Below are 144,179 nucleotides of genomic sequence, written 5' to 3'. Positions count from 1 at the left end.
ACACACTGAAGATCGTGTTATCGGTTCTTTATAAATTAAAAACAGTAGCTCACGACCAAGATGGAAAGGAACAAACCATTGGAAGGTCGTAGTGTAATTAGGTATTAGTTTATCTTAACTATATAATTACACTAGTACACTTAGAGTGTATTGAGCAAGACCATTTAGAGGTCGTTTCTTTTATACTGACTTTATAAAGGAACAAAGACCTCAGTTATTATGGAAGTGTGTGCTCTAAATCCTAATATAATAACAAGCACATATATTTGATATTTATTTCTTTAATTTATCAATGGGTGAGATTTAGTTCGATAAATCAATAAGCCCGATAAGTTGGGAAATGATATCACTTATAGTGTGTGTTGTTGATTATAGAAGGAAACTGTGTCCTAGTGATCTAGGTTGATAATGTCCCCAAGAGGAGCTCATAAGGATTGTCATGTTAAACCCTGCAGGTGGACTTAGTCCGACATGACGAACTACTCTTGGACTAAGACATTAATTAAGTGAGTTGTAAGTAACTCATTTAATTAGTGGACATTCGACATCTTAAACACAGGGAGACTAACACACTCATAATAAGAAAGAGCCCAAAATGTAATTTGGGATTGGTGCGGTAGTTCAATAATAGTTGTTTAGTGGAATGAATTATTATTGATGAAATTAAGTTGTGTGTTCGGGGCGAACACGGGAAGCTTAATTTCATCGGGAGACCAAAACCAATTTCTCCTCTCGGTCCCTATCATAACCTCTGTATATATAAAATAGTGTATCCATCTAAGCTCATCTTATAGTCCATGTTGTTGATATTACTATCCAAAAATGCTTCATATTATTGTGATCAACGTGACAGCAAGTTCATATTTACTTGCTGTGAGATGTCGTTTGCTTAAAACGTGAGAAGCAGCAACTCATATTTTTTACTTGACAAATTAAGTCACGTTTTTGCTTGGCAATGAAGTCAATGTAAGAAGCAGCAACTCATATTTTTTGCTTGGCAATTAAGTCACGTTTTTGCTTGGCAATGAAGTCAACGTGAGAAGCTTGCCAATTGCCAACGTGATCACATGGAATTAAGAGGAAAAGAATTTTAATTAAAATATTTCTTTTTATGGAGAGATGTTTTAAAAGGAAGTTTTAATTTTAATAAAAACTTTTCTTATTTGTAAATCATCTACATATTTAAAGGAGATATTTTAATCTATAAAATTTTCTTTTTATAAACCACCATGAAGGGAAAAATTATTGGAGATTTTTTTAAAAAAAAAATTCCGGAAGCAAATAAGGAAGTTTTAATTTGTGTTTAAAATTTTATTTGCTTGGAGATTTGGTTGTGGCCGGCCATATGATTTATGAAAAGGTTTTTAATTTTAATTAATTAAATTTTCCTTTTCATGGCAAAGGAATTAAGGAAATTTTTATTAAAATTTCCTTATTTACCAAGACCAAGGAATATAAAAGTGGGGGTAGAGGTGCCTTCATGGCTAACGATTCTATTATTTTTCTTCTTCTCTTTTTCTTCTTTGGTGTGGCCGGCCCTAGGGCCTCTTCTCCTTCTCTTTTCTTCCTCCTTTGTGGCCGGCGACATCAACTTAAGAGAAGTCCATGGTGGCCGGTTCTAGATAGGAGAAGAAGGAGAGAAAGGAGGCTTCATTTCTAGCATCCCTTAGAGCTTGGTGGTGGCCGAACCTCATCCTTTCATGGAGCTTTTGTGGTGACCGAATATTGCTTGGAGAAGAAGGTGGCTTAGGTCGATTCTCATCTCGGTAGATCATGTTGGAATCCCAAGGTATTTTGATGTGATCAAACAAGCTAAGTTAGGTCCTGCGTTTGTTTAACCCTTGTGTCTAAGTGTGCAGGAGCTTAGGAACACAGGAAGTCGAGCGGAAGACGCGGCTAGCGAGAAGGACGACACGGGAGAGAGCCGACGGGCTCGGTGCGTCCGAGGGACGAGGTGTCCGCGGAAGAGTATACCGGTGGACGAGAAGAGCGTGTGCGATGCTCGAGGGATGAGAAACCGGGAAGGAAGCATGCAGAAGGCGAAGTCGACTCGAGAGTCCCTATTCCGGAAGGCCGAGATCACCCAAACTAGCAGAGCCGAAACAGTAGACCCGGGAGGAGCGAATCGAGACGAGCCGAACCGAGCACGATTACAGTCAACTTTGTTGACTTGAGTCCGGCGCCGGATCAATTCCGGCGCTGACCTCGGCGCCGAATGGTTCCGAGCGCCGGGTTCATATTTGACGGATCGAAGCTTATCGCGTCGACCATCGGGGATAAAATTTATCCCCCCGGAGGCGCCCGGAACCCCTTCCAGGCGCCCGGACCAGTACTATAAATAAAGTACTGATCCGTACATTCAAGACAACTCACTTGTAATCAATTCCTTCTGTGCTTTCAATTCTGTTCTTTTCATTTGTGCTGTCAACGTTGTAAAGAGGCTACTCCGCCCAGAGGAGAATCAGATAGTGCGCTTACATTCCTTGGATTAGCAATCCCCTGATTGCAAACCAAGTAAAACTCTGGTGTCTGCTTTTCTTTACTTAGTCTCTTTTATTTATTTATTACAAGTGTTCATTATATAGTTGAAATCCGAGAAAGCTTCGAGTTTTATTTTGTAGGGCAATTCACCCCTCCCCTCTTGTCGGCCTCCAAAGGGACCAACAGATTGTTGCCCACACAACGTTCGGGATAAGAAGAGGAATACGGTAGAAGATCAAGAGGTTATTTGCTTACAAAGAAAGGTATAACTAGTAATTATTTTCCATATCATACTAGTTTTCTTTGTATAAGTTATTTTTGGAAATACCAAACACAAGAGGCATATGATTCTAGAGTTTTCAGATTTAACCTAGAGTTATTTAAGGAAATTAAATATTAGCTTTCCTTAAAAGGCTTTGTCTAGGCGGTGGTGGTTGCTCCCATATCCAAGAAGGCCATGTGCCTCGCCATGCAGTCCTGGAAGCCAATTTTGGAAATTAATATTTAATGAAATTAATAACATAGGTGGATTTGAATCAATAGTGTTAAGTTCCGCTTGCGATTCAAATCTAAGCCATTAAGAACAGATAAGTTAAATTTGGAATCAATGATGTTAAGTTCCGTTTGCGATTCCTAATTTAACTTCTAAAGAACACAATAGGTTATTTAAGGAAAGGTTCGACACTTGTACAAAATTTTTGTACAGTGGAGCCGGTACGGTTTTCCTAGGACTAACCAACAGGAAGAAGATATCTTGAGCTGCTGGTCGAGATGGCCTTTTATACACTGCTGAAGGTGCCTTAAAGCCCATCTGAGGCACCTCCAACCGACCAAGTCAGCCGCGTGGATCAGCATTGATCCGGTCGCACCTCATCCACTTGAAGGTGCCTTCAAGCCACTCCAAGGCGCCTCCAAGCTCTGGTTTAAGGCGCCTTCAAACTCATCCAAGGCGCCTCCAGCTTTGTTGTGCTGACTTCTTCTGGCTTGCACCCGAGGCGCCTCCAAGCTCCATGGAGGCACCTCGGACACTATTCATCCGAGGTTAAGTGTGCTCTTTTGTCCCTGCACAACGTGTTAGTCCAAAAAATACACATATACCCTGCAAGATAAAGTTAGCACACATAAATATGATAAGAATAGTATTTGACAATCTCTGAACTGTCCAGGTCTGACTTCAAATTTTCGACCGAAAGCCCTAGGTCGACCCGACGCCTACTATTCCCTCCGCGGGGAACGCATCCTCACCTACTCCACTCAGGAGAGTTACCTGTTGCCAGTGCGATCCTCCAGATCGACTGAACTTTTGCTCACCGCTCGATGCTTCCGGACTTTCTGCTGGACGCCCGCTCCCCGACCCGTCCAGTCTTTCACCTGGTTCGCGACACCAGGACTTTCCACCTAGGGTTACCACCCCCTAGGACTTTTGTCTGAAGCCCTCGACCCACCAATACTTTCCGCATAGGGTTACCACCCCCTATAACCTAGGGTTACCACCCCCTAGGGTTTTCCACCTGTCTAACCTCGGTTAGGACTTTTGCCTAAGTACACTTAGGACTTTCCTACAAGCTCATTCAAACTGTTAGATCACAACATAACCTTAACTTTGAATCCTTTGTCATAATCAAAACACCGGTTCGATCGTCGGATGCTTCCCACACCAACAGCTTTGTCTAGAAGTTGTGGATGATCCCATACCGAAGAAGACCTAGGGCCTCGCCACAGCCTGGAAGTCAATCATTGAAATGTATATTTAATTGACTAATTGAAAAACCTTAGTCTAACTCAAATGTAAATTAATTCTTAGATGATAACCTAAATTAAAGATTAATTTAACCATCTTACAAAACTATTAAGGTTCCCTGAGTGATAATCTAGAAAAGGGTGAGATGGACCTAATTTTATAATAGTTAACCAAATCCACATTAATTAATTGAACTTAATTAATTTTAAAAAATTAATTTTAAAAGTTAATTATTTTCAAATTCTAATTATTTTTAAAATTCCAATTAATTTTAAAATGTTAATTATTTTTAATCATAATTAAATTATAATTATTTTTAGATTATGATTAATTTCAAAATCATTATTTTCAAAATTATAATTTTAAAATCATAATGAATTTCAAAAACATAATTTTTTTATTATTAACTTTCAATCATAATTAAATTATTAAAATTTTAAAATCTTAATTATTTCTTAATGATAATTAATTTTCAAATCATATTTAATGTTTCAAAATCTTAATGATAGTTAATATATAAGATTATAATTTCAAACATTAATATATTTTTAAAATCTCCAAAATTTAAATGTTTATTCATATTTTAAATTTAAACTCATTGAAAATTCAAACTTACATATTAAATTTTAATAAAGTTAACTCCGTCTCACACACACTCATAAGCTGAACATACTTGATAACATAGAATGGGTGAGATGAAAAATTAGGAAAATAAATAATAACTTTTATGTTTTTATACACATGCTTTAACTCTAGAACCTTCAAATATTCTTAGCATTAATTAAGGGGAGTACAAAAAAAATTTAAAACTTTAATTTTTAAAGTTAAAAAGCTCAAAATATTTCTAAAAAAGGAAGTTTTTTTTAACAAAGTATTTGCTAAAGTTTTTTTGTTTATCAAAATAGTTTTAAAGTTAAGCTTTTATCAAAAAAAAAATTTTGGCTAAAACTTTTATCAAAATTTTTTAAGTACTCCTAATTAAGTTTTTAAATTTATCAAAGTCTTTTTAAAAGCTAAGTTTTTAATTAACTTATTTTGAAAACTAAGCTTTTATCAAAATCTCTTTTATAGTTGAGTACTTCTAACTAAGTTTTTTTTTTTTTTCAAAATCTTTATTTTTAAAAGTTAAGTTTTGAAAGCTAAGTACTAAACTTATCAAAATTTTCTAAGTATTTTCAAATCTAAAGGTTTTCTTGGAAAAGTTATGACAATTTCAAAATTTACATTTATCTAAGTTTTTTTAAAATAGCTGAGTATTTTCAACTTTAGCTAAGTTTTTTTAATATATATATATATATATATTTCAAATCTAAATTTCACTGAGTGATACCCTTCAGGGCGAGCTTAAAGTTAAAAAGAATAAAAAATTTTTTACAACCCTCTCTCTACTTATTATGCTTTTTTATTTATGTCAAAGGGGGGAGAGAAGCCAAAGTTAAGAAAGTTAAGAATTTAAAAAAGAGGAAGCATAAGGGGGAGCACAAAATTTTTTTTCAAAATTATTGTATTTATGCTCATGATACTTATGCTTAAATTCCTTCATTTTATTGTTATGTTTTATTTAACTTTGAACCGTATTGTTATAATCAAAAAGGGGGAGATTGTTGGTGCAGGAAGTATCCGACGATAGAACCTGTGTTTTGATTATGTTAAAGGGTTCAAAGTTAAGTTGTTTTGTGATCTAACATATTTGAATGAGTTTGTAGAAAAGTCCTAAGTGTTCTTAGGCAAAAGTCCTAGCTGCGGTTAGGTAGGTGGAAAATCCTAAGAGGTGGTAACCCTAGGTCCTAGGGGGCGGTAACCCTAGGCGGGAAATCTTGGTGATCGAGGGCTTCGGGCAAAAGTCCTAAAGTCGAGGACTCTATATGGAAAGTTCTGGTGTCGCAAACCAGGTGAAAGACTGGGCGAGTCGTGGAGCGGACGTCCACCGAAAAGTCCTGGAGCCTCGGGTGTTGAGCAAAAGTCCAGTTGGTCTGGAGGATCAACTGGCAACAAGTAAATTCTACTGAGTGGAGTAGGTGAGGATGTATTCCCCGATGAGGGAACAGTAGGCGTCAGTTCGACTTAGAATTTTCGGTCAAAAATTCGAAGTCAGAATCGGACAGTTTGGTGACTGTCAAATTCTTATGCTTAACTTATTTTGTTGTACTAAACTCTGTCTTGCAGGATGTGTTTTGTGTTTTGAACTAACCCATCTTGTAGGGAGTGAAAAAGAAGTAAAAGCCTCGGATGAACAGTCCTAAGGCGTCCTCCATGGAGCTTGGAGGCGCCTCAAGTCACTGGTTAAAGACCTCCGCGTAGCAGGGCAAAGGGCACCCTCATGGAGCTTGAGGGGCGCCCTGGACGCTGAGTAGAGGGCACCCTCATGGAGCTTGAGGGTGCCCTGGACGCAGGTGGAGGGCACCCTCCATGCAGTTGGAGGCGCCCTCAGGAGGATAAGCCGTGAAGAAGTCAAGGCTTATCGACGCTGCGTTTTTGGCGGGGTTGAGGGTGCCCTCCATGGTGTTGGAGGCGCCCTCCACGAGCTTTATAAACAAGTCTCGAGCAGCAGCAAGGCACATCATCAGAAACGCGATCCATCTTCCGTGTGCTGCTAAAAGAACATTCCGACAAAGCCGCAACTCGACCCCGACGACTAGAAACTTCAATATCACTATTCTCTTTTGTCGTTGGTATATTTTATTGCATTTAATTGTACTTCAAAGTTGTAAAGATTTATGAATTGATAGTGATTGTCTACCAAAAGCGATCAACGATTGCGGGCCTTAGAGTATGAGTCATCCAAGGTTCCGAACCAAGTAAATCTTGATGTTCGTGTGTTTTTTATTTACTTTTCCATTGCGTTTTACTTTGAGTTTTCCGAAACGAAAGTGAAAGCCACGAGCGCTATTCACACTCCCCCCCCCCCTCTAGCGCTTTCGATCCAACACTTTTGTCTTTTGTCTTATTTAATTGATTGTCTGGAATTGTTGGTATTTTAAGTGGTTTGTATTTTTTTTATATAGGCAGTAGGATTTTGTATTCCTATAAACCATGCACATTAAATTATATATTTTGAAATGCCAATTAGTGATGTAGCTTAGATTGAAATTCTTGGTATCCTGGCTCTATTCACTAATGTTGTAATATTAGTGATGTAGTTGTATTTTAATGTCTAGTGGCCTAAAAAAAAAGGAACAATTCAATGTCAACTCCACACTTATCAACTGAAGATTTGGCTACAAGTCCTATTTTTTTAGAAATTGAACCTTCAGCAAATAATACCAATGAAGCAGCAACCCGACACCATTGATGAAGAGGATGAAAGTCCATATTCTCCAAAGAAAAGAAAACATGCATCCAAAGTGTGGGCTGACTTTAAAGAGGTTACTCTTCCGGATGGAACAATAAAGGATGAATATATTTATTGTAAACATCGGCTCACAATTAATAAGACTGGTGTTACATCCCATTTTTTAAGGCACCTCAAGGGTTGTATTGTTGATGCAATATCCCTTAGGTCAAGGTTGACTGGTTTGACCAAGCTTGAGTCTTGGTCATAGTTTCGATGTTTGACAATACATGTAGACACATGGACAATGCAGGTGCAGTTGTTCATATGGGGAGATTCTGATCAGGGACTGATCAGTGTGAATGAAGAAGAGTCAAGTAGGTATACCTGACTGGAAGGAAACCCTGGTGAGTGAAGCCAGGTGAAAGTCCTAGTGAGTGAAGCTAGGCAGATGGAAATCCTGGTGAGTGAAGCCAGGTGAAAGTCCTAGTGAGTGAAGCTAGGCAGATGGAAATCCTAGTGAGTGAAGTCAGGTGAAAGTCCTAGTGAGTGAAGCTAGGCAGATGGAAATCCTGGTGAGTGAAGCTAGGCAGAAGGAAAACCCTAGTGAGTGAAGCTAGGTGAAAGCCCTGGTGAGTGAAGTTAGGCAAGGGAAAATCTAGATGGATCAAGGATGATCGGATATCTGGTGTTGGGAAGTTCTGGCAGGTCAAGGGAGTGACCAGATGCTAGGCATGATGGACCAACAGGTCAAGGTTGATCGGATGTTGGTTTGAGAGGCTTGGGACTTGGTTTTGGGCAAAAAACCAAGAGCTGGATCGATCAGTGGATCGATCCAGGCCTTTCCTAGCGAACAGAGAGCCTCAGAATCGATCCAGAGGTCCCAATCGATCAGCCGATCGATTGGAACGCTGCTGCTTCGCACGATAAGCGCTGGATCGATCCGTGGATCGATCCAGGCGTTTTTCCAGAGCACAGAGGCGCTCTGGATCGATCCGTGAATCGATCCAAAGCCTCCCCGATCGATTGGGAGTTTTCGAATCGATCGGGATCCGACCGTTGCGTCGTATTTGAGCTGCAGGCGGGCGTCTCCTTCAGCACTTCTTCACCGATTCATTTCAGATCTTCACCAGCTCCTCCACAGCTCTTCTCAAGCTCGAGATCGCCAGTTCTTGAAGGTTCTTGGAGGTTCTTCCAAGTCAAGAGGCGGATCAAAGCAAGGAGAAGAAACTAGGGTTAGGGCTTTTGCACTCATTGTAAGCTTGTGAGCTTGTATTTCATTACCTTTCCCTTTCTTCTTGTATTGAGTCTTGTAGGGCTTCTCTGCCCTTGGTAGTTACCATAAAGGAGAGTTTTATTAGTGGAGGGTGTGTGTGTAGGTGTGGATCCTTGGACTAGTCACCTCTTGTGAGGTGGATACCAAGTAAACCAACCGTGTTAGCGTTGTGTGATTTGTTTCTGTATTTTTCACTGCACATCTTCGAAGAAACAAGCAACGCCGAACACCGGGCACGCGACGAGCTATTCCCCCCCCCCCCCCCCCCCCTCTAGCTACTTTTGGTCCTAACATGTATGAGGAAGCAGATTAGTGATAAAGGTCAAAAAAAAATATTAGTGTCACTACAACTATTGTTGAATCATAAACTGTCAATGTTGTCCAGAATTTTAAGTATGATCATAGGAAGATTAGGGAGATTCTTTCTCACATGATCATTGTTCATGAGCTGTCATTTCTTTTCTCTGAATATGAAATGTTCAATTTATTAATGAGGACCGCAACTCCATATTATCAGAAGATTAGTCGTGCTACTGTGAAAAAAGATTATATGACTTCTTATGAAATTGAGAAGAAAAAAGTTATGGAATCATTAAAAGATGTGAATAGGGTTAGTGCGACTAATGATTTATGGAAGTCAGATCAGAAGGTTTCATATATGGTTGTCACCTGCCACTATGTAGACTCTAGTTGGAATTTGCAAAAGCAAAATCTAAATTTTTTAAATGTTCCTCCACCTCATAATGGTGTTTCCATTTGTGATGTATTAAATAAGTGCTTGGTTGAATGGGGAATTGAAAATAAGGTATGATCAATTACAGTTGATAATACTAGCTATAATGATGTAGCTATGAGGATGTTGAAGGATAACCTCTCCTATAAAAATAATCATCCTCTTGGTGGTAAATTATTTCATGTAAGATGTGGTGCACACATCTTGAATCTTTTGGTGCAAGATGGGTTATCTGAGATTCAAGATATTATTTTCAATGTGCGTGAAAGTGTGAAACATATAGCTGCCTCATATACTCATGTTAATATATTTAGTGAAGTTTTAAAGCAATTAAAACTATCTTCGAAGAAACTTGTTTTGGATTGTTGCACAAGGTGGAATGCCACATTTTATATGTTATCGGTTGCTTTAAAGTTCAAAGATGTTTTCCCTAGATATGCAACAAGTGATGCAACTTATACTTTTTTGCAAGTGAGAAGGATTGGAAAAATGTTAGTGTTGTTTTGTTCATTTCTTGACAAAGTTAATGAAATAACTTATCTTATTTCGGGAAGTGAATATCCTACTTCTAACTTGTTCCTTACTAAACTTTACACCATTAAAAAGTTGTTAAATGAAGCAAGTGCAGATGAAGGAAGTTTCATAGTAGAAATGATTAACAAGATGAAAACTAAATTTGATAAATATTATGATGATAGCAATTTATTGATCTCTATAGCAGCAGTTTTAGATCCAAGGAACAAAATGAAGTTGATTGAATGACATTTTCCGAAGATATATTCAGTTGGTGATGCAATTGAGTATATTTCTATGGTTTGTGAGACATTACACATGTTGTATAACGAGTATGTTGATGCTCATAAAATTAGTGTTGACAGTAGCAATGTTCAAAGTGAAACTCAAAGTGAAAGTTCTATTGGTCGAAGTAATTTAAATGGAAGAGGAAGAGGTAAAGTAAAAGCACAATTTTCTAGTTACATAAAGAACGTTGACAATGTTGATCAAGTAAAATCTGAATTAGAAGTGTACTTGGATGAAGGGTGTGTTATTTGTAAAGATGAAACTGACTTTGATGCATTGTCATGATGGAGAATTAACAACTTAAAATTTAGGATCTTATCAAAAATAGCTTGTGATTGTACTATCAATTCCGATAACTACAGTTGCTTCTGAATCGGCTTTTAGTGTAGATGATAGGGTAATTGATCCTCATCGTGCTTCTTTGGAAACAAATACAGTCCAAATATTACTCTATGTATCAGATTGGTTGCATGCTCATTATGGAATCAAGAAAAAAAATCAAAGGTAATCTTATAAACATCATATTTAATTAGTTTTTAACTTGCTACTATATTCTACGTATTGTTTTGTTCCTATCTAAGTTTTTGATGCTATGTATTTGTATGGAAAAGGAAAAGCTAGGATTAAAGAGATTCAATTGACTTGATGCTGCCATTATTGTCATCTGTCAAGAGGTATTGACAAAGCCTTCATTTATCCTTGATTTTTCTATCTAGTTTGATGTAACACATTGAAAATTTGTTCACTTATCCTTTTAAAAATTTTCTTATCAACATATTGAATATGTTGTATTTAACTATTTTAACCTTTGACTATTTGGCAACAAGAAGATAAAAAGAAGGCTAATTAAAAGCCAAGCCGATTGGTTAAGAGATGAAACTTCAATGGAACTTTATTAATTTCTTTGCTTATTGATATAATTTTCATGTAATGTTAAGAACTATTAAGTGTTAAGGATTTATAATGCATATGCTGACAAGTTAAGTTGTTTAATTCTACGTTAGTTGGGTTTATGTGTGGCTATGAATGTGTTGACAGGTTAAGTTGTTTAATTTTATATTAGTTGGGTTCGTGTGGCTATGCATGTGTTGACAGGTTAAGTTGTTTAATTTTATGTTTGTTGGGTTTGTGTAGCTTGCATGTTATGTATTCGTTTCTACAGGTAATTTTCAATTACTGCAATTGATTTTCATGTATTGTAGGTGATTTTAACAAGCTCGATTTCGAGCTCGATTATGCGCATAACGAGCTCGAGCGCGATTATGTGCCTAACGAGCTCAAGCTCGAGCCTAACGAGCTTGTTTAATGTTAACAAGTCAAGCTTGAATCGAACTCGAGCTAAGCTTGAATCGAACTCGAGCCGAGCTCGATTACATCCCTAACCCTCAGTAACAACTAACGTTCGTTAAGCTGTCACCCACAAATATTCATAAACTCCCCTCGGCCCAAATTCTAAGGATGTGTTTAATTTAAATTATCATATATAATCTTAATTATATAATTACCTAACAATCATATAATTAAAATTATAAAATAAAATAAAATATAATCTAAAATTATTTAAAACCTATTGTAACATTTTATCGTATTATCCTAAAAATATAATAAAATCTTATTATTTTAATTTTTAAAAATTAAAATCTTAAAATACCTTGTTATTTTAATTTCTAAAAATTTAAATCTCAATATATATATAATAATAATGATAATATATATATATATATATATATATAATTAAATAATATTTTTTTATTTTAAAATTTGTTTAAATAATTTTATTAGACTTCAGATTAAATCTATTTAGTTTATTCCAACTATATTGATAATTCTAATTTGACTATCCCTGAATAATCGACCTGACCCCACAAAATTTGTCCACCGACCAATAGGATAAATCGAGAAATCCATGTGACGGCCATCCTAGACACCCAGTACCTTTAGTTGCATGTCCCAATTAGAACTCGAGCCGAGCTCGATTACATCCCTAACCCTCAGTAACAACTAACGTTCGTTAAGCTGTCACCCACAAATATTCATAAACTCCCCTCGGCCCAAATTCTAAGGATGTGTTTAATTTAAATTATCATATATAATCTTAATTATATAATTACCTAACAATCATATAATTAAAATTATAAAAAAAAATAAAATATAATCTAAAATTATTTAAAACCTATTGTAACATTTTATCGTATTATCCTAAAAATATAATAAAATCTTATTATTTTAATTTTTAAAAATTAAAATCTTAAAATACCTTGTTATTTTAATTTCTAAAAATTTAAGTCTCAATATATATATAATAATAATGATAATATTATTATTACTATATATATATATATATATATATATATATATATATATATATATATATATATATATATATATATATATATATATAATATTTTTTATTTCAAAATTTGTTTAAATAATTTTATTAGACTTTAGATTAAATCTATTTAGTTTATTCCAACTATATTGATAATTCCAATTTGACTATCCCTGAATAATCGATCTGCCCCCACAAAATTTGTCCACCGACCAATAGGATAAATCGAGAAATACATGTGACGACCATCCTAGACGCCCAGTATCTTTAGTTGCACGTCCCAATTAGAAGAAAATTACTACAAATACATCATAAATAGGGATCAAACCGTGAGTATCAAGGTGACAACATGGATGTGGATGTCCTACCGCAACACAATGTCCTAGGGACTATTGATTGATTTAATTTATTAAAATTTTAATTAAAATACTAAAGTTCTAATTATTTGTCTCAGTGTTCTTCCTCCCAATCCCCCACTTAACCGATTGCTGCCCACCAACCGCCTTCCATCGACCGTTGTCCGTCGACCATCGCCCGTCGCCACCCACCACTCGCTGCCGCCATCCGACGATCTACTGCCACCTTGAGCAACATCGGCTACTGCTCACCAATCACCGCCCGTCGACCGTCACCTACCATCTTCGACGACACTTGCTGTCGCCCGCCACCTGCTGTCTGCTGCCACCTCCGTGCTCAGGTCCAATGGCTGCAAGGATAATTTTGAAAAAAAAAAATTACTTAACCTCCAAAATCAAAAAAACCAAGGCAACCCGAGGTATTCCGATTCCAAGTTTGATGCCCCATTCCCAATTGCTGACATTTCAAAATCAAGAAAAACTCGAACTAAACGAAGTTATCATGGATAACCGTAGATGTATAACCAAGTTATCTGCAATAACCTAAACCAAACGTGCCATAAGGATTGAGCACCAAAGAATCCGTGCTCTAATACACCCAAGTCCCGAGCGCCTAGCACCATACGATCTCAAACTCTCAAGTACCCAAGACCAAAGTGTTGAACACCATATCCTCCACCTTCTGGGCCCAACCCAGCCTCAGCCATCCTTCAGCCCATACCACGTACGCCAACCTCTCGGACTTCCCAACTCCTCAATCATGGATTCTGACGGGGTATCAGATTCCATTGTTCAAATGGAAAGAATATTATTGAAGATTTCTTGAACAGCCACTAGTTCCGGCAGCTAGGGGATAAAGTCCTACTCCAGTTTTTAGCATTAGCTTTAACCCTGACGATAAGTGAATGAGAAATGGGAAGTGTTGCCAACCAAATGGAAGATACTGATCTAACAATGAATCAGGAACCAAAGAAACAAGACCGTCAATGCAGTTGCAGGCGCGATCAGTAGTCCATTCCGGCCATGCCACCAGCACCACCCATGGCAGAAACATCCTTCTCATCCTTGGGGAGCTCCACAACAACAGCCTCAGTGGTGGTCATCAAGGAGGAAACACTGCCATTTGAGGTTTAGATTAGTTACAGTCTGATTCTATGCGGTAGACTGCAAATAAAGACTTTTCGAGTAGCAAATCAAGCTGCAAATCTAACTTGGGGCAAAAATCTATCCAAACAAGTAAATAAACAAGATAAACATAAATAAGTAGATAAAATTTATCCAAATAAAACAAGATAAATGTATTAAAAGGTGGAGAGGGGGAATAAAATAAACTCTTTAATTTCTCTTATTTTTCCAACCCCTATAAGTAAAAACTAAAACAAACGAAAAATGAACCAACTGGACTTCTCTTTAACATCACAAACAATTCCAATTTTTGCAGAAAAAAGTTTATTTTCTTACCTTGCAGCATCTACCAAGGCAGTTCTGATGACCTTCAGCGGGTCGATGATACCTGATTTTACCATGTCTACATATTCACCTGAACAATACAAGAAAAGATCAATTTTAGAAACGGTTGTTAAACAAATTCAAAAAACCGTTAAGAAACTCTTGAATGGAATGTCAACAGGCCTTTGGCTGCATCGTAGCCGAGGTCGGGGTTATCTTGTTCCAAGAGTTTGCCAACAACGACAGCACCCTCCACTCCTGCATTGGAAGCAATTGTATGCACTGGAGCCTGGAAGAAAGGATTGAAACCGTACGTCCAATGAGAGAACAATTGAATCATTTCTTTTAGTTTCTAGGAGATAGCCAGCAAACCTTTAAAGCGTTCTGAATTATTTGGACACCAATCTTTTGATCGAAATTATCAGTCTGCAACTTTTCCAACTCTCTAGATGCATAGAGAAGTGCAACTCCACCACCTGAATAGAACAGACTATAACTTCCACAAGTATTGTGAAGACTTGGTATATGCCCAAAAGACAGGAACCATCAGAAATGGAAGGGGATTCATGTGGTTTTACGTGAAGGCTCACTTCGTAATAGATTTGTCCCAAAAGATGGACGAATGAGTTACCTGGTACAATGCCCTCTTCAACAGCAGCCTTAGTTGCATTCAAAGCATCTGTAACTCTGTCCTTTTTCTCTCCAACTTCAATTTCACTGGCCCCTCCAATCTGCACAGATAAGTTCCGGAGATTGCCAACTTAGATATGCAACCGTTGATAGTTCCCTTGTTACAAATGTTTTTTATACAGAGAAAACTCAATTGGCAATGTTTGAACACAAAACATTTCATTCTGGAACCCAACTAATGATGAAACATAATTCATTTTATTTTCCAGAGGCTAAAATGAGACAAAATAAATAAAGACTATCCACAAGTTCCAATAGGATGAACTTCTATGTTGAGAAGTTGAATCAATTAGAATATGTGATAGGTTGAGCAAGACTTGAGAAAATATTCTACTTAGCCTAATCAAAGAATTTTGAAAGTGTCAGACTGTTATGAATGTTAACCTTCATAAAGTTCTGACTTAGAATTCAAGGGACCCTAAGTTGATATCGAATAGTTTTTCTGCTTGTTCTGAAGGAAAGTACTAACAGTACAACATGAAGAAAAGTCAATAAGTAATATACCTTAAGTACAGCTACTCCACCGGAGAGTTTTGCCAATCGGTCTTGCAATTTTTCTTTGTCATAGTCTGATGTGCTCAATTCAATGCCAGAACGTATCTGTCACAAAATAAATAAATAAATATATAAAACGAGGCTTCATAAAATTCTCATTGGAAAAAGCAGAAGGAACCAACCTGCTCGCATCTCTCTTCTATAGCTTTTTTGTCACCAGATCCATCAAGAATTACTGTGTCATCTTTTGAGATTGTCACCTAACAATACCATTTATTTGTTTAACATTTTGTGCAAAATTGTTAATAATAATAACTCAGATTAAGTACATCTATATAAACAATATAAAAAGGTTGATTTTGATGGGGTTAACAGCAGCTGGCTAATGGGACATATTAAAATATGCAAGGACAGTTTGCTACGAAAAAACAATGCGTAAACAAACCAATAGGGATGGGAAGTACATGAATTCCAGATGCTCTGGAATTAAATTTATCTACCAATCAAGATTGACGTGGTCTACTCCAAGTTCTGTTAAAAGGTTAAGTGACGGACACTTTTAGAAAAAATAAGAAAAGAAAAAGGTCTCTCACCTTTTTGCATGTACCAAGCATGTCAAGTTCTACTTTCTCAAGGTTCATGCCAAGTTCTTCTGTTATGACCTAAAATATATAAGTAATGACTTAAATCAAACATAAATCATTTAAACAAAATGTTAACAAGTAGAGACCTATACAAAGAATGATACTCACAGAACCTCCAGTGAGAGTGGCAAGATCTTGAAGACTAGCTTTCCTGTTCTCACCAAAACCAGGGGCCTTAACAGCACACACCTGCATAATCACAACCTGGTCAGTGCTAGGAAAATAACGAGATAGGCTGACCAGATTCCCAATCACCAGGATAAAACAAGGATTTAAAATGCTAAATTGACCTTGAATCCAACTCGAAGCTTATTAAGAGTCAATGTTGCTAGTGCATCGCTTTCCACATCCTCAGCAACAATTAGTAAAGGTCTCTGTCTCTGAGCACATTGAGAAAAGCGTGTGAATAGATATAGTACAAACTATAAATGCAATTTCAATCAAGATACTTTACCTTCAATGCCAACTCTAACACCTTGACAACTGCATTTATGCTTGAAATTTTCTTCTCATGTATCAAAATAAGGGGGTCTTCAAGCTCCTGCAAACTAGAAAAATGAGACTCACAGAACAACAAAGGACATGCTATCTAGATGAAAGGTAATTGATCAGGATAGGCTTCCTACACATTTTTGATTCTTCTGGTCAGTAATGAAGTAGGGGGATATGTAGCCTCGGTCAAGTTTCATTCCTTCGACAACTTCCAGTTCGTTGTACAAAGTTTTCCCATCCTAACAGAGCACAATGAGATAGATAATTTAGGTCACATAAATTATAGCTGGCGCATAGGTTAAACCGGAAGAGCAAAACAAGCACAACTTTTAATTTTTAAACTAATCAAATTGATCCTTATTTTATTAACTAGCGTTTTATTTTGGCTCCTGTTAGCTGTTAGAATTTCCACTCTAATTGATTCATCTCATCTAACTATTGAGAGTCTATTGACAATCTTTAAAACATGCTTGTACAATCACAATTTATTTTCTCACTTTTATCAGGCCAATATGATTGTACCAAGATGATATCCTCATTTATATGCAACTATCCACATTCTACTTTTTCGACATTGCATCTGTAAGCACGTCCACCATATTCATGTCCTGCACCCTTACATTCATACTTCAAAACAAGCATCCAGAAACTGATTGCTAACAGCTATAGAATTAATCAAACATAGTTTGCAAAGAGTATGAGTATTACTCAATATCCCATCACTGTTTGATGCTATAAATCCAAAGATGCATTAGCAGTTGTAGGTGACAGGATATTTGAAAGAAGAAAAAAAAGACAACTGACATTCACTCAAAAAAGTGAATATAAACTGTAAATGTATGTTGAAATATAGCAAGTCGTAGCACAAGAAAACATTAAACAATGTTGAACGTTGAGACTCTATTTTATTGAAGATTGGTAAATTCAAGAGGCTAGTCCAGTAAGGACTCAGTTTGACAAACATTTTTCCAACAACAAACGAGTTCATTGCAAGACAGATGATGATGCATCTATCAAAACCAAGGTGGAAAATAATTACTATAAATATTTGATCAAGCTGTAGTCCAAGTGACTAAAATCAACAAGTTGATAAGATGATAGCCACGGAAGCATCTATTTTATGCATCTTATGTGGATATAGAGCAATTCAAACAAATGTATTTATTTCATAAGTACTAAATATGACGCTCATATTGATGCTAATAATTAAGAATTATTTACTGAAATCATATTATTTAAGTGTAGTCTTACGTAAAGCTCAGTAGCAGTATGAAATTCACACAGTCAAATCCATATAGTTAAGACAGCTTATTATTGTTAGCATATTGCCACCATGAGCTGTATGCATCTCTCTCTCTCTCTCTCTCTCTCTCTCTCTCTCACACACACACACACACACACACGCGCGCGCGCGCGCGCGCTCAAAAGGTACGTGTCTCAATATAACTCCATACAACTTAACATTTTCACAATGTAACTCTGATACAATTGAACATGTTCATCATCTTTTCAATAATCACAAGAGCATAAGTATTTGCTTGAACTTTCTATAGATGGGCAAAAATAGGAGAGGAGAAAGAAAAGAGAGATGAAAAAGAAAATTAAGGCGAAGAATAAGAAAGAAGAATGAGTCTTTTTCATATTATTTTTTAAAATGAAGAGAAAATGAGAACAGATGCACAGAATAAAGAGGATCAGAGGGAGAAGACTGTGACAATGGAGCAGAGACTCATAAATAATGATCTGAGGAGGAAATGTTCCATTAGGCCATAGCATAAGGGTTATTAGTAAGCATGAGACAATTCTCAGCCCAATGTGACAGAAAAATGAATAATTTCTTTCCCTCCCTACGTGTATTTTTCCACAGAATTTTGTATTCCCCTCTTTTCTTTCCAATTTTATCTCTACCTACTCTTTCTCTTCTTGGAAACACAACTAAAAGAAAAAATTGTAAAGAAGAAAAAGGGGTTATTGAGAGAAAAGGGAGACAAAAAAAATATATATACTGCTTAACCAATGCATTTAAAAAGCATTTTTCCATCTTGGAAATTGGTTATAATATTTGAAATCATATAGGGTATAATTGTCATCTAAGTAGGAGCTTATTGATGGAAGAGGGAGATAAAAATATAGCTAAGCATATGTAAAAGGTATATTTCCATTGAGGAAATTGGTAATGAAATCATAGCGGGAATGATGGTTAAGTATTTATGTAATGCAAAAATTATACCCTAGCAGCTTCTACATTAACTCAAGGAGCTGAAGTGACTAGAATGTAAAATACAGAATAACAAACAGAAAACATATACAAAAACAACATAAAATATAATCACCAAGATATCTGACTTACTGAGACTGTGATAACTCCCTCCTTACCAACTTTCTCCATTGCTTTTGCGATTAGTTCACCAATCTCTCTTTCTCCATTGGATGATATTTTACCAACCTTTGAAAGGGAGAAAACTCAAATCTTGATATTGTTAAAAGAAAGAAAGAAGCAAATAAACAAGAACAGAATGATATCTGAAGCAACAATTTGCCAAAGTCATAAGGGTGTATCTCTTTAGTGGTTCTTCAATAATATGATATTCAAGATGCCGCAGAACCAAATACCTGAGCTATCTCCTCTGAGGTACTGATCATTCTTGCTCTACTCTTCAAGTTGGTCACAACAGTATCAACTGCCAATGTGATGCCACGTCTCAAATCCATTGCATTCATGCCAGCTGCTACTGACTTGCATCCTTCAGCAAATATTGCTCTAGTAAGGATGGTAGCACATGTTGTCCCTGCATACATTCAAATAGAACGCATATTATTACAAATAAATGCAGCAAAATCTCATGTTGACACAAGACTGTTCGATGAATATGTGAATATTAACTCACACTGTAAAGAGCTACACATAGGCAAAGACAAAAAATTAACAGAAATATGTATTAATTATACTTTGGAAACTATGACAAGACTAAGCTACTAGTAGACTGTAACCCATCGAACAAAATCATAACTAAGAAAGTCATGTTGATATCCATAACAGTACAAAACCAGACACAAAACTCCACTTCACTATGGAGAAATGACTTACCATCACCAGCAACGTCATTGGTAGCATTGGCTACCTGTTTTACAAGGCTAGCACCCACATTCTTTATTTTATCCTTGAACTCAATGCTCTTAGCAACAGTGACGCCGTCCTTTGTCACTTTGGGCGCACCGTAGCTTTGCTCAATAACAACATTTCGACCCTTCAAGACCAGATGCAGAGACACACGCCAAATATTAGATCACCGAATCTCAAAACAACAAAGTGTCATCTTTCTCAACAGCAGCCAAGAAAATAAAATATATGCATACCTTTGGGCCCATAGTCACCTTCACTGCATCCGCAAGATCCTCCACGCCCTTGAGCATCAAAGCGCGAGCATCAACTCCGAACCTAATATCCTTCGCAGCATAGTTCCTGCTCCAACCAAGCCTACTTCCAATCTACAGACACGAACATAACCTCAATACATTCAAAAATCAAAACTTTATCGAAACTAAAAAACCTCAGTCTCCAAGCACAGCAGAAATCATGACTGCGGAAAATCTACACTCCCCTACCTGTCTGCTGCTGATGCTGCCTCTGGCAACCCTATAGAATCAAAATGCCTAGTAAGTAGGAGATCGCCTTGTAATAGAGAGTAAGCGTTCATTTGCTTTCAAACTTTCTGGCCGATGAATCTTACCGAGCTTTGGAGGCCAGAGAAGACAAGGCGCGATACATGGTGCGATGGAGGAGTGATCGGGAGGGAAGTCCTGGAGAGAGCCAAGAGGAGGGAGCGAGGGAGGAGCTGTGCGGCCTTTATCAGAAGGGTAGGCGAAGGGAATGGCAGTGGGCGAGGCAGAAGAGTGTGATGATACGTAGGGCTGCAAACGAATCGAGCCGGCTCGCGAGCTTTTCGAGCCGGCTCGAAATATATTTGATTCGTATTCGAATTTATCGAATTCGAGCCGAACTCGAACATGTTCGATAAGGTTTCGAGCCGAATTCGAATCTATAACATTTTGTTCGAATATTCGCGAGCCGCTCGCGAGCTTTTGTATAATTTTATTATTTTCTAATATGTTATTCAATAAATGTATTGTAAATTTGTAAAGGTTTTAAAACTTTGAACCTGATGACTGATGAGTAACGATTCTGCAATCATGCTTAATGGGTTAACAAATTGCGGGTTAATGGATTATGGGTTAACGGATAATAGTTCATATTTATATTATAAGTTTATAACCTAATCCTTTTACAAACCGGCGAACCCTAATCTTTTCCACAAAACAAGTGTGAAGACTGGCGGCGGAAGGTAGCTAGGGTTCTTGTCCAGCGATTGTGCTTCAAGTGCTTAGGATCTAGAGTTGGTGTTGGAGAAGGAGAAGGTGCTGGTGTTGGAGAAGGATCTAGAGTTGGTGTTGGAGAAGGAGAAGGTGCTGGGGGACTGCTTCTTCTGCGTTATCGACGTCGAGAGTCGAGACTCGAGAGATTCTGATGGCTCTACTGCCTCCCCTTCCCCTCTGCTAGAAGATCAAGCGCAACTTCTCTTACTCTCACTGCTCGTGCCTACTGCCTCTTCTACGTTACCGGCGTCGAGAACTCCTGGTAGCTCTGCTGCCTCCCCCTCTGTCGGAAGATCAAGCACAACCTTTTTTGCTCTCACTGCTTTTGCCAAAGGCCACACGGAAGCTCTCTTCACCCAGTGTACTTTTGCTTGGAAAAACCTAAGATGTATGTCTTTTTTTCCCTCAATCTCTATTTTTCTTTGAAGTACATAATGGATTCAACCCTTTTCATAGTTATTTTTTTATCATTTTTTGGAAGGAATTATTTTCTTTTTTTTTCTTAATCTTTCTGTTTGTTTTTTTTCTTGAAGAAACAGTCTTTCGGTTTGTTTTTTTTCTTGAAGAAACAATAGTTAAATATTGATTTTTAATGCAATAATTGTTGATTTTGATAACTTTAGAGTTACAATTTTTCATATTTAAATACAGTAATATTTCCATGCAAGTTATTTGTGTAATTTATGCTTTATTCTTGAAGATATGTTGATTAGGATTTAGGATACTTTGAATAATTTATTTCATTATTAATATTTTTTAGTTATACTTTCTCTTTTGATTTTCAAAGAAGATGGTTGATTCTGCTCCAGCAGCAAATTCAGCTATTCAAGCTTCATTAGATTCAAATGAAATCCCAGAACAAATCATAGATAAAGGGGATAGTGTAACTAATAATTTGATTGAGGATGGTAATTTGCTTCACAAGTCAAAGAAACAAAAAAGGTCTCTAGTATGGTCAGACATGATTGAGGTTGAGGATCCAAAAGGTGATAAGTACAAGTGTAAACATTGTAATCTATTCCTTGCAAAAATGAAGTCAGGTACTACAACACACTTAAAACGACACTTGGATCACTGTGCTAAACACTTGGAGTCTAAAAAGAAACTTGAAGATAAACTCAAACAACAACAACTATTGTTAGGCTTCGAAAGTGTTGAAACAACTATGTCACCTTTATTAGTTGATGGGAAATTTTGTATGGAACGAATGAAAGAAGCAGCTGCCACATGGATCCTAATGCATGAACATCCATTTACATTATTAGAAGAAGAAGGTTTTAATATGTTTTGTAGACGTGGAATGCCTGAGTAGACCCGTATATCACGAACAACAGCAAAAAAGAGTTGTTTTGCAATATATGAAGTCGAGAAAAAAAAATTACATGGTTTGTTGAAAAATGTAACAAAGATCAGCCTCACGACAGATTTATGGAAGTCAAAAAATCAAAAAATAGAGTATATGGTTATCACTGGTCATTGGATTGACTCTTCATGGAAATTGAATAAACGCGTTCTTAATTTTTTTCATATTCCTCCTCCTCGTGGTGGTCCTCAAATTTCAGATACCCTTCTAAAGTGTGCAAGGGCATGGGAAATTGAAAATAAGATATATACTGTTTCCGTTGATAATGCAAGTGCTAATGATGCTGCAATTAAATATATGAAGCAAGATTTCTTGAAAATTAATACAAATCTGATTTGTGGGGGGAAATTATTCCATGTTCGATGTTGTGCACATATTTTAAATCTTATAGCTCAGGATGGCCTCAATGAAATTAAGGATATTGTTCATGTAATTCGTCAGAGTGTAGATTTCATTAGAAGAACAGATGCTAGACTCATTCAATTTGCTGAAATTGTGAAACAATTGAAGTTACAAGAAAGAAAATTGGTTGATGATTGTAAGACAAGATGGAATTCAACTTATGAGATGTTGAGAACAGCAATTGCTTTTAAAGAAGTTTTTTCAAGATTTAAAGATCGAGAACCTAGCTATATTCATTGTCCAACAGAAGATGATTGGGAGAAATTGCATAAAGTATTTTCAATTTTGAAAGTATTCTATGAAGCAACCAAAATTATTTCTGGAAGTGAATATCCTACTGCCAATCTTTTTCTAAATGAAGTCTATCGAGTAAAAGTAATCTTGGATGAGAAATCTTGTGATGAAGAAGAGTTTATTAGAAAAATGGTGCAAAAAATGAAGGAAAAGTTTGATAAATATTGGGGTGAATGCAATTTATTAATGGCTGTTGGTTCAGTTTTGGATCCAAGATGCAAAATGCGAGTACTTGAATTCACTTTTCCTAAACTTTATAACTCATTTGAAGCAGAAAGTAATATTAAAGAGGTCCAAAGGCTTTTGTATGCAATTTATAAGGAATATTCAGATACTGCTATTGAAAAGCTTCAAGGATCAAAAAGCAACTCTGAATCTCAAGATAGCAACACTGTAATTCAAAGTAATAGAGAACATACTACGTTTTCTTCTGGATGGACTGAATTCTCTTCTTATTTAAAAGAAATTGAAATGGTACAACCTGAAAAATCTGAGTTGGATGTGTATCTAGAGGAAGGGTGTCATAGGCATAATCCAAATGATGCATTCGATGCTCTTGGTTGGTGAAAGCTCAATACATACAAATTTCCAGTGTTGTCAACTTTGGCTAGAGATATATTAGCAATACCCATTTCTACAATAGCTTCAGAGGCAACTTTTAGTGTTGGAGGTCGTGTTATTGACAAGTATCGTGCTTCTTTAGCTCCTACAACAGTAGAAATGTTGATGTGCGGTGGAGATTGGTGTCGAAAGCGACATGGAGTGACTAAAAAGTCTAAGGTATGATGTTAAAATATTTTGTTTATGTTTTTTTTGCTTCTAATCAGAAAATAAATTTAAAAATAAATGATACATTTTATCTTTATTATTGTAGGTTGAAAAACAACATTTGACAATTGATTTACCTATAAATAAAGTTGATAATTAGAAGTTGAATGGTTATGTCACAGATTGAGGTATAGATTTAATTTTTAGCATTTTATATTTTGAGTTTGCTAACTTATTTAATCATTTATATATTTTATTTTTGAATTCTGCACAGATTGAAAAGATGGAAGCCTGGAATCGTGGAAGTATAAAGTTTTTTTTATTTTCTAAAGTCTTTGTATTGTTTTGTGTAACATGAAAATGCAATGGCAGGTGAACTTTGGATGCAGTAAGAGGAATGGAGAGCTTCTGGAATGACAAAAGGATGAAGAGCTTTGGAATAGAAGCATGAATGTGTAGCTTTGGAATGTAGTGGAAATGGAGATCTTCTGGAGTCTGGATTTGGGAGTTTGGGATGCATCAAGAGGAGGCTTCGTAATTAGTTGTTTTTTGGCCATTAATCTCATTTTAACTCAACTTTGTATGTGTTGAGTTGAACTTCTATTTTGTCTATGTTATGAGCTTCTGGAGTGGGACTTGAGAATTTGGATTTGATATGTATCATGATTATCTCATTGTGGCCATTATTCTACTTTAAAGACTAATCTCATTCTTTTTGTAATTTTATTGTGTATAAGTGTATATGTTATATGTTGTTTACTTATTTAGACTTTATTTTTATTTTGTATATGTTATGTGTTGTGTAGCTTTTATTCTGTTTTGTATTTGTATTTTGTTCATGTTATGAAATTGTTGTCAGTATAAGTGTATATGTTATATGTTGTTTACTTGTTTAGACTTTATTTTTATTTTGTATATGTTATGTGTTGTGTAGCTTTTATTCTGTTTTGTATTTGTATTTTGTTCATGTTATGAAATTGTTGTGTATTTGTTATGTGGTTTTATTTTTATTGTACTGCACATAATTTTAATTTGAATATGACAAAATTTAGATTCGAATAATTCGAATCGAACTCAAACTTAAGACATTTCTAGTTAAAAGTTCGATTCTGCTCGAATTAATATTCGAATAATTCGAATCGAATTCGAGCTCGAATCCTATTTCGAATCGAATTCGAGCTAAAGTTATTAGTATTTTCGAGCTTCGAATCGAATTCGAACATTATATATATATTTCGAGTTCGAATTCGAATATTAATATTTTTACATTATTCGGTTCGATTCGGCTCGTTTGCACCCCTAATGATACGAGTCTTGGCGAGTCCTTAGAACTCTTTTAGAAGCTTTTCTCTAGGGTTTAAGGAGTCCGTACCTATTGATCGAAGCCGTTAAATTAAAATCAATTCAAATTCAACAAATCTTTTTTTTATTGATTTATCAAATTGATTTTAGTTTTGGTAGAAAATCAAAAGAACGCCTTAATTATTTATATTACCAAAATTCAATTATATCTCTTTTTTTTAAATAATATTATTTCTATAATTTAATATTTAAAAATACTATTTTATGTTTTATTTTGAAATAATTTTTCTGAAATTTATTTTAAGGTGATACAATTTTAATAAAAAAATATTATTTCGTAGTGATACCGATTAAAATTATTTTAAAGTATAAAAGAATATTTTGAATACCAAATTATGATTGAATATTATTTTAAGATTTTTTAAAAGAAAATGTCTTTTTAATAATATAGATAATTAGGAATGTATTTTTTATTTTCTACGAAATTTTTTTAAAGAAAAAAACTCTAATGAAAATTAAAATGATAGTAGTCATTTTTATAATCCATCTTTTATTTTATATGTTATCTTAAGAATATCTTTATTCTAATAATTTTATGTTTTTATAATAATTTTTTACTAAAACTAGTATAATAAGGTAAGTTTAACCAAAATCGTCACTAGCTCTGATAGTTAAAACTTAATTCATCAATTTAGAGTAATTTTAATTAATTAAATTAAAACAATATTAATCAATATTAAAGCAATGTTAATAAGGTTGAGGAAGTTTTGAAGAGGTATTGATAATAAATAATAATATTAAGCTCTTTGAGTTTAATAATTGAAATAAATACAATTTAAATCTCAGATCCAAAGGAAGGCAATGATTAGTTATGTTAGTAAAATTAGATACTTAACTAATCACTACCTTCCTCTTGGTTGGCCCATTGAATACATTTGAAAGTGTAAGCGGTTTATTTCGGAGGTAGGCGATGTTCTCCCTAATTCGCCAAAGGATAAATTTTTAAGAGCAGGCAACTCCTCACCTATCAACCAATGTCTTGAGATTTAAATCATGAATATTTGATTAACCTGTTGAATATTTTACTATTGTACCATGCTCGAGGGGCTTCAATAGGTCTTCAGAATCATGATGTCACGGTAGGATATTCAGGTTGTCTTCCAGGTACCTACGATTCGAACCCCAACTATGACATATTTATAAAAAAAAAATTTCTAAATGGGGGGCGTAATCAAAGGATGCTGGACTTCTGGGCTGGTCACCGCATGCGCTTCCCGATTTATCCTGGTGACCGATGAAAAACTTTCATGGGACCAAACCGATCACCCTCAAAGATAGTCAATAAAATTAACTGAGATTATCAATTTTTTGTTTTTCGAGGGGCTTCAATAGGGTATATTAAATTGTTACACTTAAAAATATGATTTGGGATTTTAACTTCAATAAACAACGAATAAATGAACACTCATCTCACTAGAAGAATATTTAATAGGGATAAAATAAAATAAAAAATCATTCTAATTTAGGCAAAAATTAAATGGGTACTATCATTTGCAAAATAGTCAAGGCGTCTCATTTTCGATTAAAGTCAAATGACTGCCCTTTTAATAGTTTTCTCCTGAAAATACCCCTTAATTTAGCATTGTTGTAGCAGCAATGAGTAGTTATTATAACGTCCTAGTAGCTATTACAACATATAAAAATTATCAATAGTTATTATAATATATTTAAAATGAAGTTAGTGTTAGATCGAGTGGACCGACTAGAGGGAATGAATAGTCATGTAAATTAAATTTATAACTTTCTCTTGCTACTGACTTACCAAAGAGACACATTAATTAGATAAAATAATTAACATAAAAGGTAGGAGACACAAGAATTTTAACTTGATTACAACCTGAGTGATTGTTAATATTGATGATCCTGAGTAGCTCGATCAGAGGAGGTGAATAGCTTGTAATTAAAATTAATAATCTCGAGCTAACTTATTTTAGCAGGGACACAATATTTGTTAAACAAAACAACTATTTAAAAACATAAAGTAAGAGACTCAAAATATTACTTAGTTAAAACATAGGTGGTTGTTAATCTAAGACAGATGAAAAGCTCTAAAGATCTCCTTCATTGAAGGCGGAGAAATTTCTTATACTCTTTGATAGCTCAAAAAGTTAATAGGAATTGAATACAGAAGTTGTTTTTTAATTCCTAACTCCATGAGACTTCTTATAGTCTCTTGGAATATGTTACCATTAGTTGAAGACGCCTCCAAAAGGGTCCAGGGTGCCTCCAATGAGGATAGAACTTTATCCAACCTCCAATGGTCAGCCAACGGTTGTCTCTTGCATTGGAGGTGCGAGGGTGCATCCACCAAGTAGGCGTGAGGGTGCCTCCACCAAGTAGGCGTGAGGGCACCTTCAACCATGTTGGAAGCGCCTTCCACTAGGCAAATCAACTTTGAAGATGACTTTCTTAGCTTTGGGTGATGCTTTGGTTATCCGAAATTGAGTTCACTCAAACTCAACTCTGACCATCTCCTCGAGTAGGTTTCCTCCCCTACTTCTCGTCCTTCGGATATGTTGCATGCGTCATTCTCATTTACTAGTGTACTCTACCGTAGCTTCTCGTCCCTCGGATGTACTGAACCCGTCAACTCCCTTCTCATGATATCCTTCTCATCTGTTGCGTCTTTCGCTCGACTTCTTGTATTCTTAAATTCTTGCACATTTAGACATAAGATATCAAATACAACATGGCCTAATTTGTCTTGGTTGACCACATTAAAACTCAACTCGGTTATTTACAATCTCTCACTTTTTGATGTGCATCAATTAAAATTAAGTTAGGATAACAAATAATAAAATAACATATCAAATATTAAATAAAAAATTACAACAAATAATAAAATACCATATGAAATGTTAAGTAACAAAAAAAGTTATGATTATTAAGTACATAAAAATTTGTAAATGATACCAACATAATATGTAAATAAATATTTTCAATATATCCTCTTTAATTTAACCCCTATATTTTTTTTCCTCTTTGATCATACAAAAATATAAGAAAAAATACCATAAGAAATAAGATTATGTTTAAAAAAGGTTTGTGAAATTGAAAAGATAACTCTTGCAAGAATTTTCAAAATTTTGCCAAAGTGTTTTCAAAAGCATGTATGTTTAAAACAGTTTTCAAAATACTTATTGCTAGTTTTTCAAAACATAGATTTTGAAAAAGTATCAGAATTTTTGTAATGAATGTTTTGAAAACTAACTTTTGCAAAATAACTTGTAAATTTGAATAGAAACTTTTGAAAATATCTTGTCAGATAGATTTTTAAAATGTTCACAGAGTAATTTGAAAACAGGATAATTTTTCAAAAGAATGATTTAAAAAAAAACTATTCAAAAAAAATTTCAATTGTGTTTTTAAAGCAAATTTGAAAGTAATTTGCAAAATATATCATGGCGATTAAAAAATTGTTTTGGAAATATTCCTTCCTCCGCTGGACCAGGTATGTATTTAAAAATATTCATCTACAAAATTGTCTTTGACTATCTAACCGTTAGGTACTAACTAACTACCAGAGGATAGTATCATTCACTTAGTTAGTCAGGTTAGGTAAATGTATCCAATTAGTGTTTGACTAAACATGGATTACTTAATTTGATCATTGTAGTATTTGGTATTTTACGCCCAGACTTGTGTTGATGCAGATATAAGCATCTTAAGTCTAGGAAATGTGCCTATACATCTCACGTCATTCTAAGTTTGGAATACACAATTAAGGGAATCTAGTGTGTTTGTGAGATGCTCAAGTTCTAGTTTTATAGGAACATACTTTCTATGGATTTGATCTAGTTAAGGCTAAAATCAATTTTGAAATTATAAGGAAATAGGAAATTTTAGAAAGTAAGAAAATTTTCATAGAATTTGTAAATTATTTGGAAAATATTTTGAAAATAGCAAGCCTAGTCTATGAAGCACATTGAACAAACAACAATGGTAAAGAGTGGCAAATAATATATATCGAAATAGTCACAGAATCCAAAATATGCATTGTATAATGAATAAGGTCAAAGCTGATCATCAGCTGGAGGTGGTTGAAGCTGCTTAAGTGCTCGTACGGTCCATAGGATCTGCTAAAAGCCAGTGGTCATCTCCTCCTGGAGAGCAGAGAAGCCGGTAGTCATCTCTCCCCGAATGGTGCTGAATCCATCCGTGACTAACTACTGAAGTTGTGCAGAGGACTCCTCGAGTTGAGCTAGTCGGTCCTCAACAAATAGTGATGTTGAGGACTGGGTCGAGGTTGAGGGCTCAGTCGGAGTTAGAGGATGTCCTAAGAGCTCCTCCTTCATGAATGTCGACAACTCCTCCCCCTCGGCCAGAATAATAGGTGAAAAATCATCATCACCCTCACCTAGTATATCTGGTTGTGGTCGCGCTCTCCAAGCTAGTCTCCCCTGAGTAGTGATGTCTATATACACTAATGCAAACTGACGGTAGCTAATCTCATCATATGCACTAAGGGAAGTGGTGGTATATTGCGTCATATCTACCCCTATGGATGAGAATATATATATGTTAAAATATGGCAGTATGGCATGTGAACTTGTAGCCTGGTGATGAGACTGGATGCATGAATGCCATTGTGAAATACGTGTAATGCAATGTCAGTGTCAAGACATTGGCGTAGTGTATATAGAAAAAATGAATGAGATGGTCGCATCATCGCAATGTCGCGAGATGTGATCGGCAAACTACAGGTGATCAGAACTCAATATAAAATATAGTCTTGTACCCTGAGTGAGAGTGACCTAAAGTCAGTGACTATAGGTAATCTCTCCTCCCCAAAGAAATATATGTAGATAGTATTTAATATAATATGGGAATAGGGTTCGTAAAATGGTAAATCCCTACTAGGGTAGCACAAAAATGGACAAGCAGACCTCCTAAATCCTAGGTTATCATATAATAGAGTGGGGGAGAAGTGTAAATCCTGTAGCAGTCAATGGGGCACTGTAGAGGTTAACGACAATGTAGCAGTTACTGTAGCAGTCGACTTATGCACTGTAGCAGTCAACTGGTGCACTGTATTGTCGACTGGTAGAGAGCCGTTGAGAGAGTCGTTGGGCTGGCACCAGTCGACTGGTGGAAGGACCAGTCGACTGGTAACGGGCAAATCAGCTTGCTGATTTCTTCCAAGCTCTATAAGAAGGAGCTTGGGATGGCCGGCCAAGGTGACGAAATTAGACTTGGTTAAAGCATAATTAGTAGTCACCAAAGTGCTCAAGGTCTCTTGTGTCCAAGTGTTCTTAGTTGGTATTGTGGTGAGGTTTCTCCACCTATAAGGAGTTGCTTGAGTAGCCGGAGTTTGCCGGGGGCTAATCCACCTTAGGATCGGGATCGTCCACCTTACGGACAACCGTGGAGTAGGAGCATCATCTCCGAACCACGTTACATCGACGTGTATTGGTTTTCTTGTTCTTTTCTTTGTCATTAGCTTTTGTATTTGTAATGAGTATTTGTATTTCCGCTTGCGCACTAATGAATACGTAGGAAGAGAGTAATTAGGGGCGCCGCCCATTCAACCCCCCTTCTAGCCGGGCACCGATCCTCCAACAAATCCTTCCCACCAACTCTAGTAGAGTAAGTTAGGTCATCAATCTTAATAAGATTGTTATAAGACTGTGCACATAAGTCTAAATTTACTGCATGACTATAATAAACTAGCCTATCCAACTGGTAGTAATCTATAATCTGTATAATAGAAGCGCAATACTAGGTAAAGAAAGTCCTACTTAGATATTTAAATGTTAATGCAACATATGTATGCTTCAGAAAATCTAATCTAAGCTGCTCAGAGGGAAACCTAGCATCAATAAATGGGGCATTACTAGGGCTAGGGGTAACATGTCGTCGTTTCCTAACAGCATATAAGCACAGATTGACAAAGAAAATACACCCATAACCAAATAATAACTAGATATATTGAGTTAAGGTATACCTAGGAGGTTTGGAGATGAAAGATTTGAAAAATCGCGGGTGAGGACAGCTGGAAGGTGCCTTGTTCTGACTAAATTCGCGAACAGAGACGCTCGCCGTTCGCTGGAAAAGGTTTGGTCAAAGGCGCCTTCAATCTTGATGGAAGGCGCCTTCGGTCAATCAGGACCGGATTTTTCCCACTTTTCCGAGGACGCCTCCAATGGTCTCAGAGGCGTCTTCGGTTAGCATTTTTTTAAAAAAAAATTTTAAGTTTAATTTTATTTATTTAATTAATTAAATTTCATTTATTTTTTATTTATTTTATTTAGTTTAATTTATTTTATTTAATTTATAATTAATTTAATTTGATTTGATTTATTTTAATTTAATTTGATTTATTTTAATTCATTTTAATTTACTTTGATGTTGAATTTGAATTAAATCTTTAGTTATTTGACCTGATTTATATTTTCAATCAGGGAATCCTATAGTATTATGAGAAGAATTAAGTTGAATTTTAAGATTGGGTTTAACATTGTGTTAGATTCAAGTTTAGCTTTGGGTTCAACAAATAAGCATTCTTTTGATAAACTTCTGAGTTATGGTGAGTCACTTGGACATCATTAGAGTAACTATACATTCGAAATTTTCCAAATAGTCTTATCCACTGAACTTAATAATAAAACTTTGGCCTAGCTGATTAGGATTTGTAAGGGATAGCTTTAGTTAGTTCCACTAAGCCAAATGTACCAAGTCGAAGTCATATCTTCCTAGACATGCATAGACAGAATTTTCCTAACTTACTATCATCCAAAATTTCACTAGTACTGTTGATCAAGTTAAACTTTTGTTTCTTTTTAGACTAGTCTTAATTACCCATTTGGGTAAGTTTATTGATTTTGGATGTGTCAACTAATTTGGAGCCTCCCCTGATTTATTGAACTTTTGGTTTTTAGGTTTTATGTTTATGTCGATTAGTTTTGTAGTTATAATAGACTTGATGATGATTTAAATTAACCTTGTAGTTATTTGATTTAAATTTATTTGAGTTTTCATTGTTTGATTTTATCTTATTTTTTAGTTTGGAATTTAGTTTTGAAGGTCTATTTTGATTTGGTTTTGAATTAATAGGTTTAGTTGGATTTGGTTTTAAATAATGAATTTCATTTTTAGGTATATAAAAATGATTGAGTCCTACTTGCGTGGTTAAGTACGCTTTCAGAACCCAGACTTTTGTTAGTTTCTTATTTTGACTTATTAGTGATATAAACATTTTGTTAGTCATGCTGGACTTATATCCGAGTCCGGATTTATTGTACATAACTTTTTGCGATCCAAGTATTATATCAAAATATTTAGATCTGGTTATAAATTTTTCTAGTAGTTCTTTTAGTTTAAGTATTTCCCCTTTCAATCTGGAATTGTCTTCCTTAAGTTTTGCAACTTGAGTCAGGATTTCAGGTTGAATTTGTTTAATTATTGAGTTTGAATTTAGTTGTTCATTAAGTATTTTATTTTCTATATTTAGTTCATTTATTTTATTTTCAAAATTAATTAATTTTTTATTTAAACATGCTATTATTTTAAAAAACTTTTTGCTTAAAGTAAATTGTACCTCATCGGAACCTTAGAAAATGAGTGCGGACTCGTGACTCGATTTGGGTTCCGACCTATCTTCTGAGTCGCTTTCTGATTTTGGTCTGTAAGCCATCAGCGTGAGGTAGTTGGTGTGCTTTGGTTCATCGCCATTTGATTCTTCCGCGAATGATTCGTCCCAAGTTGCCTTGAAGGCTTTCTTCTTCTTGGGATTTGGGCAGTCGATCTTGTAGTGCCTCTTCTTATTGCATCTAAAGCATGTGACATTGGTCTTGTTGTTGTTGGAGGTTGAAGTGGAGTTGATATTCTGTAGGTCCCTTTTGGTGAAATTATTCTTTCTCCTGGTCAATATCTTTTTTACCTGGTTCACCAGGTATTCTTCATCATTTGTGTCATGGTCAGTCTCAACTTAAGATTCTAGTTTGGTTCTGATCTTTTCTTTTGATGGTCCTGCAATAAAAGCAATACTTTTCTCCGGTTTGGTTTGTTCGTGCAGCTATAATTCATAGAAAAGTTCATTTAATTTTAATTTGGATAAATTCCTCGAGATCTTATAGGCATCTACGATGGATGCCCATAATACATTTCGAGGAAATGCGTTTAAAGTGTACCTTATAAGATCTTGGTTCTTCATTTGGTGGTCGATTGTGTGAAGTCCATTAAGAATGTCTTTTATCCTCGCATGTAGCTGACTAGCAGTTTCACTTTCCTGTATTTTTATATTAAATAATTTATTCAAAAATAAATTCCTTTTCATTACCTCTGTGCCATTGGTTCCCTCATGTAGTTCTATGAGTTTGTCCCATAGCTCTTTGGCATTTTCGTGTGGGATGACGTGATTCAGTTCCTCCTTTGTTAACCCACACTGAATTGTGTTGAGGACCTTGAAGTTAATCTGGGCCTTCTTCTTCATTTCCAGATTCCAATTTTTTGAGTCTATTGGAATTCCAGAGTTGTGGTCGACTGACGTCTTGTATCCTTTAATGACGCTGAACCATTAGTTGTAATCGGTCTTCAGATACACTTTCATCCGCCTCTTCCAGTAGGGGAAGTCGTATCCATTGAAGAGAGGAGGACAAGCAGTATTGTATCCCTCAAGTTAGGCCATTTAGCACTAAAGATAGAAAACTAAAGAAAGATACTAAGACTTGTCTTGGATTAGTAGAGTTTGAGAAGTAAAAAGAAATTTCGAAGAACTCGAGTGGTGTTGCACCAACTTTGAGTTAAAAATCGAATGAGAAGTCGTTATTTAAAAGGGTAAGTTGCACCAATTAGAATATGAGAAAACATAAATAAAAAAAAGTTTCCCCTTACTTGATTGGTTGTTGCACCAATTTAGAGCAGAACATACTCTGATACCACTTGTTGGATCGATACACACGTGAGAGGGGGGTGGATCATGTGATTTCCAAAAATTAATTTTATTATTTAACTAAAAAACATGAGTATGTGCAGTGGGAAAACAGAGAAATCAAACGATAAGTAAGAAAACCAAAACAGACACGGTTGGTTTACTTGGTTCAGAGCTTTCGACGACTCCTATTCCAAGACCCAGGTCCTACGGACCTATCGATGGGCAATCAACTAAAATACTTTTTTCGGTACCTCCAGAAAAGGAAATCGAGTACACAGAAAGAGGAAACAAGTGCAACACCCTGCACTTGTTCTTTTGCAAGTAGTAAAATGTACAAATTACAAATCGTTACCCAACTCCTTGGAAGATTGTTAGCTTAAGCTTAGTGTCGGTCGGTTCCTTGGCAACAGTCGGGTGCAGCAGCGTCGTAGCAGTGGCACAAAAGGAAGCCGGAGCAGTTGGGATCTCAAATGGACGCACAAAAGCTTGTATGGATGTTGTTTTTTGAAGATTGGTCGAATAACCCTTATAAAGGCTGTGGAAGGTACCTTCCATAAGCTTGAAGGTGCCTCTAACCTGAGAAATCTGATCCCAACTTCGCTATGCCTTATCTGCGATAAGGTCCAAAAGTTATCCTACAGAAGGCGCTTTCGGATACTATTCATCCGAAGGCTTTTTGCTCCTTTTGCCCTGCAAGTTGTGTTAGTCCAAAACTAAAATATCTATCATGCAAAATAAAGTTAGCACAGTGAAAAATAAAAAGTAGTAATTAGCTCCTATCCTCCTAGGACCAGAAACTAGTCAAGGTCTCAGATTAAGGATCCAAATGGACCTAACTTGAACCGACGTCTACTGTCCTCAATCAGGACGTGTCCTTACTTAGTCACCCTCCTCCAGTGACTTATCTCTACTTACCAACTTGCAGTCGGTTGATTGACCTCTTGACCCACCAGGTCTTTATGCCAGTTGTCCGGTCCGCAGACCCAAATGGATTTCTGCCAGTTGTCTGGTCCAGCAGATCCAACCAGTCTTCCTGTCAGATATTCGATCGGCCCGTTGACCTATCTGGACTTTGCACCAGCAATCCAATCCCGCGGACCTAGTTGGATTTCATCTTGGTGTCCGATCAGTTCTTGTATATTCGATAAAGCAATTAGATCACAAAACACCTAACTTAACTTCCTTGTCATTTATCAAAACCTGAGTTAGACCGTTAGTGCAATCTGCACTAATAGAAACTAGTTCTTATGTGTTTGTCTACCTCTCTAATTATATCCATGCCCTCGAACTTTAATTTAACCCAATATATTGAGATCAATAATTTATTGAATATGAAAATATTTGAAACTAGTTTGAGGGCATGGATATAATCAGGAGAGGTAGATAAACGCATAGAAACTAGTTTTATGTCAATCCGAGGTCGTTTGATCCATAAGCCGTTTTTTCCCAAAATTAGCTGATGAACCAAATGACATCGGATTGACATGAAACTAGATTCAATGTGTTTGACTAGTTCTCTTGATTATATCTATATTCTCAAACATCAATTTAACCAAGTATATTAAGAGTAATAATTTTTTTAATCAAAAATATTTAAAAAATTAAATTCATGTTTAAAATCGACTAATGGACCAAATGACCTCGTATTGATATGAAACAAGTTCTTATATGTTCGTCTACCTCTTCTGATTATATCCATGCTCTCCAATTTTAATTTGACTCAATATATTGAGAGTAATAATTTTTTGAACATGAATATATTTGAAAAATTCAATTCATGTTCAAAAAATCATTGTTCTCAATATTGGGTCAAATTGAAATTTGAGGGTACGAATATAATCAGGAGAGGTAGACGAACATATAAAAATTTACTTCATGTCAATCTAAGTTCATTGGGTCCATTAGCTGTTTTTGCTCAAAATCGACTAATGGATCAAACAAACTCGGATTGACATGAAACAAGTTCTTATATATTTGTCTACCTCTCCTGATTACATCAATACTCTCAAACTTCAATTTGACATAATATATTGAGAGCAATAATTTTTTAAATATGAATATATTTAAAAAATTTAATTCATGTTCAAAAAATTATTGCTATTAATATATTAGGTTAAATTGATATTTGTAGGCATAGATATAATCAAGAGAGATAGATGAATATATAAGAACTTGTTTCATATCAATTCGATATTGTTTGATCTATCAGTCGATTTTAGAAAAAATAGCTTAATGCGGATATTGCTTGAGGGCAGAGAGGGAGTAAAGAGGAAGAAGGAGGGCAGTCTGGTCATTTGGCTGGAGCAGGGTTCTTGTTTTAAGGGCGCATTGTTCATCGTGGAGAGGGGGGGTTCGGTGCTTTGAGCCGCCACGAAGAAAGGGACTGGCTTCCTCTCACACTCCTTGTCGGCATTGGCGTCGGCGATCGGCCGCCGGAGACCGGCCACTCTCCTTCTCTACCTCCTCTCCTCCGACTTCTTCGTGTCGGCGCCGCCAACGTCAGGAGGAGGGCTGCTTCGGGCTAGGTTCCGCCTTAGCCAACACAACAAGGGGTTCCGGCTCCTCCTTGGTCCTCTGCCGTGGCCGCCAAACAGATCCGCTGGCGACGACCATCTTCGGGGCCACCTCCTCCTTCCTACGACCTCGATACCTTTCGCCGCTGCCGCTAGCGCCGCATGTCGTCGACGCCGCCCAGGAGGTCGCCTCCGCTACCAGCGGTCGTCGTCGCTGTCGCAACCGCCTCTATCGGCTGCTGTCATCGCCGCCACAACCTCCGGCGGCCACCTCCAGCGACCACATCCAGTAGCCGGCTCCAACGAGCGACGTCGCTTCCGGTGGTCTTCACCGCTGTCGCAGCCGCCTCCATCGGCTGCTACCATCGCTGTCTCAGCCTCCGGCGGCCACTGCTGCCACCCCCACCATCGATTGACCTACGACCTCCATGATTTGTATTGTGCTTGTTGTGTTGTGTTCCGGCCATCGGGCCGTTGAGTTATTGGTATTGTCCGGCCTGTGTGCCGTATGTCGGTCTGTGAGCCGAGAGGGTGTTCGACCTTCGTGCCGCTATTGTACTTCGACCTTCGTGTCCCTATTCCGGCCTGTGAGCCAATACTGTGATTAGACCGCTCGTCGTCTGATAGATCCATGTCGTGTGCGTCTTGGAGCCGCAGGAGTCAGTTACTCATCTAGTGGACGTCTATCTACTCCTCACGTCCGCGGTGACTCAATCAGCGCCGCAAACCAGCTCATCCATCCATCCGAGGGCGCCCCCCCCCCCCCGGTGCCAGGGTACGTCGCCGTATTCATTTTGTACTTATTTTATTATCCTGTTATTATGTGGATGCTTATATGTTCGCGGGATCCACCTCGAGCATCGAGGTACCAGGGATCGGGGCAACCCGGTCACTGGTTGCAGGAGTTGTTGACCAGAAGACATCGGAGGACTTGGTCAACACAGGAGACATCTCATCAGCCGGGTCATGAGGATGCGATCAACCTTCCAGACACGTCATTTTGGCAGGTTCGTCTTCTCAGCTTCTTGACAGGATCAAATTGGCGCCGTCTGTGGGAAACTCACCTTGTCTGGAACGTGAAGACGGACGACCCCGAAAGTTCCGACATCCTCATGGGCTTGAGGGGTTTCGACGACTATATCTTATCCTCCTCACTCCACGGGTATTCGGGAGTCAAGAAATTGAGTCAGATCCTTTGTTGGTTGGCATGTTAGTCTTTCAGCTATATTCTCTTTCGGTCATAGAATTTATCATAGTTTCTCGAGCTAGGACTCCCGCGCCGATCGACCGAGTTTCCATCATATCCGAGCCACCGGCTCGATGTTGAAGACCCCGAGCCGGTCAGCCGGACGTATATTATCCGAGCCATCGGCTCGATGTCGAAGACCCCGTGCCGATCGACCGGGGGTATATTATCCGAGCCATCGGCTCGATATTCGAAGACCCCGTGCCGATCGGCCGGGCGTTTATTATTCGAGCCATCGGCTCGATGTTGAAGACCCCGAGCTACTCGGCCGGGCGTATATTATCCGAGCCACCGGTTCGATGTCGAAGACCCCGAGCCAGTCGGCCGGGCGTATCTTATCCGAGCCATCGACTCGATGTCGAAGACCCCGAGCCAGTCAACCGGGCGTATATTATCTGAGCCATCGGCTCGATGTCAAAGACCTCGAGCCAGTTGGCCGGACGTATATTATCCGAACCATCGGCTCGATTTCGAAGACCCCGAGCCAGTCGGTCGGGCGTATATTATCCGAGTCATCAACTCGATGTTGAAGACCCCGAGCCGATCGGCCGGGCGTATATTATCCGAGCCATCGGCTCGATGTCGAAGACCCCGAGCCAGTTGGCCGGACGTATATGATCCGAGCCATCGGCTCGATGTTGAAGGCCCCGAGCCGATCGGCCGGACGTATATTATCCGAGCCATCGGCTCGATGTCGAAGACCCCGAGCCATCGGCTCGATGTCGAAGACCCCGAGCCGATCGGCCAGGCGTATATTATCCGAGCCATCGGCTCGATGTCGAAGACCCCTTGCCGATTGGCCGGGCGTATATTATCCGAGCAATCGGCTCGATGTCGAAGACCCCGAGCCAATCAGTCGGGTGTATATTATCCGAGCCATCGGCTCGATATCGAAGACCCCGAGCCGATTGGCCAGGCGTATATTATCCGAGTCATCGGCTCAATGTTGAAGACCCCGAGCCGGTCGGCCGGGCGTATATTATCTGATTCATTGGCTCGATGTCGAAGACCCCGTGCCGATCGGTCGGGCGTATATTATCCGAGTCATCGACTCGATATTCGAAGACCCTGTGCCGATCGGTCGGGCGTATATTATCTGAGCCATCGGCTCGATGTCGAAGACCCCGAGCCAGTCGACCGGACGTATATTATCCGAGCCATCGGCTCGATGTCGAAGACCCCGAGCAGTCGGCCGAGCGTATATTATCCGAGCTATTGGCTCGATGTCGAAGACCCCGAGCTAGTCGACCGGGCGTATATTATCCGAGCCATTGGTTCGATGTCAAAGACCCCAAGTCAGTCGGCCGGGCGTATATTATCCGAGTCATTGGCTCGATGTCGAAGACCCCGAGCCAGTTGGCCGGGCGTATATTATTCGATCCACCGGCTCGATGTCGAAGACCCCGAGCCAGTCGGCGGGGCGTATCTTATCCGAGCCATCGGCTCGATGTCGAAGACCCCGATCCAATCGGTCGGGCGTATATTATCCGAGCCACCGGCTCGATGTCGAAGACCCCGAGCCAGTCGGCCGGGCGTATATTATCCGAGCCATCGGCTCAATGTCGAAGACCCCGAGCCAGTCGGCCGGGCGTATATTATCCGAGCCATCGGCTCGATTTCGAAGACCCCGAGCCAGTCGGTCGGGCGTATATTATCCGAGTCATCGACTCGATGTTGAAGACCCCGAGCCGATCGGCCGGGCGTATATTATCCGAGCCATCGGCTCGATGTCGAAGACCCCGAGCCGATCGGCCGGGCGTGTATTATCCGAGCCATCGGCTCGATGTCAAGGACCCCGTGCCGATCGGCCGGGCGTATATTATCCGAGCCATCGGCTCGATGTCGAAGACCCCGAGCCAATCGGTCGGGCGTATATTATCCGAGCCACCGGGTCGATCTCGAAGACCCCGAGCAAGTCAGGCTGGCGTATCTTATCCGAGCCATCGACTCGATGCCGAAGACCCCGAGCCAGTCAATCGGGCGTATATTATCCGAGCCATCGGCTCGATGTCGAAGACCTCGAGCCGATCGGCCGGGCGTATATTATCCGAGCCATCGGCTCGATGTTGAAGACCCCGAGCCGATCGGCCGGGCATATGTTATCCGAGCCACCGGCTTGATGTCGAAGACCCCCGAGCTAGTCGGCCGGGCGTATATTATCCGAGCCATCGACTCGATGTCGAAGACCCCGAGCCAGTCGGTCGGGTGTATATTATCCGAGCCATCGGCTCGATGTCGAAGACCCCGTGCCGATCGACCGGGCGTATATTATTTGAGTTGCAAGCTCATTGTTGAAGACCGTCGAGCGGCGACGTTAAACTCCAGAGTCGAACCGGCGACTATAAAACCTCGGCTTGAAGACCGTCGAGCGGTGACGTTAAACTCCAGAGTCGAACCCGCGACTATAAAAACCCATGCTTGAAGACCGTCGAGTGGCGACGTTAAACTCCAGAGTCGAACCCGAGACTATAAAAACCCCGACTTGAAGGCCGTCGAGCGGCGACGTTAAACTCTAGAGTCGAACCGGCAACTATAAAAACTCCGACTTGAAGACCGTCGAGCGGTGACGTTAAACTTTAGAGTCGAATCGGCGACTATAAAAACCCCGGCTTGAAGACCGTCAAGCGGCGACGTTAAACTCCAGAGTCGAATCGGCGACTATAAAAACCCTGGCTCGAAGACCGTCGCGCGGCGACGTTAAACTCTAGAGTCGAACCGGCGACTATAAAAACCCCGGCTTGAAGACCGTCGAGCGATTGTCACCTCAGATATTCTATCTCCCCCGTTCGGGGTCGAGCGATTGCCACCTCAGATATTCTATCTCCCCCGTTCGGGGTCGAGCGATTGTCACCTCATATATTCTATCTCCCCCGTTCGGGGTCGAGTGGTCTTCACTGGTCTCAGACCAGCTTATCAGATATTCTATCTCTCCTGTTCGGGGTTGAGCGATTGTTATCTCATATATTCTATCTCCCCCGTTCGGGGTCGAGTGGTCTTCACTGGTCTCAGACCAGCTTATCAGATATTCTATCTCCCTCGTTCGGGGTCGAGTAGTCTTAGTGAGCATCTATCTCCCCCGTTCAGGGTCGAGCAGTCTTCGCGAGCGTTTATCTCCCCCTTCGGGGTCGAGCAGTCTTCACGAGCGTCTATCTCCCCCGTTCGGGGTCGAGCAGTCTTCGCGAGCATTTATCTCCCCCGTTCGGGGTCGAGCAGTATTCGCGAGCGTTTATCTCCCCCGTTCGGGGTCGAGCATTCTTCACGAGCATTTATCTCCCCCGTTCGGGGTCGAGCAGTCTTCACGAGCGTTTATCTCCCCCGTTTGGGGTCAAGCAGTCTTCACGAGCATTTATCTCCCCCGTTCGGGGTCGAGCATTCTTCACTGGTCTCGGACCAGCTTCAGATATTCTATCTCCCCCGTTCGGCTCACTACTTTCACTTTCATGCGCCTTCGATTCACGGGCTACACTCCAGTTCGGTTCACACACGATGCGTCCGTTCGGTTAACGACTTTTCGTCTCTGTTCGCGTTCGATTTCACGGGCTATACTCCCGCTCAGTTTTCGGGCTCCACTCCGGCCCGGCGCTGCTTCGTCGCTCGTTCAGTATTTGCCTATACGCTCACTTGGCGTTCGACCGAGAGTTTACTTGGTAGTCGCTCGACATTATTTTTCGTCGCTCGGATGACACTCTGATAGCAACCTGATCCTTAGCCTGATTGTCCACCTAGCCACGTGCTTGCTACGCTCGACATCATTGCGGTCGTCTGGTCGACATTTTACGGTCACCATGTCGATATTTCGAGATTGCCCGATCACATTTCAGTCATTCGGCCGATGTTTTTCGGGGCTCAACCTCCATCCTTCCGATCGACTGGCCGGCCCTTTTTCGGTCGCGCGCTCAACATTATTCGCCCCACGTCTATCCACCTGATCGACATCCTTCTGATCACCCGGTCGGCATCTTCGTGGTCGTGCGCTTGGCACCATCCCACTCTGCACTACTCGATTATCGGGTCAGCATCTTATGATCGACTGGTCGTCACTTCCTCGGTCTCCCGTTCGGCATCGCCCACCCGTTCGCCCGGTTAGCATTTTATGATCGATTGGTTGTCACTTTCGTGGGCGCGCTCAGCATCGCCCATTCGCTCGATCTACTCGGTGACTATCATGTTACTTGTCGCTCGCTTGATGATGCGCCGCTTGCTCGACACTTGGCCGGTTTATCTGACTCAGTACTATTTTTGCATAGTTCGCTCAGCATCGCCACCCTCTCTCGTGCGACGCTATTATGACAGCAATCACTCGTGTCCCCTTATACGATGAGTTCAGTGATTTGACTTTGATATTGAGAGCGGTTCAACCCTTTGCGATAGACTGTCCAGTCAGTCAGACTTGCGCCCCCTTCGACTAAACTTGAAGGGGAGGCTTGTGATGCGGATATTGCTTGAGGGTAGAGAGGGAATAAAAGAGGAAGAAGGAGGGCAGTCTGATCATTTGGCTGGAGCAGGGTTCTTGTTTTAAGGGCGCACTGTTCATCGTGGAGAGGGGGGGGGGGGGTTCGGTGCTTTGAGCCGCCACGAAGAAAGGGATTGGCTTCCTCTCACACTCCTTGCCAAAACTGGCGTCGGCGATCGGCCGCTGGAGACCGGCCACTCTCCTTCTCTACCTCCTCTCCTCCGACTTCTTCGTGTCGGCGCCGCCAATGTCAGGAGGAGGGCTGCTTTGGGCTAGGTTCCGCCTCAGCCAACACAACAAGGGGTTCCGACTCTTCCTTGGTCTTCCGTCGTGGCCGCTAGACAGATCCGCCGGCGACGACCATCTTCGGGGCCACCTCCTCCTTCCTACGACCTCGATACCTTTCGCCGCTGCCGCCAGCGCCGCACGTCGTCGACGCTGCCCAGGAGGTCGCCTTCGCTACCAGCGGTCGTCGCCGCTGTCGCAGCCGCCTCTATCGGCTGCTGTCATCGCCGCCACAACCTCTGGCGGCCACCTCCAGCGGCCACATCCAGTAGCCGACTCCAACGGGCGACGCCGCTTCCGGTGGTCTTCACTGCTGTCGCAGCCGCCTCCATCGGCTGCTACCATCGCTGTCTCAGCCTTCGGCGGCCACTGCTGCCACCCCCACTATCGGTTGACCTACGACCTCCATGATTTGTATTGTGCTTGTTGTGTTGTGTTCCGGCCATCGAGCCGTTGAGTTATTGGTATTGTACGGCCTGTGTGCCATATGTCGGTCTGCGAGCCGAGAGGGTGTTCGACCTTCGTGCCGCTATTGTACTTCGACCTTCGTGTCCCTATTCTGGCCTGCGAGCCGATGCTGTGATTAGACCGCTCGTCGTCTGATAGATCCATGTCGTGTCCGGCTTGGAGCCGAAGGAGTCAGTTACTCATCTGGTGGACGTCTATCTACTCCTCACGTCCGCGGTGACTCAATCAGCGCCGCAAACCAGCTCATCCATCCATCCGAGGGCGCCCCCCGGGGCCAGGGCACGTCGCCGTATTCATTTTGTACTTAATTTATTATCCTATTATTATGTGGATGCTTATATGTTCGCGGGATCCACCTCGAGCATCGAGGTACCAGGGATCGGGGCAACTCGGTCACTGGTTACAGGAGTTATTGACCAGAAGACATCGGAGGACTTGGTCAACACAGGAGACAGCTCATCAGCCGGGACACGTCATTTCGACAGGTTCGTCTTCTCAGCTTCCCGACAGGATCATAGCTGATGTACCAAACGTTAAATTGATATTTGAGAGTATGAATATAATCAAGAAAGATAGACGAATATATACAAATTAGTTTTATATCCATCCGAGATCATTTAATTTATCAACTAATTTGATCTAAAATTAATTTTGATTTAAAAAACATAAATCAGTTAGACTGATTTAAAATTAATTGACTAATTTAATTAAAAATGGAACGTTTTGATGTAGAATTAAATTAACTTGACTATTCTAAAATAAGGTAAAATTAAAAATAGATACATATTATTTTAAAATTTTCCTAGGTAAAATGATTATTTTGTAAACTCAAGTACTTAGGTAGTTCAGTAAACAGCTGAACAAATAAAGCTCTTTATGCCCGTACGGTTCACTATCCGGTTCACACTTTGTTGTCTCTTTTAGCGCGGCGGAGTCGTCGGGGAAACGAGTCAGCAGGTCAATCACTGTCGACGCTACCGGCCTTCCTCGGCGACGTCTGGTTCGATCTCCGGCGGACATCGTTCGACTTCATGTATGAATCACCTCCTTTCTTCCGTTCAATCGAATTTTTCTTTTTGGTAGGCTTTAGTCTCCTCTCATGATCACTGGATCATCTTCTCGTTTTCCGCCACGATCTGAATCGGATTCAGACCCCTCGTTTTCCGATCCGAACCCACACTCTATCCTTTATCTTGGAGCTCCAACGACCACAAAACCCACATCTGCGTCCCTGACATCCACCCCAATGAAGCCGTCCTTCCTCAACCCCTTGCAGTCTCTCCGCCCCGCCCCTGTCCTTCTCCCTCTTCTCTCGAGGCATGGCTATTCTTCCTGTAGTTTTATTTTTATTTTTTCATCTATTTTATGTTTGTTTTCTCTTTTGTGTGTACGCCGTTGATAGGGCGCAGATGTCTTCTTCCTCGCGGATCCCTTCGCCTCCTGACAACGGAGTCGTGGTATGTTTTCTTTCCCCTTCCGTTAGCTTAATCATGATTGCTGGATTACAAAATCTATTTTCCGTGTTAGTTGGGTTGTGGCGCCGTGTCGGTGGATTTCCTGGCGACGGTGGCTGCCTTCCCCAAGCCTGATGACAAGATCCGCAGCGTCAACCTCAAGGTGAAGTGCATTGGTCTTGTTTTTGGACGGTGTAAATTTGAAAAGATGGATATTATGGTTTTGCTTGTCAATGTTTTTTTTATAGATTCTTCTTTTCTTTGATTGGATGAATGTATTTACATTCACATAACTTCTTTGATTAGGAGTTGTCAGTTTTGTCCAAGGAGAAAATGAACAATGAAGTATTATGTGTTTCCAAAAACTTGACTTTTTTTTACTTTTGGGTCACTTGGAAACTTGGAACTTTGCTAAGCAACACTATGAATCTTGCAATTGTCATGAGATTTCTAGGTACAACAATAACAACCAAGCCTTTTCCCACTAGGTGGGGTCGGGTGTATGAATCCTTTTACGCGAGCTCTATCTCCTATTATATCATCATCTATATTTAAATAAATTTTATCTTGTTTTATTGTTGCTAACCAAGTCTTTTTTGGTCTTCCTCTTTCTCGTTTGATATGCATGTTTATCAAAGTTTCACATTTGCTCACTAGAGCATTTATTGGTCGTTTCAGTACATGTCCGTACCATCTTAAATTTGTCTCTCGAGTTTGTCCTCGATAGATGCAACTCCGACTCTCTCTAATGCTCTCATTTCTTATTTTGTCCATCTTCGTATGTCCACATATCCACCTTAACATCCTTATCTCTGCATGTGCTCGAGTCATAGCCCAACATTCACTCCATATAACATAGCAGGCCTAACTGCGGTTTTATAGAACTTACCTTTAAGTTTAAGAGGTACTTTACGGTACATAAAACACGACGCCCTCCATTTCACCCATCCTGCTTGTATTCTATGTAAGACATCTCTCCAATCCCTCCATCATTCTGAAAAATGATCCTAAATATTTAAATCTCTCGGTTACTCGTCCTCTTCTATCTTAACAATTGTTTCATTACTTAATATTGCTAAACTTAAATTCCATATATTCATCTTTAATCTACTAAGCTTAAAACCTTTCCCTTCAGTTTTCCTCCAAAATTCTAGCTTAGCATTTACTCCTTCACGTGTCTCATCTACGAAATAATATCATACAAACAACATGCACCGTAGTGCATGTCTTGAATGTCGGTGAGTTCATCCATAATTAGTGTAAAAGATAGGGACTTAGGTGATCCTTGATGTAACCCTATCTTTATTGCTTCAGTTACTCCAGTCTTTACTCTGGTCGTTCATCCTCATACATATCCTTAATTAGTTCAATATATGTTATCACATCTCTTTTAAAATTCTCCATATAAGTTCTCTTGGGACTCTATCATGTTTTTCTAAGTCAATGAATACCATGTAGATCTTGTTTTTTCCCGATATTTTTCAATTAATTGTCTAAGGAGATGTATAACTTATTATCGACCTTCAGGCATGAACCCAAATTGATTTTCGTCACCCTTCCTTAATCTTTTTATTTCTTTTTCCAAAGTTTCATAGTATGACTCATTAGTTTAATACCCTATAGTTTATACAATTTTGTATGTCTCCTTGTTCTTATATAAGGGAACTAAGTACTTATCCTCCATCGATCGGACATTTTTTCGTTTCAATATCATGTTAAATAATTTTGTAAGCATTCAATACCTTGTTTCCTAAGCACTTCCATACCTCTATCGGAATATCATCTCCAACGGTTTTCCATTGTCATCTCATTTAAAGTTTGTTTTATTTCAAGTTTGAATTCTACGATAAAATTAAAATTCCTACGCTCATTTGACCTAATTAAATTACCTAAGTTAAGTTGGTCACTAAACCTTCATTAAAAGTTGATGAAAATACCTCTTCCACTTTTTATTTTCCCATCATTTACTAATACCTATTACATTTATCTTTAATCATTTTATTTGGCTAAGATCTCTTGTTTTCTTTCTCTCACTTTAGCTATTCAATAATGTCTTTTTCTTTGTATCCATTTTGATAAAACACCAAAAGTTTCATTTTGCTTCACTCACTACTTTTTTAGCTTCTTTTTTGGCTATTGTATTTTTTTTAAGTTTTCCTCGTTCTTACAAATATATAATTCCTTATAAGCTATTCGTTTTTCCTTCACTTTCTCTTGTACTTTCTCATTCCACCACCAAGATTCTTTACTTAGTGGTGCATGTCCCTTTGACTCACCGAGTACACTCTTAGCTATTATTTTCAATTTTGATACTATCTTATCCCATGTTGTATTAGAGTCATCGTATATATCACCTAATGCTTGTATTTCTACTTTCTCCTTAAATATATTTGTTTCCCATCCTTTAACTTCCACCACTTAATTCTAGGAATTTTATATATTTTCTTTCTATTGATACTATGTTTGAGGCGTATATCTAACACTACTACCCTATGTTGGGTAATTAAGTTTTCTCCAGGGATGATTTGCAATCTTTACAAATCTTTCTATTCTTCTTCCTAACCATAAGAAAGTCAATTTGCGATTTATTATTTCCACTTTTGAATGTGACTAAGTGTTCTTCTCTTTTCTTAAAAAACGTATTAGCTAATATAAGGTCATATGCTATCGCAAAATCTAATATAGTTTTCCCTTCCTCATTCCTCGTTCTAAACCCATAACTCCCATGTACTCTCTCATATTCCTCATTTTTCACTCCGACATGCCCATTTAGATCACCTCCTATTAAAATCATTTCATTTGGTGGAATATTTTATAATATTTCATCTAAGTCCTCCCAAAACCTTGATTTAGTAACTTTATCTAATCCTACTTGTAGTGCATATACGCTAATTATGTTCATAGTTTCTTTCGTCATTATTATCTTAAGAGTTATAATTCTATCCCCTTTTCTAACTACTTCTACAACTTCATCCATTAACAAACTATCTACAATGGTACTCACTCCATTTCTTGCTTTACTTTTTCCAGTGTACCATAATTTAAAACCCGAGTTCTCTATCATCTTTGCCTTCTCACCTATCCATTTTGTCTCTTGTACACATAAAATATTAATTTTTCTCCTAATCATCATATCTACTACCTCCATTGATTTACCAGTGAGAGTTCCTATATTCCATGTTCCAAATCTTAGATTATTAGTTTTCCTATCATATTTGTTCTTATCTAACCTATGGTGTGAGAACTCTTGCCTATTTAACACTACACCCAAGTTTTCATGGAGATGTAGCGGTCCTTGCTGAAACGTTACAGTCGGACCCTGTAACGCGAACTCTTGCATACTTATCACTACACCCGAGTTTTGGAGATGTAGCGGTCCTTGCCGAGACGTTACAGTCGGATCCTGCAACGCGTTCCTTCCGGGGAACAACCTAGCATTAGCACAATAGTTTAATGGATTCATTCATTGAATATTTGCCATAGTTTGACGCTGGCTGGCAACCTAACGCAACCCTCCTCCTTTATCCGGGCTTAGGACCGGCCATGACCGGTCATCATGGGCGGAGTTATGAGATTTCTAGGTAGAGTTCAATTAATATGAGGTAGCTTGGAAACCTTTGAGTCAGATGGGATTTTAATACATTTCTACTAAGTATTTTGTTTTGGCAAACTCTTTTGCTCTAGATGTTCCTGGTATGTACTGGCTCGGGTAAGTAAAACTAGACTTCGAGATGATTCTTTTAGGATTTTGGAACTACTAGAAGCCAAAAAAATTGGAATGTCAAATGAGATGTTCATTTTTTTTCCCCATTAATAACAACCAATGGTGTTACTTCTATAATCTTATTAACGGTACTCTAGTCAGATAATTTAGGTTCTACAATGAGACCTGAGGCGGGCTAAATTTCTTAAATTGAAAATTTTGACAATTGGATTAGGCATGGAAAATCTGACCTTTTTTGCTTCTTTTTTACTTGTATTATGAAAAGACACTATCCTTGGCCCATGCCATTTTAAAAAATTTGCTGCAGCATTGAGAAAAATGGAATGTAATTCTCTTAGAATCTGAGAATAATACAATTAAATTTTTAATTGGTTGCTCATTCTATATTCAAGAAGTTTGTATCGGTTCCAATTTAAATGCTCAGGTAGAAGGAGGTGGAAATACTGGGAATGCCTTGACCTGTGCTGCACGTTTGGGTTTAAAACCCAGGGTAATTTCAAAGGTTTGTTGCATTGAGTTATTTGATTTTTGGCTAATATTTCTATAGTTGAGTAGGTTGAGTCTTGTAAGATCCTTTGGTTGTTCCATGAATTAATGAAGCTTTCTCACATCCATTCTCCATTTTCAATAGTTGTATTAGAAGATTCTGAAATTGCTTTGTTGGTCCCTTTGATAAATAGTCTTAATATGGTTATAGAGTACAAGCTAAACAAACTAATTCACTATAATGCATCCTATCTTAAAAGTTAATTAGGTATGTTTTGGTGGAATTTTGAAGGAAGATGAGATGTTCAGAAAAGAAAGGTTCTAGGACAAAGATTAGCAGATACCTATGAATATCTATTGTAATATACATCACTTGAAGATAAACTTGAGTGCTAAGTTTGGGATTTTGTCTTGCCAATTATTGAGTTTGCTGATAACAGCTCTTTAAATCGTTCCATGGGTAAATATTTATTCAAAATTGTACATGGATCAAAAGCTCATCAACCAATGAACATAATTCCTTTATCTACCCCCTCCAATCCATCTTAGAGTGATGAGAGGTTTGTCATTCTAATGTTAGGGGGGAAATTGCTTTGAATAATGAAAATTATAAAATGCATGCTGGCGTACATTGTAAATATAATGAATGGAATGAAGCTAACTATGCTCTTATTCACATTCACTCTAATGCCTTTCTAAAAATTCCTTTAAGAAACTTCATCCTTGTTTCTCCCGTGTTTCCATATTATGAGTAAGATTAATGTTAATGCTTATGAAATTGACCTACCAATTGATTTAAACATGGGTAAAATTTTCTATTTAGAGAACATATTACCATATTAGGGGGCATTCAAGTCTCCTTCGTTGTTTGTTGGATTATCCATAGATTGTACTCCTATAGCTCTAGTACTTGCAAATCCTTCTATGATGTTGTTGGCCCCTCCGATTGAAAGCATTGTGGATTCTCATATAATGATAGCCCTACATGGATGTACCCGAAGATACATAGTTCATGGATAGGGGCTTTCAGACATTAATGATGTTTGGATCACATAGTATGAACTTTGACAGCTCGTTCCTAACTTATTTGATGCACTACGATAAGTGACTGGACTTTCTCCATTAGATGCACTTTAAAGTAGCCTATTGTGTACTTATTCTCAGCGATGCAAATCTTGATTGCTAATCTCCGCACTTTAGAGAATCAAGTTCTTGGTGGGGGAGAATGATCCAAATTTGAAATTAGATCACTTTTTTAATTTAGAGGTATTTGGTAGTCTCTCATAGTTTCTGCAAGTCAGGAAAAGAGTTTTAGGTATCTAGATTTGTTTTTTCAATGTTATATGTCCAAATCATATTTAATATTTTTCCTAAGTTATCGAGTCTTTTTTGATAAGTTGATATTTTTTACACCACTTGGTTAATTTTTTTTTTCCAATTTTAGTTGGGTTGAAGCCTCTAAAAGATCCAACTTCCCCTTGTAATTTATCTTTGATTCAATAATATTTTCTTTGATAAATTTATCATTGTGGAAGTTTGGTACTTTGTGTTTGTCTCTTTCCACAACATAGTGTTGTGCCAAGATGAGGTTGTGAAGTGGTTGCGGTCAGGTGTAACTACCTTCTTGGGTAATGTCTCAAGTGGAAGAAGGATAGAGTCATAGTGGCTAGGCAATGATGGAGAACACACAAAGGAGATGGCAGTCGTCCCTGACATCTTCCACCATTGTAAGCAAGCAAGAGCATACAGAGTGGTTAGAGACTTAGAGTCATTGTAGATGCAAGAGGAGGGATGGTCCTGTATTGGTTGTTGCCTTGTTATTCATGTCGAAGTTGCTCACAAAAGATCGTCAAGAGCAAATTTAGGTGTGTCCTAGGTAGCGGCAACACTTGTTGTCTATGGAAAAGGGGCAAATAGTTAACATGAACGAGCAAGTTGCGGTTGGGAAAATATGAAGAGAGAAAGAGAGGATAGAGAGATAGAAAGAGATGATTGAGAGGGTGAGGCTAACGACCTCCTAAGGGAAATGTCTCGTTTGGGAAAACCTTAACCATAGAAAAGGGATTTTGAATTATATACCATGTAAATTTGGGGATAAGAAATATATTGTATTGCTTTCGTAATTGAGATTACCATTGTATATAATAGATTCATAGTAAAATCTTAAATCTAGAACCGTAACGAGAGACTGAACTCATTAAACCAATGACCCTGTTCATCTAATACTTATATTAGATACATTGTATAAGTATTAGATACATCGTATATATAATATTTGATAACCCATCTACTTGTGCCCATCATTCCTGCAATGTACTATAATGGACATCAATCCACTAGTTTTTGGCAACCAATTCTTTTAGTCATTTTAGAAATGCCTCAAGTGATATTTCACATAATTATCACCCAAACGATTCACATACTTTTCAAGGATTGTTTGTTACTTCGTGTATTCTTTTTGGGACTTTTAACAAATACTTTTTAGTAATTTAATCTCTTTTCTTTGTTTGTGCAACCAGACAATTAAGCGCATGCATAGTCTACACAGAGGGCAACCATTTCAATGATAGCATGATTAGATCTCTAAGCTACTTTTTTTTATGACTATAGGAAGTGTTAACAAATAAGGGGACATCACAAAGAAAATATTGAAGATATTCAGCTATATATTTCTGTGCTAATCAAAGATTGAGAGTTCTCTGGCTATCAATCAATTCTTGGCATGTACAAATTGGGCCTGAATGATTAGTTTCATAAAATCTTGTCAAGCATGATTTGGATGAGTATTCTGCCTAAATGCTTAAACTGTAATATACAGAATTCTCTCCCTCCTATGTGTAAGTCATATGTTATAATTTATACCTATAACTCAGATGAAATACTGGGGATAGCTAGAATTTGAACTATTGATTTGTGCTATGCTATTATGTATTAATTGGCTGACCCAGGCTAAAAGATAAGACGTGAGGAATGACACAGTTTATTTATCTGTAGCCTGTCATCTCCTCTCATGATCTGTTTGATTACGAATAGACTTGACATTTGAAAGTTCAAACACAGAGTAATATGGAATGAAGACATTGCCAAATGAGTTGAAATAATATGGAAGGTGAGGATTTTTAATGCTTGATCTGTGCTTTATTATTATATTAAGATTATTAGAGCTATAATTGTTTGGAAAACACCTAATTTATATTCTGGATGATCCTGTCTGAAATATGCAAAGACGTGCGCCGACTCCAGTGAACGACGATCCCTGATGAAGATAATCTCTTAGAGATTTGGAAGAAGCCCTCCGCGATCCTACGCACAACAAGATAAACCAACAAAGCGTTAGTGACCTAAGATCGGGGTGGGAATCCTTGGCTAGGCCCTCCGACGCTCAAGTCAGTTTCTCTCTCAATGGTGGAAGAAAGGAAGAGGAACAGTAACTGAAGTGAAACAGAGTTTAGATGCTAGAACTTGCATACCTCGCCAACGGAGAGGATCCCCCCTTTTAATACTACCTCATGTGACCTCCGTAGTCGTGAAGTAGTCCTCGGTTTGTTAGGGTTTGTTAGGAGATGAAGTCATCTTCTATATTTCGTGCAATAATCCTTTAAGGTATTTTTTTTTACCCCAAATGTACCTCTTTTGTCATTTATGATTTATATTTGTGATGGGGACACGTTATTATAACTGAAGAAGCTTCTAGAAGATATTTCTCGTCAAATCTGTTAGGTTGTTATATTTTCAGCCGATCCTTTAAACCGGTCGCATATATAATAAGAATACCATCTGTTAGGTGTGTCTCGGCCGGTCGTTCAAGCCGGCCGCACATGTTAAGAATATTTCTTGTTGGTCATGTCTCGGTTGGTTGTTAAGGCCAGCTGCATATATGAGCTCATGAGTACTTGTTTGTTAAGAACCATATATAAAATTAAGTGCTTTTATGCTCGGGCGGGCTTTGCCCGGTCGAGTATATATGAGCATGTGGGTGCTCGCTCGATCTTCAATCGGCCGGTGATATGTTGAAGCTACGCATAAGGCTAAGTGCCTTTATGCTCGGGCGGGCTTTGCCCGGCCGAGCATATATGAGCATGTAGGTGTTCGCTCGGTCTTCCATCAGCCGGTAACCTGCTGAGAATCATATATAAGGTCAAATGCCTTTATGCTCGGGTGGGCTTTGCTCGACCGAGCATATATAAGCATGTGGGTGCTCGCTCGGCCTTCGGTCGGCCGGTAATATATTAGAAGTCATACATAAGGCTAAGTGCCTTTACGCTCGGGCGGGTTTTGCCCGATCGAGCGTATATGAACACATGGGTGCTCGCTCGGCCTTTGGTCGACCGGTAACATGCTGAGATCATATATAAGGCTAAATGCCTTTATGCTCGAGCGGGCTTTGTCCGACCGAGCATATATGAGCACGTGAGTGCTCGTTCGGTCTTCGGTCGGTCGGTAATATACTAAAAGTCATACATAAGGCTAAGTGCCTTTACGTTCGGGCGGACTTTGCCCGACCGAGCATATATGAGCACATGGGTGTTCGCTCGGCTTTCGGTCGGCCGGTAACATGCTGAAAATCATATATAAGGTTAAATGCCTTTATGCTCGGGCGGGCTTTGCCTGCCCGAGCATATATGAGCATGTGGGTGCTTGCTCGGCCTTCGGTCGGCCGGTAATATACTAGAAGTCATTCATAAGACTAAGTGCCTTTACAAAGCCCGCCCGAGTGTATATGAGCACATGGGTGCTCGCTCGGTCTTCGGTCGGTCGATAACATGCTGAAAATCATATATAAGGCTAAATACCGAACGGGCTTTGCCCGGTCAAGCATATATGAGCACATGGGTGTGCTCACTCGGCCTTCAGTCGGCTGGTAATATACTAGAAGTCATACATAAGGCTAAGTGCCTTTATGCTCAGGCAGACTTTACCCGGCCGAGCATATATAAGCACGTGGGTGTTCGCTCGGCCTTTGGTCAGCCGACAACATGCTGAGAATCATATAAGGCTAAATACCTTTACGCTTGGGCGGGCTTTGCCCGGCCGAGCGTATATGAACACATGGGTGTTTGCTCGACCTTCGATCGATCGGTAACAGGCTGAGAATCATATGCATAGGGTTAAATGCCTTTATGCTCAGGTGAGCTTTGTCCGGTCGAGCATATATGAGCACATGGATGCTCGTCCGACCTTCACTCGACCGACTATATACCCTTCCTATCTTTCTCGACCTAGACCCCTCCTTCACTCGCCAAGCCGACCCATCATAACCCGTATACATTAAATTATTAATTGCTTAGCAAATATCATCAACATCCTTCTTTGCCATGTGAAATATAAAAGAAAAGTGAAAAATTCAGGGATTTTCCAACACATTCTAACCCCTCAACCTTGAAGACTTAGATTTCAGGGACCATATATTATTGGAAAGTGATGTGAGCCTTTTCAGTTTGCAACTTTATCCATTTCAACATAAGCATTTCCCATTTTGAAACATTTTTTAAAAATTAAATACTAATTTTTCTATGGAACTTATAGAGCAATTCTGGTTGGCTTATAGATATCTCAAATCACCATTGAAATTGCATACTAAAACACAAACTAGTAGCTAGTCAATTCTTTTAAAAACTTAGACTCATAGTCACTAGAATATCAGTCGCTCTATTTTAGGTTAGGGGAACTAAATGCTTTAAGCAAATTTGGTGTTTGACTTCGTAAGAGCTTGTTTATATTCGTTCAGTATACACAAAGACGATTAAACTAACAAGCTTGAACAACTCATTAAATTAAATAAACAAGCTAGAACACACATGTGTTCAACTCGTTAATGTTTGTGAACAAAGATGGTGAATTATTCGTGAATAATGTCCATGAATAAAATTCTTATCAAACTTATAAATAAATAAAAAATCTATCAAAATGAATATTAAGCTCATTAACCAACTAAATATGCTTAAAAATGTAAAAAGTTTGAAAAATTCAAACAAGTTTGAATTAAAAGCTCGATAATATCTAAATGAATCAAGTTCAAACTAAACTTAAACCTAGCTCAAGCTAAAAAAAAAAGAAGAAACAAAGCTTGAATAACCGTTTCAACACCCTAGTTAGTTTTAGATTCAGCTTGCCTGGTTCGATTACCTTATTAAACAAACTTGAACAACACAAATGTTGATTCGGCTTCGCTCATTTCTCCTCCTTTTAGTGTCTCAAGAAAACAATGGTAATTAGGTATAGGAAGATATTTGAAACAATATCTATTTGCTCTTCATTACTGCAATGCAAATAAATGATAGTTTTATTAGATAGATTTTTTGTGCAATACAACATTAGTATCCTTCCCTATCATGTGGAGGCTGACGAGACTAGCACATTATATGGTGACATGTTTTGCCATTATTCTTGTCTCTCCTCCGCATGTGTAAGCGTTGATGTGCGTGTCTAGAATCTATTAACCTACTCCGTGACACCCTATGTCATGTAAGAAAAGGAAAGGGATGTTGAAGCTTCTTTAGCAAGTCCTAGGGTTGATACGGTTTTTTTTTTTTTATCGAACTTTCTGTGTTATTACTTGGTTCTTTTGCAGTGCAGGGTAAGATTCCGTAGAATAGATCATTCCCTTTGACTCCATATTGGCGGGAGCTTCGTGCATCGGGCTATCCTTTTTTAGTCATTGTTATTTTTTATTTGCATTTCAGAAAGTTCTAGTGTTCTTCTTTGGCATGTAAAATCGCTTAATGATTATGGCTTAAATTGTGATTCAATTATTAGGTGTGTTTGGCATCTATTGGAGATGGAGTTGAATTGGATGGTTATGGTTTTGTATTCATCTTCAAACCTCTTTGATCTATTCTTGTGTCATTGTATACCAATAAGTAATGTCAGGCCAAGGGCTCAAACTTGGAGATGCTTCTCTTCAATCTTATCAAAGTACCTTAAGTGTTAGCCTTATTTTTTAGTTGTTAATTTTTAAGTGTTTTCTCGAATTAGAGATCATTAGGTGGAATAACTGATTTTAAGAGAAATAATTAGTTATTATCATAACTCTCAAAGGTATTTTAGAGTTTAGGCTAAATTATCTTCTTAACTCCTAACTTTCATCTCCATTTCCTGATCCTCCTAAGGTAGCTGATGACCCTCAAGGGAGGAGTATGCTTGAGGAGCTTGAAGCAGATGGAGTAGATACTTCCTTTATGGTGGTGTGTAATTATGCCTTCTTCATTTACTTTATTATACAAATTGATCAAGCATTTATGTTTATGATCTTTGCTATTTTTTCCCCTCTTTTAAAGATGGGTGGAACCAGTATTGATACCTTGTTATCTTTGTCCTTATTATTCAGGTTGGAAAGGAAGGAAATTCTCCGTTCACCTATGTAATAGTTGACAACCAAACGTATGAAATTTCTTTTCAGCAGTTCTTTTTTATGTTTGATATTTGAGGGAGTAAAGTCTACCTTTCTTTATTGTAAATAACTAACTTTAGCAGTTATCCACTCAGTTCCAGGATTAGTAACACCGGGTGAATGCATTAACTTTACATGTTGAACATTATAGTCTACACCAATAACCATTCAAAAGCTGGATTGGTAAAAGATGGAAAACTCATGTTTTCTAAACACCTAATTGGTGAACATCAGTTTCAATTCTTTGTTGTGGATACTGGTCTGGAAATCTAACAATTATATTGGTGCCTTGCTAATTAAGTTGTTTCAATTTTAAGCCATGATTTTGATGCCTGTCAGACAAGTAGATATCAGCTTTACTTGGACCAGAACCCTGCTGCCAAACTTATGGTTCGCATATGTCAATATGTGATTATGTTATTGTTTTAGATAGGATGGTGTGCTATCATCTTGATGTTTTGATGCCATTTCTTTCTTTATTTTTCCTGATAGGCTGTGTTAGATTGACTGATCACCTTTGTATTAGTATTTAAGGATTTAACTAATTTCCCAGTAGCTAAACAGAAGCTTAATTGGTTGTCATGTTTCCAGGAAAACTCGTACGTGTATTCATACTCCTGGAAATCCTCCATTGGTTCCAGAAGAGCTTACACATGCTAATTTATCATCTGCATTGGATGGTGCAAACCTTGTGTACTTTGATGGGAGGTTATGGGAAACTGCTTTAGTTGTTGCCCAAGAGGTAATCATGATTATATTGTACACTTCATAGTTCATATTGCTCTCCAAAGTGTATCAGCATGATCTAAAAAAATAATTTCTTGCAAATATGAAAAAAAAAAGTTTGAATTGGTAATGGATCTTGAAGTCACTATTCATGTCCTTTGCAAGCTGATCACTAGGATAAAAATTTAATCCAGATGCTGAATTGTTTTCTCTGATTGATTTTGCCTGTACAGATGGCACATAGTATATCACTTGTCAAATATCTATTAGATATTAGTTGTTCAGTTGATATAAGTGGGTAGGATTATCTTATTTACTAGTCCAACTATTTCAAATTAATGACTATCTTTCCAGTTTCTATTGCATACTGTGTAATTTAGATGATCTTTCCTCTTCAACTGTTTACTATACTCGCAAAATTTCCAATTTCAAAGTTGTGAGTTGAATAGCCATACAACATCTGGATTCAATCAATCCATTACCAAAACCATTCAGCGCAAAGGCATTAAACAAAAACCATTACTATAAACAATGGAATAAGACCAACAAATAAGCGTGCTAACACCACCAATTACTAAATAATCTAAACAGATAATCAACCTCCAACCACATTCCTATGCATTGGCAGTTTAAAGTCATTCTAAGAGTGATTTTTATGCATTTATGATATTTTTGGTGTAAAAGCTATAAAGTGTTGTGTGAACATGTGTATATATGTGGATACCACTCACACAAGGGGTCTGTGTGCGTGGATATGTCCATATGCACATACATATTGGTGTTTGTCTATCATTTTATGCCTGCTTATTGGTTTAGTTTCTGAAATGTGCTATTTTAATCTGGGTATGTGCTCGTTTAAATTGAATGTTTCTGGAATGCATTGCATTTAATCGCTTCCTATGAAATCTTCAGCACAGGCAAGTAGAAGGAAAATTTCAATGTTAATTGACGCAGAAAGACCAAGAGAGGGATTAAATGATCTACTTAATTTGGCAACTTATGTTGTCTGCTCTGAAAAGTTTCCACAGGCAAGCATATTTCATTAATACAAGCTTTCTGGCCTAGTATTTAGGAAAATGCATCTTCCAGTTATACTTTAGCAGTTCAAACAAATACATCATCTCATTTTACAGGTTATTTTACTTTCTCAAACCATGCTTTGTTCCCTTCATTACTGGTGCTACATTACTACCATTTGTGCTATGATACTAATGGATAAACTTCCATCACAAAATTTTTGGTGATTTATGTCACAGAAGCTATGCATAATTTTCTCTTTTTTTTCTTCCTTCTCTCTGGTTCCTTTCTTCTTCCTTTCATGTATCCTCTTTGTTGGTGTAGACCGACGTGAGAAAAAGAGGGAGGAGAGAGGAAACATAAAGAATCAGAGAGAAAGATAAAAGAGGGAGGAGGAATAAATACGTGGAGATCAAGAAAGAGGTAGAGAAAAGAGAGCGAGGAGAAAAGGTCAACGCATGTCACTACTGCTAGCAACAATAATTTCCTTGGGGGAAAGGAAAAGACGGAGGCAGAAAAAATTGAAGAAGAGAAAGGCAAAAGAAGAAAGGAGGTGATAGGAGGAGAATAGTTGGTCAACAATAATATATTTCGGAGGCGACAATACCCTGCAAGAAAGAGAGAGGAGGGAGTGAGAGAGGATAAGAAAGAGAAAAGGGAGGTAGAAGAGGGGCAGAGATGAAGGAAGCAGAAAGTGGGCGAAAGGATTGTGATGGCGTGTTTGTCTTCATTTGCAACAGTGTGCTATCATAAGTGACAATGTCTCCAGGGTAAAAAGGAGGAGAAAGTGAGAAATAGACGGGAAGAAAAAGAGAGTAGGATTGAAAAAAATTACTGCTTTTAGTAAAGACATCGGCAACTTGGTTGGATAAGTGACAATCCTACTCTCTTTTTCTTCCCCTCTATTTCTCACTTTCTCCTCCTTTTTACCCTGGAGACAATGCTTTAGTAAAGACATCAGTAACTTAGTTGGATAATGATACGAATGGAGTGACAATTTTTTTTACTCATTACACACTCACGAATAAAGTGACAGTTAACCTAAATATGCTTAGTCTTATGAAAAACTGAATTACTTGTAATGTGAATAGCTGCTTGGTTATCACAGTACATTGGCAATGATTAGGTGAACCCTAATTCTCCAAGCAAATTCTTCAGAAATAACATCTCGGTTATAGTGTGAGCCATGACTCTTGTACTCTGCTTCGACAGTCGGTCTAGCAACAACAGTTTGTTTCTTACTTCACCATGTTATTAGATTTCCCTCTACATAAGTGCAATAGCCAAAAGTGGACCGTCTATCGATCTTAGATCCAGCATAGTCGACATCAAAATAAGCTTCGATCTTTAGGTGCTCATTTCTCTTAAATGACAATCCTTTCCTGGAGATTTTTTAATGTACTTAAGAATCCTAATAGTGACATCGTAGTGAACTTACTTCGGCTTATCCATAAACGACTGACTTCTCCAATTACAAAAGAGATGCCAAGTCTTGTTAGTATTAAGTAGATGAGTTTCTCAATAAGCCGTCTATATTTTGCCTTATCCTTAAAGAACTCTCTAGTATCATTCCAAACACTTGAATTGATATCCATAGACGTATCAACCGGCTTCATTCCAAACAATCCAATTTCTTTGAGTAAATTTGTAGCATACTTCCGTTGGCATAATGAAACTCCAGATTTGTTGGTAGCAATTTCAATTCCTAAAAAATACTTAGGGCGTCCCATATTCCTCATCACAAAGTGTTGCTGCAAATATTTTAGTTTTGTCTATCCCACATATATCACTAGATATTAGGATGTCATCAACATAAACAATAAGAATGATAATCTCATTCGTGCTTTGTCGTACAAACACATAATGGTCCGATTTGCACTATTTGAAGCCAACCATACTAATTATATTTCTGAATTTATCAAACCAGGCTCTTCGGCTTTGTTTAAGACCATAAATGCTCTTTTTAAGTCTGTAAATCATAGTGGCATTCTCCCCCTAGCAACATCCGCTGGATCTCTCATGCAAATCGTCATAAAGAATGACATTCTTCACATCTAGCTGATAGACTAAGATTAATTGACAACCAAGGAGAACAAAGCTCTAATAGAATTCAAGCGAGTAGTAGGAGAGAACGTCTCAAAGTAATCAACACTATAAGTTAGTATAAATCCTTTGGCCACTAAACGAGTTTTGTATCAATTAATAGTACTGTTAGCTTTAAATTTCAGAGTAAATACCCAACAACAGATAACAATACCAACATAAGGTGGTGCAACCATCAACTCCCAAGTACCATGAGAGATAAGGGCAGACATCTCCTCATCCATTGCAGTTTGCTAAGCCAAGTGTTGATAAGCCTCAGAGTAGGAAGTTGGAACTTCTGTAGATGATAGAGAAACAACAAAAGCGTGGAATGCAGGACCAAGGTAATCAAACGAAATATGATTAGACAAAAGATTAGTAGTGCAAGATCGAATGCCTTTTCAAACAGCAATAGGTAGATCAATATCGGAGGGGCGAGGAGCATCAGGATTTGCACGAAGAGGTGGTGAGGAACATGAATTTAGTTTTGGCCGAGCACGCCTTATGTACACTTGCAATGGTTTAGGAGACAGAGCATCTGTAGTGGGAGACATGGATGATGGGATAGGTAATGGAGGAGATGCTAATGTATCATGTGACTGAGCTACATGGCGGGAAAAATATGGTTGAGATTAAAAAAAAGTAACATCAGCACGAGTGTAATTGCATTTTGTGAGTGGGTGAAGACAACGATGCCCTTTTTGTGTGCGAGAATATCTAAGTAGGATGCATTTAATAGAGCGAGGGGACAATTTATTCAAGTCAGGAGTAAAATAATAGACAAAACAAACACAACCAAATATATGAGCAGGCATCGAGAAAAGAGATTTGTCAGGATGAAGATAAGAGAAGGGGATATCCCTATGAATATAGTAGAAGACATCCTATTTATGAGAAAGCAAACTGTGAGTATAGCATCACCCCTAGGGGTGAGCAATCAAATTAAACTGAATCGACTAAACTAATTAAACCAAAAATGAATCGATCGAACTTTTTCTGAACCAACCGAATTTTTCAAAAAAAAAATCGAACCAAACGAACCGATAAAACATCGGTTAATTCGGTTTTCGATCGAATTTTTCGATTTGGTTTGGTTTGGTTCCAGTTTGGCTTGGTTTGATTTGATAGGTTTGGTCCTGGTTTGGTTCAATTCAAATCATAATATTGGTTCGGTTTGGTTCCGATTTGGTTCAATTTGATTTGGTTCCGGTTTAGTCCGTTTAACTATCGGTTTAATCGAATTTCTATTTCAAAACCGAAACCGAACCGATTAAACTGGTATTTCTAGAAAAAAAATTGAATTTCCGAATTAACCGAACCGAACTTTTAATTTCGATTGGTTCAGTCAATTAATTCAGTTTAACTGAATTTTTGCTCACCCCTAATCACCCCACAAAAACTTAGTAACATGCATGTGACAAAGAAGAAAACGAGCTACGTCTAGGGAAGTGTATGAACAAGACATTTGATGAATTATGCCATGAGAATTATATTCTACATTGTTGTTTTAGTGAATTCAAGTGCATTATCAGTATAAAGAATGCGCAAGACAACAGAATATTGAGTTTTTATTTCGTTATAAAATGATGTTAACATCTCAGGAATCTCACTCCTAATTTTGAATAAATATAATCAAGTCATGCGAGAATATCATCAATAAAAATTATAAAATACTGAAAACCTCCTGTTGACTAAACTCTACTAGGTCCTCAAACACTCAAACATTACAATGAACAAGTTCAAAAGCAAAAGAACTACGTTTATCAACTCTAGAAGGAAATGAAGTACGATGGTGTTTTCCGAACTCATAGGACTCGCATTGGAAGTAGACGGAAGGAGAACTAAACTTTTGAGAGTGGAAGAAAATGGGTAGCCTAGATGACAATGCCACTAATAAGGAGATACAGTTGCTGAGAGTGCTCGGGAACTTACATGTATAATCAAATCCAGATAGTATAGGCCATCACTCTCATGTCCTCCATCCATTATTCTCTTCGTGTGCAGGTCTACAATAGGATGGATAAAAGGATACAGAACAATTGTGAGTTTTTGTTAGCTGGCTTATGGACAGTAAACTAAAAGGAAATTTAGGTGTAAGAAAATATTATCAAGAGTGATATTTGTAGTGGGCCTGACAACACCTCTTCTTGTAATCGGAGATTAAGTACCATTGGCTAGACGGGCAGGGGATAAAGATGAGGAAACAAAAGGAAGAGAAAATAGACTTGTTACCCGTAATATGAGCAGACGTATCAAAATCCAACATCCAAGGCTTATCACAAGACACAACAAACTCACCTAGAGAGGACGAGGCAGTGGCAGAGGGAATGCTAGCAGAAGAGCGAGCCAATGTCGGGTGATGGAGTCGATAGTTTGGTTGATGCATTATTAGCCCAATCAGACTTACCAAACTTCGTCCAACACTTCTCGAAGGCATGGTTGGAACGACCACAATGAACACACGAACGACTACTCTTGGTGGTATCGGTTCCACGACCAAGACCGTGACTACTATTATGACCCCAAAGAATTCATAACCATGAGCAGCCATAGCCGAAGTGTCAAAACTAGTGTCAAGACGGCCCGTAGTCACACGAAGAACTTGTGTTAGAAAAGGATGTTGGTGCCGAAATCGGCTGCACAGGGCGTCGGTGCTGAAATCGACAGAAAATGACATTGGTGCTGAAATTGGCAACACAGGCGCCAGCGTTGAAATTGACAGAAAAGGACGTCGGCGCCGAAATCGGCAGAAAAGGACATCGACACTGAAATTGACAACAGTAGTAGGAGTCGGCAACAACAAAGAAAGCAGCAACAGGGCGGCAGAAGAATTAGGTCAAAGCAGAAGAACCTTGCTATGATACCATGTAAAAGAGAAAGAGATCATATATTTCTCATAAAAAATAATCCGCTTACATGTAGGTATTTATATACATAAGGAGGGAAAGAGAATTCTATAATTATGGTATGTCTATCAATCATTAATTATAATCAATCACAATCTCTATAATCAAACTAATCTAAATCAATCATAATCCATACAATTAAGGGAATTTTCTTAAGTATTCAACAATTTCAAACATGGAAATGCCCTTTCTTAGTTGAAGATATGCTTTTGTCATTGTTGTACTACATCGGCTTTTTGATGTTGTCAACCTCTATTTGTCCATTGATTAGTACAACTTCCTTTCTTAAATTCTTGTTCGATGTGCTCAATTATGTTGGGCATGCACTTCAAAGGACATCTTGGACTGGGAACTCTGTTATCATAATTGCAAACTCTGCTGCCACTGGACTGTCTGCCGTATAGTTACATATGGATATGTGCACGAACTGTTCAACTACATTGCCGTTTAAAATTTGTTTTTGCATTGCAACTACAATCATTTATGTGATGTCTATTACAGACGTGGACAAATGCCCCATCTACTGCAAGTGCATTGATATCCATGCTTCTAAGATTGCCTAATCTGAAATTTGTGATTGTGACCCTTGGAGAGAAGGGTTGTATAATGCTTGAAAGAAGTACAAATGGTAAGTACATAAGCATGAGTAGTATTTTTGTTTAACAGTTTGAACAAACTAATAGCCATGTTAACATTTACCATTATTACACAGAAGATATTCTTTGTTTTCCTATGCTTTTTTTATATGATTTGCACAGAAGCTTCTGGGCAAGAGGAAGTAGTAGTTGAAAGTTTACTGGAATCACTAAAGACCAGCATGGATGCAAGTTCTCTTCTCCCAATATGTATATCATCAAAGGTATTTTCTTATAGTAGAGGTTTATCTTTAGTTTTCTTTCTCTGTTGTTTGAGAGTTGGAACTTGGTGTTAGTAACTTTCCATGCTGTAAATAGGTAAATCAGTTGCTGTTCCACTCAAGTATTGATTTCTCAGTTGCTTCCTCCAGTTAATGACTTTGTTGTTTGATTATCTAGCTCTGTAAATGGCTTTTCATTATACTCCTGAAAATTACCAGTGTCTATAATCTGAATAGCGATGCTACCTGATGATGATTTAATTTTAGCTCTTATTGCTCGATCCTACTAACTGAGACAAGTTGTTGATCTTCCAAACAAGATGACTTTGGTTCATCCTTGATTATTGTTGGTTATTGCTTTTAAACTTCGAAACTATCATTTTATTGCTGATATCTAGTGATTTCCATTTGCAGTCTAGCTTGAGAATTAGTGCCAATGGAATTGGTGCAGTAAGTGGGAGGTTGCTTCTAGGAAAAGCAGAAGTCATCCCTCCATCAGAGCTGGTCGACACCACTGGTGCTGGGGATGCATTTATCGGAGCAGTTCTTTATGGTTTGTACACCTATTGATAGCATATCCATATGTCAAACGAATTTCGAACATACTACCTTATCCTTTTATTCTCCCTTGGTCGGCAATAATAGTAGTAGCACTACTTTTATAGAGAGCGAATTTGTTTGAACAAACATGCATTTCTGCCGCTAAAATCCAAATGCTAACACGCAGCCAAAAATCAAACACCTAGTGATCAGCAGAAAAGTTGGTTTCCAACAACTAAATCACATGAGACCTTTTTTTCCCTTTTGAGTAAACCTAATTTAGGTCTAAATCTACACTTGTGTTTGATATAATCAGTGATCATCTTCTTCTTTTCATTTTTTGTCGGTATTTTCTATTTGCTACATCTGACTGCTTCTTTTGTTTTCTTTTTAGCCATATGCGCTGGCATGTCACCGGAGAAGATGCTTCCTTTCGCCTCACAAGTGGTATAAATCTCATGCTTATCACTTTTCTCCAGTACTTCCGACAATACAACTCTGTTAAAAAACAACCAATCTAGGACCCTCTCAAAATCCTCTTATAACATTTGTTTATCAACTAATTTTCGGAAACAGATGGATGACTAAAAATTCATCAAATTTCAAATTATCAGTGGCTCGTCTTCTCGTTTAAGTTTATTAGTAGCGTCTAAGTCAATTTTGATAAAATTTTGATACAAAATGCTATTTATTTCATCAATCTAGGACCCTCTCAACTCATTGCACAAAGATATCCTCTTATAACACTTACTATTGATCAAACTTAGTTTCTGAAACAGATTGATGATTAAAAATTCATCAAATTTCAAATTATCAGTAGCTCGTCTTCTTGTTAAAGTTTATTAGTATCAACTAAGTCAATTTCGATACAAAATGCTATTTGTTTGCTGAATATATTTTGGAATATGTGCTCAAATAGCTCTCGAGTATTTATTGTGTATTTTCACTACAGGCTGCTGCTGGGTGCCGAGCTTTAGGCGCTAGAAGTGGCTTGCCTAAGCGCACAAATCCTAGATTAGCTCCATTTTGGATGTAGAACTTTAACTACTGAATTTCACGAGCAAGTTTGGTGTTCAAAACTTAAGATATTATCTATATTCATTTAATAATGATGAACTGTTCATGAGTCATATTCATAAATAAAAATTTTATCAACGTAATAATTAAATAAACAAATTTTTAAAAATGCTCAAATAAAGTATAAAAGTTTTTTTATTTTTTAATTTAGTCAAATTTATTTAAATTTTATCAAAATTATTTTAATTTTGATGAATAAGTTTTGATTAAAATTGTAAAAAGAGTTTATGATTTTTATTATTGTTATTTCTTAGAATGCTTGCTGATAAAACTTCAGATGGTACCATCTTTTTCAGATTTTGATCATTTGAAAACAAATTTCTGTTTGGCAGAAAATTAAAATAGTTTCTTTTATAATCATTATGATTAAATGAGCACTTTATTTTTTTTAAACAATAAAATAATATTTTATTTAAAATATCCTTTATGTGCTTCACTTAAAATTGTTTTAACTAGAATAGTTTTATCCAGTGACGGATCCAGGAATTCAAGTATGGAAGGACGATTATGATAAATAAGGAGCGGTATCCTCTAAGGAGCGGTATCCTCTATCTCCATTGATAGAAGTCCATAATACTAGGAGTTTCATCGTCGACAATGAGGACGATCGTCGATGCCGCCTCCCCCACTAGATCCGTAAAATGGAACGTTTTGATGTAGAATTAAATTAACTTGACTATTCTAAAATAAGGTAAAATTAAAATAGATACATATTATTTTAAAATTTTCCTAGGTAAAATGATTATTTTGTAAACTCAAGTACTTAGGTAGTTCAGTAAACAGCTGAACAAATAAAGCTCTTTATGCCCGTACGGTTCACTATCCGGTTCACACTTTGTTGTCTCTTTTAGCGCGGCGGAGTCGTCGGGGAAACGAGTCAGCAGGTCAATCACTGTCGACGCTACCGGCCTTCCTCGGCGACGTCTGGTTCGATCTCGGCGGACATCGTTCGACTTCATGTATGAATCACCTCCTTTCCGTTCAATCGAATTTTTCTTTGGGCTTTAGTCTCCTCTCATGATCACTGGATCATCTTCTCGTTTTCCGCCACGATCTGAATCGGATTCAGACCCCTCGTTTTCCGATCCGAACCCACACTCTATCCTTTATCTTGGAGCTCCAACGACCACAAAACCCACATCTGCGTCCCTGACATCCACCCCAATGAAGCCGTCCTTCCTCAACCCCTTGCAGTCTCTCCGCCCCGCCCCTGTCCTTCTCCCTCTTCTCTCGAGGCATGGCTATTCTTCCTGTAGTTTTATTTTTATTTTTTCATCTATTTTATGTTTGTTTTCTCTTTTGTGTGTACGCCGTTGATAGGGCGCAGATGTCTTCTTCCTCGCGGATCCCTTCGCCTCCTGACAATGGAGTCGTGGTATGTTTTCTTTCCCCTTCCGTTAGCTTAATCATGATTGCTGGATTACAAAATCTATTTTCCGTGTTAGTTGGGTTGTGGCGCCGTGTCGGTGGATTTCCTGGCGACGGTGGCTGCCTTCCCCAAGCCTGATGACAAGATCCGCAGCGTCAACCTCAAGGTGAAGTGCATTGGTCTTGTTTTTGGACGGTGTAAATTTGAAAAGATGGATATTGTGGTTTTGCTTGTCAATGTTTTTTTTTATAGATTCTTCTTTTCTTTGATTAGATGAATGTATTTACATTCACATAACTTCTTTGATTAGGAGTTGTCAGTTTTGTCCAAGGAGAAAATGAACAATGAAGTATTATGTGTTTCCAAAAACTTGACTTTTCTTTACTTTTGGGTCACTTGGAAACTTGGAACTTTGCTAAGCAACACTATGAACCTTGCAATTGTCATGAGATTTCTAGGTACAACAACAATAACAACCAAGCATTTTCCCACTAGGTGGGGTCGGCTGTATGAATCCTTTTACGCCATTGAGCTCTATCTCCTATTATATCATCATCTATATTTAAATAAATTTTATCTTGTTTTATTGTTGCTAACCAAGTCTTTTTTGGTCTTCCTCTTCCTCATTTGATATGCATGTTTATCATAGTTTCACATTGCCTAACTGGAGCATTTATTGGTTGTCTAAGTACATGTCCGTACCATCTTAAACGTGTCTCTCGGAGTTTGTCCTCAATAGATGAAACTCCGACTTTTTCTCTGATGCTCTCATTTCTTATTTTGTCCATCTTCGTATGTCCACATATCCACCTTAACATCCTCATCTCTGCAACTCTCATCTTCTGCTCATGTGCTCGAGTCATAGCCCAACATTCAGCTCCATATAACATAGCAGGTCTAACTGCGGTTTTATAGAACTTACCTTTAAGTTTAAGAGGTACTTTACGGTCACATAAAACACCCGACGCCCTCCATTTCACCCATCCCGCTTGATTCATGAAGACATCTCTCTCAATCCTCCATCATTTCAAAACGATCCTAAATATTTAAATCTCTGCTCCAGCAACCCTCTCCTATCTTAACAATTGTTTCATTACTTAATATCCTAAACTTAAATTCCATATATTCTGCCTTTAATCTACTAAGCTTAAAACCTTTCCCTTATAGTGTTTCCCAAAATTCTAGCTTAGCATTTACTCCTTCACGTGTCTCATCTACCAAAATAATATCATCTGAAACAACACGCACCATGGCACGTGTCTTGAATGTGCGCAGTGAGTTCATCCATAATTAGTGTAAAAGATAGGGACTTAGTACGATCCGATGTAACCTATCTTTATTGGCTTGATTACTCCGCCTCAACACTTTGGTCGTTACATCCTCATACATATCCTTAATTAGTTCAATATACGTTACGCTAACACTCTTTCTAAAATTCTCCATATAAGTTCTCTTGGGACTCTATCATGCTTTTCTAAGTCAATGAATACCAATGTGAATCTTGCTTTTCTCCCGATATTTTTCAATTAATTGCAGGAGACGATAACTTCTATTATCGACCTTCCGTGCACGAACCCAAATTGATTTTCCACGTGCTCTCCTTCCTTAATCTTTTCTATTACTTTTTCCCAAAGTCATAGTATGACTCGTTAGTTTAATACCCTATAGTTCACAATTTTGATGCCTCCTTCTTATATAAGGGAACCAGAGTACATTTATTTCGTTTCTTTTCGTTTTCAATATCATGTTAAATAATTTTGCAATCATCTTTTTTCCTAAGAGACTTCCATACCTCTATCTAATATCATCGGTCCAACGTTTTTCCATCGTGCATCTCATTTAAAGTTTGTTTTATTTCAAGTTTGAATTCTACGATAAAATTAAAATTCCTACGCTCATTTGACCTAATTAAATTACCTAAGTTAAGTTGATCACCTAAACCTTCATTAAAAAGTTGATGAAAATACCTCTTCCACCTTTTTATTTCCCATCATTTACTAATACCCTATTACATTTATCTTTAATACATTTTATTCGCTAAGATCTCTTGTTTTCCTTTCTCTCACTTTAGCTATTCAATAATGTTTCTTTCCTTCTTTTGATCCAATTTTTGATATAACCGCTCAAAAGTTTCATTTTTTGCTTCACTCACTACTTTCTTAGCTATTGTATATTTTTTTAAGTTTTCCTCGTTCTTACAAATATATAATTCCTTATAAGCTATTCGTTTTTCCTTCACTTTCTCTTGTACTTTCTCATTCCACCACCAAGATTCTTTACTTAGTGGTGCATGTCCCTTTGACTCACCGAGTACACTCTTAGCTATTATTTTCAATTTTGATACCATCTTATCCTATGTTGTATTACAGTCATCGTATATATCACCTAATGCTTGTATTTCTACATTCTCCTTAAATATATTTTGTTTCTCATCTTTTAACTTCCACCACTTAATTCTAGGAATTTTATATATTTTCTTTCTATTGATACTATGTTTGAGGCGTATATCTAACACTACTACCCTATGTTGGGTAGTTAAGGATGATTTGCAATCTTTATGAATCTTTCTATTCTTCTTCCTAACCATAAGAAAGTCAATTTACATTTATTATTTCCACTTTTGAACGTAACTCATGTTCTTCTCTTTTCTTAAAAAACGTATTAGCTAATATAAGGTCATATGCTATCGCAAAATCTAATATAGTTTTCTCTTCCTCATTCTTCGTTCCAAACCCATAACTCCCATGTACTCTCTCATATTCCTCATTTTTCACTCCGACATGCCCATTTAGATCACCTCCTATTAAAATCATTTCATTTGGTGGAATATTTTGTAATATTTCATCTAAGTCCTCCCAAAACCTTAATTTGGTAACTTCATCTAATCCTACTTGTAGTGCATAAACGCTAATTATGCTCATAGTTTCTTTCGCCACTATTATCTTAAGAGCTATAATTCTATCCCCTTTTCTAACTACTCCTACAACTTCATCTTTTAACAAACTATCTACAATGATACCGACTCCATTTCTTGCTTTACTCTTTCCAGTGTACTATAATTTAAAACCTGAGTTCTCTATCATCTTTGTCTTCTCACTTGTCCATTTTGTCTCTTGTATACATAAAATACTAATTTTTCTCCTAATCATCATATCTACTACCTCCATTGATTTACCAGTGAGAGTTCCTATATTCCATGTTCCAAATCTTAGATTATTAGTTTTCCTATCATATTTGTTCTTATCTAACCTATGATGTGAGAACTCTTGCCTATTTAATACTACACCCAAGTTCTCATGGAGATGTAGCGGTCTTTGCTGAGACGTTACAGTCGGACCCTATAACGCGAACTCTTCCATATTTATCACTACACCAGAGTTCTGGAGATGTAGCGGTCCTTGCCGAGACGTTACAGTCGGACCCTGCAACACGTTCTTTCCGGAGAACAACCTAGCATTAGACAATAGTTTAATGGATTCATTCAATGAATATTTGCCATAGTTTGACGCTGGCTGACAACCTAACGCAACCCTCCTCCTTTATCCGGGCTTGGGACCGGCCATGACCAGTCATCATGGGCGGAGTTATGAGATTTCTAGGTAGAGTTCAATTAATATGAGGTAGCTTGGAAACCTTTGAGCCAGATGGGATTTTAATACATTTCTACTAAGTATTTTGTTTTGGCAAACTCTTTTGCTCTAGATGTTCCTGGTATGTACTGGCTCGGGTAAGTAAAACTAGACTTGAGATGATTCTTTTAGGATTTTGGAACTACTAGAAGCCAAAAAATTGGAATGTCAAATGAGATGTTCATTTTTTTCCCCATTAATAACAACCAATGGTGTTACTTCTATAATCTTATTAACGGTACTCTAGTCAGATAATTTAGGTTCTACAATGAGACCTGAGGCGGGCTAAATTTCTTAAATTGAAAATTTTGACAATTGGATTAGGCATGGAAAATCTGACCTTTTTTGCTTCTTGTTTACTTGTATTATGAAAAGACACTATCCTTGGCCCATGCCATTTTAAAAATTTTGCTGCAGCATTGAGAAAAATGGAATGTAATTCTCTTAGAATCTGAGAATAATACAATTAAATTTTTAATTGGTTGCTCATTCTATATTCAAGAAGTTTGTATCGGTTCCAATTTAAATGCTCAGGTAGAAGGAGGTGGAAATACTGGGAATGCCTTGACCTGTGCTGCACGTTTGGGTTTAAAACCCAGGGTAATTTCAAAGGTTTGTTGCATTGAGTTATTTGATTTTTGGCTAATATTTCTATAGTTGAGTAGGTTGAGTCTTGTAAGATCCTTTGGTTGTTCCATGAATTAATGAAGCTTTCTCACATCCATTCTCCATTTTCAATAGTTGTATTAGAAGATTCTGAAATTGCTTTGTTGGTCCCTTTGATAAATAGTCTTAATATGGTTATAGAGTACAAGCTAAACAAACTAATTCACTATAATGCATCCTATCTTAAAAGTTAATTAGGTATGTTTTGGTGGAATTTTGAAGGAAGATGAGATGTTCAGAAAAGAAAGGTTCTAGGACAAAGATTAGCAGATACCTATGAATATCTATTGTAATATACATCACTTGAAGATAAACTTGAGTGCTAAGTTTGGGATTTTGTCTTGCCAATTATTGAGTTTGCTGATAACAGCTCCTTAAATCGTTCCATGGGTAAATATTTATTCAAAATTGTACATGGATCAAAAGCTCATCAACCAATGAACATAATTCCTTTATCTACCCCCTCCAATCCATCTTAGAGTGATGAGAGGTTTGTCATTCTAATGTTAGGGGGGAAATTGCTTTGAATAATGAAAATTATAAAATGCATGCTGGCGTACATTGTAAATATAATGAATGGAATGAAGCTAACTATGTTCTTATTCACATTCACTCTAATGCCTTTCTAAAAATTCCTTTAAGAAACTTCATCCTTGTTTCTCCCGTGTTTCCATATTATGAGTAAGATTAATGTTAATGCTTATGAAATTGACCTACCAATTGATTTAAACATGGGTAAAATTTTCTATTTAGAGAACATATTACCATATTAGGGGGCATTCAAGTCTCCTTCGTTGTTTGTTGGATTATCCATAGATTGTACTCCTATAGCTCTAGTACTTGCAAATCCTTCTATGATGTTGTTGGCCCCTCCGATTGAAAGCATTGTGGATTCTCATATAATGATAGCCCTACATGGATGTACCCGAAGATACATAGTTCATGGATAGGGGCTTTCAGACATTAATGATGTTTGGATCACATAGTATGAACTTTGACAGCTCGTTCCTAACTTATTTGATGCACTACGATAAGTGACTGGACTTTCTCCATTAGATGCACTTTAAAGTAGCCTATTGTGTACTTATTCTCAGCGATGCAAATCTTGATTGCTAATCTCCGCACTTTAGAGAATCAAGTTCTTGGTGGGGGAGAATGATCCAAATTTGAAATTAGATCACTTTTTTAATTTAGAGGTATTTGGTAGTCTCTCATAGTTTCTGCAAGTCAGGAAAAGAGTTTTAGGTATCTAGATTTGTTTTTTCAATGTTATATGTCCAAATCATATTTAATATTTTTCCTAAGTTATCGAGTCTTTTTTGATAAGTTGATATTTTTTACACCACTTGGTTAATTTTTTTTTTCCAATTTTAGTTGGGTTGAAGCCTCTAAAAGATCCAACTTCCCCTTGTAATTTATCTTTGATTCAATAATATTTTCTTTGATAAATTTATCATTGTGGAAGTTTGGTACTTTGTGTTTGTCTCTTTCCACAACATAGTGTTGTGCCAAGATGAGGTTGTGAAGTGGTTGCGGTCAGGTGTAACTACCTTCTTGGGTAATGTCTCAAGTGGAAGAAGGATAGAGTCATAGTGGCTAGGCAATGATGGAGAACACACAAAGGAGATGGCAGTCGTCCCTGACATCTTCCACCATTGTAAGCAAGCAAGAGCATACAGAGTGGTTAGAGTCATTGTAGATGCAAGAGGAGGGATGGTCCTGTATTGGTTGTTGCCTTGTTATTCATGTCGAAGTTGCTCACAAAAGATCGTCAAGAGCAAATTTAGGTGTGTCCTAGGTAGCGGCAACACTTGTTGTCTATGGAAAAGGGGCAAATAGTTAACATGAACGAGCAAGTTGCGGTTGGGAAAATATGAAGAGAGAAAGAGAGGATAGAGAGATAGAAAGAGATGATTGAGAGGGTGAGGCTAACGACCTCCTAAGGGAAATGTCTCGTTTGGGAAAACCTTAACCATAGAAAAGGGATTTTGAATTATATACCATGTAAATTTGGGGATAAGAAATATATTGTATTGCTTTCGTAATTGAGATTACCATTGTATATAATAGATTCATAGTAAAATCTTAAATCTAGAACCGAACTCATTAAACCAATGACCCTGTTCATCTAATACTTATATTAGATACATTGTATAAGTATTAGATACATCGTATATATAATATTTGATAACCCATCTACTTGTGCCCATCATTCCTGCAATGTACTATAATGGACATCAATCCACTAGTTTTTGGCAACCAATTCTTTTAGTCATTTTAGAAATGCCTCAAGTGATATTTCACATAATTATCACCCAAACGATTCACATACTTTTCAAGGATTGTTTGTTACTTCGTGTATTCTTTTTGGGACTTTTAACAAATACTTTTTAGTAATTTAATCTCTTTTCTTTGTTTGTGCAACCAGACAATTAAGCGTATGCATAGTCTACACAGAGGGCAACCATTTCAATGATATCATGATTAGATCTCTAAGCTACTTTTTTTTTTACTATAGGAAGTGTTAACAAATAAGGGGACATCACAAAGAAAATATTCAAGATATTCAGCTATATATTTCTGTGCTAATCAAAGATTGAGAGTTCTCTGGCTATCAATCAATTCTTGGCATGTACTAATTGGGCCTGAATGATTAGTTTCATAAAATCTTCTCAAGCATGATTTGGATGAGTATTCTGCCTAAATGCTTAAATTGTAATATATACAGAATTCTCTCCCTCCTATGTGTAAGTCATTTGTTATAATTTATACCTATAACTTAGAGAAAAGAGTGGTGCAATCTAAAAGTGGAAAGACAAACCATCAAACAGATGAAATACTGGGGATAGCTAGAATTTGAACTATTGATTTGTGCTATGCTACTATGTATTAATTGGCTGACCCAGGCTAAAAGATAAGACGTGAGGAATGACACAGTTTATTTATCTGTAGCCTGTCATCTCCTCTCATGATCTGTTTGATTACGAATAGACTTGACATTTGAAAGTTCAAACACAGAGTAATATGGAATGAAGACATTGCCAAATGAGTTGAAATAATATGGAAGGTGAGGATTTTTAATGCTTGATCTGTGCTTTATTATTATATTAAGATTATTAGAGCTATAATTGTTTCGAAAACACCTAATTTATATTCTGGATGATCCTGTCTGAAATATGCAAAGACGTGCGCCGACTCCAGTGAACGACGATCCCTGATGAAGATAATCTCTTAGAGATTTGGAAGAAGCCCTCCGCGATCCTACGCACAACAAGATAAACCAACAAAGCGTTAGTGACCTAAGATCGGGGTGGGAATCCTTCGCTAGGCCCTCCGACGCTCAAGTCGGTTTCTCTCTCAATGGTGGAAGAAAGGAAGAGGAACAGAAACTCAAGTGAAACAGAGTTTAGATGCTAGAACTTGCATACCTCGCCAACGGAGAGGATCCCCCCTTTTAATACTACCTCATGTGACCTCCGTAGTCGTGAAGTAGTCCTCGGTTTGTTAGGGTTTGTTAGGAGATGAAGTCATCTTCTATATTTCGTGCAATAATCCTTTAAGGTATTTTTTTTTACCCCAAATGTACCTCTTTTGTCATTTATGATTTATATTTGTGATGGGGACACGTTATTATAACTGAAGAAGCTTCTAGAAGATATTTCTCGTCAAATCTGTTAGGTTGTTATATTTTCAGCCGATCCTTTAAACCGGTCGCATATATAATAAGAATACCATCTGTTAGGTGTGTCTCGGCCGGTCGTTCAAGCCGGCCGCACATGTTAAGAATATTTCTTGTTGGTCATGTCTCGGTTGGTTGTTAAGGCCAGCTGCATATATGAGCTCATGAGTACTTGTTTGTTAAGAACCATATATAAAATTAAGTGCTTTTATGCTCGGGCGGGCTTTGCCCGGTCGAGTATATATGAGCATGTGGGTGCTCGCTCGATCTTCAATCGGCCGGTGATATGTTGAAGCTACGCATAAGGCTAAGTGCCTTTATGCTCGGGCGGACTTTACGATTCATATATGAGCATGTAGGTGTTCGCTCGGTCTTCCATCACCAGTAACCACCGAGAATCATATATAAGGTCAAATGCCTTTACGCTCGGGTGGGCTTTGCTTGACCGATCGCTCGGCCTTCGGTCGCCCGGTAACATGCCGAGATCATATATAAGGCTAAATGCCTTTACGCTCGAGCGGGCTTTGTCCGACCGAGCATATATGAGCACGTGAGTGCTCGTTCGGTCTTCGGTCGGTCGGTAATATACTAAAAGTCATACATAAGGCTAAGTGCCTTTACGTTCGGGCGGACTTTGCCCGACCGAGCATATATGAGCACATGGGTGTTCGCTCGGCTTTCGGTCGGCCGGTAACATGCTGAAAATCATATATAAGGTTAAATGCCTTTATGCTCGGGCGGGCTTTGCCTGCCCGAGCATATATGAGCATGTGGGTGCTTGCTCGGCCTTCGGTCGGCCGGTAATATACTAGAAGTCATTCATAAGACTAAGTGCCTTTACAAAGCCCGCCCGAGTGTATATGAGCACATGGGTGCTCGCTCGGTCTTCGGTCGGTCGATAACATGCTGAAAATCATATATAAGGCTAAATACCGAACGGGCTTTGCCCGGTCAAGCATATATGAGCACATGGGTGTGCTCACTCGGCCTTCAGTCGGCTGGTAATATACTAGAAGTCATACATAAGGCTAAGTGCCTTTATGCTCAGGCAGACTTTACCCGGCCGAGCATATATAAGCACGTGGGTGTTCGCTCGGCCTTTGGTCAGCCGACAACATGCTGAGAATCATATAAGGCTAAATACCTTTACGCTTGGGCGGGCTTTGCCCGGCCGAGCGTATATGAACACATGGGTGTTTGCTCGACCTTCGATCGATCGGTAACAGGCTGAGAATCATATGCATAGGGTTAAATGCCTTTATGCTCAGGTGAGCTTTGTCCGGTCGAGCATATATGAGCACATGGATGCTCGTCCGACCTTCACTCGACCGACTATATACCCTTCCTATCTTTCTCGACCTAGACCCCTCCTTCACTGCCAAGCCGACCCATCATAACCCGTATACATTAAATTATTAATTGCTTAGCAAATATCATCAACATCCTTCTTTGCCATGTGAAATATAAAAGAAAAGTGAAAATTCAGGATTTTCCAACACATTCTACCCCCTCAACCGTGAAGACTTAGATTTCAGGGACCATATATTATTGGAAAGTGATGTGAGCCTTTTCAGTTTGCAACTTTATCCATTTCAACATAAGCATTTCCCATTTTGAAACATTTTTTAAAAATTAAATACTAATTTTTCTATGGAACTTATAGAGCAATTCTGGTTGGCTTATAGATATCTCAAATCACCATTGAAATTGCATACTAAAACACAAACTAGTAGCTAGTCAATTCTTTTAAAAACTTAGACTCATAGTCACTAGAATATCAGTCGCTCTATTTTAGGTTAGGGGAACTAAATGCTTTAAGCAAATTTGGTGTTTGACTTCGTAAGAGCTTGTTTATATTCGTTCAGTATACACAAAGACGATTAAACTAACAAGCTTGAACAACTCATTAAATTAAATAAACAAGCTAGAACACACATGTGTTCAACTCGTTAATGTTTGTGAACAAAGATGGTGAATTATTCGTGAATAATGTCCATGAATAAAATTCTTATCAAACTTATAAATAAATAAAAAATCTATCAAAATGAATATTAAGCTCATTAACCAACTAAATATGCTTAAAAATGTAAAAAGTTTGAAAAATTCAAACAAGTTTGAATTAAAAGCTCGATAATATCTAAATGAATCAAGTTCAAACTAAACTTAAACCTAGCTCAAGCTAAAAAAAAAAGAAGAAACAAAGCTTGAATAACCGTTTCAACACCCTAGTTAGTTTTAGATTCAGCTTGCCTGGTTCGATTACCTTATTAAACAAACTTGAACAACACAAATGTTGATTCGGCTTCGCTCATTTCTCCTCCTTTTAGTGTCTCAAGAAAACAATGGTAATTAGGTATAGGAAGATATTTGAAACAATATCTATTTGCTCTTCATTACTGCAATGCAAATAAATGATAGTTTTATTAGATAGATTTTTTGTGCAATACAACATTAGTATCCTTCCCTATCATGTGGAGGCTGACGAGACTAGCACATTATATGGTGACATGTTTTGCCATTATTCTTGTCTCTCCTCCGCATGTGTAAGCGTTGATGTGCGTGTCTAGAATCTATTAACCTACTCCGTGACACCCTATGTCATGTAAGAAAAGGAAAGGGATGTTGAAGCTTCTTTAGCAAGTCCTAGGGTTGATACGGTTTTTTTTTTTTTATCGAACTTTCTGTGTTATTACTTGGTTCTTTTGCAGTGCAGGGTAAGATTCCGTAGAATAGATCATTCCCTTTGACTCCATATTGGCGGGAGCTTCGTGCATCGGGCTATCCTTTTTTAGTCATTGTTATTTTTTATTTGCATTTCAGAAAGTTCTAGTGTTCTTCTTTGGCATGTAAAATCGCTTAATGATTATGGCTTAAATTGTGATTCAATTATTAGGTGTGTTTGGCATCTATTGGAGATGGAGTTGAATTGGATGGTTATGGTTTTGTATTCATCTTCAAACCTCTTTGATCTATTCTTGTGTCATTGTATACCAATAAGTAATGTCAGGCCAAGGGCTCAAACTTGGAGATGCTTCTCTTCAATCTTATCAAAGTACCTTAAGTGTTAGCCTTATTTTTTAGTTGTTAATTTTTAAGTGTTTTCTCGAATTAGAGATCATTAGGTGGAATAACTGATTTTAAGAGAAATAATTAGTTATTATCATAACTCTCAAAGGTATTTTAGAGTTTAGGCTAAATTATCTTCTTAACTCCTAACTTTCATCTCCATTTCCTGATCCTCCTAAGGTAGCTGATGACCCTCAAGGGAGGAGTATGCTTGAGGAGCTTGAAGCAGATGGAGTAGATACTTCCTTTATGGTGGTGTGTAATTATGCCTTCTTCATTTACTTTATTATACAAATTGATCAAGCATTTATGTTTATGATCTTTGCTATTTTTTCCCCTCTTTTAAAGATGGGTGGAACCAGTATTGATACCTTGTTATCTTTGTCCTTATTATTCAGGTTGGAAAGGAAGGAAATTCTCCGTTCACCTATGTAATAGTTGACAACCAAACGTATGAAATTTCTTTTCAGCAGTTCTTTTTTATGTTTGATATTTGAGGGAGTAAAGTCTACCTTTCTTTATTGTAAATAACTAACTTTAGCAGTTATCCACTCAGTTCCAGGATTAGTAACACTCGGTGAATGCATTAACTTTACATGTTGAGCATTATAGTCTACACCAAGAACCATTCAAAAGCTGGATTGGTAAAAGATGGAAAATTCATGTTTTCTAAACACCTAATTGGTGAACATCAGTTTCAATTCTTTGTTGTGGATACTGGTCTGGAAATCTAACAATTATATTGGTGCCTTGCTAATTAAGTTGTTTCAATTTTAAGCCATGATTTTGATGCCTGTCAGACAAGTAGATATCAGCTTTACTTGGACCAGAACCCTGCCGCCAAACTTATGGTTCGCATATGTCAATATGTGATTATGTTATTGTTTTAGATAGGATGGTGTGCTATCATCTTGATGTTTTGATGCCATTTCTTTCTTTATTTTTCCTGATAGGCTGTGTTAGATTGACTGATCACCTTTGTATTAGTATTTAAGGATTTAACTAATTTCCCAGTAGCTAAACAGAAGCTTAATTGGTTGTCATGTTTCCAGGAAAACTCGTACGTGTATTCATACTCCTGGAAATCCTCCATTGGTTCCAGAAGAGCTTACACATGCTAATTTATCATCTGCATTGGATGGTGCAAACCTTGTGTACTTTGATGGGAGGTTATGGGAAACTGCTTTAGTTGTTGCCCAAGAGGTAATCATGATTATATTGTACACTTCATAGTTCATATTGCTCTCCAAAGTGTATCAGCATGATCTAAAAAAATAATTTCTTGCAAATATGAAAAAAAAAAGTTTGAATTGGTAATGGATCTTGAAGTCACTATTCATGTCCTTTGCAAGCTGATCACTAGGATAAAAATTTAATCCAGATGCTGAATTGTTTTCTCTGATTGATTTTGCCTGTACAGATGGCACATAGTATATCACTTGTCAAATATCTATTAGATATTAGTTGTTCAGTTGATATAAGTGGGTAGGATTATCTTATTTACTAGTCCAACTATTTCAAATTAATGACTATCTTTCCAGTTTCTATTGCATACTGTGTAATTTAGATGATCTTTCCTCTTCAACTGTTTACTATACTCGCAAAATTTCCAATTTCAAAGTTGTGAGTTGAATAGCCATACAACATCTGGATTCAATCAATCCATTACCAAAACCATTCAGCGCAAAGGCATTAAACAAAAACCATTACTATAAACAATGGAATAAGACCAACAAATAAGCGTGCTAACACCACCAATTACTAAATAATCTAAACAGATAATCAACCTCCAACCACATTCCTATGCATTGGCAGTTTAAAGTCATTCTAAGAGTGATTTTTATGCATTTATGATATTTTTGGTGTAAAAGCTATAAAGTGTTGTGTGAACATGTGTATATATGTGGATACCACTCACACAAGGGGTCTGTGTGCGTGGATATGTCCATATGCACATACATATTGGTGTTTGTCTATCATTTTATGCCTGCTTATTGGTTTAGTTTCTGAAATGTGCTATTTTAATCTGGGTATGTGCTCGTTTAAATTGAATGTTTCTGGAATGCATTGCATTTAATCGCTTCCTATGAAATCTTCAGCACAGGCAAGTAGAAGGAAAATTTCAATGTTAATTGACGCAGAAAGACCAAGAGAGGGATTAAATGATCTACTTAATTTGGCAACTTATGTTGTCTGCTCTGAAAAGTTTCCACAGGCAAGCATATTTCATTAATACAAGCTTTCTGGCCTAGTATTTAGGAAAATGCATCTTCCAGTTATACTTTAGCAGTTCAAACAAATACATCATCTCATTTTACAGGTTATTTTACTTTCTCAAACCATGCTTTGTTCCCTTCATTACTGGTGCTACATTACTACCATTTGTGCTATGATACTAATGGATAAACTTCCATCACAAAATTTTTGGTGATTTATGTCACAGAAGCTATGCATAATTTTCTCTTTTTTTTCTTCCTTCTCTCTGGTTCCTTTCTTCTTCCTTTCATGTATCCTCTTTGTTGGTGTAGACCGACGTGAGAAAAAGAGGGAGGAGAGAGGAAACATAAAGAATCAGAGAGAAAGATAAAAGAGGGAGGAGGAATAAATACGTGGAGATCAAGAAAGAGGTAGAGAAAAGAGAGCGAGGAGAAAAGGTCAACGCATGTCACTACTGCTAGCAACAATAATTTCCTTGGGGGAAAGGAAAAGACGGAGGCAGAAAAAATTGAAGAAGAGAAAGGCAAAAGAAGAAAGGAGGTGATAGGAGGAGAATAGTTGGTCAACAATAATATATTTCGGAGGCGACAATACCCTGCAAGAAAGAGAGAGGAGGGAGTGAGAGAGGATAAGAAAGAGAAAAGGGAGGTAGAAGAGGGGCAGAGATGAAGGAAGCAGAAAGTGGGCGAAAGGATTGTGATGGCGTGTTTGTCTTCATTTGCAACAGTGTGCTATCATAAGTGACAATGTCTCCAGGGTAAAAAGGAGGAGAAAGTGAGAAATAGACGGGAAGAAAAAGAGAGTAGGATTGAAAAAAATTACTGCTTTTAGTAAAGACATCGGCAACTTGGTTGGATAAGTGACAATCCTACTCTCTTTTTCTTCCCCTCTATTTCTCACTTTCTCCTCCTTTTTACCCTGGAGACAATGCTTTAGTAAAGACATCAGTAACTTAGTTGGATAATGATACGAATGGAGTGACAATTTTTTTTACTCATTACACACTCACGAATAAAGTGACAGTTAACCTAAATATGCTTAGTCTTATGAAAAACTGAATTACTTGTAATGTGAATAGCTGCTTGGTTATCACAGTACATTGGCAATGATTAGGTGAACCCTAATTCTCCAAGCAAATTCTTCAGAAATAACATCTCGGTTATAGTGTGAGCCATGACTCTTGTACTCTGCTTCGACAGTCGGTCTAGCAACAACAGTTTGTTTCTTACTTCACCATGTTATTAGATTTCCCTCTACATAAGTGCAATAGCCAAAAGTGGACCGTCTATCGATCTTAGATCCAGCATAGTCGACATCAAAATAAGCTTCGATCTTTAGGTGCTCATTTCTCTTAAATGACAATCCTTTCCTGGAGATTTTTTAATGTACTTAAGAATCCTAATAGTGACATCGTAGTGAACTTACTTCGGCTTATCCATAAACGACTGACTTCTCCAATTACAAAAGAGATGCCAAGTCTTGTTAGTATTAAGTAGATGAGTTTCTCAATAAGCCGTCTATATTTTGCCTTATCCTTAAAGAACTCTCTAGTATCATTCCAAACACTTGAATTGATATCCATAGACGTATCAACCGGCTTCATTCCAAACAATCCAATTTCTTTGAGTAAATTTGTAGCATACTTCCGTTGGCATAATGAAACTCCAGATTTGTTGGTAGCAATTTCAATTCCTAAAAAATACTTAGGGCGTCCCATATTCCTCATCACAAAGTGTTGCTGCAAATATTTTAGTTTTGTCTATCCCACATATATCACTAGATATTAGGATGTCATCAACATAAACAATAAGAATGATAATCTCATTCGTGCTTTGTCGTACAAACACATAATGGTCCGATTTGCACTATTTGAAGCCAACCATACTAATTATATTTCTGAATTTATCAAACCAGGCTCTTCGGCTTTGTTTAAGACCATAAATGCTCTTTTTAAGTCTGTAAATCATAGTGGCATTCTCCCCCTAGCAACATCCGCTGGATCTCTCATGCAAATCGTCATAAAGAATGACATTCTTCACATCTAGCTGATAGACTAAGATTAATTGACAACCAAGGAGAACAAAGCTCTAATAGAATTCAAGCGAGTAGTAGGAGAGAACGTCTCAAAGTAATCAACACTATAAGTTAGTATAAATCCTTTGGCCACTAAACGAGTTTTGTATCAATTAATAGTACTGTTAGCTTTAAATTTCAGAGTAAATACCCAACAACAGATAACAATACCAACATAAGGTGGTGCAACCATCAACTCCCAAGTACCATGAGAGATAAGGGCAGACATCTCCTCATCCATTGCAGTTTGCTAAGCCAAGTGTTGATAAGCCTCAGAGTAGGAAGTTGGAACTTCTGTAGATGATAGAGAAACAACAAAAGCGTGGAATGCAGGACCAAGGTAATCAAACGAAATATGATTAGACAAAAGATTAGTAGTGCAAGATCGAATGCCTTTTCAAACAGCAATAGGTAGATCAATATCGGAGGGGCGAGGAGCATCAGGATTTGCACGAAGAGGTGGTGAGGAACATGAATTTAGTTTTGGCCGAGCACGCCTTATGTACACTTGCAATGGTTTAGGAGACAGAGCATCTGTAGTGGGAGACATGGATGATGGGATAGGTAATGGAGGAGATGCTAATGTATCATGTGACTGAGCTACATGGCGGGAAAAATATGGTTGAGATTAAAAAAAAGTAACATCAGCACGAGTGTAATTGCATTTTGTGAGTGGGTGAAGACAACGATGCCCTTTTTGTGTGCGAGAATATCTAAGTAGGATGCATTTAATAGAGCGAGGGGACAATTTATTCAAGTCAGGAGTAAAATAATAGACAAAACAAACACAACCAAATATATGAGCAGGCATCGAGAAAAGAGATTTGTCAGGATGAAGATAAGAGAAGGGGATATCCCTATGAATATAGTAGAAGACATCCTATTTATGAGAAAGCAAACTGTGAGTATAGCATCACCCCTAGGGGTGAGCAATCAAATTAAACTGAATCGACTAAACTAATTAAACCAAAAATGAATCGATCGAACTTTTTCTGAACCAACCGAATTTTTCAAAAAAAAAATCGAACCAAACGAACCGATAAAACATCGGTTAATTCGGTTTTCGATCGAATTTTTCGATTTGGTTTGGTTTGGTTCCAGTTTGGCTTGGTTTGATTTGATAGGTTTGGTCCTGGTTTGGTTCAATTCAAATCATAATATTGGTTCGGTTTGGTTCCGATTTGGTTCAATTTGATTTGGTTCCGGTTTAGTCCGTTTAACTATCGGTTTAATCGAATTTCTATTTCAAAACCGAAACCGAACCGATTAAACTGGTATTTCTAGAAAAAAAATTGAATTTCCGAATTAACCGAACCGAACTTTTAATTTCGATTGGTTCAGTCAATTAATTCAGTTTAACTGAATTTTTGCTCACCCCTAATCACCCCACAAAAACTTAGTAACATGCATGTGACAAAGAAGAAAACGAGCTACGTCTAGGGAAGTGTATGAACAAGACATTTGATGAATTATGCCATGAGAATTATATTCTACATTGTTGTTTTAGTGAATTCAAGTGCATTATCAGTATAAAGAATGCGCAAGACAACAGAATATTGAGTTTTTATTTCGTTATAAAATGATGTTAACATCTCAGGAATCTCACTCCTAATTTTGAATAAATATAATCAAGTCATGCGAGAATATCATCAATAAAAATTATAAAATACTGAAAACCTCCTGTTGACTAAACTCTACTAGGTCCTCAAACACTCAAACATTACAATGAACAAGTTCAAAAGCAAAAGAACTACGTTTATCAACTCTAGAAGGAAATGAAGTACGATGGTGTTTTCCGAACTCATAGGACTCGCATTGGAAGTAGACGGAAGGAGAACTAAACTTTTGAGAGTGGAAGAAAATGGGTAGCCTAGATGACAATGCCACTAATAAGGAGATACAGTTGCTGAGAGTGCTCGGGAACTTACATGTATAATCAAATCCAGATAGTATAGGCCATCACTCTCATGTCCTCCATCCATTATTCTCTTCGTGTGCAGGTCTACAATAGGATGGATAAAAGGATACAGAACAATTGTGAGTTTTTGTTAGCTGGCTTATGGACAGTAAACTAAAAGGAAATTTAGGTGTAAGAAAATATTATCAAGAGTGATATTTGTAGTGGGCCTGACAACACCTCTTCTTGTAATCGGAGATTAAGTACCATTGGCTAGACGGGCAGGGGATAAAGATGAGGAAACAAAAAGGGAAGAGAAAATAGACTTGTTACCCGTAATATGAGCAGACGTATCAAAATCCAACATCCAAGGCTTATCACAAGACACAACAAACTCACCTAGAGAGGACGAGGCAGTGGCAGAGGGAATGCTAGCAGAAGAGCGAGCCAATGTCGGGTGATGGAGTCGATAGTTTGGTTGATGCATTATTAGCCCAATCAGACTTACCAAACTTCGTCCAACACTTCTCGAAGGCATGGTTGGAACGACCACAATGAACACACGAACGACTACTCTTGGTGGTATCAGTTCCACGACCAAGACCGTGACTACTATTATGACCCCAAAGAATTCATAACCATGAGCAGCCATAGCCGAAGTGTCAAAACTAGTGTCAAGACGGCCCGTAGTCACACGAAGAACTTGTGTTAGAAAAGGATGTTGGTGCCGAAATCGGCTGCACAGGGCGTCGGTGCTGAAATCGACAGAAAATGACATTGGTGCTGAAATTGGCAACACAGGGCGTCAGCGCCGAAATTGACAGAAAAGGACGTCGGCGCCGAAATCGGCAGAAAAGGACATCGACACTGAAATTGACAACAGTAGTAGGAGTCGGCAACAACAACAGAAAGCAGCAACAGGGCGGCAGAAAAATTAGGTCAAAGCAGAAGAACCTTGCTATGATACCATGTAAAAGAGAAAGAGATCATATATTTCTCATAAAAAATAATCCGCTTACATGTAGGTATTTATATACATAAGGAGGGAAAGAGAATTCTATAATTATGGTATGTCTATCAATCATTAATTATAATCAATCACAATCTCTATAATCAAACTAATCTAAATCAATCATAATCCATACAATTAAGGGAATTTTCTTAAGTATTCAACAATTTCAAACATGGAAATGCCCTTTCTTAGTTGAAGATATGCTTTTGTCATTGTTGTACTACATCGGCTTTTTGATGTTGTCAACCTCTATTTGTCCATTGATTAGTACAACTTCCTTTCTTAAATTCTTGTTCGATGTGCTCAATTATGTTGGGCATGCACTTCAAAGGACATCTTGGACTGGGAACTCTGTTATCATAATTGCAAACTCTGCTGCCACTGGACTGTCTGCCGTATAGTTACATATGGATATGTGCACGAACTGTTCAACTACATTGCCGTTTAAAATTTGTTTTTGCATTGCAACTACAATCATTTATGTGATGTCTATTACAGACGTGGACAAATGCCCCATCTACTGCAAGTGCATTGATATCCATGCTTCTAAGATTGCCTAATCTGAAATTTGTGATTGTGACCCTTGGAGAGAAGGGTTGTATAATGCTTGAAAGAAGTACAAATGGTAAGTACATAAGCATGAGTAGTATTTTTGTTTAACAGTTTGAACAAACTAATAGCCATGTTAACATTTACCATTATTACACAGAAGATATTCTTTGTTTTCCTATGCTTTTTTTATATGATTTGCACAGAAGCTTCTGGGCAAGAGGAAGTAGTAGTTGAAAGTTTACTGGAATCACTAAAGACCAGCATGGATGCAAGTTCTCTTCTCCCAATATGTATATCATCAAAGGTATTTTCTTATAGTAGAGGTTTATCTTTAGTTTTCTTTCTCTGTTGTTTGAGAGTTGGAACTTGGTGTTAGTAACTTTCCATGCTGTAAATAGGTAAATCAGTTGCTGTTCCACTCAAGTATTGATTTCTCAGTTGCTTCCTCCAGTTAATGACTTTGTTGTTTGATTATCTAGCTCTGTAAATGGCTTTTCATTATACTCCTGAAAATTACCAGTGTCTATAATCTGAATAGCGATGCTACCTGATGATGATTTAATTTTAGCTCTTATTGCTCGATCCTACTAACTGAGACAAGTTGTTGATCTTCCAAACAAGATGACTTTGGTTCATCCTTGATTATTGTTGGTTATTGCTTTTAAACTTCGAAACTATCATTTTATTGCTGATATCTAGTGATTTCCATTTGCAGTCTAGCTTGAGAATTAGTGCCAATGGAATTGGTGCAGTAAGTGGGAGGTTGCTTCTAGGAAAAGCAGAAGTCATCCCTCCATCAGAGCTGGTCGACACCACTGGTGCTGGGGATGCATTTATCGGAGCAGTTCTTTATGGTTTGTACACCTATTGATAGCATATCCATATGTCAAACGAATTTCGAACATACTACCTTATCCTTTTATTCTCCCTTGGTCGGCAATAATAGTAGTAGCACTACTTTTATAGAGAGCGAATTTGTTTGAACAAACATGCATTTCTGCCGCTAAAATCCAAATGCTAACACGCAGCCAAAAATCAAACACCTAGTGATCAGCAGAAAAGTTGGTTTCCAACAACTAAATCACATGAGACCTTTTTTTCCCTTTTGAGTAAACCTAATTTAGGTCTAAATCTACACTTGTGTTTGATATAATCAGTGATCATCTTCTTCTTTTCATTTTTTGTCGGTATTTTCTATTTGCTACATCTGACTGCTTCTTTTGTTTTCTTTTTAGCCATATGCGCTGGCATGTCACCGGAGAAGATGCTTCCTTTCGCCTCACAAGTGGTATAAATCTCATGCTTATCACTTTTCTCCAGTACTTCCGACAATACAACTCTGTTAAAAAACAACCAATCTAGGACCCTCTCAAAATCCTCTTATAACATTTGTTTATCAACTAATTTTCGGAAACAGATGGATGACTAAAAATTCATCAAATTTCAAATTATCAGTGGCTCGTCTTCTCGTTTAAGTTTATTAGTAGCGTCTAAGTCAATTTTGATAAAATTTTGATACAAAATGCTATTTATTTCATCAATCTAGGACCCTCTCAACTCATTGCACAAAGATATCCTCTTATAACACTTACTATTGATCAAACTTAGTTTCTGAAACAGATTGATGATTAAAAATTCATCAAATTTCAAATTATCAGTAGCTCGTCTTCTTGTTAAAGTTTATTAGTATCAACTAAGTCAATTTCGATACAAAATGCTATTTGTTTGCTGAATATATTTTGGAATATGTGCTCAAATAGCTCTCGAGTATTTATTGTGTATTTTCACTACAGGCTGCTGCTGGGTGCCGAGCTTTAGGCGCTAGAAGTGGCTTGCCTAAGCGCACAAATCCTAGATTAGCTCCATTTTGGATGTAGAACTTTAACTACTGAATTTCACGAGCAAGTTTGGTGTTCAAAACTTAAGATATTATCTATATTCATTTAATAATGATGAACTGTTCATGAGTCATATTCATAAATAAAAATTTTATCAACGTAATAATTAAATAAACAAATTTTTAAAAATGCTCAAATAAAGTATAAAAGTTTTTTTATTTTTTAATTTAGTCAAATTTATTTAAATTTTATCAAAATTATTTTAATTTTGATGAATAAGTTTTGATTAAAATTGTAAAAAGAGTTTATGATTTTTATTATTGTTATTTCTTAGAATGCTTGCTGATAAAACTTCAGATGGTACCATCTTTTTCAGATTTTGATCATTTGAAAACAAATTTCTGTTTGGCAGAAAATTAAAATAGTTTCTTTTATAATCATTATGATTAAATGAGCACTTTATTTTTTTTAAACAATAAAATAATATTTTATTTAAAATATCCTTTATGTGCTTCACTTAAAATTGTTTTAACTAGAATAGTTTTATCCAGTGACGTATCCTCTATCTCCATTGATAGAAGTCCATAATACTAGGAGTTTCATCGTCGACAATGAGGACGATCGTCGATGCCGCCTCCCCCACTAGATCCGTCCCTAATTTTACCTCCGATTTTGAGTTATTTTGATTAAATTTCTTTTGAAGCACTTTATCTATTTTCACCTTGGAGTTTTTTTAAGGATAAATTGTCCTATATTTCTTACACACAAACTTAACTTCCTCGGTATCTGGTATTTGTGTCAAAAAAAAAAAAAAAATTATTTCCAACTCTCTATGTGTATTTTTTTTTATTTTAATTTTCTAATGTACACTCATTTATTTAATTATTTTTATTTTTATTATAAAAAAAATATCTAAAATGAGCTATAATTTTTTTTTCAAAATTTAACACATTTAAATTATAATCTAGTAATTTTTTTTTATCAAATTGAATATAATTTTTTTTTCCCGTTTGACTAATCGATTGATATACTCGATTCTAGTTAAATAATGTTAAATTTAAGAGAAATTATATTATTATTTTTTAAGAACATAATTTCTTATTATTTTTTATAAATCCAAAATGAGATATGATTTCTTCTAAATTCAATACTATTTAACTAGAATTAATTGATTAATATATTATATTTTAGTTTAAATGTGTTGCATTTAGAATGAATTATCAATTGATTAGTTAAGTGGAAAAAGAATCGTACTAAATTTGATAGATAATATATTATATTTTAGTTTAAATGTGTTGCATTTAGAATGAATTATACCTTATTTTGATTTTTTTTACTAAAAAAATATAAGGGTAATTATATAAATCGATTATATTAGGCAGTTGAAATGGAGTTGAAGCAAAAAAAAAAAAAAGTACATAGAGAGTGAAAATATTTTTTTTTGACACATAGATTAATGAGAAAGTTAGGTTTATTATTAAAAATTTTAGGACAATTTACTGTTATTTTAACTAAAATCATTTAATAATTGTTATTTTAGTGTAGCAATCTTTTAATTTTAATGGTTGTTACAATAGGGATAAATTATCTTATATTCCTTACATGCAAATTCAACATCAACCTCAGTCCTTGTTAAAAAATATTTATTTCCACTTCTTACATATAAATTTTCCTTTACTTTAACTCCCTAGTGTACACTTATTTACCTAATTATCTTTTTTTTTTGATAAAAAAAAATTCAAATTGAGATATAATTTCTTCTAAATTCAGTACATTTAAATTATAATCTAGTAAATTTTCTATTAAATTAAACATGACTCTTTTTTCCGCTTGACCAATCGATTGATATACTCGATTCTAATTAAATAGTGCTAAATTTAAGAGAAATTATATTTCATTTTAAAATTTTGTATTTATAAAAAATAATGAGGGATTTTGCTCTATAAAAATAATAATATAATTTTTACTAAATTTAGTACCATTTAATTAGAATCGAGTATATCAATTGATTAGTTAGGTAGAAAAGAATCATACTAAAATTGATAAAAAATATATATTAAATTTTAGTTTAAATGTATTATATTTAGAAGAAATTATACCTTATTTTAGATGTTTTTTACATTAAAAGATAAGGATAATTAGTTAAATATGTGTGTATTTTACATGCAAAGAATGAAAACAATTTTTTTCATACAAGGGACTGATGAGAAATTTGAGTTTGTTATTAGGAATTTTAGGGTAATTTTACTATTAAAATAGTTTTAGGATGATTTTATCTATGATGAGTGATTTTAATCAAATTTATAAATAATTTTTTTATAAAAATGTTCATGTACAATATGTTTGATGAATGAAAATGAGAAATAATTTACTTTAAATTTTATATATTGTAGCGAATAAAAATTAAAAAGATGCACTTAATTAATCACATTAGTAAAAAAAACAGAGTATTTTTTTAAAATCAAAACAATGTCTTAAATATTTCTCATTTCAAAAATTTTATTTCAATTCTGTTGTAGTAGTTACTGACACCTTGTATAATAGAGTGATTCAATTCCGTTTAAAATATAAATAGAGAGAGTATTTTTATATAATTTTTAAAATAATTTAATAAAAATCATTTTAACATGTTCAAATGAATCAATATGATTATATTGTAATATTTATTTATTTAATTATTACATTAATTATCGATCATTATAATTTTATATTAATCATTAAATAGTTGTTATAATAATATTATGATAATTTTAATTATATTGAAGTTAGTCGGATTAAATTTAAATAATTTTAATCGTTAGTAATATTTTTTTTATAAAACAATTTATGTATACATTTTTTAATCAAATTAAATTAATTATTTTTTGTATTATACTAATTATTCCGAAACTGTGACAATGCTATTGAAATATTAATATTTTCAATAAAAAATATGATAATATATCCTTTTGGACAATTTAATAATTAGGAATGTCTATAAAAAAATTCATCAAAGATACTTTATATCCGAGGAGTTTACAAATTTTATGACCTGTCAAAATCTATCTTATAGTTGATGGAAATAGGACGTATCATTCAACCAAAAGTTTGTCCTCACAGTATTCTCAGTTAATTATTGATGATAATTTTATTATAATAAAATAAGGAATCAATTTTTACGGACAGATATATTTGAGAAAAATATTTCTTCCAACTTGGAATATAAATTGAATCAGCGTAATCAATTTTTTTTTTAATTTTTTTTTGTACCAATCATAAAATGCCAGTGAAACATATAAAATATTTGGAGTTAACTAAAAGAAATTAATTATATTATTCTATTATTACAATCAAATACAAAACATATTAAACATATTGAATTTTTATTATTCCTTTTTATTTCATTTCTATTCTTATTTCGCTCCCCCATCCATTTTGGGCCCCATTTCATCCGTACCAATTTTAGCAAATGCACGTCACAGTCCACCGTTGGGTCTGCATCGTGGGGCCCGTCACAGTACCAGAAAAAGGAAATGGTAATTAATTCTCGTGATTCCCTCGCAAAATAAATCTTCCTCCTCCTCCACTTCCTCTTCCTCTTCCTCCTCGCCCTTCTTCTTCGGGAAACTTCCGTGGGCAGACCGATCGCCTCAGATTCTGATTCAACATTTGTTTTTTTTTTCTTTTATTCTCTCTCTGCGCACCTCCCTCCCTTCCTCCGGCTCAAATCCCCTCCTATTTCTTCTCCGGCTGTGGATCTTTTTGCCGCGATCATCGCAGATCTCCCTTCCCGAAGGAGGCGGGCTGGGTCTTGTTGCTGGATTCATGCCCACATCTGTCGGGGGACTTTTCTTCTTCCCGTCCTTACAGATCACAGGAGATTTGGTCGCATTGCTTGCTCCCGTCGTCCAGTTGTGGTGCTGGATGTGATTCTCTCTCTTCGGGATGGCGCAGTAGAAACCTGCGAAGGCGAGAGGTAAAACAGCTTCGATCTGTGTTCACATTCTTCTTCTTTTTTAAAAAATAAAATAATGGATTTGTTGATTTGGACCGCAGAATGAGCGATTTTGCTTCCGAAATTTAGCCTTTCACCTTTCCTGAACTTATTGGGTTGTTATAGTTTAGGGTTCACATTCTTCTTCTTCTTCTTTTAAAAAATAAAATAATGGATTTGTCTATTTGGACCGCAGAATGAGCGATTTTACTTCCAAAATTTGGTCTTTCAGCTTCCCTGAACTTGTTGGTTTGTTATGTTCTATTAATTGCTTCTTGTCGTAGGGCAGGGGAGGAGATAGAGGGAGGGAAATTTTAGGATGGAGGATCCGTCCTTGTACAGTCACAGTCCGGCCCATCTTGCTGTATTACGAAGAGATCACGTTGCCCTCAAGCGGATCGTTGCCGAACTCCCTGACCTCCCCAAGGCTGGGGAGGTCACCACTGAGGAGGAATCCCTTGCTGGTGAACTCACAGCTGACGCAGTCTCTGCGGTCATTGATCGCCGCGATGTTCCCCATCGGGAGACCCCTCTTCACCTTGCTGTCCGGCTTCGAGATCCTATTTCCTCTGAGATTCTCATGTCAGCCGGTGCAGATTGGTCTCTTCAGAATGAGAATGGCTGGTCTGCGCTCCAGGAGGCTATTTGCACCCGTGAAGATTCTATTGCCATGATTATTGCTCGGCGCTACCAACCCCTTGCTTGGGCTAAGTGGTGCCGTCGACTCCCTCGCATTGTTTCATCCATTGAACGGATCCAAGATTTCTATATGGAGATCACATTCAACTTTGAGAGCTCAGTGATCCCATTTATTGGGAGGATTGCACCATCTGATACTTATCGAATTTGGAAGCGAGGTGCAAATCTCAGAGCTGACATGACATTGGCAGGGTTTGATGGATTCCGAATCCAGCGTGCTGATCAGACGGTCCTCTTCCTTGGTCAGGGTGCTCCTGCTGAGAATGGGCATCCACAGCTGCCTACTGGCTCTCTAATTGTGCTTGCTCATAAGGAGAAAGAGATCACAAATGCACTTGAAGGAGCTGGAGCCAAGCCCACAGAAAAAGAGGTGGCTCATGAGGTTGCTTTGATGTCTAAGACGAATATGTTCAGGCCGGGGATTGACGTAACTCAAGCTGAACTCATTCCTCATCTCAGTTGGCGGCGACATGAGAAAACTGAAATGGTTGGGAATTGGAAAACAAAGGTCTATGATATGCTTCATGTGATGGTGAGTGTGAAGTCAAGAAGGGTCCCTGGTGCTATGACCGATGAGGAGTTATTCACCATGGACCATGAAAGGAGGGTCAATGGTGCAGATGTTGATGGAGAACTCAATGAGATATTAACACCAGAGGAGAGGATGCAGTTGGATTCAGCACTTCGGATGAATAATTCTCAGGGTTTTGATAAATTGGAAGGAAATAATGGGTTACATGACAATCTAGTAAATTCTGAGTCAAGTGGTGTTACCAAGGAGAAGAAAAATTGGTCAGTATGGAGTAACAATAAGACGTCAAAGAATGATGGTGCTGAGGATACAGCTGGCCTAAAAACTAAAAACTCAAAGTTTCCAGAGAATGGACATCACAAAACGAAATTAGCAAAGGATACAGGAGATGCTAAGAAGGGGAAAGAAAAAGGCACTAAGAAGAGTGGTCACAACGAATCTAGCAAACATGAAAGTGAATTCAAGAAGGGTTTGAGACCAATTTTGTGGTTGACTCGTGATTTCCCTTTGAAAACAGATGAGCTACTTCCTCTACTTGATGTCTTAGCTAACAAGGTCAAGGCAGTGAGGAGGCTCAGGGAGCTTTTGACCACAAAGCTGCCTCAAGGCACATTTCCCGTTAAGGTAAGTTTTTAGTGCATGTTTTTTTTAGTTGATTCTGCTCTTGATTTTAATCTATCTTTATATCAGTAAGTGAAAGCCACGTTTTCATTTAGTGTTGATTTCTCTATAGATTATTTATAATTTTTTGGTTTAATAAAAGTGAAAGCTACACTTTGAATAAGTTCATATTTGGGATTAAGTTTGTCCCTTCGGATGGGTCTAGTGGCTAGCGCATGATGACAACACTAGCGCATGAGGTGTTGCCATCATGAAGTCTGAGGTTCGAATCTCGGCAAAATCGAGGTAAATGCCTCTCTTATATGCTAGTCACTATTCCAAAGGCTAGTAGCCGTCTGTGATTTACCTCTTCTATGTTGACCCTGGGACGAGTTAGTGGGGGCGCTTGGGGTGAGCGTATTCACTTTTTGCCACCATATTTAGGATTAAGTCTTCCTTTTTTGGTTTAGCTTGATTTTTTCTCCAAATAATTTTTTTTTCTTCATTGTCTCTATTTTAGTCGTCTATTCTGATTTGTCATAACTTCATTATGCATTTACTTTTGTTTCTCTTCCATGCCTCCATTTATAGAAAACTAGTTTTTCTTATTCATATTTGTTTTATTTTGTATCCATGCTAGCACTTAGCTGGCATGGTAATCTCTTTACAGATGGAATAAAGTTTTTGAGTTAAAAAGCCTATTAATTTATACTGGTCATTAGTTGGGTGATCTTTATGAATAGCATTTTCTATCTTTACCATAAATAATGATTTTAACTCTTTCTGCATGGATAGAAATATGTTTGTGCAGTGATATGATTTTTCTTTTTTCTAATTCGCCACATTGTTTGAGAATACTGCTAGTCAGTGGAGTTATATATCATTTCTCGTGGGTCCCATTAATGTCTGTTTTTACCTGAAAGAAGGGATGGTATTATGGCTCACTTATTCTAGGATGGCCTAATAAACAGTTGATCTTTAGTATCATAATACCATATTGTTTGTTTCTGTTTCTCTGATAAGTTGTTTTGTCATGGCAAAACCTGGTTTTCACCATTCAAGTTAATTACTTGGATTTCTTCTAAGGTTAATTAATTAGTCTTATCATTTTTAACCAGACATTAAAATTTCATTCATTTATAAGATATGATTCTTATTAGTTACAAAAATTGCCTTCTCACTTCAGCCTCAGATTAAAGTGTGTAAATCCTAACACTAAGTAACATCTCCACTTTGTATTCCTCTCTCTTCTTCTCAAGCCTTTGCTATTTTTCAGCCACTAGGCTGCTATGCTCAACCGAACATCTGACCTTTCTTTGACAAGATTCTTGTCAGTGGAGATACTGCTGTTAGCAATGCCCTTGCTAATCCAATAGACTACATGCTTATGGAGTAGATGTCGACTTGTCTACAACCAAGACTTCCATTGTTACTTCTAGCTCTCAAGGATGCTGAGAGACTCAGACGATCAATTTGGTCATCACAAACTCAGCAGATAAATCATCGACCAATGCACAGCCAAGGTAGTCAAATATAAACCAAGGTGGGCATGAGGTTTCTAATTAGGAAGATCCATGTCATCACTAATACCATGTAGAATATGAAATTAAGTTCTCAGGTTAAAAATGATAGATTTAAAAAGTTTGGGATACATTAAAAGTAAAATTAAACTTTTGGATGAATTTGAAATTTTTTTGAAAAATCGGGATTAATTAATTAACCATTTCTTTCATTGCAATTGTTCTATTAAATTAGCATTATGCTACTTTATGTGGAAGACAAAATCAACAAAAATCATTCAGGTACACGACCAAATCTTCAATATTTGGAATGGTCGTGAAATGAGGACCTACACATCATACAAGTAATTATGGTGTAGTGTGCAGTTGTCATAATGATCCAGGAAAGTTTTTATTTCAATTGCATAGTTTAATTGTCTTTAATATGCATAATTTGCCGCTGCTAATCACACTCACATACTTGAGCCTGCAGTGCATCCATAAAGAATTTATGCACTTGAATTTTTATATTTATCATTAAGCAGAGCTCTTGGATGACATCCAATTTCGTTTGTTTTTTTGTTAACCTATTACAACAATCGGGCTCTAAAGCAAACATCATGCCGCTATAATAGACCTCATAAGCAGCCAACGTACATTTATGGCGTGCCTGACTTTGTTCCCCTTTTCTTCCTTTCCCAGTGTTTGTTTCACATCCTAGTAAGCATTCAGTTTTTTTTTAAATTATAAAAATTGAAGTATTTCTTTATATGTACTGGCTTGACTGTTCCTTCCGTTACTTGTCCATAAAAGTATCATTTTGTTATCCAACTTATAGTTATTTCTATATCGTCCTCTATTTTTTTATATAAAAAGTTTCAATATTTTGTAACATGAAATGTGCTGGAAGGTGTATTTTGTCTGTTAGAATTAGGGATGACAAGGAGTCAAATATCCGCATTTTGGGTGTTACTTGAACCCAGAAATAAATTACCGGTGTTTTGAGAGTAATGAGGTGTAGCTTATCTATATGATAAAATGAGTCAAAATATATTGAAATTGTATGGATATGTTCAAGGATGACTAATATTCTATAGTTATTTATATCGAATCTATTAGAGTGGAATGTGAAAGGGTTGAGCGACCAAATAAAACATTAGTTAATTTAATATAAAATGATGTAATTAATTTGAATATTACTAGTGATATAGTTCTGGATAAAGTTTAATGGAGGGATAGTTAGGAGAGACATAGCTTGATAATGATGATAATGGCGAGTAACCTGATTAATTATCCACTTCTCCAACCCAACTTAATATCTGGTTCAGGTACAAATCCTACTACTATCTGATCTCTACCTGAAATAAATAAAATGATTATCTACCCGTAATTACTTGACTTAAAATTGGTAACTATGCAAGTATTCCTGGGTATCGACTATTTTAAGTGAATCCAAAGCTGATTTAAACACCGAACCGACCGAAATTAAAAGTTCGGTTTGGTTAATTCATAAATTCATTTTTTCCCTTAAAATATCGGTTTAATCGATTTTGTTTCGGTTTTGAAAATTGAAATTCAGTTAAATCGATTAAACTAATATTATAAGTTGAACTGATATCTAATTGATTGATCCATACCAGTTCCTTCGCCATGACAAACCCATTCGATTGGAACATATTAGGAAATGCCCCAATCGATTGGGGACATATTGGGATTATTCCCCAATCGATTGGGGCTAGTTCCTTTGTGACAAATTCATTTCCAATTCATTGGTGATGTCGGAATCGATTGCCTAATCGATTTTGGATCGAAACATTCAATTATTTTGGTCAAAAATTAGATTACTCGATGTTTTTTTTAAAAGTTTAGTCAGTTCGGTCAATTTGAAACAAGTTCGGTTTGTTCGGTGATCAGTTTAATCGGTTAGGTCGATTTGGTTTTAACCGATTGCTCAGCTCTTGAATTGTTTATTGGATAACCATTGTCATCCATAGTATTATTAGTTAATATTTATTTTATCCCTTTAAGTTGGTATTGGAGTAGGCCAACATTTTTAGGTGGCCTTTGGTATATAGGGGTATGGGAACGGGGAATTGAATTCATTCCTAAATCTTGTGTTTGGTTGATGGTAATGAGAGATTTTGGAATGAAACCCAAAAACTTGGATTTTGATGAAACCCACCTCCTCCTTTGGGTTTCACCATGTACAAAAACTTGAATATCATCTAAATTATATTGGACGAAAATCCCTTAATATATTTGTTCAATTTTTCTTTCATATCACTTTCTCTATCATACTTTCTTTCTCCTCATTCTCTCATCACACTTTCCCTCTCATCATACTTTCTCTCTCCCCATCCTTTCTCATCACACTCTATTATTTTCTCTCTCATCACACACTCTCTCCTCAATTTCTCTTATCATACGTTCTCACTTTTCATTTTCTCTCATCACACTTTCTCTCTCTTCTCTCCTCATCATGCTCTCTCCCCTCAATCTCTCCCATCAAACTCTTTCCTTGTTCTTTCATCATATTTTCTCTCTTATCATGCTTTTTTTCTTATCATACTCTCTCAAATCATACTTTCTCTCTCCTCAATCTCTCCTATTACATTCTCTGCTCATTTTCTCTCATCACACTTTTCCTCTTTTCATTCTCTCCCATCATACTTTTTCTCTTATCATTCTCTCTCATCATATTTTTCTTTCACAAACTTTCTCTCCCATCTATTTTTTTCTCTTATTTTCCTCTAAAAGTAAAAAAAGGAAATTTTGGTTCATTCCAATAGAAAATATTCAACTAATCAAAAATTATTTTTAGGAGTGATATCCATGCTCGTATCCATTTTCATTCCCATTCCCATTCTGATTCTTAGGAAAGAATCAAACGTCACCTTAGTGTTACTGTGTTAGATTTCTTATTTTTCATTCCTCTTGTGGAAAGGTAGTAATGTTAGTGTGATGGTGCAACCTTCAATGCACTCCTTTGCTACTTAAGTTTTTCTATCCTTCCTTTTGCTGGTTTCTTATGGAGAATCTCCACCAACAACGTACTGATGAGATTGTCAACAACGAAGATGCAGACAATAACTGCTTGGTAATTACTCCAATTAGCTACGAATATGGGTGGACTCAAAAGACAGGGCCCAAAATTCATGTTGGTTTGTCCTACAGTGGGATTTGAGGTTTTCTTCTTTATCTCTGAACCTCATCTCTGATTATGCAACTCCCTTCGATATGCAACTATATCTCTGTATCTCTTAAGGCCTGATATAGTTCAACTCAGGGCCCTTTGGCTGTAGTCACCACTCTAATTTGTGAGCTTTGAATCTAGCATTCCTCCAAATCACAATCTCTCCCATTTTCCCTCTCCAATTGTTGTCTGGGATCTAGAATCCTCACAGTTGTTTCTCTGAGGTTCCAAGATCAGGGGGCAGTTGACACAGCTCTAGATCTACACCATATGTTTGTATTGCAGCTCTATGATCATTGATTTTTATCTCTCAAAAATTGATGGTAGGTAGGGTCTAGAACCAGAAGGATCCATCATGTCATTTGTAAAGGGCTATGGAAATACTTTGTGTTAGATATGAAAAAAAATAGGGAAAAAAAGAGAGAGATAAAGAAGAGTTGATTAAAAAGAATATAGATTTTTTCATCAAAGTGTTGAAGCAACAGTACGTCTTTGCCTTTTCAATTTCTGATACAGTACTCAGACGAACAAACCCATGAAGAGAATTCCGAAGTTTTGTTAAACTGAAAAATCAAATAAGGAGGGATTGAAATCTCTTTTAAAGGTCTCAACCATGACCAGTTTTCTCTAAAACATGGAAATAGTTAACATATTCCTAATTAATGTATGTGATAACTCAAACTTAGCAATAAATAAACAAGTTCCAAATTTGTTATGACTAACTAAAATAAAAAATATTGCAACATCTTGTGTGCCTGATTTGAGGAGAGTTTTGGTATTTTTCTATCAATTTGAAGATTTTTATTCTCTTGAAGTTAGTATTAACTTCACCTTACATTTTCTTGGCATCATCCTCTCTGTGAGTAAAATGAACATGAACTTTATCTCCTCCTGACATTTCTTTCAAAGTAGACGTTGGAAATCTAATTTCTCTTTTGTCCACAATACTTTTATTAGTCTTTCCATTGGAAGTAACCTCAAAAGATTAGTTCTCATCTTTGTCTAGTAATCTTTCTTTCCAGTAAATGTCATAGGATTGATTATATAGCCTCTCTCTAACATTAGTCTCTTGAACATCCTCCCCTCTCTCGAATTGATTTCCAACTTTGCTCTGTATTCTCTTCCCACGTTAACTTAAGAGAGTAGGTCTCAAAATGCTCTCGATGTCTAAAGATCAAATCAAATAATATCTTCAACTTCAAGTCTAACCATTAACTCTTTTGGAAACCAGTCCACAATAGTCTTATCATTTTTTTTCTTTTGTTCTATAGAAAAGCTGGATATAGATCAATAAGTATGCTCCAGCGTGTGGGACTGTTAAGAGTTAATGAATTTAGATCAAGTCCTACATGAATGCTTGGTCATTGCAAATTATCAGTAGTATGTAGCTAGTTGCTTACATTGTCTTAATGCTTAAAATTTGATTGCTACTTTTCCTGAGTGAATTCCTATTTCTACGATTTTATGAAGGTTTGGGCATGGTTCAGTTCTGCCATATGCTGTTTTCATTTTATCAACCATTGAACTGTGAATTCTGCCATTTCAGTTGGCCATTCCAATCGTCCCTACTATCCGGGTCCTCGTCACCTTCACTAAATTCAAAGAGCTCCAACAATCTGATGAATTCTCAACCCCCCCTTCAAGCCCTACCCTTCTTCAGGAAAGCAAAGCCAAGGAAACAGAAGAATCAGAATCAGATTCCTGGTATTCATGGATGAGAGGCAACCGAAGTGGGCAGACTAGTGATAGCAATGATGTGCAAAGCTTGAAAGATGAAATCGATCCTTTTCATATTCCTTCAGAATATACCTGGATCGATGCAAAAGAAAAGAAGCGTCGACTGAAGGCCAAGAAGCGAAAGAACAAGCCAGTTGCCAGTAGAAAGCAATCCTCTAAAAGTTCAGACGATCACCAGTTGGTGGATGGTTTCGTATAACAAATGGAGTTATACATCAGGTAATTAGGTGATCTAACAAGGGATTGCTTAATAACTACATGCTTTTGTAGTTCCAGTCTCTGAATGGCGCTAGTAAATGGCAGTATAGCGTACGGCAGCAGTCCTCGATACGCTCTGCATTTCTAGTTCGATAATGACAGTTAGAAATCTCTGTCGCAGAATTTCTCTTCATATTTCTAGTTCATATTTGTAAGATGAGCATTGGTTACAACCCTGAATTCTCAGGTGCTCATACAATCAACCAGTTGTGTTAATTTCCACATTATCGAACTATGTACTTATTTTTGTCTAGAGTTTTACTCCATCTCTGTATCTTCTTACTGTTGATTGTAATTTAAATAATTTGTTTTATTATGAAATTTATTAGCCATTTCTTGAACATGTTCTGATCATTTTAATTTTCTCAGTAATACATGTTTTTGTTTCCATTAGAGTACTGAATTTTGATACTTCATTCTGCCTTGCTGAGCTTACTTTGCAATTTGAACCTGAAACTCGTTTGTTCCCTAAGATGGATGTAGCATTTAGGGCTTTGCTTTTAGAGTTTTAGGACACAGATACTCCAAAGTTGAATGGTGTGCCTTGTTGACACTCTACAAGTGGGATGATGAAAGGCACAATGCGTTTTAAGATTCTTTGAAATCTCGAGGGAAATGTGAGGTATGATTAGAAATGATTCGAATGAGACGATATGAAGTTTGATAGCTCAACGATGCAATCTAGCGAGTCTAGCAAATAGCCAAGGGTAAATTATCCTTGGTCGAGTAGTCGACGATGACCAAAGTGGAGGAATCCCCTTTCTTGCTCAAAATTCAATCAATGCAATACATTTCTCACTTCTGCTCAAGAATGTTACACCCTACTCGTTGTCATATTAAGCGCTTATCTCTCCTTTCATGTTCTAATAATAATAATAATAATAATAACAATAACAACCACAACAACTTAACTTTTTTGAACATTCTCATGTTGTTAAGGTGTTACAAAGAAACACCTTAACCTCTAGTTGCTCATCCTAGATAGTATGTGACTCTGAGACAGCCTATTCTCAAACCCTAAATTTCGATCTATGGGTAAACTCTAGTCTAGAGCCTCTATCATTTTACCCATAACCTAAAGGTGGTGATGATCTTTTTACTAACCACTTGTATCTGCATCACTAAGGATGATTGTGCCCCATAAGTAACACTTGTCCACTTTAACACTACGGTAACATCCTTGTGGACCTTCTGCTTAGGGCATCCACTACCACATTAGACTTATCAGAATGGCAATTGATAGTACAATTGTACGCTTTTGGGATTTAGATATAGTTTGTTTATCACATGTTCCACTCTTTTTCTTTAGTGAACTTCTTCTTAGTCGGCCAAACACTATAAAAATCACCCAACATAGTCGGCGATGCCAGTTTCTTAAGGCAAACTCAATGTCAGCTAACCCAAAATTATGAATAAATTGTCCCAAGAACTCTGCAGCCTTTAGATTGAAGTTAGTGTCAGACGACACACTAATCTCCATAAGCTCACCTAGATATAGTCATGTCCTATTGAGCCGAGTGTCACTATCGTAGAAAATCCTCGGACAGATTGACAATAGATTTAGGCTATCCCTACCAAGACACTGCCTTAATGTTTGAAGAAGGATCGGACACCATGTTAAAGGAAACCTGTTACACTCAACTGCCAACACACACTAAACTTGCCCTACAGTTACTCTTTTCACTCGAGAATGATCAAAGATCCTCTTCAAGGCACAAACTGAGAATTCTCCATTAGTCGAGCTTAGTCTATGGCTCTTGGTTCATTTGCTTATCCACCCACAATACTGCCTGAAACACCATCACCATTTACTCTCCAGACAAACGAGCAAACAAAGGTTCCCTCTCTTTATGGGAAAGGCAAACTCTCAGCATGATCTAGTCTCCGATGTCATGAAAATCATTCCACACTGTTTGTCACAATCTAAACTGGTGCTAGTTTTTCCTCCTATGCTAGATTATTGTCACACACTAGACATTTTGACAGACTACAATACAGTACCAAGTGAAAACACCCACTTATCAGTATTAGCAAGGATTGAAATCCAATTGATCTAATGAGAACTGCTGTGAAGTTAACTACAGTACATTCTAATCGACACAAGGAAACATTAACCTACCCTTATTCAGAAAACAAATAGGTTAAGGTAACAGTTAGGCTCCATAGGAAATGGTATAGTTCATAAACATGATTATGATCTCAAAGAGCATGATAGAAGTTAGACAAAAAGCATGTAGTGCCACAATACATTCAGGTTCACAAAAATGTATAGCCGTTTGGTTGTTTCCATGTTATACTTCAGTTTTGTTGATACACCAGATAGCTGGAAAATTCATCATGTTATCGTCGAGAACCTCCACCACTGTTTTCATGCAATCACAGCAAGCACAAAGATGTTGACATAACAAATAGTGCAAAGGTTATCGAACAACACCTCTGTGAAGCATAACGACTTCTGAATAATGCAAACCACCAATGACAAGAGTTCCGACTGCAAACAAACACCACAAGCTTCTGACCTCTCTTCGACAACGCTTCTCTCTCAACCCTGTAAAAGGCTTCGATTTGGTGGTGGGGCGAAAGTGCTTATGCTGCGATGCCTGTACAAAAGGGCATAAAGGGAAGAACAATTATGCCATTGACAAATATCTAACCTACTAGGCTGCCATATTCCTTAACTATAGTTTACTTCTGCTGTAAGTAGCCTCCGCTACTCGGTATTCTATTACTCTAATCTGCTACACTAATCTTACACCAAAAGCTACTGATGCTGCATCAATAAAGTACCATCACTACATATTGACAAATGTCGCATACGCACTGAAATAGATAGTAAGGATGATAATACAAATGTTAAAACTAGCCATACAATACATACTAAAGTTAAAACTACATCCAAACCGAAGAAGTCCATAAACTAGTCTTGCTTATTCTAGAGGGGCAGAGAGCAAATTAAAGTTCCCATAAGTATAGCAGTAGAAACACACCAAGCATAGAGCGGGGAGAAGCTTTAAATATGGTACTAAGAGGTATCAACTACTCCTCGGAATACTGATTTATACTACGAAGATGAGATGATAGGTAAACTACTCAGATGATATCAAGTGAGAATAGCATTTAAACTACTGAGATCAAGCAGTCCAACCCAGGATAAAATTTAGTCCTCCATAAACGCCAGATATGATAAAACCCAATGAGCAGTAGAGGGTGAGCTTCCAGCCAAGGTCCTGCACTCACTGCTGCTGGACTTGCCTACCTTGAGGACCAGCATAACCACCTCCATAACTAGCCGAACCACCAGGCGGGCCATTCACCTGAGAAGATCCGTATGACCCAGTTTGTGAAGGGTCTGACTTCCAAGCATTGGGATAACCCGAGCTTGCGTTACCATAACCTCCACCTGTGTAAGCAGAACCTCCTTGTTCTCCTGCATTGCCTGCAGAATTATTAACAGGGCCACCACTACCACGAGTACCATAGGACCCGTATCCACCTTGATTACCATAAGGTCCTTCTGACCCATATCCACCGTATCCATAACCTTGACCCATGTACCCAGAGGTTCCACTTTGACCAGTTGGTGTTGCACCAGACCCACCACCTGGACCATAAGATGCAGCTCCACCATATCCTGCAGAACCATAACCAGGAACCTGATTATTCCAGAGATTTCTTTGAGCTCCTGGAGGCCCACCTACATAACCAGCCATTGGAGCATTAGGATTTCCGTAAGCACCAGCAGGTCCAGTGTAACCAGTGGCACCGGTGCCATAACCCCCCACACCATAACCTGCATAGCCAACACCATTGTTTGTTGCTCCATACCCATAACTAGGTGCACCATAGCCAGAGGAACCATACGCCTGAAGGCCACCAACAGCTCCTTGGGGTTGCATGTACCTATTAGCATCTGTCCTACCATCATAAGAGCTAGCATTGCCACTTGAACCACCATATGAATGATGAGATACACTTCCCATAGGTCGGCTACTGCCAGAATTTAGATTTGCATCCTTCGGAAGGGCACGCTTAACTTCCACAGCCTTTCCATTCAGATCATGATAAGTCTTCTGAAGAACTTTATCTACAGTATCCTCTGATTCAAAAGAAATGAAGCCAAAGCCTCGAGGGCGATGAGTGTTTTGATCATACATCACAACTGCATCAGTCACCATCCCATAGGCCTCAAAGTATTGACGAAACCCATCCTCGGTTAGAGTTGGAGGCAAGCCTCCAACAAATATCTTTTTGGTCCTTATGTTTGCACCAAAACCTGCTCCAGCTGACCTACCAGCATTAGAATTTCCAGAATTGGGATTTCCAGATCTTTGAGATGTTTGTTGTTCTTCCCTCGACAGAGCCCTTTTGGCTTCCACCTATTCATTAAATCAGAAAGTCCAGAAGACAGATATAACATTGATAGCAAATGAAAATGAAAGTGCAGTTCATTCACACACATAAAAAAGGTGATATATATGATTCATATTAATGTAGTGCAAAGTAAAGGTTCAAAATTACAACAGAACATAAATCTTCAAAACATAACATCACAATTTTACCTGAAATAGGGAATTGTGCAGACAGAAAAATAGCAAATTGCATTTATCTATGCTGAATTAGTAATTTTTGGTGGTGAATTATTTCTAAAAGAAGAAAAAAACTTTTAGAAAAAACACCGACTAAAGGAGAAATCATAGTTATTAGTCACATTAACGTTGATTAATCATTTTGTCAAATTTAATCATCCTTACAGCCAAAACAAGCCAGAATTTATAACTATCATCCTGATAGATATTTGATGTCAATCAACGACTTCCTTTCCTAAAGGGATAAAGCATCGTCCATGAAATGTCATAATAGAAAAGAGATAAAAGTGAAAAATAGAGAATTTAAGGAGAATTATTATCTGAGAAACAAGACAAAGGCTTAATGATTTCATCTTGTTTGTAGACTGAGGAATGAGAATTATGAGATTAAGTTCTGTTCACTTGCAAGGAATTATGGCAGAAGGCAGAGGCAAGAAGTGGGAGTAGGAGAGAAGGGAAGAAGAGAAATCCTTCGTGATGTTTACTTGAAAGTGTATAAAAAGGGAATAAGGGGGAGAAATAGTAGTGTGTGAAGGAGATGAAGCCACATCACCTTCCTTCTCTCTCCTATTCCACCCATTTTTAGATTGTAATCTGTTCTTGGTGGGAAAAAGGATCTGCAGAACCCTTTTCCTGACTCCCTTCCATGTGTCCTGCACAAGCAAAATTGTAATAAGACTTTTTTCTCTTTCCCTTTCCTCCAATTAGTTCCTTTCCAAGGGAGTTAAGTAAATGGCGGTAGGCGGTGACAGACAGTCAGGTGCCTAGACAGTTGAATTTTTTTTTACTATTTTTTATACATAATATTATAAATAGTCATTATTCTTTTTGATGTTTATACATAAATAGACTTCATACAAAACAATACAATTTATATAAACTACAAATACATATATAAATACAACTAACAAGATAATTAATAAAACATCATCATCGTATTAATACTAAAAAAGTAATTCATTACTTTTACAAAAGACTAAGTTTAAAATTCAAAATTTTAATCCAACATAGCAACAAGCCAACAAGAACTATATTAAACATAACTAATCTTCTAAATCATCTACACATGCACCATCAACTACATCCATAATCCTCTCATCATCGGACTCAAAAGCAACATCTTCATTCTCCTCCTTTGTTGTATCTAAATCCTCATCAAGTTCTCTAATGAGGATGTTCCTTGCATTCCTCCTTGGTTGTACACTTCATTCGCTCCCGAGGCCTCCGCCATCATTCTCCAAGTGTCGAACCTGGCTCGACCTCATCTTCATCACCACCATCAACAAGCCAACCTTGAGTTTTCACTAGCTTAGCTTGAGACAATAGAAGCAAATCTCCGCTCATTTCTCTTTTACTCTTCTTCTTCGTAAGATTGGTTGGCGTTGAATTTGACATATACAAGATCATTCAATCTTGAAGTCTTGAACATATTCCTCTGTTTGGTATGTATCTAAATAATTATAAAAGTATTAAAAACTAATAAAAAAAGATAGATAATATAATTTATGAATTTCTATTTATCCCTTCAAATTGACTTTAATTTCTTTCACACTACGATTGATGAACTACTTGTGAAAGATATAAATCTCATTGTCATTTTTGTAAGTTTGGGTGTATCCACTATAATTGGACCACCATCCAACTAAAAAAAGTAAAGAAGTAAAAAAATAATAAATCAAAAAATAGATAAAAGAGACATATATGTTAGCGAACAGAAATAAAGGAAAGAGATGTACCAGATCAAAGTCATGATACACATCCACCTTCTCATATTCCACGACCGCCATTTTTCTTCCAAAGTTTGTGGATTTACTCTTATACTTCTACAATTCATCAGTAGAAATGATGGATTGCATCTCCTCGTTGGTGGAAAAATTCTCTCAACACCATTCAAGAACTCATTCATAACATTGGTGTCATTTTGTATGCTTGTTGATGTAAAAAACCAAATTCAATAAGTAAGCAGTATAATGCAAAGGACTATAAGTCTACTCTTAGACTTTTCATCAATAATTTTCAAAATAGGGGTGACATTACTTCCTTTTTGAAAGCGTTTCTAATCTCTTCCTTCGCTTTTTTAAGTGCACTCAATAAAAAGGTCATTGAGGGTTTTTTGTCACCTTCAACAAGGCGTAAAACTTTCACTAAAAGGGTGAATTTCTAATCTCTTCCTTGGCTAATAAAAAGGTCATTGAGGACTTTTTGTCACCATCAACAAGGCATAAATCTTTCACCAAAGGGGTGAAAACATTCAAAGCCAAAGAAACATCATTCCAAAAAGAGAGATTTGTTATCATTGCCTTCGCCGCTTTCCCTTTCACAATACTCCTTAATTTTGTTTTGCTCCACTTCACGGATGTAAACATAAGTCTCAATTGATGTTTCTTCCTTTGAGACTTTCTAAGGTCAAAAATCAAGTAGCAAATCTAGTCACCCCAACCTCACAGTATCCCTCTTCTTGGTATATTTCTTCATAATAGCCAAAATTCTATGATGTGCATAGATGAATATTGTCAAGGCCTTTGCTTTTGCAAGCATTCCACTAAATTTGGGTAGTTTTTGAATTGCTTCAAGCATGAAGTTAATTGTATGAGTCGCACAAGAGGCCCAAAAAAATTGAGGTCGAGTAACCTTCAACAACTTTGCCGCCACCATATTAACATTTCACATTATCCATCACTTCTTGAACAATATAAGGACTTATTGATATAATTTTCCACGAACTCGAAGATGTAAGCCCCGATGTGTGCCTTCATAGATTCTTCAATAGAACCAAGGAATAAAGTGTCTACTTTGCAATTAACACAAATTCATAATGCTTCTCATCTTATAATTCCTTCATGCATTGGTCATAATTGAACATCCATTTTTCATCCACTCTTCTTCATGTTTTTAGAGATAATTTAGTCCTCTCAACTTCTTTTTTCAAAAGTGGCTCTCTCAAAAGAATATTAACTTGGCGGTTTCTAGCCCGAGCTGAATTGGCCAACCGCCTCTACAAATTGTCTAAAGCTTTGATTGACAATTGCATGAAAAAGAATTCCCGCCATAAATCCATCTTACAAGGTACTCATACACATCATTTGTAAATTTTAACTTCAATGAATCATTTATGTTTTATTGTCTTGCTTTTGTTGGATCGATTGTAGATGCCCACTTACCAATATGTCCAAGATGCTTTGACTTCTTTTTAGAAAAATCTCCCTCCACTTGATAATCATCATTCTCTACAAAGTCTATATTTACCTCTGCCCTCTCTTCTTTTAGTTCTTCCACCCTTCCTCGCTTCTTATTCTTGCAATTTTAAAGATAAGCTCTTTTTTTGTCTTCATCGGATACTTTAAGACATGCTTTAACTTATCCTACAATACTCGCAGTATGATGCTTCATCCAATAAACTCCTCCCTTAACAAGTCTCTTACACAATCTACATATAATCCAATCTCATTTTTCTTTGCAATACAACACCCCATAATCCCAAACAATATTACTAAACTTTTGCTTCAGTTCCACAACCAATTATTTCTCATTTTCCGCCATTAATCTTTTATATATATATAAGGTTGATTAAAATTATTAACCTAAAATGATTTAATTAAATCCTAAATCCTAAGTTAAAAACCTAACTCTGGCCCTCTTACCCTTGTTTTGGCTCACGCGACACGTTTGGGCGACGCATCCAGACTCGTCGCTGGGCCAGGTGACACACCTAGACTCGTTGCAGTGGCAAAACAACTACAAGTCTCCAGGTGCAGTGGTGGCGGTTCCAGACAAAAAGAGATGAGTTGTAGATGACTTGAGTTGTGGAGTTATTTATGTTTTGAAAGGGAGTATGTTTTTTTAAATTTTGTTGTCCCGCCTCATTGGTTGTCTTGCGTACCCACCGTCTCGCCTTAGCTTTGATCGCCTAAAGTACCGCTCAAGGCAAAGGCAGTGCGATGTCTGCCTCCCGCCTAAGCGGCTGCATTTTAGAACGCTGAGTAAAACACAACATTAGGTCAGAGAAAATAAGTAGCACAACTATGGTGATTGTGCTCAGATTGATAAAGGAGGGCAAGTAGACACATGACACATCCAAAATGTGACACTCCAGGCTAAAATTCACCTACTTATTCAAAAAAGCTTAAAAAGAACTAAAAACTCCATTACTTTTTAGTTTTAATTACCTAGCAACATCAAATGCATTTAAGCAAAAGTTATACCAGTGTTTACCAGAGTAAAACATGTTGCTTCTCTACATTTGATAAAATACTAAATTGATTTTTAATTGATAACTCATGGAATGCATGGGAGTCCAAGCGAGAACATTTAAGAAGTGGTCATCATTATAACTATCAAACAATATGTCAGAAAATTGGATTCTGATAACCAGATAAGTTTATATGATCATGCATCAACATAATTATAACTCAATTGAAACTTTATCTACCAAACAATAAAGTTACATTCAAAATCATACATAAGCTAAAACAGATTCAATGGGGAAGCTTAAAGACAGTTAGAAACAGGTTATAGTTACCTTTCATCATTTGAGCAAGCCCAGTAAGAATAACTCAAATGTACCATAAAACGTTGTGATCATTCCTAAAATGATAGTTAAGTATTGGTTCTTGTGGGAAGTTGCATCATAAAATAACCTCAACTAGAGTAGGTTGATACTGATGGAAAAAAAAGGAAAGAAAAAAATGGAGAAAGAGAAGCAGAGAGAAGAGGTGCAGAAGGAATCCAAGATATCATCATCAGAATCAGAATTAGCATCATCAAGCTGTATTCAGCCCAACTATTTGGGGCCAAAATATGAATCAAATCTCTCCATTGAGCTCTAATGCTCAAAATCAATTAAATTAGTTTTCTTATAACGTTAGCAAGAATTTTCTTTTGTTCTCACTACCCATTGCATCTTGCACTCTAATTGATTCAACTAGTATAAGATTAAAATGCATAAAAATTTATGGATTGTTTTGAAGTTGTTTGTATCTTCTTAACCTATTTTCTCTTATTTTATCCCATATTGTAGCTCCATCAAATTGCTCTATTTTAGCATTCTCATCAATGCTATATATTTTTTTCTACATGTTTCCAAACAACCCAACACTTAGATTCATAAAGACTAGATGGTGGAGCAATAGTGTAATAATATTTTTAATGTAAGGACCACATGACAGTCACACAAGACTCAGGAAGCTTCTCTTCATTTCAACAAAGCACCATTATCCTATAAATGATGTCTGAATAATAGATTCAACATATCAAAAAAAAATTACTAACAAAATCTCATATTCATCCATCTTAATCAGCCCTTCCATTCTTTTGAAACTACATTTCATATTTTCTGAAACCAAGATATATATAATAACATAAATCTCAATAATCATAACCTAATGAGAAATGTTGGTAATAGTAAAATTCTCATTAAAGGAACCTCAGCTTTGTAATCCAACATCATTGTTGCAATTCCATGAATCCATCTTCTTTAAAATGAGCAACAAAAGCAATGAATGCCAAGAAAGGCAATGGAGAATATATCTTAAGGAAATAGGCTATATACTAGATGATAATATCATCCAATGTCCGAAGTACCTTAGCCATAATTTTTAGCACATTTGTGAATATTAATTTAATAATTAATCCTAATGGGGAGTAGAAGTTTAACTTCAAAGTCACAACTAGATAAGCTATATACTTTCTATATGTATTAAATTACTTCTAATTCTGCATGGCAAATGTATCTTTCAGCCCAAGCTAATTTTATTTTCTGCAATTATGTTCATTCTTGTTATTAGTATTCATTATAAATCTTGTTTCCAAAAAAAACATCTCAGCAGATACACACTCTAGACGTGTTGTTTGAAGCCAACAAACCCCCTTGATTACAACTATATGATTTATAATAATTATCAATAAAAGTGCAATATTTTCAAAATTAAATAAGAATGGTCAGTTGAACAAGGACTTGGAGGACAGTTTGGTCCATTCATTTTGTGTATTTTTCTAGATCATTGACTGGTTCAACTCAAAAAAGAGAGAAAAAATCGAGTGGGCAGGACAACAAACCACCCAAACACAATTTCTAAAGTCCTAAAACACAATTCAGTGTGATACATAAAGATCTAAAGAAATAGATAAACAAGAGATGATTAAATAGCAACTTATAAGCAATAAGTGACAGTCCAAACAGGTAACCTGATCTCCCCTGAATAACAAGGTCATAAATCAATCAGCTTGATATTAAGAATTAACTGATTAAATTATTGTAAGAATGAACAATGATACAAGGGTAGAAATACAAATCGCTAACTTGTGGAAAATAGTCCTGTAGTTGTCTATCCAATCTGTGCTAAACGTACCAAACTGTGAATTTCTTAAGAGCTTGTATCTCATATCACATATCTATACTATGTAGCAAGAACCAACTGATACAAGTTCAGATGCTATCAAGATAGGAACAACAAAAATAGGCACAAATAATAATTAAAATACTACATTTCTCAAGATTAGTTCCCTTCCTTCCAATAAACGGTTACACAATCATGTGATAGAGCAAGAAGCCCACAATATCATAGGCATAGGATAAGAAATGAACCATAAACTTTTAAAAGTAAACAAGCAATTGTTTATCAACACATAAAAATGTCCTAACATGAAATTACAAAGAAAACAAGCTATAATGGGTAGAAACAAATCTGGTTGGGAAATTGGTTCAATTTACAATCATTTTGGATTGGATCACAACAAACTGATCTTGTTTTATTTTTTTTTTCAAGATATTTTGGATGGAATTGTGAAAAATTAGATTTTTCATTATTTAAAAAAAAAATGATAAACCAGGTAACCCCGAACTTGGGGCGACCAGCCTATCCCTATGGAAGCTTCCCACCGTCCGCTAGGGTAAATTGAGAAGCGCTCACGGCCCCAGCATCCCGTGGTTGCATGCCCCATTGAAAAATCTCAACAAATGCGTTGTAACTGGGGATCAAACTGCAGGTGCCTGAGTGACAACTTGACACCCTTCTGCTGCACCGTAGCCCCAAGGACAGATTTTTCATTATTTAAATCGTATATCTCATTTGCTTGTAGTAATTTATTTTAGATCAAGTGCAAACTCTCATTTATTTATTTATTATTGTATTGAATTAACTGATCAATTTTCTACCGGATATTTATTTTTCCCTTGGTATGACATTAAGCCAAAAAAAAATTCCAACATATTTCACTTAATTATAATTATGAGGACAAATCCTACCCTTCTAGTCTTTCCACACAAAGCATAGGACATGCCGCTCAAGTTATTGACCCATAAGTATCCGCTAAAATATTCACCATTCAACAAAATAGAAAAACAAGCATAAATGGAAAATATATCTACATAAATAAATTAGTTCAACCAACTAAATATATGAAACAAAGATTTGGAACACAGATAAGTTTGCCAAGAAAAAGAAAAAAATAACTTTAATTTTCGAAAGAAAGCATAGACAAAGTAGATCCCCAAATTCTACCAAAAAGGAACCAACTAAGCATCAACTAGACTAGTAGAGCATGCGATGGCTAGAGAATGCAAGGACGACGTTTTCCAAACATTTGAGTAAACCTTAGAGCATCACAAATTTTCAAGGGTTTCATAGATGTAACAAACGAGGAAAACACTCCTAAACCATCACAAATTTGCATTGCATCTAAACGAGTCAAATCTAGAATCAGATAAACTAGACGCAGAAATCAAGGAAAACAAGATAGAAGAATCGCCCCAAAAATAGGGAGAAACACAACTCACAGTGCGGTCATCAATGACGTGCTTGTCCTGGAGGACGCGATCAAGAATAGCGGGGTCGCCGAAGACGACAAACCCAAAACCCCTGGGGCGTCCCGAGGCCTTGTCCCGCATGATGACGGCGTCGAGGACCTCGCCATAGTCGCTGAAGTGCTCCTTGAGCTTTTCCTCCGAGGTCTCCCACGAGATACCCCCAACGAAGAGCTTCCCCTCGTCCGAATCCATCGCCTTCGCTGAGAGAGAGAGAGGGGCGCCGCCACGTGCAGTGGGAAGTTAGGGGAGGAGAAGTGACGGGCTTCCGAGCGCCGATACGAGGGTTAGGGGGCCGGGGGATCGATCGGGTCGAAGTTAGGGTTTATTAAATCTGCAATTTCATTTTGCTCTCTCAATTTACCTTTTTGACATATGACCCCAAAAATATTTGACATTATGCTCTAAAAAATTTCCTATTTTTAAACTAAATTTTGTAGAGTTAAAATGTTTACTATATATAACGAATAAAATAAAGATATTATTCCGTTAGTTAAAGTAGAATTATCTAAAAAGAAATTGAGTTGAAATTTGTTATTTTTTTATATAAAAAAGTTTTAGCCGAAGTACCTTAATGATTTCTTAGACTATAAAATAAAATTAAGATCACAGTTACTCTCCATATTTCCAACAGTCCATGTCAATTGGTCTCTCATTATAGTTAGGTCTTTTAAACAGTTGGAATCTCAGGTCTATAAGGATTTTTCTTAAATAGAATGATAACTACTTTAGATGGATTTTGAGACTGTTTTCCAATTAACCTAGTAGATTGAAAAATTTTATAGGATATCATTTTCAAGATTAATCAATCTGAAAAATTAAATAAATACATTTGTATAATGCAGTGATAAAGCAATAATGCACTGGTAAAGCAATTAGAAGAGAACCCTACGAAAATCTACTTCCAAGATTTTAAATAAAATGAATATTTTAATCTAATTCCAAGATTAATCAGACAAACTAAAACACCTATATTATTAAAAATATATATATATATATTTCAATTTCAAATCTTACTCTCAATAATACATTTAAGTGTGGTAATACACTACTTAAAGACTCATGATTTGAATCTTAATTACGATGTATTATAAGATATTTTTCTTGGATGAGATAAAAAAAAAATTAGGACGTTAGTTGTTAGGTTTTTGAGTTTACTGGATGGATCAAATCCTTCAAAATTAGTTGAGTCCAAGATCTAGATACTTGAATTATCAAAAAATATATATTTAAGATCATAAGATATTATTAAATAAATTCTTGAAGTAATTTTTTAGGGAATAAAATCTCTCCCAAAAATAGAAACCTATCAATCATCATCAGGATTACTTTCTTCGTCTTACTATGGGACCAATGATGAGAGGTATTTGAACTTGATGTTTGACTAAACAAAAATTGATTCATATTAATTCAATACAATTAATTAAATAATTTTTTTTTAATAATTCATTAAATTAAATAAATAAATTTAAACACATAAATTTATTTTGTTAATATTCAAGAGCAAATGTTGCTAATAAAATTTATAAACTATGTTCATTATCAAAACTCTTATTTTATTATAATAGGATAGATATCAATTCTCGATAGATATATCTTTTGAAAAAAATATTCCTCCCACTTTCTAGCCATCAGTTATAAACTACTCTAGTGATTTATTTTTGTGAGGGACACTATGAATGTAATCATCCTTCTACTACAATACTACAATTATCAAAACTCTTATTAAACTTTTTAATAAACAAAAAATGCTATATATATATATATCAAACTCACTAACCAACTAAACAAATTTAAAATATAAAAATTTTAAATAATCAAACAAAATGAAATTAAGAATTGGATGACACCTAAATAAAACTAAACTTAATCTTGAACTAAAATCAAGTTTATAATAAAAAAATCTAACTAAACTTAAACAATCATTCCAACGATTTAATCCATTTTAAACTCAATTTGATTCGATTCGATTATGTATCAATTAAGCTTAAACAACACAAAGCTGGATAAATTTAGCCAAGCTTAACTAAAATCAAATTTATAAAACAAAAAATACCGACTTAATCCATTTTATACTCAATTTGATTTCACGCAATTACGTATCAATTAAGCTTAAACAACACAAACTGTACAAATTTAGCCAAGCTTAACTAAAATCAAATTTATAAAAAAAAAATACCAAATCAAGCTTAACAACTATTTCAACAATTTTTGCTCAATTACTTTATCAAACAAACTTTAACAAGGTAAAACTTGATTTGCTTACCATCTTAGTTGGAAATACTCGATCATTTAGTCTAATAACCATGCATAGGATATTAAACTGCATTTCGTGTAGTCTGATTAAAATAAAGAATCAAAGAAACTTAACTGTAAATCTAAACTAATTCCCCAAATAGATAATATTATGCAAGTTTAAGTTAGTATGACAGTCGAATTACAAATCATTACTCGTTCAATTACTATGCAGTTCTCTTCATAAGAGAGAAAACAGATTGAAGGCAATCAAAATGGCCAACAGTTTGCTATCAACACAAGTTGTCATAGCAGATTGTTTCCAATACTGAGTCATTTTTCTCTCGTATGATTCCTCTCTTCCAGATGAATTATTAGTCACAGCAGATTGTTTCTAAATAATGTCCAAAATCCTCTTTCCCAAAGGTTAGATTTGAAGTAACTGCGTCTTCATCGATAGGTATCTCAGGAATCAAGTTGTTGATGCAAGCGTACCACCTGCAATTTGCACACAAGTTTGTCAAAAATATCCTACACAACAGCTATAACTAGATGCAACAAAATGACAGCTGATTTTTTGACAAGAACAAGAGGGAAAAAACATTTACAAGCACTTATACGTCTTTTGCACTAATATGTGCAAAAGAAGTTGACCGCCCTTCTAAACAAGCTAAAATAAAATTTACATAGTTAAGTATCGTCTCTGCAAATTCTAGCCTCTTTACATAGTCGAGTATCCTCTTTGCAACTTCAGGATATAACAAGCTAAACTAAGGCTTTGAGATATTATAGTCGAGTATTCTAGCCAGGAGATTACTCTGTGACTGTCCTTTTATATCTCATGGCATATGAAGGAATTCTCAACGTCCTTATTGATGTCATCTTGACAACAGGACTAAAAGTTTCCTTATAGTTTTCACCATGTGACAAGTCTTACTTTGTAGTGGTCTATATTTTATTCGCCTTATGCTCTAGCTTATAGACCAACTTGAAAGTGACGGAATCTGCACCCTTAGGCTTTGGTATGAGATCATTTTCTCATCTATAGTCTCCTTCCATTCTTTTAACACTTTTTGCTTCTTCAAAATAAGAAGGCTCATGAACATCTAAATGACCAGAGAAAGAAATAAATACATAACAAGTCAACAGCTCAATAACAACTTACTTTAGCCCATTTCCTTTTAAATGTTCTCAAGGCACTTTCATCCTTTTTCAATAAAAAAAACACGACGTCAAAGTTTAAAATGCTCCGATCACATCAAAGGAAGAAGTACCGAGTGAAGAGGATGATTCCAAAATCACACATGAGGTCATCACTTTTATTCCCTCCATTATTTATCCTTCAAAATAAACCTTGGTGGATAGGAATAAGTAGCCTCACGGAAGACATCTCAAGGATCAACAATTATATGTTTTCTATCCATGCACTTCAATTCTTTCTTCATTTCATCATAATCAATGAAGTAACTTGCTTCACCTAGAAGTTTGACACAAAATTCGTTTTGCGCAGTTCAGTCCGGGGAAATATATTATTTTGCCTATGACACCATGACAATGACAATGACTTTACCTGAGGCTTCTATGAGATCTTAAAGGGGATGACTTTGCACGATGACAGCAACAACTTCATATGAAGTGCGCAAGGGTCTGGCAAAGTCCCAAGAGTTTTGTGAGAGGTCTATGACACGTTCTTGCTCCTACTTTATTCCTTCCTTTCCTCAGTGCCTCCAACACCCCAGATCAGCGTGCCCAACACAGGACCGACACCAAATCATTCTGGTGGAAGGGAACTACAACCCTAGCTCAGAATAAAAGTTAAAATCTTGGCATGGAGAACCAAAGACCTTGAAATAGTTGCCACTTAGCTTCTATCCAACCATAAGTTCATAAGGCGGCTTCATATTTACCTTGGACAATCAGATTAATAACATGAGTTGCATATAGCATACCTTATTTACAAGTCTTTGAGTAGATTCTTGTCCACCATTTCTTCAACTAGTTCATATTAATATGACCAATTGTTGCTGCCAAATATTTATCGTGTCATTTTTGCTTATCTTCTCAACATGTATAGTAGATGTTGAAAGAACATGTGCCCTTGACCTGCGTGCAGGCGCGAATAATGTCCACCTTCACCTCTTTGATATTCCACGAAATTTCATATCCTTTAGGCCAAAAGAACACAATATTCAACATACATTACAACTAGTTCTTTAACCACGGAAAAAAAGTTTTCTTCTAACATGTGATAATAGACCTAACTCCTAAGAGTGACATGGTAGCAATCAAGATTGAATCAGAACACTTCTTTTTCCACTTGATGGATTGTGTTGTTTGGCATGACCACTGCAACATTTCCTTCATAATGATAAAGAGTTGTGAATTTTAGAATCATCGCCAATGAGATATTGTTTGTAACCAAAATTAATAATTCAATCATCTTTAAAATCACAATTTATAGATGATAATCCTCCCAGCATTGTAGTCTCTGTCATGAAACATTGGCCATATTTTTCATTGGAATCAACTTCGTTGTTCATAGCATTTCCTTTATTGTTTTCTCTATCATCAAACATTTGGCATATTCTTCTTTGGGACCATCTTATAGTTTGCAACATTTCCTTCCTTGAGCTTGACTCTACAATCTCTCATGTTATACCAAGTTTAAAGTTTACCGCAACAATAGCACTAATCTTCTTGTTGCCACTTTCATTGGAAGACAATTCCCCTTTTGAAAGAAACCGTCTTCTTGCCGTTCTTCTGAGTAAGGCTCTTCCTTTGTTAGGAATAAATGCTTCTCCCTCACCTACCCTAAGAAAATTGTCCACCATTTGATAAGCTAACGACTCTAGATGCAAGCAGATTCTACAACTCCACCAAAGATGGTTCATTTTTCCACCCTTGAACAAATGTGATGAAAAGAATATACTCTTGTTGAAGAGCAGAAATAATATACTTCTTCATTCATGCTTCTGTTATAGCCTCTTCCAGATCTGAAAGTGATATCTCCAAGCATAAATTTCAACCTTCAACAAATATTGGGAAATCTAAAGATCATCTTGTGTTGTATTAGATAATTGGATTTTTAAATATTGAAGATGAGCCAAGTTCCTATAGTTGAGCAATCCATCAAGACTATGCAAATCTCAAAAGTTAATTTGCACCTAATTATTTGCTCAAAGACATCATGAGAGATAATCTCCTTAACTCAAATTCCATAGTTGCATTTAATGTCTCCCACCTCTTTAGAGCATTTGGGCCATCACCTTCAGATGTCTTGGTTGCAGCTCCACCAATCATATCTCATCAGTCTTCACCTACAAGATATTACTTCCTACAACTATTTCAAATCTTGTAATTGGCTGGAGTGATTAGTGGCTATTGAAATCCATAGTGATTGCCAATTGTTTTCTTCTCAAAAGGATCTTGAAAGAAAACCTTCATTGCCCTTGTGGCTTTGATGCCATGTGAAAAAAAGAGAGTAACACCTTAATGTGCAATTTGTTTTTTTTAAAGAGTCAACTAAAATACCACTAGACCAAGATCTCTAACTTTTGCATAGAAGAATGACAATCAAAAGAACAAGTGAGAAAAAAAAAACAAAACTTTCACTAACCTTTGCCTGAAAATTGTTTACAAAATTTAAATGTTTACCCAAAATCCACTTTAATAATTAATAGATGGAAACTATTCTAAATAATAAGCAATGGAAGCAAGCTATGAAGAATTTAATGAAAAGCTAGTTAAAGCCCTTTCTCTAAATGATCGCTTACATAAATAATGGATAGCTGAAGTGGAGTAAAAAACTTAATTAGAGTACAACTTCATTAAACAAAAGGCACAATAGTTCCTAGTTGTGTGTACTTCTTTCTGATTAACATTTTGCCATCAACAAATATACTAGAGCTGAAAAAATGAAAATATGTCTAGTCAAATAACTGAAATTTAAATATCAAAAAGATTAAGTATCATGCTTGATATTCTCTATGGAATAAACTTAGATTGAAAGCACTCACGCTATGGGCAAACAGGGAACTTTAGATCATCACTTGTTTCCTCATCTGCACACCTTCTCAGAAAATAGAACTGCTGACGCAGGTGCAGAATCTGATATGTATTCAAGTTTGTCAAATTCCAAAGTGGCACCAGATTAAAAAATGTCAGAGCAAGAGTAACAAAAGAATCCATTTGAGTCTAACAAATAAAAACATTGTATTAGATTACAATCCATGCCAAACCTTTATTTCTTTCTAAGTTATACTAAATCAGTGCAAAAATTTTAAACAATGGCCAATGAAAACAAGAGACAAATATAAGGGTATAAGACTATATTGATATGAGTCAAATGACAATATGTAAAATTTCATCAACTAGTTTACGATGCTTCATACAATTTCTATGTCAACAACACTACAATGCCTGCAAAGTATCAGCTATTAAGATCAGAAATTCCGTTTGTTGCTTTTCCACACAACTAAAATCTGACCAAATTTCACTAGCATAATAAGACTCAAGTATAATTAACTAATTCTTAGCAAACTCTTGACCTTAAAAGTAGGAGGTGAAAGAGTAAAGCAGTGAAAGAAAAGAAGAAAGAAATGGGAATAGAAGAAAATGGTTAAAAAGAAAACATACTACTATATGAAATAGAGAAGATACTGTGGTATTATGGCCTTACCTCAGGTCCTTACTACAACAATGATATCTGTTTACATCCACCATAACAATGAAGGATGTTGAAATTAATAGGCATTTGGATATCTAGAATTAGTCTCACATCCAAGTATTAATTTCTTATGATCATGGGGTGTATTTAAAATAATGTTCTTCTGTCAAAATAATATAATTTTTATCCCACTAAACTTGGTACCAGAGCAAGACAAGTCATAAGTTGGGATTTTTTTTTTTCAAATAATCTCAAAAGAAAAGTGTAGATTTGATATGTCGAAGCCACCTCCGCTCCATCCCATATATCCTCTTCTTTCTATATCTCAGCCTCCTCTACACATCTTAGCTGACAGGGTTCCCTCCTATTGCCCCTGACCACATTAATTTTCTATCTATCCACCCCTCTCGACCCTCCCTTTCTCTGTGTTAACATGGCAACAAAAAGATTCCTAATTTCACCATCATCTTTATTGTTCATTTGATTTAAAACATGGTTTAAAATCTCGAACCATATCAAAGTTTGGTTTATGACCAGAACCAGGGGCGGATTTACCTAATGGCCCGGGGGGGCCACGGCCCCTCCAAAATTTTTAAATAATATTATTTTTTTATTAATTTTTTAAAAATAGTTTAGTATATATATTATTTGGCCCCTTTAAAAAGTAATATGTATTATTGGTCTAATGGTATGTATAATTTTTTTTCAAACCCACCTCTCAAGTTCGAATCCTTAGAGGACTATTTTTTTTCATATTTCAATTAAATATATATTATTCATGAAAGTTAGGAAGGATTATTATTATATAATATATTTAATAATTATTTTAATTTCGTCACTTGATATATGGCCTCCCCAAACTTAAAATCCTAGATCCGCCCCTGACCAGAACGATACCGTTTCGGCATCAAATTGTGCTAATATGATTTCGATATTTTTAAATATAAAATATATTAATTAAAATTCTAAAACAAATATGAGACAATGATATCTCCATATGATAAATTAAAAATTAAAAAATTTATTATATATATATATAATGGGACAATGTTATTAGACTTTGATTAAGCTATCATATTATATTTAAGAGTTGATTGAAATTATTAAGCTACGGTTAAATATTAATTAACATAAGTTTCTTCCTTCTCTGCATCATCACACTTGCCGCCTGCGGGCCTTTGCAACCTCGTAGAGATGCCCCGACCCGCGGAGGTAGATACAAGATCGTGGCAACCTTTGGGACCCCTCTGAGACGCCTCGACCTGTGGAGGTTGCCGCTGTATCGCAGCAGCCTCCGCGACTAGGGGTGTAAATAAGTCAAACCGCTCGTGAGCCACTCGCGAGCGGTTCGGTTAAAACTTGACTCGAGCTCGAAGTTGACCGAGCTCGAGCCTAATTATTACTAGCTTGGTGGTTCACTGAGCCAAATGAGCAAGTAATAATATATTTTTTTATAATATATAATATATTAATTTATTTATTAAAAAAAATAACCAAAAAAAATTGAGCTCAAGCTCGAGCTTAAGCCGATAATTAAATATCGAGCTCAACTCTACCAGCTTGAGCGAGCTCAAGCTCGAGTTGAGCCAACATAAATCGAGTCGAGCTGAGCTCAAGCCTAGGCTGGTTTAAGCTTGGCTAGACTCGTTTATAGCCCTATCTGTGACCCCCCGACAACATGCAGTGCTGGTGCCGAGCAGAACAACCAATTTCACCTCGCACAAAACAAAATTTTAAACCATGATTTAAAATAAGATTAGATATTATCTGTTTTTCCAAAAAATCTTTCTTTTGTTCGAGTCAATGTCAAACTTTTACTTAGTCTATTTGGAGAAGTTATCCCTGATAGTGAATGAAAATTTAGTCCTCCCAACATTTATTCCCACTCATTTTAGATGTTCAACTCTAGTCTTAATTTTTGTTGCAACACTTTTATCACTATTCATCTATTAAAATCTTAAAAGATGTATTGATCATGCTCTTTCTTCAAGTACTCTTTCTCTTCACTTAGGAGATATTGAAATTTCACTCATCTCTCCCTCTAACATCTTCTTGTCTCCCAAATTCATATCAACTTTTACTAAACTTCTCCTGAATTTTTACTATTTATGCCACATCAACATATACTACAACCTAATCTTTCTTTTTTTGCAACCCTTCGCCATTTGTCACTCATCTTCATGAACCCCAATGTCCTATGCTATCTTTAGGGGGAATGAGATTAAGAAAGTTCTATTCTTTCAGGAGTATTTTCTAAGCACAGTACAAGTCACCAACTTTAGCGTGATACAAAATTTGGGAGAGATAATAACTATTGCACTAGTATCTTCAATATCTGCAGTGAGTGCCTTTGCTATTTGTTAATCTTTTTAACTTTTATGAAAATTGGAAATCAAACAATCTTTGCACTCCAGTTTGTGCTAATAATTATATATGGGTGTATACATTTAATCCCACTTGAGGCAATAAAGAAAAAGGCATCGTGTTAGAATCATATAAAATATAGAATAATCCAATGTTATCCCTTTCAAATGTAATCAATGTTGGCAATCTACATTTGTATTAAACTCTACTTCAAGTGACTCTGGGACCTAATTGTATAAACTTGAGATGGAATACTAATTGTAGTAGCTAAATTAGGTGCAACCAGTTAAGTCTAAAACATCTTCTTTCAACATAAATTTGCATACAGATGGGACCAGGGAAAGAGAAGCAAACCTCATTCCGAAGAGGATTAGCAAAATTCTCAGTTGAAAAAAGATCTTGAATTTCAACCAGCAAGTTTGCATCCTTAACCCCTGACCATGTGCTTGCAGGTAAAGCCAATAGTAGCACAGTTATAGCAGCATTACTTGCTAACTGTACAATAACAGGTACATCAAATGTGGAACTGCAAGTGCTCTCTGCCACTGATGCTGATACAGGTTCCAATATATTAATTCCCTGTTCATTGCCACCTGAAACTGTTATACCAGAGATAGCTGTTAGGTTATCATTGTTGGCCTTCATGCATGTAACACCTGTAGCTTTGAAACCAATTCTTGTTCTACACACTGAGACTCCTGGAAGTAAGGTTGTTCCTTGGCAACATACAGTTACAATATCCTCTTTAAGATTGTCATTTGTGATTGAAGATGATAATATGTCTGTTACATATCTAAATAGCACAGTCTCATGAACTTGCTTCAGTATCTCTCCCTGGAATTCAAAATGTTCATTAGGAAGATCAGAAGTGTGGCACAATGAGAAGATGGGAGTAGCAGTAAAGGAAGAAAGACCTTCAGAGCATGTCTCTCTTTCTCCTCATTGCTCAAGGTAGATCCATCTTCCTCTTGTCTCCTAACCTCAAGAATCTGTTTAATAAAATCTCCAGCACATGCAGGTAAGGACTTCAACACACAATCAAGAACTTGGGAAGCACTTTTTAGGTCCTCAGATTTCAAAAGAATAGGTACATCATTAATCAAATATTTAACAATGCTCAACCAGCTTTCATCTCTGCAGTTCTAAAGACAATCCAGAATTTACAGAAAATCATTAATCATGAAGATGAAAAATCATTTAAATTTAGATGAACAACTTTCCATGAGGCTGAAGATGAAAACATTTTTTAGATCCTCACACTTTAAAGAATAGGTATATCATTAATCAAGTATTTGACAATGCTCAGCCAGCTTTCGTCTCAGCAGCTCTAAAGATATTACAGAATCTACACAAAATTATTAACCATGAAGATAGAAAATCATTAAACCTAGATGAACAACTTCCCATGAGGCCTAATCGGACACATATTCATTAATTTCACTCATTAAAACATACATATTTTCCTCATTAATATATTAATTGTCTATGGTGCAATGGTTATTAGCAAACCAATATGATGTGTTCTTCATCACAGTCCAAGTGCACAGGCAACTGCCAATTATATGCTGACAGGTTGATGATAGCATGAATCATACGTATGCAGATGCAATATATAGATTCAGTGAGGTACTTATTAAACAGGACAATGGAGTTATATGAGTTTGCAATTGGAAACATATTGCTTGAAGCTATCTAAGAAACATCCTCATACTACTACAGTACTACTAGATATCTAAGTTCTATTTGATAAACCTACGTGTTCACAGAAAAGAGACTATCATCTCTTTGTGAGAGAAAACAGGAAAGGAAGGTTAAGCTAAAATAGGGTATTCAAATGCTGAAAATGAAAGAAGAGAGATTCATTTGGAGGCTCCATTTTGACTTCTCTGAAAAATTCTTTGCACAGGATGATTGACAACCTCTAGAAACAAATTCACTTTTTTTTATTTTGACTGCACCTATTTTCTTTGAATATTCCTACAAAACACATTTCACAAAAAGTTTTCATTTACTTCAAGAAGAAAAAATAAAATAAGTGGAAAACTTTTTCCTAGTCAAATGCAGCTTTAATTTCTTTACCAGTGTATAAAGCAATGATGGTGCTTTCTCATAACCAGAAATAAGCATAAACCTGGGGAAAAAGGCAAATGATGAATGATATTTGGGTTTAGATCTAAAAAATGAGAAATATGAATAAAGTGATGCACTGTCTTAGTAGCAAAGTAGAACTAGAAACATCACTAACAAAGTAATCGAGGAAATTATGTTGTACATATTATAAATATTATATAATACTAAGCAATCACATATATCTTGGTGATTTTTTTCTGCTGACTTGTAACAGAATCATACAATTCATCAACTATATTCATTAATGTAATGTGTCTTAGAACATTGACTAGTATTGTATACTAAGGTCATTATGCGTGAATAAATCAAATATAACTGGTTGACATTCATGATGGATAGCTTTCTGATTGTATACACGTATACTGATCCACAGGTTAGGAGCCAAAAAACTATTTGGTTTCATAAAAGTTGAGGGTTTTTTTCAAGCCATGTGTGTAATTAATATATTTTTATTTAACATGGAAATGCTTGTGTGGAATTTTATTTAAAAATTACAATTAGGTTGCAAATAACAAGAGGAAAGGAAATAAAGTTGATCAGCAAAGACTCTGTTAAGCATGAAAGATTTTACCCCCTACGATGCCCAGTTGCATTATCAATTGTATCCATTGCTTCCCAAAGAAGCGCAAGTGGAACCCAATGAGGAGGATATTTGAAGCGAGCTACATCAAGGATTAGTACCATATCACTTTCTGCATGATATCCACCAATTGGTGAAAAATGACCAATCCCAGTCTGCAAATGAAACAAAAACAAATATTAAGTATTCCTCACCCTGCAACAATAATACGTTAAGCACAAAATATCTTAGTGTCCAAAATAGCTCCTGATACACTATAGAAATAAAAACCGTCAATGCTAGTTCTGAGCCTAATGAAAAAAGTTAAAGGTTGTTTTAGGCCTAGACAGCTAGCATTAAGGGTGCGTCTACTTGAGGGGAGGAAGGGGAAAGAAAGGACGAGTGCTAGAGAAAGGAGTAGGGGACAGAAGAGAGAGGTTATAGGTCTCCATGGTTTTGATTTATTCAAAAAAGATGAAGGAAAACTAAGAGAAAATGACAAATTTAAACCTTAACTAGTCTTCTCAAAACTTTTCAATGCCTTCATGCCTCTTTCGTCCACTTCTGGACAGAACCAAATCTAGCAAAAGGAACTTCTTCTTCCTCCTTTCTGTTCTACTACTGAGGTAGGCAAGGGAATTTGACTGTTTTCATCCTCCTTTCCTTTTATTTGGGCTCCCTTCCCCTCAAATAGACACACCTTAAATATTATTCAAAACTTATGAAAGACACCTCAAAATAGTTGGGATAAACACAACTTGATGATAATGTGTAGAAAACTAAATCAAGGAATGGTGAGGATTTTAGTTGCAATAACAATATTGAGGAGCTCTCATATGCCTTTGAAATGAACTGTGAAAGCTTGCAAAATACCTCTATACGTCCCTGATCTTGGAGCCCCTATGTTGAAGACATAGTATTCCTCCTCTTTTCATGTTGACAATTTTCTATAAATATCTAAAAATTCTGATTGTAGCTGATTGTATCTAGTGGGATAAAGTTTGGTTGTTGTTTTGTATCTAAAAATTCTCATTGCCATTTCTGACCCACTGAACTTTTGCCCTTCTCTGCCAGACATAAGTTGGCAATGCTCGAGCTGGATAAGTGACAAGTCTTCTCCGCCATAGGAGATAGAGCATGAATCTCAGCTAAAAGGGCAGCCCGGTGCACGAACCTCCTGCCATGCGGGGTCCCGGGGAAGGATTCATTGTACGCAGCCTTACCCTGTTTTTTTGCAAGAGGCTGCTTCTAGCTAAGGAAGCAAAAATTCCCAATTTAGAGGTTAAAAAGGATGCCTTCTTTAATGCTTGCAACCTGATAACATCAGACCAACTACCAAGCTGCCTGTGTAGAATTTTCATCTTCTTCACCCAAGTAGAACAAAAAGAACTATAGTGTGTAATTGCCAACAGCCATGGACCAAGTCAAGAAAATCCCATCATGCAGCTAGTTATCGGTTGATATCGTCTAGTTTACACATAGAACACAAATTCTCACCGTCATATATATTATATCATATTTTATATAATGAAAAAAAAAATTAAATTAAAAAGACAACCCAAAGCTTGGACACTTGGTGCCAGGTTTGTTCCTATCCTATGTCTGGTTATAGGCGGTACACAAGCCCTGTAATCTTGTAAAGCAAAATGTAAGCAACCTTATTGAATCGAGTGTATGCCTATGCCATCAATGGAGAAATTGATATTGCATCAACATTGGGAAAAATATTCATAATGCATAATTTCTTTTAAGTATAAAATCTCATGCAGTTTCACGAAAGCCATATTACTCACATCGCATATGCACAACTAGCACTCCAATTTGGTTAAGCCAATATTTTTTTGAAGTTAGAAAGATACCTGTTTTAAGGGTTTTCTACTGTATGATGCTACAAGATGACAGTCTTCTGAAGAAGAACATTTGATAACATTGTGACGAAAATCATCAATATTGCATTGATTTGTACGAAAAGATTCGACTTTAGCTCCTGCACATTGAGCCAAGCAAGCCACTTTACCGAATGTGATACCTTCAGCCTTAACTTTCTCCAAAGGTTCACAACAATCCAACATGGACTCATCATACCATCTCCAAGGACCTTCAAATAAGAATTAACTAGATGATACAAAACCATGATAAAAAATTTCTTGTGTTAGTTTAATTTCTGCTAATGCATCATCAGACAAATTATATTATGGCTTAAAACCAAATATGAAATAGCTTATATTGTGTAGCGATTGTTATATAGTTGGAATGAGAAAGTTGTTTTATTCGATACAGGAAATAAGATTAACCCATGGCCAATATATTTCAAAATAAAATGATCAAAGATGAAAACTTGTGTAAATTCAACAAAAATTTCTCAACTAATGCATGATTTATATAGAAACGAAACTATGGAAGGGAATACTAACAAATTCAGTGTTAATTAATGAAACAACTAGTACCTTTCCATTTTCTATGCGGATCTATAGCAAGGGCATTCAATACCATAGATAAACTGGCCAACCCACAATATGCAGGCTCTGACTGGGTTTGGAAGTGAGAAATTAATTTAAAGAAGCCCTCCATAGTTCCATTTTGAAGAGCTTCACAGAATAATCTCTGAAAGTTTCCCAAAGAGAAAAAGTATTACAATAGGCTTGAAAAGAAAGGTTTTAGGAACTGTTAAAAGTTTATGTTCTATCCTAGCACAAAAGGTAAAGACCTCCTGAAAAGCTAAAGCACACAAAAAATTATTAAGTCAACATGATCATTTAGATTTGCTCAAGCATTAGTTTGAGATAATTTGAGTTGGCATGCGATGGTAAGAATTGTAATACCTATACAAGACTTGCCATGAAACAGATAAATTTGTATGAAGATAATTTTTGGACAATGATTTTCTTCTCATGATCATTATAGAAAGGGGTTATAACATATATAGATCATGAAAATACCATCATCTTCAAAAAGTAACAAAGTATTGGGAATATCTTCTTCCAAATAGAATGTTAGGAATACATCATCCAAATTATTCCATAAAAAGGCAAGGAACTCTACACTCCCTCCCTCCCTCCCTCCCTCCCAATCAAGCTAGAACTCACTCAAATTTCAAAATTTGGTCTATGAAGACTCCATAGAACATTAGTTATCTGCTCCTTGATAGGAATATCTGTCGTTCATACGCTCCCATTACTAATTTTCACCTTGATGAAACAGTGGTCAACCTCTGCAGGTTCTCTTCAGTCATGATGAACAAGATTATGAGCTACACTTAGAACTGCCTTGTTATCATACTATAACTTTACAAGAGAGCTGCTAGGGACTTTTAGTTCATTTAGAAGCCTCCCTAATCATATTCTTTCAAATATATTATGAACCAATGCCCATGTTCAGCCTCTGCACAATTTCTTGCAACCACTGACTCTATAGGTGTATCAACTAGTTTGCAACTCAACATGCATGTCTCTTGAGGAATTAAGAATGTACTTCCTTATGAAATGATAATTTCAATCTTGTTTCTAGATACATCCATACAAGGAAGTATTTCAGAACCCCAAGATCCTTTGGTTCGGACTCAACAGCAAGGCATCTTTAAACCTAATTCTTCATAATTATCCCCTATGATAATTATGCTATGCTATCTACATACACTTTAACAATAAAAAAATTTACTTGAACCTATATAAAGTGCTAAAAGAGTGTGTGATTTGATCGAACCTATATAAACTCGTGTCTATTTACCACACTTGAGCAAACTTTTCAAACCATTCTCTAGGAAATTGTTTCAGTAGAGAGATTTTTCAATCTAAACACAAAGTTACCTTCCTTTACAAAACCAGGAGGAAAATCTATATAAACTTCCACGTGTATGTCATAATTCAGAAATGCATTTGACATATCTCACTGTTGTAGAGGACAATTAAGAGTCCATGTTAATGATAAAAGCACACTTACTATATATTTTTGGTTATCCTATTACCTATATGTCCAGGTAAAGTGTTTAGCAACAAGTCTTGCATTGTACTGGTTGACGCTTGCATCAGCATTGCACTTCACTATCAGAACTCACTTATATCCCACTGTTGTCTTCCTTTCAGGTAATTCTATAATGTTCCAAGTAGCTTCTTTCTAGTGCACCAATCTCTTCTTGCACTGTTTTTCTCAACTTGGAGAGAACAGGAGCTTTTTGTATGTTATTCAGTATCTTTGACTCGGACAACGGGATAGTAAATACCTGAAATTTGGAAGATAGCTCCTCATAAAGAAAAAAAAAACATTGATAAAGATGGTATACGATGTTGGGTGCAGGATCAGACCACTTTCCTAAACGCTATTGGAGGTCCAAACCTAGGCCCTTTCTCTGGAGCACAAGACCATGCTCAACTAGTTCCTTAGTCTGTTCAGCATCAGCACGTGAACTCGGAGTGAAACGAAATGGAAAAGAAAGAAATTATCTTGGGGAAATAAATGTTAGACAAATTCACTAACTAGTAATAACTAATTTTCACCCTATCAATCCTTCAAATTTGTTATCGATGAATTCGAGCAAACATCAGATGCGCATCGCATCATTCATGCATGGCAATAAATAGTACCAAAACCCCAAAACGTTTACTATCAAACTCATACATGAATTAAAAGTAGGAACCCCAAATGTATCCGGAAACAAACGGCAAAGAGGTGAAAGATTAATCAGTCCGTGCCAACAACCAAAGGACGCAAAATCCATTGGAATCAAGAACTGGAAGCGGGGTACAAGTAAAGGCGTGATCAAGAACACCTTTCCTTCGGGAGAGGGAAACTCGATCGCCGGCGGAGAAGGAAGTACTCTCCGGTAAAAGCTTGCGACCGCCATGGCGTCGGTCGGTCTTCAGTCGCCTTCCCACTCGAATCGCTCTCGCCCGCTTCCTTCCTCGCTCGCCTACGCGGGTCCGTTGCTGCACGCGGTCTTCTTTTTGTTGACTTGCTGGACGCTGGTTGCTTGTTAAATTTTATTTAATAATAATAACAATAATAATTTAGAAATAGTTTTTCAAATAAATAATAATTCATTTTCAATTACAAATAATTTCCCTATTTTTTACAATTAAAAAAAATCATTTCAAATAATTTCCCTATTTTTTACAATTAAAAAAAAAATCATTTCAAATAAATTAGAAATGAATGGAAAATAGATGAATGGACTAACAGCATCCACCTCAATTTTTTACTATATACCACATCAAATATTTTAAAATTTTCATTATCTTTAATTTTCTATTATTATTATTATTATATTTATGGAATGAGTGGAAGGAGACAAATTGAAAAGAATGAGTAGAATGAGAGAGATTGAAAAGAAATATTAGTTTACTTTTAGAATAGAGGTTTCATTATGTAAATTTAGAGAATCACTATTCATCAAATTTAAATTTAGTTAATAGATAAGATAGTTTATGTAAAAAATTTTTAGCTATTCTATCTAAAATTTAAGATAAAATATTTAGATAAGATAGCTGATGCGCATATTTTAAGATTTTATTGTGAAAAGGATTTAAGTTTTACATGGGAGTTGAGTAGTTTGAAGGTTAATTTATAATGAATCATAATTATTAAAAAATTATAAATATATCTATATCATGGGAGGTTTTTTCTCACATGGTTTATTGAACTAACGTGATTCGTGTATGAGAACAACATACATGTGTTGAATGTATTATGACCTCGAGCAATCATTGTTTTATTGTCTATGTGATTGTCTCATTCTATTTTGGGAACTAGACGTTTGATCTCAATGCACCGTCGAGCTCATATTTCATAGTTTAAATATTTAAATTTAAGAATTTAATTATTTAAATTATTAGTTACTCCATAAAATAAATAATTATTTAGAAAATTCAAATATTTTATAAAATAAATATTACATATTGAAAATTTATGGTATCAATATAAAATCAAAAAGTCATTGAGCTGTCAAGTATCACAAAATAACTTTCAAATTTCAAGCTCCACTTCTCTATCCTAAATTTGGATCAACATGAAGCTAAAAAAAATTCTAGTCATATTTAGGATCAATCTAATCTAACTAGAACCTTAAAACCCCTAACTTGATATTTCCATGTTGACTCGGATTGGGTTGACATGTTAGATTTGTAGGATCGTTGCACTATAAAGAGGGTGAATAGCGCTCGCGACTTTTTACGTTCGTTTAAAACTTAATCAGAATAATAGGTAGTGAAAATAAAAAGAAACAGAAAATAATGACACAAGTTGATTTTACTTGGTTCAGAGCTTATGATGATTCTCACTCCAAGGCCCACACTCGTTGAGTACTTTCAATGAGTAATCCATTAGTAGTTCGAATAAGATTATAAGAATTGAGTATTAGAACTACAATGATTGAAAAATTATAAATAAAATTATATCGACAACTTTAAGAATTGAAGTTGCGAGCCTTCAATTGTCAGAGCAGTGTTTGGGCATCGTACAGTCATTTCTGAAGCAGTACGCAGGAGAGAAAGTCGTTCAGAATGTTCTGTTGAAGGTGTTGGTCTAACCCTCCTTTTATAGCCTCATCCGGGCGCTAAATCCCTTGTTGGGCACCTGGATTGTGCAAACATGGCCAGAAGTTTATCCTTGTCTGGGCGCCTGAACCGCTGACATGGATCGGTTAGTCGTCGTGCTCCAACGTAGAGTGAAGATGAGATTTTGCTTGTTCGGACGCTTGGACCCGTCCGAGCACCCGGACCGTCCAGGTGCCTCGGCAGCCACCCGGGTGCTCCTCTTCACTGCTGACTCGGGTGCCCAGAGCACCTCCGAGCGCCTGGACCCGGTCCAGGAGCTTGGACAACCCTTTTGCAGGATCTTCTTTCCTGCATGAGTGTTAGCACAAAAGCAAATATGGAAATGAAGATAGCAACTTATTTGATAATTTTTGAACTGTCTGGTCTTGAGTTCAGCGAGCCAAGACTATCTCAGCTGATAAGAGTAAATCTTTTGTATTTAAAATTTTATAATTTTTATTATCTCCTATAAATATCTCCAACACTTTATCCTCTTGAAAACCCACGAGGAAGCTTAACGAAGAGTTCATTGTAAGCCGATGAATTTGATCATGCGCACGTACAAGGTCGAAGGAGCACAACAAGAAGGTTGATCAAATGGCAATGATGTCCAAGGGCATAGCTGAATTGGCCATCACATGATAGATTTATTGAAATAGGCAAGGGTTGATTTTTGGTGAAGTTGACGAAAATACCCTCCCATATGGTGGCCTACTCGATTTTCTGAATTATCTCTCTACATATAGATGTGTAGCCGACCGTATGAGATGTCTAGGGTCAATGTATGACCTTTTAATTTTTCCCTATGTTCTTTCCTTCTTTCTTTCCCTCTCTTGCTTAGTAAATAAGTAGAAATCATCTTTTTCTTCCTAGATTTCTTACTACTTATTAGGGTAGCAATTGATCTTCTTTCCCAAGCACGACCTATTTTTTGTGATTGGATGAGTAATCTCCTAGCTAAAGTCAACACTAGTCAAAGGGCACCATCGACCACTCCAATATTTAAGTTACTCCTCCCTAGTTGAAAAAGGTTTCACAAAGAATAGAAGAGGATAGCGATTTTAAGTAATAATTATCTTACATGATGGTTATTGCCATGTTAGGACATGTATGAGTTAGAGAAGAAGAATAACTCGTCTTGCTTCTTTGAATTTGATTTATAGTAAAAACTTAAAGAGAAGACTCTACTGTTGGAAATGTGAATGGAATAAAGAGGTGGAGATGAAGAGACTCTATTATGCATGAGTTTAGTCCCACATCAGAAGTCTCTTGACTTTATTATTGGTTTAAATTATGACACATGCATTGATGTTATAAATATATGCATGGGGAGAGACTCTCTCACGTGTGAGTACGCAGGGGTGGATGCAAATCCAGGGTCCGGATTGTACTGAATCAAGGTTGACTCGTGTGCGAGCACGACCTGCACATGTCAAATGTCGGATCGGTCGAGGCAAAATTTGCCCAAAAGAATGAATCAACATATTATCACTTGAATCTTTTTTTTGCTACATACTTAAGAGTGTAACAGAAGTATTAATGTGAAATTAATGGTGATTTCATAACGTCTCGACATTAATGGCGGCATTAAACTCATTAATGGTGATTTTGTAACGTCTCAGTATTAATGATGATATTAAATCCATTAATAATGATTCGTAATGCCTCGACATTAATGAAGACATTAAAACCATTAATGACTACATTAAATCCAACATTAAATGATCATAATTTGATCATTTATTGCAGGCAAGGTGAGAGCTCCTATATAAGGAAGCTAGATCTTAAGTAAAGAGAGATGCGTAAGGAAAGCGAAAGCGAAAGCGAAAGCGAAAGCGAGAGAATTCCTCCACCTTCATTCCCCGATTCTTCTCTCAGTCATTCATCCACTCGGCTGAACTACTCGTGATAACACTCAAGTGCATTCTCAGTTCGCCACGAACAACCAGTGCTTGGTTGCGTTCGTGATTTTGCCGTTGTATCCTAGAAAACAGATGACCCGAGGAAACCTCAAAGCACAGCCGGGGTGGGGCGAATCTGTTTCAAGGAAACTGTGACCATCACAAGCCTCGGTCCCTTCACTTGTTCGACCGCTTCGCTCGTCGGCCGCTTCGCTCGCTCAAACTTTGCTGCTCGAACTCGGTGCTCTGTTTGCACTAAGCAATTAGCAGAAATCAACTCCCGTTGGCAACCTGAGATTATCAGCTCAAGTCATCTCGACAGATAAGTTAGAATTGATTTTGTATAATTTCAATTCAGTTAATTCCCCAAGATCTTCGGCAACAGATTATCCAACATCCATAATGCTAACTCCTTCGATTTTACTTGGTATTCGTTGCCTTGGGTGACTAATTTAAGGGTTTACTTCTCACACACAGCATCCACTATAAACATCTCATTCTTAGAAACTTTTTAGAGGTAGAGAAGCCTCATACAAAATTGAACACTTGAATACAACAAGAAGAGCAAAACCAAATACAAAGGAAATCAAAAACGACTTTGTAATAATAAAATCTTGCTTATTTTGCTATCTTGTTGCTTGAAAATACCTCTTGATTGATTAAAAATACAGCAACACTTCACTTTGAACTTCTCAAGAACTAGCAGCTCGTTCTCTTCGTAAAACCCCCTTTTCTTTCTTTTTGGTTGGAAAATGACTCTCAATCGATTAGTCTTACTCTAATAGGTTGTCACGTTAGATTAACCGTTTAAAACCTATAGAATGACTCTTTTGTTGGTTGCTACTCGGAACACCGTTCTGTTTCCCCTGTACAAAAAATTGTACAAGCACAGAACTTAACCTAGCTACCCATGTGCTCTACTAAAGTTAAACTTGTATTACAAACGATGCTTAACATTATTAATCCAAATTGCTCTTCAGAAGTTAAACTTGGATTGGAAATGATACTTAACATTTTTACTCCAAGTTTAACCGATGTGATCTTCCTAAGTTAAACCATATTACAGCAGTTGATTAAATATCTATTTCAAAGATTGGCTTCCAGGTTAAACATGGCGAGACACTAGGCCTTTTTGATTATGAGATCATCCACCACTTCTTAGACAAAGTCTTTCAAAGAAATTGGATATTTAACTTCTTACAGTGACCCTAGGTTTAACTACAGAGACCACAATAGAAATACAAGATCGAAACGTAAAATCGAAATATAAAATCGATAGCACGAAATCGAAACATAAAATCGCTAGCCTCTTGTGTTGGTGTTTCAGAATCCATGCAAAGAAAACTAACTAGTTAATTCGAAGAAGAAATTATTAATTAGTTATACATTTTTTTGTAGCTAATGACCTCTTGATCTTCTGTTGTATTCCTCTCCTCCTCTTGGACGTCGTGTGGGCGACGATCTACCAAGATGGAATCCACGCGAATCACTTCTTTTTCTCCAAGAAACTCGAGCCACCAAGGGATGCCAAAATAGGAAACTCCTTCTTCTATTCTTCTTCTCCTCTAAGCAACCGAATACAAGCCCTATTCTTCTCTTTGTTCCATCGACCTTAGCAAGGTAAGGATGAGATTGCCTCCGGCCAAAGGCGAGGAAGAGAGATCCCTTGTATGCCCCCGGACCTAGATGAAGAAGAACCTCTCTTGTGTAGCTGGCCCTTGATGGATGAGGGGATGAAAAGGGCCAGTCCTAAGGGAGGATAAGAAGAAAGGGGGCCAGCCACCAAGGGATTAGGAAGAGAGGGAACTTAGGTTGTGTGTCCTCATGAGACACCCTCTCCTTCTCTTTTATAATTTTTGGTCTTGACAAAAAAGGAAAGTTTTAAACATAATTAAAACTTCTTGATTTATGGCCTCCCATTAAAAAGGAAATTTTAACAACAATTAAAATATCTCTTTTCTAAATTTCCTATTGTACATGGCAATAAAGGAAAGTTTTAAAATTAATCTCTCTATTTTAAATCATGTAGACATCTACAAAAAAAGGAAAGATTAAAATTAAAACTTCTCTTTTAAATCATGGTTACAAATAAGGAAAGTTTTATCAAAAATTAAAATCTTTCTTTTAAACATTATAGATAACTACAAATAAAGAAAATTTTTAACAAAATTAAAATATCTCTTTAATTTTTTGTAGATAGCTATAAAAGGAAAGATTTAAAATTTTAAAACTCTCTTTTAAAACCATGTGGATGGCTATAAAAGGAAAGATTTTAACAAAAATAAAATCTTCCTTTTATTCCTTTAGTGGATGCTAAAAAGGAAAGTTTAAACAAAATTAAAATTTTTTTTTTAACCATTGTAGATAACTACAAAAAAAGAAAGATTTTAACAAAATAAAATCTCTCTTTTAACCATTGTAGATAACTACAAATAAGGAAAGATTTTAACAATTTTTTTTTTTAAAAACAAAACTTCCTTTTCTTTCACTAGTGGCCGACCACATCTTGGACACCAAGATATGCTTGGGGCGACCACCTCTTGGACTCTAAACAATGCTTGGCCGACCCCTCTTGCTCCAAGCAAGGATGTGTCTGACCCATTACTTGGGTAAGAAGTGGACTTTGTGAATACAAGGCTTTATAGAGGCTACAACAGGGAACGCGAGGAGAAATTGGTTTTGGTCTCCCGATGAGCTTGAGCTTCCTGTGTTCACCCCGAACACCCAACTCAAGTTCATCAATAATAACTCATACTACTAAAGAGTTATTATTGAACTATCGCACCAATCCCAAATTACATTATGGGCTCCTTCTTATTATGAGTGCATTAGTCTCCTTGTGTTGAAGATATCGAATGCCCACTAATTAAATGAGTTACTGATAATTCACTTAATTAATATCTAGCTCTAAGAGTAGTACCACTCAACTTCATTGTCATGCCGGACTAAGTCCACCTGCAGGGTTTACATGACAATCTTTATGAACTCCTCAAGGGGACATCATCAACCTAGATTACTAGGACACAGTTTCCTTCTATAATCAACAACACACCATATAAATAATATCATTTCCCAACTTATCGGGCCTATTGATTTAACGAGCTAAATCTCGCCCATTGATAAATTAAAGAAATAAATACTAAGTATACGTGCTTGTTATTATATCAGGATTAAGAGTACACACATCTATAATAACGGATGTTTTGTTCTTTTATGCAGTCAGTATAAAAAGAAACTACCTCAAATTGTCCTGCTCAATACACACATAGTGTACTAGTGTAATTTTATAGTCAAGATAAACTAATACCAAATTATACTACAACCACTCCAATGGTTTGTCCTATTCCATCTTGGTTGTGAGCTACTATTTATAATTTATAAGGAACTGATAATATGATCTTCTGTGTGGCACCACACAACATGTTATCTACAATATAAATTAAATGAACAACTATATTTAACATAAATGTAGATATTTGACCAATGTGATTCTTATTTCAAAATAAATATTTACAAAAAATTAGACTTTTAGTATACATCCTAACATCTTTTTCATCCATCTAATCAATTGGTGAGTCATACCAATTGATTATCAGCTTCTAATTGATTAAGCCAATTGATTCTGAAGCTTCTTGTTCTCTCGCGAAGAGTTTTCAATCGATTACTCCAATTGATTCCACTGCCTTCTGTGCTCATGCAAAAAACTAATCAATCAATTGCCTTAATAGATTGACACTTCTGAATTGATTAGGCTAATCATTTAAAAGCCTACTATGCTTTGTGAAAAACCCAACTAATCAATTGTCTTAATCGATTAGGGATACCAAAATCGATTGACCTAATCGATTATGACTCTTTCTATTTTTACGAATTGAGCTCCCAATATATTGGTGATGACCACCAATTGATTGGTGCTACTCAATTGATTATGTCAATCGATTAGAGCACCAAAACATGAAGATTCGGATTTACGATTTGCCAAACGATGGGTGAATTGCTAATCCTAGTCTCAACCTTTCTAAGATTGAATCCACATCTTTCTTGGTATTTAGTTGACCTCAATCTACCGAGACTTCCTTATCAAGTGTCTAGTCAATGTTTGACTCACTTGGACTTTTTCACCAAGTGTTCGATCCTCCTTAACTAACTTGGACTTTTTCTTCACCAAGTATCTGGTCTTCCTTAACCTACTTGTATTTTCCCTTGTCAACCTTTCCGTTGGTCTTTCCTTGTCTAACCTCTAGTTAAGACTAGTTACTAGGTAGACTTCTCACCCTTGCCTAACTTATATTTTGAAGTTCCCTTACCTAACCTCTAATTAGGACTAGTCATTCGGTAGACTTCTCACCCTTGCCTAACCTCTAGTTAGGGCTTCCGGTTGTCTAACTGATGTGCGCAGATTATATATACTTTTATGCATGCTTTAACGCACATTCACTTGCTTTCTTTGCGTATATTCTATGTATTTTCACCCATTTTATCATATTTTTAGTATAATTATTTCCTTTGTTGGAGATATGCTTTTTGTATGATTTTCTGTTGACAGATGCATTTTCGGAGTGAAAATGGTCTTGAGACATGCTTTAGAGAGATCAACGAAGATGAGAAGAGCCCCGATCGTGTGGCTTCACATGGTTGTCGCTCCACACCCATGGGCAAGCAGACCACGGTTGTGCCAAAGGGCACGACCATGCCACTCCACCAGAGCACAAGCAAGTCTAAGTCATGTGGTTTCACACGACTATGCTAGATTTCTAGAGTCGAAGTAGGGTCACGTTGTGCCAAAAGACAAGGTCGTGCTGAGCATCTAGAGCTAAATTAAGGTGTGGCCATGCCAATTGGCACGACCATGCTATTCCAGTAAAACGGTTCCACACCCTGGTCATACCAAAAGGCACGATTATGCCATTCAAGCAGAGTCTTTTCAAGCTCTGGCCGTGCTAAAAGGCACGACCATGACATGGGTCGTGTGCATGGGCCATGCCCTGCTCTAAAAAAGGGAAGTTCTCCTCCTTTTCAAAGGGAGGAACGTTCTCCCTCTTGGGAGATCCATCTTGGTCCAGATCTACCTCCTTTTCACATTCCAATCGAAGATCCAAAGATATTTTCACCATCTCCATCGACTCCGGAAGTAAAGGATTGGATCCGAAGATCACTTAACGTCTTGGATAAGCTTCTTCCTCACTTCTCTTTAGATTTGGGTTTTAATCTTGTAATTTCAATGTTTTTAGATTCATTCCTTCCTATTATGGAGTAAATCTCATTGTTCAAGGATTGAGAGAGTAGTTGTTATGTGTGATTGATGTGTACTTATTAGATCTAATCTAATCGTAAGGCACTAATTAATTAATTACTTATTAAACATGCATCATATACATAATCAATTAATTAATTAATCTATTTGTGATTTAGTCATGACCCCACTATGATCTTCTCAAGCCAATGAGAAGATCGAATGGTCAACCTAGGGTCAACAGCTTCTCCAAGCTCCTCCCTTTGACCACCTTGTGTTGCTCATGCCCGCCTCGGAACTCCGTCTCGTGTGGACCCTCCACCGCTCCAATTTGTACATTACAATTTGAAACTCGAGTTACATTCGAGTCTAAATCTAATTTACAACCAGAATATATGAGAAAGGCACGACGCGCAGGTCGCGGAAAAATAAAAACATACAACACGTGCAAACACATAACGGCACGCAGGCCGTATTATGAATTACAACACAATCTAATCATATTGGGTTTTTGGGACATGACTATCACAAAATTAATATATAATTCAAAATTATATATTTTCATAATTTTCTATAATTTTAAAAATAATTTTTTACAATTTTTACGAGTAAAATTTCCCGGTGGACCCGTTTAGCGGTTTCGGGCGCAATCGCGGAACGGATCCCCTTGCGGGGCCAGGGCAGCGCCCCTACCCGCGATCTAACCATCGCGAGGGTTCCTTTGTGATCCAACAGCGCCTAAACTCGTTGTCCCAAAATGATTTGGGTCGAGACATTGCCGTTTCGGAAAAAATCTTCCCGACAGGTTCGTTTTTAGCGATTTCGGGTGCAATCACGGAGCAAATCCCCTTGCGGGGTTAGGGGCAGTACCCCTACCCACGATCTAACCATCGTGAGTTGTTCCTTTGCGATCTAATGGCACCCAAGCCCGCTGTCCCAAACGGATTTGGGGCAAAACGAAGCCGTTTAAGGAAAAACTTCCCGGTAGCCGAAGCCTACAAGTGCCGATATGCTTGTGCTTCGCTTCTACGGAAAAATTACCCATAAAAACATAAAAAACTAAATTTTTACAGAAAATCACAGAATGTTTAGTTTTCATAAAACCAAAAATTAAACTCGTACAAGCCTTGCACGTGGCTCTGATACCACTATTGGGTTTTTCGGGCCGCGAAAACCGCTTTTCGCGTCGCGGAAACCGCTTTTCGCATCGCGAAAACCGCTTTTCGCGTCGCGGAAACCCCGAATCACCCAAAGTCGTAGATCCGTGCAAGGGAAAAACCGAACGTAAATTACGAGTACGAGTTTCAAAAACTTTAGATCTACTCCTAGATCTATGTGTTGAGAGCTTTTACCTTTGAAGCGTGCCCTCGCAAAATTCTCGCTCGTCCAAAACGCCGGATCTCGAGAGTATCAAGATAGATACCCCTCTAGAAGTATCCACACGAACACGTAGGTGGAGAAAACCACACAAAAGGTGTGCTAGCACCTATGTATGGTTCGGCCAAGTTGAGGAGGAGAGGGAGAGCTTGAGAGGAAGAAGGAAGAAGATACACCCTTGAATGAAAAATGAATTCACATTCAAAACCAAAAGTGGCCGGCCACTTCCCATAGTGTAACTCCCCATTAAATGCAATTAATGTGAAGTTATTAAGAAAATGACTTTGTAACTTCCATGAGGTGGCACCCATGATGATGTGGAGTAACATCATTGGTCCACTTCAATGCCAACTCACCAATAAGGTGGCATAAAGTCAAGTCTAACTTGACTTTTAATATTCCTCTCAAGTCAAGTCAAACTTGACCAAATCTCTTCCATGGTTGATCGAATCCAACCATTTGATTCAAGTCAACTTAATATAATGAATCTAATTCATTTAATTAAATTGATTCAATGAGTCAAAATCTAAATTAGACTCATTGAACACATGAATCAACTTGAGTCGAACTCAAGTTAGCCCAATTAGGATTACTCTTAATCCAATTTGATTCATCAAATGAATCTAATCCTTTTGGTTCATCATATGAACCTAATATCCGTCTAATTGTCTTAAGTGTGTGACCCTATAGGTTCTTGTAACGTTGGCAATGCCCTAAACCCATTTAGGAGCATAAGTAATGAGCGGTATCTAGCAACACATCATTACTACCCAAGTTACAAGAATATCGAGATCCGACATCACCTTGTGACTACTAATTGTGACTCCTCACAAAATATGACAAGTGTCCTTCTATCCTAGACATCTAGATTGATCAATGTGAGGCATAGACCGTGTCATCCTCTAATCAATCTAAATCTTGAACTCCAAGTAGACTCACTCGATCAAATGAGCTCAACATCTCATGTTGACTCATTTGGGCATGACCATGCACTTCGTGGTCTAACTCTATCAAGAATACCGATGTCGCTCCCGTCATATGGGAGGGATAGATCCCATCTACATCACTCACATCCCTCCGCATAATTTGTTACATACCCAGTAAACGCCTTTATAGTCCACCCAGTTACGAGTGATTTTTGACGAAACTAAAGTACATAACTCCTTATGTAGGGATCTATGGTGACTTCAGGTCTAAGGACTAGTAGTCATACTAATAGCCACATGAGAAAGTATATGACACTCATATAACGATCCATGATACTTTCTCATGACGGGTCATTCAGTATACATTCTCTAATGTATACCCATGTGTCAACTTGATATCTCTATATCCATAACTTGTGAGATCAAGTCATCGAGTTGACCTACATGCTAGTCTTATTGCATTAACATTGTCCCTGAATATTAATACTCGACTAGGAATGATTAAGAGTAGTGTTCCCTATATCATCTCACTATCGGTTCAACTAACCGATTGATATAGGTGAGAACCATCTACTAAAGGACATTATTATACTTAGTTTATTTGGCACCAATACAAGTAAGTATAATAACCAAAATCCAAATGCCTTTATTAATATACAAGAATATGATACAATGAGTCCATACAATCATCAAATGATTGGCTCTAGGGCTCTAACTAACAGTTTTCACCATCTCCATCGACTCCGGAAGTAAAGGATTGGATCCGAAGATCACTTAACGTCTTGGATAAGCTTCTTCCTCACTTCTCTTTAGATTTGGGTTTTAATCTTGTAATTTCAATGTTTTTAGATTCATTCCTTCCTATTATGGAGTAAATCTCATTATTCAAGGATTGAGAGAGTAGTTGTTATGTGTGATTGATGTGTACTTATTGGATTTGCCAATTTCCTTGACATTACTTATGCCTTGTATTTGTTTGATCTTATGTGTGTATGGTGTATTAGTGCTCAAATCTCATGTATGATTAATGATTGTATTGTTATATTCACTCTATAGAGGGGATGCTCTAAATCATATGACCGGGGGTCCCAGTGATAAAGGTATCCCTTTAACTGGACATCTAGAGTGTCGTCTTGAAAGGGAGGATAATTCTCTACAAGGAAGTATTGGATTAGGCTTAATGAGTTATCTCTATATCTATACTATCAAGTGTTTAGTGTACTCTAGTGAATGTATGACCGGGGGCTCTAGTGACAGGGATATCTCTTGAATCGGACTTCCTAGGGATCACTTCATTCGGTAGCATTTGATGTTAATAGAGATAGCACTCCGGTATAATCGTCGCGGGGTAGTGTCGGTAATGAATTGAACTTCCTACACATGCATAGGGATAGAGGATGGGTAATATGTGATCCTTAGTACATTGATTAGAACTTTAAGTGTATTGATTCTTAACTCTCAATCGTTTAGCTAATTTATTATAATTGGTTTCTAGTACTTATATCCAGTCCCTATGGGTTTGATATCTTTTATTACTTGACGATAACCGTACACTTGCGGATTGTACACATCACTAACTTTTAGTTAGGATTTTTCCCTTGCCTAACTTCAGTTAAGACTAATCACTCGGTAGACTTCTCACCTGCCTAACCTTGAGTTAGAACTTTCCGTTGCCTAACCTCTAGTTAAGACTTTTTGTTGCCTAACCACTAGTTAGGACTTTCTGTTGCTTAACCTCCAATTAGAGCTTTCCTTTGGTTAACCCCACTTAGGACTTTTTGTTACCTAATCTCAGTTAGAATTTCATGTTGTCTAACCTACAGTTAGGACTTCCCAGTCAAGTATTTGATCTTCCCTTAACCTACTTGACTTCTCTCTCATATATTGTCAAACATCGAAACTTAAGCTTAAGTCAATTCGAGCTTAGTCAGCTTGGTTAACCTTGACCCGAGGATGATTGTACCAACAATCTTTCTCTTTTTGATATTTGATAATACGTTTAAGTTAGGTTAATCTACTATTAGACCAACTTCCATCTTCATCCGATGACAAAGCATGAATAAGAGTTTCCTAATTTAAACTCTACATTATCCCCTTTTAACACACAAAATCTTTTCTTGAGACTGATCTAACCATGACAATAAAGGTTTCCTACCTTCCATTGTTTCCAAATGCTCAACATTTGTCAAAATTCCTCTGTCACAATTAAGGTTTCTAACCTTCCATTGTTTTCAATGTTCGACCTTAAGCATACATACATCATCCTTCTATAGATTTCCTTTCTTATCTAAATCGTGTCTTTAAGGTGAAACTTGTTGGGGTTGCAAGGTTGCAAACATAGTCCCACATTGAAAACACATGGGAAAGATCATGGGTTTATAAGAGAAAGATATCTCCATTAGTATGAGGCCTTTTGGGTAAAGCCCAAGAGCAAAACCATGAGGGCTTAGGCTCAAAGTGGACAATATCATGTTATTGTAGAGATATCTAAATTCTTTTTGATCCTACAATTGGTATCAAAGCCCGGACTGCCAAAAGGACTAACCGCTGACTGTGCATAAGAGCCATGGTCCAATCCAACCATGTGGGTGGAATATTGACCTCGAACGAAGAAGTGGGGGCTCCCATGTCCCGATCAAGAGAACTAGACACTAGATAGGAAGTCCTAGTTGCAGCTAGGCAAGGAAGTCCTAGTAGGTCGAATAGATCGTGGGGCAGGAAGTCCTAGTTGCAGCTAGGCAAGGAAGTCTTAGTAGGTCAGGTGAACCGAGGGGCAGGAAGTCCTAATTGCAGCTAGTCAAGGAAGTCCTAGTAGGTCGAGTGGACCGAGGGGCAGGAGGTCCTAGCGGGTCGAGGATCGGATGTTAGAGAGCCTGTGGTCCTTTGTTTGAGGGGGAGATTGTTGGGGTTGCAAGGTTGTAAACATAGTCCCACATTGAAACACATGGGAAAGATCATGAGTTTATAAGAGAAAGATATCTCCATTGGTATGAGACCTTTTGGGTAAAGCCCAAGAGAAAAACCATGATGGCTTAGGCCTAAAGTGGACAATATTATTGTGGAGATATCTAAATTCTTTTCGATCCTATAAAACTCTCCCCTCAAAGTATGCTTCAACTTCTATCACTGCACCAACAATAATTTGAAGTTCTTAAACCTTTAGGAAATCCCAAAATTAAAGTCATGAGATTAAAAATTTAACCTTGAATCTAAACCCCTTCATTAACTCCAGTTTAGTCTCGTTTACCCATTCCTTTCTTATTTTCATCAAGAAAATACCCTCAAATACTTGTATAAGCATTTTATAGGATTAGGAATACTTAAACAATCTAAATATGGCATAATCAATTGAAATAAATCCATTTCAACCAAAATTAGTCACAGTCAATTGACTCAATCAATTTTGGCCCGTGTCAATTGATTGGTGTCAAATACCAATCGATTCCATGAGTTTCTGTACTCGGAAAAAATTCATCACCAATCAAGTAACTCAATCGATTGGTTGTAGCAATCAATTATTATATCTAGCATTTTTTATTTTAATTTTAGATTGAAATTCAGAAACCAATAAATAATTCTATGATTTTCTAAAAATTATGAAATTTCGTGTAGACATTATTTATGTCATATACTATCAGGAAAAATAATTTTCTATAAAAATATATCTCATTTTTAAAGAATGATATAAAATTGTAAATTATTAAAAACTTCAATGTTTCACTCTAACTTTGTATCTAACTAATCATTGGTGATTCCTATCAACAAATAGACTTTACTAAGGTTTTTCAAAAATAATTTCCATTCATGATTTTTGGGCTAAGTACACATGACTTGCACATTAACTTTTCCCATGATTGAACTTCACAAAATCCATGTGTGTTAGATGAAATTAAAACTCAAATAGATGCATTAAATCAATATCTTGAGTTTTGCTCATCATTCTAACATCTCACTTGTATCTAATGTATC

General features: G+C 36.8%; 6 protein-coding genes and 1 long non-coding RNA gene across 22 annotated transcripts; 3 read left to right on the top strand and 4 right to left on the bottom strand.

Annotated features, from left to right (window-relative positions):
- Positions 1–12,917: 12,917 nt before the first annotated feature.
- On the bottom strand, positions 12,918–20,644 carry LOC121976179 (chaperonin CPN60-2, mitochondrial). Of its 4 annotated transcripts, none has more exons than XM_042528226.1 (19): positions 20,490–20,644; positions 20,365–20,395; positions 20,116–20,247; positions 19,847–20,006; positions 19,372–19,547; positions 19,109–19,204; positions 16,893–16,997; positions 16,721–16,807; positions 16,557–16,646; positions 16,375–16,455; positions 16,216–16,284; positions 15,805–15,882; positions 15,632–15,727; positions 15,069–15,168; positions 14,810–14,913; positions 14,621–14,726; positions 14,450–14,528; positions 13,970–14,104; positions 12,918–13,338 (listed from the first exon to the last, which is right to left on the bottom strand). In XM_042528226.1, the coding sequence occupies exons 1-18, from the start codon at positions 20,525–20,527 to the stop codon at positions 13,993–13,995; spliced, it is 1,740 nt and encodes a 579-aa protein (XP_042384160.1). In that variant the 5' UTR covers positions 20,528–20,644; the 3' UTR covers positions 12,918–13,338; positions 13,970–13,992. The 4 variants fall into 4 exon arrangements, with proteins under 4 accessions (XP_042384160.1, XP_042384159.1, XP_042384158.1 ...); XM_042528225.1 differs by lacking the exon at positions 12,918–13,338 and adding an exon at positions 13,468–13,879; XM_042528224.1 differs by lacking the exon at positions 12,918–13,338 and having other exon boundaries at positions 13,468–14,104.
- Positions 20,645–44,051: 23,407 nt separating this feature from the next.
- Positions 44,052–65,469, top strand: LOC121976178 (ribokinase-like). Of its 4 annotated transcripts, XM_042528220.1 has the most exons (14): positions 44,052–44,191; positions 44,310–44,475; positions 44,561–44,615; positions 44,686–44,775; positions 48,761–48,838; positions 55,932–56,006; positions 56,150–56,202; positions 56,804–56,954; positions 57,856–57,966; positions 63,445–63,571; positions 63,702–63,802; positions 64,214–64,352; positions 64,734–64,786; positions 65,292–65,469. In XM_042528220.1, exons 2-14 carry the CDS (start codon positions 44,405–44,407, stop codon positions 65,373–65,375), a joined length of 1,188 nt encoding a protein of 395 aa, XP_042384154.1. In that variant the 5' UTR covers positions 44,052–44,191; positions 44,310–44,404; the 3' UTR covers positions 65,376–65,469. The 4 variants fall into 4 exon arrangements, with proteins under 4 accessions (XP_042384154.1, XP_042384155.1, XP_042384157.1 ...); XM_042528221.1 differs by lacking the exon at positions 44,310–44,475; XM_042528223.1 differs by lacking the exon at positions 48,761–48,838.
- A 799-nt stretch (positions 65,470–66,268) lies between these two features.
- LOC121976177 (ribokinase-like) lies at positions 66,269–87,547 on the top strand. 4 transcript variants are annotated; one of them, XM_042528218.1, is made up of 13 exons: positions 66,269–66,375; positions 66,737–66,791; positions 66,862–66,951; positions 70,949–71,026; positions 78,006–78,080; positions 78,224–78,276; positions 78,878–79,028; positions 79,930–80,040; positions 85,523–85,649; positions 85,780–85,880; positions 86,292–86,430; positions 86,812–86,864; positions 87,370–87,547. In XM_042528218.1, coding segments are annotated over exons 1-13 (1,119 nt in total). In that variant the 5' UTR covers positions 66,269–66,373; the 3' UTR covers positions 87,454–87,547. The 4 variants fall into 4 exon arrangements, with proteins under 4 accessions (XP_042384152.1, XP_042384150.1, XP_042384151.1 ...); XM_042528216.1 differs by lacking the exon at positions 66,269–66,375 and adding an exon at positions 66,439–66,651 and having other exon boundaries at positions 85,783–85,880; XM_042528215.1 differs by lacking the exon at positions 66,269–66,375 and adding an exon at positions 66,443–66,651.
- Positions 87,548–90,965: 3,418 nt separating this feature from the next.
- Positions 90,966–100,248, top strand: LOC121976175 (ankyrin repeat domain-containing protein 13C-like). 2 transcript variants are annotated; one of them, XM_042528214.1, is made up of 3 exons: positions 90,966–91,369; positions 91,677–93,242; positions 99,457–100,248. In XM_042528214.1, the coding sequence occupies exons 2-3, from the start codon at positions 91,707–91,709 to the stop codon at positions 99,844–99,846; spliced, it is 1,926 nt and encodes a 641-aa protein (XP_042384148.1). In that variant the 5' UTR covers positions 90,966–91,369; positions 91,677–91,706; the 3' UTR covers positions 99,847–100,248. The 2 variants fall into 2 exon arrangements, with proteins under 2 accessions (XP_042384148.1, XP_042384147.1); XM_042528213.1 differs by having other exon boundaries at positions 90,982–91,369; positions 91,672–93,242.
- Positions 100,249–102,044: 1,796 nt separating this feature from the next.
- LOC121976173 (heterogeneous nuclear ribonucleoprotein 1-like) lies at positions 102,045–112,606 on the bottom strand. Of its 2 annotated transcripts, XR_006110561.1 has the most exons (3): positions 112,266–112,606; positions 103,051–104,281; positions 102,045–102,505 (listed from the first exon to the last, which is right to left on the bottom strand). XR_006110561.1 is itself a non-coding variant. In XM_042528212.1 (2 exons), exons 1-2 carry the CDS (start codon positions 112,485–112,487, stop codon positions 103,139–103,141), a joined length of 1,365 nt encoding a protein of 454 aa, XP_042384146.1. In that variant the 5' UTR covers positions 112,488–112,606; the 3' UTR covers positions 102,703–103,138. The 2 variants fall into 2 exon arrangements, 1 of the variants encoding a protein (XP_042384146.1); XM_042528212.1 differs by lacking the exon at positions 102,045–102,505 and having other exon boundaries at positions 102,703–104,281.
- LOC121976174 lies at positions 105,456–112,259 on the bottom strand. Its single transcript, XR_006110562.1, has 2 exons — positions 106,228–112,259; positions 105,456–105,941 (listed from the first exon to the last, which is right to left on the bottom strand). It is a non-coding gene; the product is annotated as an uncharacterized LOC121976174 (long non-coding RNA).
- A 2,070-nt stretch (positions 112,607–114,676) lies between the features above and the next one.
- On the bottom strand, positions 114,677–129,197 carry LOC121976172 (glutathione gamma-glutamylcysteinyltransferase 1-like). 5 transcript variants are annotated; one of them, XM_042528209.1, is made up of 11 exons: positions 129,012–129,154; positions 128,548–128,627; positions 128,211–128,465; positions 126,694–126,850; positions 126,106–126,344; positions 124,259–124,422; positions 123,637–123,688; positions 122,472–122,699; positions 121,912–122,391; positions 118,544–118,634; positions 114,677–115,025 (listed from the first exon to the last, which is right to left on the bottom strand). In XM_042528209.1, the coding sequence occupies exons 4-10, from the start codon at positions 126,815–126,817 to the stop codon at positions 118,545–118,547; spliced, it is 1,377 nt and encodes a 458-aa protein (XP_042384143.1). In that variant the 5' UTR covers positions 126,818–126,850; positions 128,211–128,465; positions 128,548–128,627; positions 129,012–129,154; the 3' UTR covers positions 114,677–115,025; position 118,544. The 5 variants fall into 5 exon arrangements, 3 of the variants coding, with proteins under 3 accessions (XP_042384143.1, XP_042384142.1, XP_042384144.1); XR_006110560.1 differs by lacking the exons at positions 114,677–115,025; positions 128,211–128,465; positions 128,548–128,627 and adding exons at positions 115,050–116,004; positions 116,098–116,325; positions 116,477–116,692 and having other exon boundaries at positions 129,012–129,197; XR_006110559.1 differs by lacking the exons at positions 128,211–128,465; positions 128,548–128,627 and adding an exon at positions 116,477–116,692 and having other exon boundaries at positions 129,012–129,197.
- Between the last annotated feature and the right edge of the window lie 14,982 nt (positions 129,198–144,179).

Source organism: Zingiber officinale, chromosome 4B, assembly GCF_018446385.1.
Source record: "Zingiber officinale cultivar Zhangliang chromosome 4B, Zo_v1.1, whole genome shotgun sequence".
Taxonomy (NCBI): domain Eukaryota; kingdom Viridiplantae; phylum Streptophyta; class Magnoliopsida; order Zingiberales; family Zingiberaceae; genus Zingiber; species Zingiber officinale.
The sequence above is the reverse complement of the archived record's forward strand: the minus strand, read 5'-3'. Positions and strand labels throughout refer to the sequence as shown.

Excerpts from the sequence above, each read along its gene's own strand:
- LOC121976179 (XM_042528226.1), bottom strand. The coding sequence starts at position 20,527 with ATGTATCGCGCCTTGTCTTCTCTGGCCTCCAAAGCTCG. Across the intron at positions 19,548-19,846 it reads CAATGACGTTGCTGGTGATG|GGACAACATGTGCTACCATC; the intron begins GTAAGTCATTTC and ends GAATGTATGCAG. Across the intron at positions 15,883-16,215 it reads TGCTTGGTACATGCAAAAAG|GTGACAATCTCAAAAGATGA; the intron begins GTGAGAGACCTT and ends TGGTATTGTTAG.
- LOC121976178 (XM_042528220.1), top strand. The coding sequence starts at position 44,405 with ATGAAGCCGTCCTTCCTCAACCCCTTGCAGTCTCTCCGCCCCGCCCCT. Across the intron at positions 44,476-44,560 it reads CTTCTCCCTCTTCTCTCGAG|GGCGCAGATGTCTTCTTCCT; the intron begins GCATGGCTATTC and ends CGCCGTTGATAG. Across the intron at positions 48,839-55,931 it reads AACCCAGGGTAATTTCAAAG|GTAGCTGATGACCCTCAAGG; the intron begins GTTTGTTGCATT and ends GATCCTCCTAAG.
- LOC121976177 (XM_042528215.1), top strand. The coding sequence starts at position 66,581 with ATGAAGCCGTCCTTCCTCAACCCCTTGCAGTCTCTCCGCCCCGCCCCT. Across the intron at positions 78,277-78,877 it reads GTAATAGTTGACAACCAAAC|GAAAACTCGTACGTGTATTC; the intron begins GTATGAAATTTC and ends TCATGTTTCCAG. Across the intron at positions 80,041-85,522 it reads GCTCTGAAAAGTTTCCACAG|ACGTGGACAAATGCCCCATC; the intron begins GCAAGCATATTT and ends TGTCTATTACAG.
- LOC121976175 (XM_042528214.1), top strand. The coding sequence starts at position 91,707 with ATGGAGGATCCGTCCTTGTACAGTCACAGTCCGGCCCATCTTGCTGTA. Across the intron at positions 93,243-99,456 it reads AAGGCACATTTCCCGTTAAG|TTGGCCATTCCAATCGTCCC; the intron begins GTAAGTTTTTAG and ends CTGCCATTTCAG.
- LOC121976173 (XM_042528212.1), bottom strand. The coding sequence starts at position 112,487 with ATGGATTCGGACGAGGGGAAGCTCTTCGTTGGGGGTATCTCGTGGGAG. Across the intron at positions 104,282-112,265 it reads ACGTCATTGATGACCGCACT|GTGGAAGCCAAAAGGGCTCT; the intron begins GTGAGTTGTGTT and ends TTTAATGAATAG.
- LOC121976172 (XM_042528208.1), bottom strand. The coding sequence starts at position 129,086 with ATGGCGGTCGCAAGCTTTTACCGGAGAGTACTTCCTTCTCCGCCGGCG. Across the intron at positions 124,423-126,105 it reads GTAGAAAACCCTTAAAACAG|ACTGGGATTGGTCATTTTTC; the intron begins GTATCTTTCTAA and ends TTTCATTTGCAG. Across the intron at positions 118,635-121,911 it reads CTAATCCTCTTCGGAATGAG|ATTCTGCACCTGCGTCAGCA; the intron begins GTTTGCTTCTCT and ends AATACATATCAG.